This window comes from Mus musculus, chromosome 7, assembly GCF_000001635.26.
Source record: "Mus musculus strain C57BL/6J chromosome 7, GRCm38.p6 C57BL/6J".
Classification (NCBI taxonomy): Eukaryota; Metazoa; Chordata; class Mammalia; order Rodentia; family Muridae; genus Mus; species Mus musculus.
In genome coordinates, this window is record NC_000073.6 from 24,022,993 (window position 1) to 24,167,171 (window position 144,179).

The following is a 144,179-nucleotide window of genomic DNA, read 5'->3' on the forward strand; positions in this document are numbered from 1 at the left end:
AAATTTGACAACACCAGAAGTTTCTACTTACACTCTAGGGAGAGAAAAGGCATTCATCAATCTTACCCAACTGAGATCACTATAAACTACAATAATGTCTAGCATGGCAAGATATGGCCACACACGCAACAATAGTATGAAAGTTATTTGAGTAATCAACCCCTTTTTGTTTGTCGTTAAAAGCCACAACACAAATTAGGATGTTGGGGAAAGAGGAACATCTATTCAGTGTTAGTAGAAATGTAAACTGGTCCACCCACAATGAAAATTAGTTCATTGGTTTTCAAAAGCTTATAATGACAGTACTAATGGCCTAGAATGTTCCCAAAGGACTCTATATCTGAGACACTATTTTGTGTGATAATATCTAGAAAATCAGTGCAGATGTCTATTACAGAGGGTGGATAAATGGGCAGAAGGATGGTGAAAAATGTGATGTATATGCATACATATATCACATTTGAATTTCATACATACTAACAAAAATATTTGTAAAAATGGATAGACTGGAAAACATAATATAGGCCATATTGAGCCACACCCATAAATACACACTCTATATGCCTTATCAAATACAGATCCTACCTTCAATTTTTTCTATTTCTGTGTTTAACTTGTAGCAAATATATAAGTAAAGGAAGAAAGTGGCCATGACAGATGGAGTGAAAGGAAGTAATAGAGATAGGGTAGTCAGTAAAATATATATTAAAAGTAATGGGTGAGTCCTTCCAGTCTGCACCAGCCCTGGGCCACCTTAGGCACAAACTCAGCATACAGTTCCATGGTCCGGCGCCCTGGCATGCCCAGGATCTTAGGATCACTGGTGAATGGAACACAACATCTGTCCCAAAACAATCGTAAGGGGCCTGTGACAGCAGGAGCAAGGACATAGGAGCCCCGCCTGAACACAGTGGACAGCCCCAGTGTCTGAAGAGGAGGCACCACTTCCAGATGCTGCAACACTCCCAGGATCTTAGGATTCCAGGATCCCAGCATCCCAGGAGCTTGTTCACATGAAGATCTCAAGGTCGCAGAGGAAGGTTGACTACCAGAAACTCTGACACACCCAGAATCTCAGGTTCACAGGATCACAGAGGAAGCTGGACTCTGAGGAGTTATGAGTCAACCGGGAATACAGGAAGGACAGGCTCCAATCATACATACTGAAGGCAGTGAGCACTTGAGATAATCAGTTCACAGGAGGCAAGTGTAAGAACAGAAGCAACAGAAAGCATCGTCAGAACCCAATTCTGCCACCATAGCAAGTCCTTGATACACCATCACAAAAGAAAAGCAAGGTATGGATCTAAAGTCACTTCTCATGGTGATGATACAGGACTATAGGAAGGAAATAAGTAACTCCCATAAAGAAATACAGGAGAACACATCTAATTAGGTGAAAGAATTGAACAAAACCATCCAGGATCTAAATATGGAAGAAGAAACAATAAAGAAATCACAAAGGGAGACAACTCTGGAAATAGAAAACCTAGGAAAGAAGTCAGGAACCATAGATGCGAGCATAACCAATAGAATACAAGAGCTAGAAGAGAGAATCACAAGTGCAGAAGATACTATAGAAAACATTGACACAACAAGCAAAGAAAATTCAAAATGCAAAAAGATCCTAACCCAAAACATCCAGAAATCCAGGACACAATGAGAAAACCAAACCTATGGATAATAGGTATAGATGAGAAGGGAGATTTCAAACTTAAAGGGTCAGTAAATATCTTCAACAAATTATAAAAGAAAATTTCCCCAACCTAAAAAATGAGATGCTACCGAACATACAAGAAACCTACAGAACTCAAAATAGGTTGGACCAAAAAATTTCCTCCTGTCACATAATAATCAAAACACCAAATGCACAAAACAAAGAATATTAAAAGCAGTAAGGGAAAAGGGTCGAGTAACATATACAGGCAGATCTATCAGAATTACACCTGACTTCTCCCCACAGACTATGAAAACCAGAAGATCCTGGGCAGATATCATGCAGACCCTAAGAGAACACAAATGCCAGCCCAGGCTACTATACTCAGCAAAACTCTAAATTACCATAGATGGAGAAACCAAGATATTCCATAACAAGACCAAATTTACACAATACCTTTCCACAAATGCAGCCCTTCAAAGGATAATAAAGGGAAAACTTCAACACAAAGAGGGAAACTAAGCTACAGAAAAAGCAAGAAAGTAATCTTTCAACAAACCTAAAGAAAATAGCCACATGAACAGAATTCCAACACTAGCAACAAAAAAATAACAGGAAATAATAATTTTTCCTTAATATCAATGGACTCAATTCCCCAATAAAAAGTCATAGACTAACAGACTGGTTATGTAAACAGGACCCAACTTTTTGCGGCATTCAAGAAACCCATGTCAGGGACAAAGACAGATACTACCTAAAAGATAATACCTTAAATTTTACCTTAACAGTAAAATTCTGGAAAATAATTTTCCAAGCAAATGGTCCCAAGAAACAAGTTGGAGTAGGCCATTCTAATATCGAATAAAATCAACTTTCAACCTAAAGATCTCAAAAAAGATTAGGAGAGACACTTCTTACTCATCAAAGGTAGAATTTAACAAGATGAACTCTCAATTCTGAATATCTATGCTCCAAAAGCAAGGGCATACACATCCATTAAAGAAACTTTGCTAAAACTCAAAGCACATTTTTCACCTCCCACTAATAATGGGAGATTTCAATACACCACTTTCATCAATGCACAGATCCTGGAAACAGAAACTAAACAGACACAAAGCGAAACTAAGAGAAGTTATGAAACAAATATATCTAACATATATCAATAGAATATTTAATCGTAAAACAAAAGGATATACCTTCTTCTCAGAACCTCATGGTACCTTCTCCGAAATTGACAATATAATTGGTCGAAAAGCAGGCCTCAACAGATACAAAAATATTGTAATAATCTCATGCACACTACCATATCAACACGAACTAAGAATGATCTTCAATAACGTAAATAATAGAAAACCCACATACACTTGGGAGCTGAACAACAATCTACTCAATGATAACTCAGTCAAGGAAGGAAGGAAGGAAGGAAGGAAGAAGGGAGGGAGGGAGGGAGGGAGGGAGGGAGGGAGGGAGGGAGGGGGGAGGGAGAGAGGGGGGAGGGAGGGAGGGAGGAAGGAAGGAAGAAAATAAGACTTTTTAGTTTAATGAAAATGAAGCCGGGGCACAAGTCCCTTCCGCTCGACTCGAGACTCGACCGCCGGGCTACCTTGCCAGCAGAGTCTTGCCCAACACCCGCAAGGGCTCACACGGGACTCCCCACGGGACCCTAAGACCTCTGGTGAGTGGAACACAGCGCCTGCCCCAATCCAATCGCGCGGAACCTGAGACTGCGGAACATAGGGAAGCAGGCTACCCGGGCTTGATCTGGGGCACAAACCCCTTCCACTCCACTCGAGCCCCGGGCTACCTTGCCAGCTGAGTCGCCTGACACCCGCAAGGGCCCACACAGGACTCCACACGTGATCCTAAGACCTCTAGTGAGTGGAACACAACTTCTGCCAGGAGTCTGGTTCGAACACCAGATATCTGGGTACCTGCCTTGCAAGAAGAGAGCTTGCCTGCAGAGAATACTCTGCCCACTGAAACTAAGGAGAGTGCTACCCTCCAGGTCTGCTCATAGAGGCCAACAGAGTCACCTGAAGAACAAGCTCTTAACAGTGACAACTAAAACAGCTAGCTTCAGAGATTACCAGATGGCGAAAGGCAAACGTAAGAATCCTACTAACAGAAATCAAGACCACTCACCATCATTAGAACGCAGCACTCCCACCCCACCTAGTCCTGGGCACCCCAACACAACCGAAAATCTAGACCCAGATTTAAAAACATTTCTCATGATGATGATAGAGGACATCAAGAAGGACTTTCATAAGTCACTTAAAGAATTACAGGAGAGCACTGCTAAAGAGTTACAGGCCCTTAAAGAAAAGCAGGAAAACACAGCCAAACAGGTAGAAATCATTAAAGAAAAACAGGAAAACACATCCAAACAGGTGATGGAAATGAACAAAACCATACTAGAACTAAAAGGGGAAGTAGACACAATAAAGAAAACCCACAGCGAGGCAACGCTGGAGATAGAAACCCTAGGAAAGAGATCTGGAACCATAGATGCGAGCATCAGCAACAGAATACAAGAAATGGAAGAGAGAATCTCAGGTGCAGAAGATTCCATAGAGAACATCGACACAACAGTCAAAGAAAATACAAAATGCAAAAGGATCCTAACTCAAAACATCCAGGTAATCCAGGACACAATGAGAAGACCAAACCTACGGATAATAGGAATTGATGAGAATGAAGATTTTCAACTTAAAGGGCCAGCTAATATCTTCAACAAAATAATAGAAGAAAACTTCCCAAACATAAAAAAAGAGATGCCCATGATCATACAAGAAGCCTACAGAACTCCAAATAGACTGGACCAGAAAAGAAATTCCTCCCGACACATAATAATCAGAACAACAAATGCACTAAATAAAGAGAATATTAAAAGCAGTAAGGGAGAAAGGTCAAGTAACATATAAAGGAAGGCCTATCAGAATTACACCAGACTTTTCACCAGAGACTATGAAAGCCAGAAGAGCCTGGACAGATGTTATACAGACACTAAGAGAACACAAATGCCAGCCCAGGCTACTATACCCAGACAAACTCTCAATTACCATAGATGGAGAAACCAAAGTATTCCACGACAAAACCAAATTCACACAATATCTTTCCACGATTCCAGCCCTTCAAAGGATAATAACAGAAAAGAAGCAATACAAGGACGGAAATCACGCCCTAGAACAACCAAGAAAGTAATCATTCAAAAAACCAAAAAGAAGACAGCCACAAGAACAGAATGCCAACTCTAACAACAAAAATAAAAGGGAGCAACAATTACTTTTCCTTAATATCTCTTAATATCAATGGACTCAATTCCCCAATAAAAAGACATAGACTAACAGACTGGCTACACAAACAGGACCCAACATTCTGCTGCTTACAGGAAACCCATCTCAGGGAAAAAGACAGACACTACCTCAGAGTGAAAGGCTGGAAAACAATTTTCCAAGCAAATGGACTGAAGAAACAAGCTGGAGTAGCCATTTTAATATCGGATAAAATCGACTTCCAACCCAAAGTTATCAAAAAAGACAAGGAGGGACACTTCATACTCATCAAAGGTAAAATCCTCCAAGAGGAACTCTCAATTCTGAATATCTACGCACCAAATGCAAGGGCAGCCACATTCATTAGAGACACTTTAGTAAAGCTCAAAGCACACATTGCACCTCACACAATAATAGTGGGAGACTTCAACACACCACTTTCTTCAAAGGACAGATCGTGGAAACAGAAACTAAACAGGGACACAGTGAAACTAACAGAAGTTATGAAACAAATGGACCTGACAGATATCTACAGAACATTTTATCCTAAAACAAAAGGATATATCTTCTTCTCAGCACCTCACGGGACCTTCTCCAAAATTGACCATATAATTGGTCACAAAACAGGCCTCAATAGATACAAAAATATTGAAATTGTCCCATGTATCCTAACAGACCACCATGGCCTAAGACTGATCTTCAATAACAACATAAATAATGGAAAGCCAACATTCACGTGGAAACTGAATAACACTCTTCTCAATGATACCTTGGTCAAGGAAGGAATAAAGAAAGAAATTAAAGACTTTTTAGAGTTTAATGAAAATGAAGCCACAACGTACCCAAACCTATGGGACACAATGAAAGCATTTCTAAGAGGGAAACTCATAGCGCTGAGTGCCTCCAAGAAGAAACAGGAGACAGCACATACTAGCAGCTTGACAACACATCTAAAAGCCCTAGAAAAAAAGGAAGCAAATTCACCCAAGAGGAGTAGACGGCAGGAAATAATCAAACTCAGGGGTGAAATCAACCAAGTGGAAACAAGAAGAACTATTCAAAGAATTAACCAAACGAGGAGTTGGTTCTTTGAGAAAATCAACAAGATAGATAAACCCTTAGCTAGACTCACTAAAGGGCACAGGGACAAAATCCTAATTAACAAAATCAGAAATGCAAAGGGAGACATAACAACAGATCCTGAAGAAATCCAAAACACCATCAGATCCTTCTACAAAAGGCTATACTCAACAAAACTGGAAAACCTGGACAAAATGGACAAATTTCTGGACAGATACCAGGTACCAAAGTTGAATCAGGATCAAGTTGACCATCTAAACAGTCCCATATCACCTAAAGAAATAGAAGCAGTTATTAATAGTCTCCCAACCAAAAAAAGCCCAGGACCAGATGGGTTTAGTGCAGAGTTCTATCAGACCTTCAAAGAAGATCTAATTCCAATTCTGCACAAACTATTTCACAAAATAGAAGTAGAAGGTACTCTACCCAACTCATTTTATGAAGCCACTATTACTCTGATACCTAAACCACAGAAAGATCCAACAAAGATAGAGAACTTCAGACCAATTTCTCTTATGAATATCAATGCAAAAATCCTCAATAAAATTCTCGCTAACCGAATCCAAGAACACATTAAAGCAATCATCCATCCTGACCAAGTAGGTTTTATTCCAGGGATGCAGGGATGGTTTAATATACGAAAATCCATCAATGTAATCCATTATATAAACAAACTCAAAGACAAAAACCACATGATCATCTCGATAGATGCAGAAAAAGCATTTGACAAGATCCAACACCCATTCATGATAAAAGTTTTGGAAAGATCAGGAATTCAAGGCCCATACCTAAACATGATAAAAGCAATCTACAGCAAACCAGTAGCCAACATCAAAGTAAATGGAGAGAAGCTGGTAGCAATCCCACTAAAATCAGGGACTAGACAAGGCTGCCCACTTTCTCCCTACCTTTTCAACATAGTACTTGAAGTATTAGCCAGAGCAATTCGACAACAAAAGGAGATCAAGGGGATACAAATTGGAAAAGAGGAAGTCAAAATATCACTTTTTGCAGATGATATGATAGTATATATAAGTGACCCTAAAAATTCTACCAGAGAACTCCTAAACCTGATAAACAGCTTCGGTGAAGTAGCTGGATATAAAATAAACTCAAACAAGTCAATGGCCTTTCTCTATACAAAGAATAAACAGGCTGAGAAAGAAATTAGGGAAACAACACCCTTCTCAATAGTCACAAATAATATAAAATATCTTGGCGTGACTCTAACTAAGGAAGTGAAAGATCTGTATGATCAAAACTTCAAATCTCTGAAGAAAGAAATTAAGGAAGATCTCAGAAGATGGAAAGATCTCCCATGCTCATGGATTGGCAGGATCAACATTGTAAAAATGGCTATCTTGCCAAAAGCAATCTACAGATTCAATGCAATCCCCATCAAAATTCCAACTCAATTCTTCAACGAATTGGAAGGAGCAATTTGCAAATTTGTTTGGAATAACAAAAAACCTAGGATAGCAAAAAATCTTCTCAAGGATAAAAGAACTTCTGGCGGAATCACCATGCCAGACCTAAAGCTTTACTACAGAGCAATTGTGATAAAAACTGCATGGTACTGGTATAAAGACAGACAAGTAGACCAATGGAATAGAATTGAAGACCCAGAAATGAACCCACACACCTATGGTCACTTGATCTTCGACAAGGGAGCTAAAACCATCCAGTGGAAGAAAGACAGCATTTTCAACAATTGGTGCTGGCACAACTGGTTGTTATCGTGTAGAAGAATGCGAATCGATCCATACTTATCTCCTTGTACTAAGGTCAAATCTAAGTGGATCAAGGAACTTCACATAAAACCAGAGACACTGAAACTTATAGAGGAGAAAGTGGGGAAAAGCCTTGAAGATATGGGCACAGGGGAAAAATTCCTGAACAGAACAGCAATGGCTTGTGCTGTAAGATCGAGAATTGACAAATGGGACCTCATGAAACTCCAAAGTTTCTGCAAGGCAAAAGACACCGTCAATAAGACAAAGAGACCACCAACAGATTGGGAAAGGATCTTTACCTATCCTAAATCAGATAGGGGACTAATATCCAACATATATAAAGAACTCAAGAAGGTGGACTTCAGAAAATCAAATAACCCCATTAAAAAATGGGGCTCAGAACTGAACAAAGAATTCTCACCTGAGGAATACCGAATGGCAGAGAAGCACTTGAAAAAATGTTCAACATCCTTAATCATCAGGGAAATGCAAATCAAAACAACCCTGAGATTCCACCTCACACCAGTCAGAATGGCTAAGATCAAAAATTCAGGTGACAGCAGATGCTGGCGTGGATGTGGAGAAAGAGGAACACTCCTCCATTGTTGGTGGGAGTGCAGGCTTGTACAACCACTCTGGAAATCAGTCTGGCGGTTCCTCAGAAAATTGGACATAGTACTACCGGAGGATCCAGCAATACCTCTCCTGGGCATATATCCAGAAGATGCTCCAACTGGTAAGAAGGACACATGCTCCACTATGTTCATAGCAGCCTTATTTATAATAGCCAGAAGCTGGAAAGAACCTAGATGCCCCTCAACAGAGGAATGGATACAGAAAATGTGGTACATCTACACAATGGAGTACTACTCAGCTATTAAAAAGAATGAATTTATGAAATTCCTAGGCAAATGGATGGACCTGGAGGGCATCATCCTGAGTGAGGTAACACATTCACAAAGAAACTCACACAATATGTATTCACTGATAAGTGGATATTAGCCCCTAACCTAGGATACCCAAGATATAAGATATAATTTGCTAAACACATGAAACTCAAGAAGAATGAAGACTGAAGTGTGGACACTATGCCCCTCCTTAGATTTGGGAACAAAACACCCATGGAAGGAGTTACAGAGACAAAGTTTGGAGCTGAGATGAAAGGATGGACCATGTAGAGACTGCCATATCCAGGGATCCACCCCATAATCAGCATCCAAACGCTGACACCATTGCATACACTAGCAAGATTTTATTGAAAGGACCCAGATGTAGCTGTCTCTTGTGAGACTATGCCGGGGCCTAGCAAACACAGAAGTGGATGCTCACAGTCAGCTAATGGATGGATCATAGGGCTCCCAATGGTGGAGCTAGAGAAAGTAGCCAAGGAGCTAAAGGGATCTGCAACCCTATAGGTGGAACAACATTATGAACTAACCAGTACCCCGGAGCTCTTGACTCTAGCTGCATATATATCAAAAGATGGCCTAGTCGGCCATCAGTGGGAAGAGAGGCCCATTGGACTTGCAAACTTTATATGCCCCAGTACAGGGGAACACCAGGGCCAAAAAGGGGGAGTGGGTGGGCAGGGGAGTGGGGGTGGGTGGATATGGGGGACTTTTGGTATAGCATTGGAAATGTAAATGAGTTAAATACCTAATAAAAATTGGAAAAAAAAATAGAAAATGAAGCCACAACATACCCAAACTTATAGAACACAATGAAAGCAGTCCTAAGAGAAAAACATATAACTCTGAGTGCCACCAAAAAGAAACTAGAGAGAGCATAAAATAGCAGCTTGACAGCACACATTAAAGCTCTAGAACAAAAGGAAACAAATTCACCCCAGAGAAGTAGACGGCAGGAAATAATCAAACTCAGAGCTAAAATCAGCCACGTGGAAACAAAAAGAACTATTCAAAGAATCATCCAAACCAGGAGCTGGTTATTTGAGAAAATCAACAAGATAGATAAGCCCTTACCCATATTAACTAGAGGGGACAGGGACAGTATCCTAATTAACAAAATCAGAAATGAAAAGGAAGACATAACAACAAAAGGTACTCTTCGCAATTCATTCTATGAAGCCACAATTACTCTGATACCTAAACCACATAAAGACCCAACAAACATAGAGAACTTCAGACCAATTTCCCTTATGAATATCGATGCAAATATACTTAACAAAATCCTCACAAACTGAATCCAAGAACACATCAAAACAATCATCCATCATAATCAAGTCAGCTTCATTCCAGGGATGCAGGGATGGTTTAAAGTACGGAAATCCATCAACTTATCCACTGTATAAACAAGCTCAAAGACAAAAATCACATTATCATCTCGTTAGATGCTGAGAAAGCATTTGACAAAATCCAACACCAATTCATGATAAAAGTCTTGGAATGATCAGGAATTCAAGGCCCATACCTAAACATGATAAAAAGCAATCTACAGCAAACCAGTAGCCAACATCAAAGCAAATGGAGAGAAGCTGGTAGCAATCCCACTAAAATCAAGGATGAGAAGGCGGCCCACTTTCTCCCTACCTATTCAATATAGTACTCAAAGTCCTAGGCAGAGCAATTAGACAACAAAAGGAGGTCAAGGGGATACAAATTGGAAAGGAAGAAGTCAAAATATCACTTTTTGCAGATGATGTGATAGTATATATATATATAAGTGACCCTAAAAATTCCACCAGAGAACTCCTAAGCCTGATCTACAGCTTCAGTGAAGTAGCTGGATATAAAATTAACTGAAACAAATCAATGGCCTTTCTCTACACAAAGGATAAACAAGCTGAGAAAGAAATTAGGGAAACAACACCCTTCACAATAGTCACAAAAAAATATAAAATTCCTTGGTGTGACTCTAACTAAGGAACTGAAAGATCTGTATGACAAGAACTTCAAGACTCTGAAGAAAGAAATCAAAGATCTCAGAAGATGGAAAGATCTCCCATGCTCATGGATTTGCAGGATCAATATAGTAAAAATGGCTATCTGCTGAAAGCAATCTACAGATTCAATGCAACCCCCATCCAAATTCCAACTCTATTCTTCACTGAGTTAGAAAGGGCAATTTGCAAATTCATCTGGAATAACAAAAAACCTAGGATAGCAAAAACTCTTCTCAATGATAAAAGAATCTCTTGTGGAATCACCATGCCTGGCCTAAAGCTGTACTACAGAGCAATTGTGATAAAAATTGCATGGTACTGGTATACCAAAAGACAGGTAGACCAATGGAATAGAATTGAAGACCCAGAAATGAACCCACACACCTATGGTCACTTGATCTTTGACAAGGGAGCTAAAACCATACGGTGGAGGGAAAAAAACAGCATTTTCAACAAATGGTGCTAGCACGACTACTGGTTATCATGTAGAAGAATTTGAATTGATCCATTCTTATCTCCATTCTTAACTCCTTGTACTAAGGTCAAGTCAAAGTGGATCAAGGAACTCCACATAAAATCAGAGACACTGAAATTTATAGAGGAGAAAGTGAGGAAAAGCCTGAAAGATATGGGCTCAGGGGAAAAAATTCCTGAATAGAACAATGGCTTGTGCTGTAAGATCAAGAATTGACAAATGGGACCTCATAAAATTGCAAAGCTTCTGTAAGGCAAAAGACATTGTCAATAAGACAAAAAGGCCACCAACAGATTAGGAAAGTATCTTTACCAATCCTAAATCAGATAGGGGACTAATATCCAATATATATATAAAAACTCAAGAAGATGGATTCCAAAAATCAAATAACCCCATTTAAAAATGGGGCATAGAGCTAAACAAAGAATTCTCAACTGAGGAATACTGAAGGGCTGAGAAGCACCCTTAATCATCAGGGAAATGCAAATCAAAACAACCCTGAGATTCTACCTCACACCAGTCAGAATGGCTAAGATAAAAATTTCAGGGTGCCACATTCCTCTACCCCTGCGTGGTGTATGACTGTGGGCCCGAGAGTGCTCTTGAAATAAAAGTCCTCTTGCAGTTTGCAGCAAGACCGTTCTCATGAGTGATTTGGAGTATCGCCGCTCCTGAGTCAGAACATGGGGGAGTTCTCTTGACCTCAAATTGTGGGTCTTTCATTTTGGTGCATTGGCCGGGAAACACGACCATCCCTCATACCCGAGAACCGACTTGGAGGTATGGGGATCCCCTCTGGGGCCAGTGTCTCTGTTCCGAGTGTCTGTTTTCTGAAATGAACACACACTTGTTGTGTTGGTTTGTTTGTCTGTGTATCGTTCTTTGTTTCTGAAGCACCGCGCAGTCTGAGTTTGGATCTGCCTGAGTTTGGTTTCTCTGGTTTTGGTCGTCCCAGTGGAAGCAGACAACAGTGTTTGTAGACGATGGGGTTTTCTGAAATGTGCGGGCTTTGTATTTGCAGCTGTCCTCTCAGGCCGTAAGGACTGGAGGACTGTGGTCGGGAGACGTGCTAGGAGGACCACAGGCTGCCGCCCTGGAGGACACCCTGGGAAGTGGGTTGAGACAGGGATGCCTGGTAGTCTCTGGAGATAGGTCAGAGGGACCGAGTTCTACTGTTGAGGCAGAAGCTTCCCCCTCAGAGATTGTCTAATTCTTTTGCCTGCTTGTGGAGGACGAGAAAGGGTCGCATGTGTCTGGATCTGTTGGTTTCTGTTTTGTGTGTTTTTGTGTATGTGTTTAGAGCTCCATGAAAATCTAGAGAAGCAAAGGTAATTCTCATAGGTCCTTTATACCCTGACTAGAGATAGTTTACACCTGAGACGTGAGAGAATGGGTTTTGAGAAAAGCAGTACTCTCCGACTATCTGGGAATAATTTGGTGGGGGAAAAAAAACAGTATCAATTGGTCTTTGGAGCCCTGCACCTGTAGTTAGAAGTCTAGTGTGGCTGGAGAAGCCCTGCTAGGAACTGATTGTAAATGCGGCTCTTAAAGGGACCAGCAGCTTCTCAAGTCTATAGTAAGGGAACTGATGGCTGTTTTTCCTACAAAAATCTCTGTGCTTGTGATTATTGGATTCATCAGGTGACAAGGTGCTCCTCTCTTGAAATTGAAGCTAGAAAAATTAAGAATTTTGTTTGGTTTAAATAAGCAAATGTATGCAGCCATTTCATTTTTGTTTCTGAATAGTTTTAAAGGTATAAATATGTTTTATATGTCTTGGTTATAGATTATTGGCTCATAAGTTATTGGTTATGATTAAAAATTTATAACATTTGTAACAGAAAGTTGGCTTAAAACTGGTAACTCTGGGTTGGAAAAATGAAATAATTTTTCCATGCGGCATGAGCCAACCCATGGAAACAGGTCTCTAAAGCTATGCCTGAATTGGGTAATATTCTATGTAATTCTTATCCTAGAAACCAGACTTATAAAAGATAGAATTTAGGACAGTGTCTTTTTGAGGAATTGGGGGCTGCATCTTCTTGCGTTTATGTGCAAAAACAGGCAGCCAAACTTTGTAGCAAGTAATGTTTTTGGTGTTGATTTTTAAAGAAAATGGATTGTTTACACTGTTAAAATTGGGTTTTGCTTCCCAAAAGTGTGGTTGTGCTCTGGTGTTACAAGAGAAATTGAAAGTGAAGGTTTCTCCCGAATCGGAGCCAACAGCTAGGCTCCTCCAAAATCTACCCTGAGATTGAGAAGCCTCCTGAGTAGCCTAGTCCACTACCTTCCCCTTATCCACAGCCTCAACCCCCAATCCACTGGGGAACCCCAAACCCCTCAGGGCAGCGGGAGGCGGCCCCACTGTGAGTACATGGAGCTGGAGAGCACAGAGTCCTGACGGACTCTGGTGGACCCACCCAACCTTCAACCCCTTCAGTACTGGCCATTTCCCTCTGCTGATCTTTATAACTGGAAAACTAACCAACACCTTTCTCAGAGGATCCCCAACACCTCACAGGGTTGGTGGAGTCCCTTATGTTCTCTCATCAGCCTACTTGGGATGAGTGTCAGCAACTACTACAGATGCTCTTCACAACTGAGGAGCAAGAGAGAATTCTGTTAGAGGCTAGAAAAAATATCCCGGGAGCTGACAGATGGCCTACACAGCTACAAAATGAGATCGACATGGGATTCCCTTTGACTCTCCCCGGTTGGGACTACAACATGGCTAAAGTTAGGGAGAGCTTGAAATCTATCGCCAAGCTCTGGTCTCCGAGGCACCCCAAAAAGAACCACTAATTTGGCTAAGGTAAGTGAAGGTGTATTACAAGAGAGAGAGGGAGAGGTGGGATGCAGAAGAAAGAGAGAGGTGGGAGGCAGAAGAAAGAGAACAGGAGGGATCATAGACAAGAGAGAAATTTGACTAGAATCTTGGCCTCAGTGGTAAGAGAGAGAGAAAAAGAAAGACAGGACATAGACAGATAGGGAACCTGGACAACAGAAGACCAATGTGCTTAACAGAATTAAGGGAGTTGGAGTTCCGAGCCTCAGCTAAAAAGGTTCAGCTGTGTCAGACTGAAGTTATTTATTTGGGATATGCCCTTCGAGACGGGAAGTGGTGGCTAATGAACGGAAGTCAAAAAAAAAAAAAAAAAAGACTGTAACTCAGATCCCCACCCCAACTACACTAAGGCAAGTAAGAGAATTCTTGGGCACCGCTGGCTTCTGCAGACTCTGGATACCTGGGTTGGCGACCTTAGCTGCCCCATTGTACCCCCTAACCAAGGAAGGGGAGGTGTTTGTGTGGACCCCAGATCACCAGAAAGCCTTTAAAGAAATTAAAAAGGCCCTACTGCCGGCCAGCCTTGGCCTTGCCTGACCTAACCAAGCCTCTCACTCTTTATGTGGATGAGAGAGCAGGGGTCACCAGAAGAGTCCTTACTCAGACTTTGGGACCTTGGAAAAGGCCAGTGGCTTACCTATCCAAGAAGTTAGACCCTGTTGCCAGAGGGTGGCCTTCTTGTTTGAAAGCTAATGCTGCCATAGCTCTACTTGTCAATGATGCTGATAAGCTCACTCTGGGACAGCAAATAACTGTATTGGCAACCCATGCTCTTGAAAGCATTATCTGACAGCCCCCTGACCGATGGATGACCAATGATCCTATGACACATTATCAGAGGTTTTTGTTGACTGATCGAGTGACCTTCACTCCCCCTGCTATCCTCAATCCCACTACCCTACTGCCCGAGATTGATGACTGTTCACCTACTCAATCACTACGCTGACATTCTGGCAGAAGAAACTGGTACTTGAAATGATCTGAAGGATCAGCCTTGGCCAGGGAGTCTGAGCTGGTACATGGATGGCAGTAACTTCCTGGTTGAAGGTAAGCAGAAGGCAGGGGCAGCAGTGGTAGACAGGAAGCAAGTGATCTGGGCCAGCAGCCTCCCTGAAGGGACGTCGGCCCAGAAAGCCAAACTTGTGGCTTTGATACAAGCTCTACAAATGGAAAAAAGGAAGTCTATCAACATTTACACTGATAGCAGGTATGCTTTTGCCACTGCAGGGAGCAATATACAGACAAAGAGGTCTGTTGACATCTGCAGAGAAAGACCTAACATGCTATGGCTAAAGGGAATCAGATGGCAGACCTAACCAAGCAGGCAGCCCAGAGTGTTAACCTTCTGCCTGTAGCAGAAAAGTCCAAAACCCCAGGACCCGAGCAGCCGTACACCCTGGAAGACTGGAAAGAAATAAAAGGATAGACCAGTTCTCTAGGATCACAGAGAGGACTTGCTAAACCTCAGAAGGGAAGGAGATCCTACCCTACAAAAAGGACTGGAATATGTCCAATAGATGCATTGTCCAACCCACCTAAGAGCTAAGCATCTGCAGAGACTGGTTAGAACATCCCCTTATCATGTTCTGAGATTACCAGGAGTGGTTGACTTGGTCCTCAGTATGCCTTGCCAGCTGGTTAATGTTAATCCTTCCAGAATGCCTCCAGAGAGCAGACTGAGGTAAAGCCAGCCAAGTATGGCAACAAGTACTTATTAGTGTTTGTAGACACCTTTTCAAGCTGGGTAGAAGTTTTTCCTACCAGGACTGAAACAGCCAATGTGATGGCCAAGAAGATCCTAGAAGAAATCTTCCCGAGATTTGGGATACCCAAGGTAATCAGGTCTGATAATGGACCTGCCTTTGTTGCCCAGGTAAGTCAGGGACTGGCCAAGATATTGGGGATTGATTAGAAGTTACATTATGCATACAGGCCCCAAAGTTCAGGACAGGTAGAGAGGGTGAATAAAACCTTTAAAGATACCCTTACCAAATTGAAAGCAGAGATTGGTGCTAATGATTGGATAGCTCTCCTACCCTTTGTGCTCTTCAGGATTAGAAACACCCCTGGACAGTTTGGACTGACCCCCCCCCTATAAATTACTCTATGGGGAGCCCCCTCCACTGGTAAAAATAGCCTCTGTACATAGTGCTGACATGCTGCTTTCCCAGCCTTTGTTCTCTAGGCTCAAGGCGCTCAAGTGGATGAGACAGCGAGTATGGAAGCAGCTCCAGAAGAGAAGGAGACCTACAAGCCCCACATCGCTTCCAAGTTAGAGATTCAGTCTACATTAGATGACACCACGCAGAAAACCTTGAGACTCTGTGGAAAGGCCCTTATCTTTTACTCTTGACCACCCCACTTTCTACCCTTATGGGACCCCTTTTGATTTTGCTTATGCTTTTAATTATAGGTCCATGTGTGTTAAATAGGCTAGTTGCCTTTATTAGAACAAAAATTAGTGCAGTGTAGCTTTTAGTTTTGAGACAATAGTACCATGCCCTAAAGGATCAAGTACATCAGGGAGAAGATAGTGTCTAGTTCTAAGATTAGAACTACTAACAAGTAGAAGTGGGGAATGAAAAAGTATAACGTAAAAACAAAATTCTAGGCCTTTAGGCCCAGGTTTGAGAATGTGACCTTTGTGACTCAATGCTCCAAGGCATGCTAATCATAAAACAAATAGCAACATTCTCCCACCCACCCGCTTCCTGGGTTCAAGGAGTGTGTGTTCAAAGAAAGTCACTCTGACCCACCTTGACCTTTGCTGGAACCCGATATGCAGAGGTGCTATTGTTAGAGGCTTCTATAAAACTGTCTTGACTTTCCACTTCCTCGTGACTCTTAACTGGTAATTTTTGGTATTTTCCAACAACTCCCTCCCCACCTCCTTGAGTTGTGGTTTCTTCCTTTAAATACCCCCTTACCCAGCTACTCAGGGCACCACAGTCCTCTACCCCTGTGTGGTGTATGACTGTGGGCCCAAGAGCACTCTTGAAATAAAAGTCCTCTTGCAGTTTTCAGAAAAAAAAAATCAGGTGACAGATGCTGGTGAGGATGTGGAGAAAAAGGAACACTCCTCCATTACTGGTGGGATTGCAAGCTCGTACAACCACTCTGGAAATCAGTCTGGCAGTTCCTCAGAAAATTGGACATAGTATTACCAGAGGATCCAGCAATTTCTTTCCTGGGCATATATCCAGAAGATGTTCCAACTGGTAATAAGAACACATCTCCACTATGTTTATAGAAGCCTTATTTATAATAGCCAGAAACTGGAAAGAACCCAGATGTCCCTCAACAGAGGGATAGATACAGTTACTAAAAATAATGAATTTATGAAATTCCTAGGCAAATGCATGCATCTGGAGGGTATCATCCTGAGTGAGGTAACCCAATCACAAAAGAACTCACATGATATGCTCTCTCTTGGGTGTTGAGAGAGTCCATTATAACCTGTGCTTGGCCTCTAACTTGCTCTGTACCCGTGCTTACTTTGAACTCCTGCTCCCACCTCTCAAGTGCTCTACCATGCCCAGTTTTATCTCCTTGAGCACCTCTGGGAAGAAGCTTGCTATCCTTCCAAACAGATTTTTCTATTTTTGGAAATAAGTTAGAATATTCTTCTGGAAACTGAAATCAAAGTTACTCTGGCCCCTGCTTATCTTCCGGCTCTGGAGAAGCTTCTCCATTCCTAATTGTTATCTGGAGCAGCTTCCAGAGAACTTACTTAGCTCTTGGCCCTTCTAGAACTGGATCCTCTCCTGGCTGCGGTTTACATGTGATAACTGCTGACTGAAGTAGCCTAGGCTGAGCTCAGAGCAGGTGAGCTGAATGGTGGAACAAGAAATATCATGGATGTGTTTATAGGGCACAGGCTAGATAATATGAGGAGACCCAGCATGGATGGATATGTTAGAGACAACTTGACTCCTAGTAGCCTGCAAAGATCTGACCTAGCCCTCTGAAGATGTATTATAATTATGCAGCCTGGTCTTCTTGTGGGACACCTAACAATGATAATAAAACTGTCTCTGACTCTTGGATAATTTGGGGACCATTTTCCTCCTATGGGTTGCATCACCCACCCTTAATATAGAGCAAGGTTCCTAAACTTATTGAAACTTCATATGCCATGTTTGGTTGGAGGCCTGCCTGTTTTTACATGGAAAATGAGGAGTGGACCTGGGGGAAGAGTGGAGATTGTAGGGTGCAACTGGTAGGAAAAAGACAAAGAGGAAACTATGATGAAAATGTAATAAAAGAGAAGAGAATTTTTTAAAGGTAAAAGGGCTGAATGTTGCTCTAGAATTAGAAAGCATGCAAGCCATACTCTTTCCATATTATAAAATGCTGAGTGAGTTATAAAAGTAATGTAAATGGTGAGATGAAATTATGATATCTGTGATCTTAAAATTTGAAAGATCAAAGTCAATATTCTAAAACCAATGAAGTTCTATCAATGTATTGATCTGCCCTTGGCAATATCAGGAAGTGGCATGAAAGAAAAAAAAATATTTAACTTATCACTGTTGATTTAAACCTATTTTTCCTCACAACAGTTAAAAATACCAGAGTTGGCAGTAGAGATTGCTCAGAAGTCAGAACCTCTGCAACAAGCTTGGAAAAATTGTTCCGTGTATAAAAGAACTGTCTGCTCTTCCAGAGGATCTAGGTTCAATTACTAGCACCCACATGGCAGCTCACCAGAATTCCAGTTTCAGGGGATCTGACACTCCATACAACATACATGCAGACAATATGTCAATGCATAGAAAATAAAAATAAATGAATCATTTCAAACAAAGAGTTGAAGGAAAATCTTAAATTTCTTTTTTCAAACAGGCACTTGAGGCTCAAAACAATAGGTGGCTTCAGTTCCAGGGGATCAAATGCCATCCTCTGACCTCTGAGGGTAGCAGACATGTTTTTAGTGCACATACTTACATTCATGGAAATATTCATATGAGAACTCATAGATTTGTTGTAAGAGAAGGCCTGCATATGATCAAACAGTATAAATAACAAGCTGAACAAGGTAGGGACTAAGGATGGCCTGACATTAGCTGAGGACAGAGAGAGGGAGGGAGGGTCACTTTTCTTTCTGTTATGATTGACTCTCTGCCCATGATCTGGTGCATGACCAGGCACCCATACCTCTATGGAAAGCACTCATGGAGTCACAGGGTAATTTTTCAAATGATGACATGAAGTTAGAAACAGAGCCTGAAGGAAGAGACACAGGACCTGCATGTCTACATCAGGCCTTATGTATCTATATAATAGCTGAGAGTTTAGTGTTTGGGGGATTTGTGAATATCAAAACAAGTGGATCTCTCACTCTAGGCCCTTATCTTGGACTCTTTTCTTTTGTCAGGCTTGTTCAATTTTGATGTGTTAGTTTTTGTTTTCTTGTAGTATATTGTTTTATTATTTTTATTGGTTTTTGTTAATATTTTTAGTTTTATTATTATCCCTTAGAAGCCTGTTTGTTTCCTAATGAGAGACAGAAAGGGAATGGCTATGGATGGGAAAGGAAAGGTTTAGAAACTGAGAGGAAAAGAGGGAGAAGAAACTGTAATCAGGATATACTATGTGAGAAAAAAATCTATATTTTATAAAAAATAAAATACAAGGAGGACAGAAAGCATGACTTGGGATATACTGGAGAGAGTAGAGAAATGGCAGAAAATGAGTGGTGTGTGAATGATTTAGGCTTATTGTTAATATATGTAAGCTTTTCTAAGAATAGAGAACAAAACATGTATATTCTCAACTTTATGAGGTAGACCCTTGCTGTGCAGCAGTGCCTAGAATCATAACACTTACTAAGAAGGGGCAGGCTTCAAACATGAGATGACATTTCACCATAACTTTCACAGGCTAGGATTTCAGGCACATGAAATTCTATAGTTCTTAATAATATTAACTTGGTGGATTTCATTCATTTTGGGGGGTTAAACTCAGCTCAATCATCAAGCTCTGTGCACATGTACTCTCTCAGCCCTACCCATCCAACTTTCTATTGTCTTCTATTTCCATCAAATCCATTCCTCTTCAGAAGATGGCCTTCTCCACGATGTGACTAACCTGACAGGGGTCAAATCATTTAAAAATCTCTGTATCATCAATTATCACTTAAAATAGTGCCTCAAAACAGTGGACTTTGTGCCTGCCTTCATCCCACTATGCTGGGATATTGTTAGTGTCTTAGTCCACTTCACTTGCTGCAAAAATCACCATGAATAAAACAACCAAGGAAGAAAGGGTTTACTTTTTTACAGGTTACATGAATCATCAGGGGACACCAAGGCAGGAACCCAGGACAGGAACTTAACAACTGAAACAGGAAGAGAGGATTGGCTTATTGACTTGTTCCCCATAATTTACTCAGTATGTTTCCTATGCAACCCAGACCACCTTCCCAATGTGAGTGCTTCCCCATTGACATAGGAACTATCGTATCAACTATTATCAAGAAAATGCCCTACAGAATTGACTACAGGTAATTTGATGAAAGCGTTTTCCCAATTGAGGTTAGTCTGCCCAGAAAACTCTATCTTCTATCCTTTTGACAAAGAACTAACAGTAATGGTTGGGCTTAATCTTGCAAATCCCTCGGGATTAATATCTCTGTTCCTCCCCTGCTGTATCCAAAAAACATTGTTTCATTGATGTTATCAACTACCTCTGGCTCTAAAATTCTGCTCACCCCAAGTTCTACAAAGACACATAAGCCTTGGTGGGATAAGTATGATATGTACATTCTAGTACTGAGTGAGCATACCAAACTCATATTGCTGTGCAATGACCAGTTGACTATTCCTGTGTTAATTAACATCCAAGTAGCTTCTCTGATGAGGGTTGAGAGATGCACTGATCTACAAGTGTAACAATACATCATCAAGAAATGTTTCAATTCTCTTCATTAAGAAGAACACTAGGCACAAGTCCCTTCCGGTCCACTCCAGCACCAGGATGCCTTGCCCACGGAGTCTCCAGACACCCGCAAGGAACCACACAGGATTCCCCAAGGGATCCTAAAACCTCTGGTGAGTGGAACACAGCATCTGCTCCAATCCAATTGCATGGGACCTGAGACTGCATTAACTAGGGAAGCAGATAACCCAGACTGAGCATGGGCACAAGTCCCTTCTGGCCCACTCCAGCACCAGGGTGGGACTGAGCATGGGCAGAAGTCCCTTCCGGCCCACTCCAGCACCAGGGTGCCTTGCCTGCGAAGTCTCCAGACACCCGCAAGGAACCACACAGGATTCCCCATGGGATCGTAAGACGTCTGGTGAGTGGAACACAGTGTCTGCTTCAATCCAATCACGCGGGACCTGAGAATGAATTAATTAAGGAAGCAGATGACCCAGCCTGATCAGGGGCACAAGTCCCTTCCAGTTCACTCCAGCAGCAGAGTTCCTTGTGTGTGGAGTTTCTGAACACCCCCAAGGTCCTCACAGGACCCTCCACGGGATCTTAAGACCTCTGGTGAGCAGAATACAACTTCTGCCAGGAGGTAGGTTCGAACACCAGATATCTGGGCACCTTCCCTGCAAGAGGAGAGCTTGCCTGCAGAAAGTACTCTGACCACTGAAACTAAGGATAGAGCTAGTCTCCCAGGTCTGCTGATAGAAGCTAACATAATCACCTGAGGAACAAGTTATAACCAGAGACAACTATAACAACTAGCTCCAGAGAATACCAGATGGCGAAAGGCAAACGTAAGAATCCTACTGACAGAAATCAAGACCACTCACCATCATCAGAACGCAGCACTCCCACCCCACCTAGTCCTGGGCACCCCAACACAACCGAAAAGCTAGACCAGAATTTAAAAGCATATCTCATTGTGATGGTAGAGGACATCAAGAAGGACTTTAATAACTCACTTAAAGAAATACAGGAGAACACTGCTAAAGAATTACAAGTCCTTAAAGAAAAACACGAAAACACAACCAAACAGGTAGAAGTCCTTAAAGAAAAAAAAGAAAACACATCCAAACAGGTGATGGAAATGAACAAAACCATACTAGACTTAAAAAGGGAAGTAGACACAATGATGAAAATCCAAAGTGAGGCAACGCTGGAGATAGAAACCCTAGGAAAGAAATCTGGAACCATAGATGCGAGCATCAGCAACAGAATACAAGAGATGGAAGAGAGAATCTCAGGTGCAGAAGATTCCATAGAGAACATTGGCACAACAATCAAAGAAAATGCAAAATGCAGAAGGATCCTAACTCAAAACATCCAGGAAATCCAGGACACAATGAGAAGACCAAACCTACGGATTATAGGAGTTGATGAGAATGAAGATTTTCAACTTAAAGGGCCAGCAAATATCTTCAACAAAATAATAGAAGAAAACTTCCCAAACCTAAAGAAAGACATGCCCATGATCATACAAGAAACCTACAGAACTCCAAATAGACTGGACCAGAAAAGAAATTCCTCCCGACACATAATAATCAGAACAACAAATGCACTAAATAAAGATAGAATATTAAAAGCAGTAAGGGAGAAAGGTCAAGTAACATATAAAGGAAGGCCTATCAGAATTACACCAGACTTTTCACCAGAGACTATGAAAGCCAGAAGAGCCTGGACAGATGTTATACAGACACTAAGAGAACACAAATGCCAGCCCAGGCTACTATACCCGGCCAAACTCTCAATTACCATAGATGGAGAAACCAAAGTATTCCACGACAAAACCAAATTTACACATTATCTTTCCATGAATCCAGCCCTTCAAAGGATAATAACAGAAAAAAACTAATACAAGGACAGAAATCACGCCCTATAAAAAGCAAGAAAGTAATCCCTCAACAAACCAAAAAGAAGACAGCCACAAGAACAGAATGCCAACTCTAACAACAAAAATAAAAGGAAGCAACAATTACTTTTCCTTAATATGTCTAATATCAATGGACTCAATTCCCCAATAAAAAGACATAGACTAACAGACTGGCTACACAAACAGCACCCAACATTCTGCTGCTTACAGGAAACCCATCTCAGGGAAAAAGACAGACACTACCTCAGAGTAAAAGGCTGGAAAACAATTTTCCAAGCAAATGGTCTGAAGAAACAAGCTGGAGTAGCCATTCTAATATCGAATAAAATTGACTTCCAACCCAAAGTTATCAAAAAAGACAATGAGGGACACTTCATACTCATTACAGGTTAAATCCTCCAAGAGGAACTCTCAATTCTGAATATCTACGCACCAAATGCAAGGGCAACCACATTCATTAAAGACACTTTAGTAAAGCTCAAAGCACACATTGCACCTCACACAATAATAGTGGGAGACTTCAACACACCACTTTCATCAATGGACAGACTGTGGAAACAGAAACTAAACAGGGACACAGTAAAACTGACAGAAGTTATTAAACAAATGGATCTAACAGATATCTACAGAATATTTTATCCTAAAAAAAAAGGATATGCCTTCTTCTCAGCACCTCACAGGACCTTCTCCAAAATTGACCATATAATTGGTCACAAAACAGGCCTCAACAAATACAAAAATATTGAAATTGTCCCATGCATCCTATCAGACCACCATGGACTGAGGCTGATCTTCAATAACAACATAAATAATTGAAAGCCAACATTCACGTGGAAACTGAACAACACTCTTCTCAATGATACCTTGGTCAAGGAAGGGATAAAGAAAAAAATTAAAGACTTTTTAGAGTTTCATGAAAATGAAGCCACAACATACCCAAACCTATGGGACACAATGAAAGCATTTCTAAGAGGGAAACTCATAGCTCTGAGTGCCTCCAAAAAGAACCTAGAGAAAGCACACACTAGTAGCTTGACAACACATCTAAAAGCTCTAGAAAAGAAGGAAGAAAATTCACCCAAGAGGAGTAGACAGCAGGAAATAATCAAACTCAAGGGCGAAATCAACCAAGTGGAAAAAAGAAGAACTATTCAAAGAATTAACCAAACGAGGATCTGGTTCTTTGAGAAAATCAACAAGACAGATAAACCCTTGGCTAGACTCACTGGAGGGCACAGAGAAAGCATCCTAATTAACAAAATCAGAAATGAAAAGGGAGACACAACAACAGATCCTGAAGAAATCCAAAACACCATCAGATCCTTCTACAAAAGGCTATACTCAACAAAACTGGAAAACTTGGTGAAATGGACAAATTTCTAGACAGATACCAGGTACCAAAGTTAAATCAGGATCAAGTTCATGATCTAAAAAGTCCCATATCCCCTAAAGAAATAGAAGCAGTCATTAATAGTCTCCCAGCCAACAAAAAAAAAAGCCCAGGACCAGACGGGTTTAGTGCAGAGTTCTATCAGACCTTCAAAGAAGATCTAATTCCAGTTCTGCACAAACTATTTCACAAAATAGAAGTAGAAGGTACTATACCCAACTCATTCTATGAAGCCACAATTACTCTGATACCTAAACCACAGAAAGACCCAACAAAGATAGAGTACTTCAAACCAATTTCCCTTATGAATATCGATGCAAAAATACTCAATAAAATTCTCACTAACCGAATCCAAGAACACATTAAAGCAATCATCCATCCTGACCAAGTAGGTTTTATTCCGGGGATGCAGGGATGGTTTAATATATGGAAATCCATCAACGTAATCCATTATATAAACAAACTCAAAGACAAAAACCACATGATCATCTCGTTAGATGCAGAAAAAACATTCGACAAGATCCACCACCCATTCATGATAAAAGTCTTGGAAAGATCAGGAATTCAAGGCCCATACCTAAACATGATAAAAGCAATCTACAGCCAACCAGTAGCCAACATCAAATTAAATGGTGAGAAGCTGGAAGCAATTTCACTAAAATCAGGGAATAGACAAGGCTGCCCACTTTCTCCCTACCTCTTCAACGTAGTACTTGAAGTCCTAGCCAGAGCAATTCGACAACAAAAGGAGATCAAGGGGAAATATATTGGAAAAGATGAAGTCAAAATATCACTCTTTGCAGATGATATGATAGTATATATAAGTGACCATAAAAATTTCACCAGAGAACTCCTAAACCTGATAAACAGCTTCAGTGAATTAGCTGGATATAAAATTAACTCAAACAAGTCAATGGCCTTTCTCTAAACAAAGAATAAACAGGCTAAGAAAGAAATTAGGGATACAACACCCTTCTCAATAGTCACAAATAATATAAAATATCTTGGCATGACTCTAACTGAGGAAGTGAAAGATCTGTATGATAAAAACTTCAAGTCTCTGAAGAAAGAAATTAAAGAAGATCTCAGAAGATGGAAAGATCTCCCATGCTCATGGATTGGCAGCATCAACATTGTAAAAATGGCTATCTTGCCAAAAGCAATCTACAGATTCAATGCAATCCCCATCAAAATTCCAACTCAATTCTTCAACGAATTTGAAAGAGAAATCTGCAAATTCATCTGGAATAACAAAAATCCTAAGATAACAAAAACTCTTCTCAAGGATAAAAGAACCTCTGGTGGAATCACCATGCCTGACCTAAAGCTTTACTACAGAGCAATTGTAATAAAAACTGCATGGTACTGGTATAATGACAGACAAGTAGACCAATGGAATAGAATTGAAGACCCAGAAATGAACCCACACACCTATGGTCACTCTATCTTCGACAAGGAAGCTAAAATCATCAAATGGAAGAAAGACAGCATTTTCAACAAATGGTGCTGGCACAACTGGTTGTTAACATGCAGAAGAATGCGAATCGATCCATTCCTATCTCCTTGTACTAAAGTCAAATCTAAGTGGATCAAGGAACTCCACATAAAACCAGAGACACTGAAACTTATAGAGGAGAAAGTGCGGAAAAGCCTCGAAGATATGGGCACAGGGGGAAAATTCCTGAGTAGAACAGCAATGGCTTGTGCTGTAATATTGAGAATTGACAAATGGGACCTCATGAAACTGCAAAGCTTCTGTAAGGCAAAAGACACCGTCAATAAGACAAAAAGGCCACCAACAGATTGGGAAAGGATCTTTACCTATCCTAAATCAGATAGGGGACTAATATCCAATATATATATATAAAGAACTCAATGAGGTGGACTCCAGAAAATCAAATAACCCCATTAAAAAATGGGCTCGAGCTAAACAAAGAATCCTTACCTGAGGAATACGGAATGGCTGAGAAGCACCTGAAAAAATGCTCAGCATCCTTAATCATCAGAGAAATGCTAATCAAAACAACACTGAGATTCCATCTCACACCAGTCAGAATGACGAAGATCAAAAATTCAGGTGACAGCAGATGCTGGTGAGGATGTGGAGAAAGAGGAACACTCCTCCATTGTTGGTGGGATTGCAAGCTTGTACAACCACTCTGGAAATCAGTCTGGCGGTTCCTCAGAAAATTGGACATAGTACTACCGGAGGATCCCGCAATACCTCTCCTGGGCATATATCCAGAAGATGTCCCAACCGGTAAGGAGGACACATGCTCCACTATGTTCATAGCAGCCTTGTTTATAATAGCCAGAAGCTGTAAAGAACCCAGATGCCCCTCAACAGAGGAATGGATACAAAAAATGTGGTACATTTACACAATGGAGTACTACTCAGCTACTAAAAAGAATGAATTTATGAAATTCCTAGGCAAATGGATGGACCTGAAGGGCATCATCCTGAGTGAGGTAACACAATCACAAAAGAACTCAAATGATATGTACTCACTGATAAGTGGATATTAGCCCAGAAACTTAGTATACCCGAGATATAAGATACAATTTGCAAAACACATGAAACTGAAGAAGAATGAAGACCAAAGTGTGGACACTTTGCCCCTTCTTAGAATTGGAAACAATCACCCATGGAAGGAGTTACAGAGACAAAGTTTGGAGCTGAGACAAAAGGATGGACCATCTAGAGACTGCCATATCCAGAAATCCATCCCATAATTAACCTCCAAACGATGACACCATTGCATACACTAGCAAGATTTTGCTGAAAGGACCTAGATAGAGCTCTCTCTTGTGAGACTAGGCTGGGGCCTAGCAAACACATAAGTAGATGCTCACAGTCAGATATTGGATGAAGCACAGGGCCCCCAATGGAGGAGCTAGAGAAAGTATCCAAGGAGCTAAAGAGATCTGCAACCCTGTAGGTGCAACAACATTATGATCTAACCAGTACCCCGGAGCTCTTGACTCTAGCTGCATATGTATCAAAAGATGGCCTAGTCGGCCATCACTGGAAAGAGAGGCCCATTGGACATGCAAACTTTATATGCCCCAATACAGGGGAATGCCAGGGCCAAAAAATGGGAATAGGTGGGTAGGGAAGTGGGGAGGGGAGGGTATGGGGGACTTTTGGGATAGCATTCTAAATGTAATTGAGGAAAATACGTAATAATAAAAAATATTTTTTAAAAAATGAAAAAAAAGAAGAACACTAGTATTGGGTTCTGTATATGCCCACAGACAATACAAATAGTTCCATTTATGAGTTCTAGCTCATAGACAGAGCATTAAGTTGAATAAGAAAATAGTAAGTTTCTCCCATAACATATATGTCACTCTTGAATCAGTGAGTATATCTCATCAAGGCCATAATTGCTGTACCTGGCAGGGTTCACAGAAGGGAGGGGTCTCTGACTACATTTCTCCACCAGTACTGTATGTAGCACCTTTTAAGAAAGTGAAAACTAGGGCTGGAGAGATGGATGGGGCTGGAGAGATAGCTCAGCAGTTAAGAGCACTAACTGCTCTTCCAGAGGTCCTGAGTTCAATTCCCAGCAACCACATGGTGGTTCACAACCATCTGTAATGAGATCTGATGCCCTCCTCTGCTGTGTTTCTAGACAGCAACAGTGTACTCATATATAATAAATAAATAAATTTTTTTAAAAAGAAAGTGAAAACTGGGTTTTCCACATGAGTTCTTCACCCTTTCTTTTTTTTCAAATAGAGTTAATTTAATAAAAATATCAGTCAGCATTCTCCACCACATAGACCATCACATATGCAAATTATTACCATCAGTAGTAAATGGTGTTAAATTATAGAAATCACGTTTCATTCATCACAGTATCTGTTCCACTGAGCCAATACATTTTAACAAAAGAGTAACAAGCTCTTCTCTAGGAAATAATTATAAGGCATTTCTCTTTGTGCAAGAACCCGTTGATAAGCACTATTTCAAAATTTAACAGTTTACTCTTGTAAAATATACAAGGCTTATATCTAGAGTGACCTTTTTATATAAAAAAAGAGTATTATTCTAGTATCTTTTGTTGAAATTTTTATCACTGCTTCATATTATGGTCTTTGTTTCCATGTCTAACATCAGTTAAACATATGGTGTACTTCTGGGATGTTTATTCTAATCTATGTATCTATCTGTCTGGTTGTTTGTTTTAGTTTTTAACTTTTTTATTTATACTTTTTTTAATTAGGTATTTTCTTATTTTACATTTCAAATGCTATCCCAAAAGTCCCCCATACCCTCCCCACCCACTCCCACTTCTTGGCCCTGGTGTTTCCCTGTACTGGGGCATATAAAGTTTGCAAGATCAAGGGGCCTCTCTTCCCAATGATGGCCGAGTAGGCCATCTTCTGCTACATATGCAGCTAGAGACACAATCTCTGGGGGTACTGGTTAGTTCTCAGGGCCCCCAATGGAGGAGCTAGAGAAAGTACCGGAGCTAAAGGGGTCTGCAACCCTATTGGTGGTTCACCCTCCTTTCTTATGCCCGCTGTGGACACATGAGTGGCATACAAACCTTCAAAGTAAGTTCCAGTTTGATTTCTTCATGTTCTGTGTGTCCAGTATATGGTGTCTTCAGCCTCTAAGTTTTGGAGAATTGCCAGTACTCTTGGTAATAGCCTGTGATGCTTATGGGTGGGGTGGACTGTAGTTTGAGAGTTGTCAAGCAACTAGAAAAAGAAGTCACCTAACCCTGGAATAGTTTTACATTAATCAATGTGAAATGTCTACTTGGGGGACTGCCTACCTAATATAGTGCAGTCTTATTAAAACTCATTTGAAATATGCATGTGAACATATTACAGGACACCCCAATAGCTCTATGTTTCTGTACAGTTTTTTAAAAGACACTTAGTGTTAGTTATTCCTCTCCATAGTTTCTTGTCTACATTCCCTCCTACATACACTGAAATTAACAGTTCATGTTTCATTATCACTCTTCATTTTTTCTAACACTGTACTCTATCTCCTATTTTTCAACTTGCCATGACTCTTACAAATACCTGACATTTAAGATTATTCCTCATTAAACATGTAATATTCAATTAGCCGACATAAATTTCACAGTTGAAATCATGGTTGTATGCTTGTCCTAGACAAACATAAGGTATCTGAGCAATTAATGACAAGTTATTCTTTTTTGTCTTATTTCCACATATATCCCATCTAAATGCTGGTATTTTCATTAGTAAAAAATACTGTGCAATAGTAACTCGTTTCTCATACATCCAAGTGTATGTTCTTTGTGCCTAAGACAATCTTGTTGAGGTATGAATATCTATAATGGATTAGAACATACAAGTCTTATATTTATTACCTGAGTTTTTACTTTTCATCATTGAATATCAAAATAAGCCCCTAGTATTCTATTATACCCAGAGAAGAAATGTGTGTGGATGGATCTATTTATTTCTTAATGATTGCTGAATCCATGTCTTTGTTTATTGTATATCCAGGTTCCTTCTTTACACAGCAGATTCTCGGATACTAACAAAGTATACTAGACTTCTGATAAGGATTCATAAGTATATCAGAAAATAAGTCACCATCTACCTTCAAAGAAGTGGATACTGGAATAACCCCAGATAGGGAAGAGTAGCTTCAATTAATAAATTTGTCAGAAGTATGTGACCTGGGATAAACATGGGGAAAGTTGGAATGATGCAACTTCCTGGGAAATTAGGAAAGCTGAATAACTTCTTGCCAGTTTTCTCCAAAGACCTATTGTCAGTATAATTTTGCAAGAGTGAAATAGTACTCTGTAGAAATGTACATAATGGATCCCTTGTTTTACTCTTCAGCGCCCCAATTCACATTTGACTACAAGATCAATTCAGAACTTAGATTCTCCCAAAGGGAACACGAAAACTCTCCCCAACTTCTGCCCAGGTACTCATTAAAATCTATCAAACTCCTAGACATCATCAGTAAGCATCAGAAAGTAATGGAGATTTGCTCTGGGGATAAATGATTTTTCCTTCATCGGAGGTATCAAAAAGACACCCTGTAGACAAATGCACTGATGCCACAGATGACACAATAGTAAACTCTCTGAAGGATGTCACATCCATGTACCCTATTTTTTATGAGACTGGAAAACTGGACTCTGTTGGGTTACCTTCACAGCACTGCATGGAGACTAAGAAACCAATCTGAATTTCCTTGCATTCTTTCTCGGGCAAAGAGTGACACAGAGAACTTCTTCAAGATAACAGGCACTATGAGATATGATTCTTTAAGAGCTGGGCTCTGTAGCTGGCCTTCAGATGAGCATCTTCATCCTAACTATGGCACAGAAGGTGGGATTCTTTCAACCAGAGACTTCTGCTTAGAATTCTTTTCTCCCTTCTTCTGTGAAAATTGTGTTCTATAGCCAACATGAACCATTATTACTTTTATAAGACTGCAGTTTAATACAAATAGGTTAATATTTTCCTTTCATCTCAAAGAAATGCCTGTGTCCTAGAATAGTACTCGGCAGAAAACAGCATTCAGTGTAATCTATGCATATGAGATGTTGAATTTTATCTAGTGGGTAGAGGCCCTCGTGTTACTATAGAAAACAAATAAATGAGTAAAGTGGAGACTAGGCATCAGCTTGCAAAGGGTATAATACTGATTGTGTTAATAATTTTGGCAGGAAGCTGGCGATGATGCAGGTAAGACTCTGGCACCTGACTTTTTAGAACAAAACTTAAGATCAGGAACGTTGTGAATAGATGTAATTTCTTAGCAGTTGGTGTTTTTCACATGGAGGACACATATGTGAACCTACGCTCATCTGTGTGATTTAGAACACAGGTGGATTTATCACAAATATTCCATATTTGGTTGTGTAGATGAATAGCATAAAAAATTTCTCAAAAGCCAACAACTTAATTTTCTACAACTGAATTCAGTTACCAAACCTTATTGGTTGTTATATGTAACCATACATGTTATTAACATCCACATTACTTTAAACATGTTACTTTAATATAAGGACATTTTAACAGCTATTTTATGGTGTATTTTTTTCTTTTCTTTCCTTTTTTATGGATTAATTTATTTTATTGATTAAGATTCATTTCTTTTTCAGCCTCTTCTCTCTCCTAATTATGTTGAATTCTGATGCCAAAATCTGATGAAGGACTCTTTAATTTATTATTGATTAAGTGATTTTGATTAATTTACATGCCATTTGCAGCATCCTCCCCTCCTAATTGTATTGAATTCTGATGATGGAATTACATACTCATACGAGTCTCTTTCCTGTCTTTATTCGTAATCAAAAGCCCATGGTATGTTAAAATGTGTGTTATTGTGTAAGTTATTGACCTATGTGATCATAAAGATGTAGTTGCTATACAAAATATATCTCGAGGCAGGAGTGTTTCAATAAGTATAAAATATTATTCTGAGTTACTGTCCCTACATTGTTCTCCAGGCAAAGTTCCTTTATTGTGATAGAATAGTGTCTCACTTATCAAGAGAAGAAATTATCCCAAACCAATTGATAAGCATGGACAATAGAACAGACTCCTGAGGGTAGCAGTGTCCTGCCTAATCATCACTCTAGGGTTGAATAAAGCCCTCTCCATGTCTGCTCATAGTAAATCCCTGAAAACCACTGAGGAAGTGGCTCTTCAGATCCTCTTGCTTTGCCAGTTTGGGGTTGGAACTGTGGCCAATGTCTGTCTGTTTGTCCATAATTTCTCTCCAGTCTTGACTGGTTCTAAACAGAGGCCCAGACAGGTGCTTTTAAGCCACATGGCTGTGACCAACGCCTTGACTCTCTTCCTCACTATATTTCCAAACAACATGATGGCTTTTGCTCCAAGAAATCCTCTAACTGACCTCAAATGTAAATTAGAATTCTTTACTCGCCTGGTGGCAAGAAGCACAAACTTGTGTTCCACCTGTGTCCTGAGTATCCATCAGTTTGTCACTCTTGTTCCTGTTAATAAAGGAAAACTTATACTCAGAGCAAGTGTCACAAACATGGCAAGTTATTCTTGTTACAGTTGTTGGTTCTTCAGTGTCTTAAATAACATCCACATTCCAATTAAAGTCACTGGTCCACAGATAACAGACAATAATAATGACTCTAAAAGCAAGTTGTTCTGTTCCACTTCTGGATTCAGTGTGGGCATTGTCTTCTTGAGGTTTGCCCATGATGCCACATTCATGAGCATCATGGTCTGGACCAGTGTCTCCATGGTACTTCTCCTCCGTAGACATCGCCAGCGAATGCAGCACATCCTCACTCCCAATCAGGACGCCAGAGGCCAAGCTGAGTCCAGAGCAACCAATACTATCCTGATGCTGGTGGTCACATTTGTTAGCTTTTATCTTCTAAATTTTATTTGTATCATCTTTCAAACATTTTTTATAGATTCTCGTCTCTTTGTGAGGCATGTTGGTGAAGTTTTTGTTGCAAGCTTCCCCACAATTTCTCCCTTACTGTTGATCTTCAGAGATCCTAAGGATCCTTGTTCTGTGCTCTTCAGCTGTTGAAAGCCAGAGTCACTAAAAATGCCAAACACAGAAGACAGTTTTATTAATACCATTAAGAATTTTATTCCATAAATATGTGTTAAACATCTTTTGCATGAACAAGTCATGGTTCACACTACTTACTGCTCAATACATCTAGAATAAAGAAGGAAAGAGGCAAAGACAGCTCATGATCAAGAGCCTTAAGAGGTATAATCTCAGGACTAGGGAGGATGCCAACATCCAAATGAACATCTTACCCTGAAAGATCTTGGTAAACTCTTCACTCTGGGCTGTGGTGAAGCTGTTTTTCCAGTCATCAGAAACACCTGCCTGTCAGACAGGAAACAAAAGGTAATAGTACAACAAGGAGGCAAAGTTATCACTCTTTCTGTCAGTTGCTTCCCCAGTTACAAAATTGTTTTCTCAGATTAAAATCAAGCCTCTAACCTTTTCAGCTGCCTGAAAATGACCACAGACAGCAGGGCCCACAAGATAAATATCTGGAGTGGTTATAGCTATCATGTGATGAAACTGAAAACCTGACTTTGGTACTTATTCCTGTGAACAAAGAAATATTTTGGCATTTTTTGTATTTGTATATGTATATTGGATGTGTATGTATTTATGTGGATTCCCTCTACTTAAGAATAATAGGTGTCAGCTGGGCATGGTAGCACACGCCTTTAATCCCAGCACTCGGGAGGCAGAGGCAGGCAGATTTCTGAGTTCGAGGCCAGCCTGGTCTACAAAGTGAGTTCCAGGACAGCCAGGGCTATACAGAGAAACCCTGTCTTGAAAAACCTAATAATAATAATAATAATAATAATAATAATAATAATAATAGTGTCAAACCCAGATACTATTGCAGATGCCAACAAAGATTTTGCTGACAGGAGCCTGATATAGCTGTCTCCTGAGAGGCTCTGCCAGTGCCTGGAAAACACAGAAGTGGATGCTCACAGTCATCCATTGGACAAAGCACAGGGTCCCCAGTGAAGGACCTAGAGAAAGTACCCAAGGAGCTGAAGGGGTCTGCAACCCTATAGGTGGAACAACAATATGAACTAACCAGTACCCCGAGAGCTTGTGTCTCTAGCTGCATATGTAGCAGAAGATGGTCTAATCGACCATCACTGGGAAGAGAGGCCCCTTGGTCTAGCAAACTTTATATACCTCAGTACAGGGGAACACCAGGGCCAAGAAGTGGAAGAGGGTGGGTAGGGGAGCAGGGTATGGGGAGGGTATAGGGGACTTTCAGGATAGCATTTGAAATGTAAATGAAGACAATATCTAATAAAAAATTGACTGATTTATTTGAGTTACTTTTATATACTGCCATTTTGCTGAAGTTGTTTATCAGCTTTTTATCAGTTGTATATTAATTCTCTGGTAAAAATTTTTTGGGTTGTTTATGTATACTATCATATCATTTGCAAACAGTGATACCTTGACTATTTCTTTGCCAGTTTGTATCCCCTTGATCTCCTTTTGTTGTCTTATTGCTCTAGCTAGAACTTTGAGTACTATATTGAATAGAGAGGGCATCCTTGTCTTATTCCTGACTTCAGTGGGATAGCTTTTAGTGTGTCTCCATTTAATTTGATATTGACTGTTGGTTTGCTGTATATTGCTCTTATAATGTTTAGCCATTGGCCTTGAATTTCTAATCTAGCCAATACTTTTAACATGAAGGTGTCTTGTGTTTTGTAAAATGCTTTTTCAGCATCTAATGAGATAATCATGTGATTTTATTCTTTGAGTTTGTTTATATATAGTGGATTATATTAATAGATTTTGTATATTGAGCAAACCTTGCATCCCTGGGATAAACCCTACTTGATCATAGTAGATGATGATTTTGATGTGTTCTTGGATTCAGTTTGCAAGAATTTTATTGAATATTTTTGCATTGATAATTCATAAGTGAAGTTGGCCTGAAGTTCTCTTTATTGGTTGGGTCCTTGTGTGGTTTAGGTATCAGAGTGATTATGGCTTCATAGAATTAATTAAATAGTGCTCCTTTTGTTTCTATTTTGTGGATAGTTGGAGGAGTGTTGGTATTAGCTCTTCCTTGGAGGTCTGATAGAATTCTACACTAAAGACATCTGGCCCTGGGGTTTGTTTTGTTTTTGTTTTTGTTTTTGTTTGTTTGTTTGTTTTAGGGTTGGCAGTTTTTTAATGACTTCTATTTCCTTATGGGGATATGGACCTGTTTAGATAGTTACTTGCTCTTGATTCAACTTTGGTACGTGGTATCTGTCTCAAAAAAAAAAAAAAAAAAAAAAAAACATCCATTTCATCTAGAGTTTCAGTTTTGTTGAGTATAGGCTTTTGTAGTAGAATCTAATGATTTTTTGCATTTCTTCAGCTTCTGTTGTTATGTCTCCCTTTTCATTTCTGGTTTTGTTAATTTCAACACTCTCTCTGGGCCAGTTAGTTAGTTAGTTAGTTAGTTAGTTAGTTTAGCTATCAGTTTATTTATTTTATTGATGTTCTCAAAAAAAAAGGAAAAATAAACAGCTTTTGGTTTTATGGATTCTTTGTACCATTCTCTTTGTTTCTATTTGGTTGACTATTTACAGCCATCTACTCCTATTGTGTGTGTTTGCTTCTTTTTGTTCTAGAGTTCTTAGGTGTGCTGTTAAGTTGCTAGTGTAGGATCTCTCCAATTTCTTTATGAGGAAAATTAGTGCAATGAATTTTCCTCTTAGCACTGCTTTCATTGTGTTCCATAATTTGGGGTATGCTGTGTCATCATTTTCCTTGAATTCCAGGAAGTCTTTAATTTCTTTATTTCTTCCCTGACCAAGTCATCATTGAGTAGGTATTTGCTCAGTTGCCATGGGTATGTTGATTTTATGCTGTTTTTGTTGTTATTGAAGAACAGCCTTATTCTGTGGTGATCTGATAGGATGCATGGGATTATGTCAATCTTCTTATAATAGTTTAGGCTTGTTTTGTGACTGATTATATGGTCAATTTTGGAGAAGGTACTATGAGGTGCTGAGAAGAAGGGATATTCTTTTGCTTTAGGGTGGAAGTTCTGTAGATATGTGTTAAATTCATTTGGTTCGTAATCTCTATTAGTTTCACTGTGTCTATGTTTAGTTTCTGTTTCAATGACCTGTCCATTAGTGAAAGTGAGATGTTGAAGTCTCCCACTATTATTGTGTGGGGTTCAATGTGTGTTTTGAGCTTTAGTAAAGTTTCTTCTATGAATGTATATGCCCTTGCATTTGAGGCATAGATGTTCAGAATTGAAACTTTCTCTTGGTGGATTTTTCCTTTGAATATGAAGTGTCCTTTCTCATCTCACTTGGTAACTTTTGTTGAAAGTTTATGATCATCTTCACAATAGTCACGAGGAATATAAAATATCTGGGTGTGATGCTAACCAAGCAAGTGAAAGATCTGTCAGTCAAGAACTTCAATTCTCTGATGGAGGAAATTGAGGAAGATTCAGAAGATGGAAAGATCTCCCAGGCTCATGAATTAGAAGGATTAACAGTATAAACTGAGCATCTAACCAAAAGCAATCTACAAATTCAATGCAATCCCCATTAAAATTCCAAATAAGTTCAATAAAAAGAACAATTCTCAAATTCATTTGGAATAACAAAAAAGCCAAAAAAGCAGAAACTATTCTCAACAATAATAGAACTTCTAGGGAAAATCACCATCCCTGACCTCAAGCTATATGACAGAGCAAAATTATATATATATATATATATATATAATAAAAAGCATGGTATTGATATAGAGACAGACAGGTAGATCAATGGAATAGAATTGAACATACCCAGAATTAAACCCACACACCTATGGTCACCTGATTTTTTACAAAGAAGCCTAGACCATCCAGTGGGAAAGTGACTGCATATTCAACAAACAGTGCTGGCTCAAGTGGCAGTCAGCACATAGAAGAATGCAAATTGACCCATTCTTATCTCCTTGTACAATGCTCAAGTCCAAGTGGATCAAGGAACTCCACATAAAACCAGATACACTGACTCTAATAGAATAGAAAGTGGGAAAGAGCATCCTGGAACACATCGGCACAGGCAAAAGTTTCCTGAACAGAACACCAATGGCTCAGGCTCTAAGATCATCTATAGATAAGTGGGATCTCATAAAATTGAATAGCTTCTGTAAGGTAAAGTGCACTGTCAACAGGAAAAATGGCAACAAACAGATTAGGATAAGATCTTTACCAATCCTACATTTGATAGAGGCCTTATGTCCAATATAATCAAGAAGTTAGACTCAAGAGAACCAAATAACCCAATTTAAAAATGGGGTTCAGAGCTAAACAAAGAATCCTCAACTGAGGAATCTTGAATGGCCAAGAAGCACCTAAACAAATGTTCAACATCTTTAATCATCAGGGAAATACAAACCAAAACAAACCTGAGATTCCACCTCACAGCAGTCAAAATGTCTAAGAGGAAAAACTCAGGTGGTAGCAGATTCTGGCAAGGATATGGAGAAAGAGGAACACTCTTCCATTACTGGTGAAATTGAAAGCTGGTACAACCACTCTGGAAATCAGTCTGGTGGTTCCTCAGAAAACTGGACATAGTACTACCTTAGGACTCAACTATACTACTACTCCTGGGTATATACCCAAAAGATGCTCCAACATATAACAAGGACACATGCCCCACTATGCTCATAGCAGTCAAATTCATAATAGCCAGAAGCTGGAAACAATCCAGATATCCCTCAAAAGAGGAATGGATACAGAAAATGTGGTCCATTTACACAATGGAGTACTACTCAGCTGTTAAAAACATTGGCTTCATGGAATTCTTACACAAATGAATGGAACTAGAAAATATCATCCTGAGTGAGGTAACCCAATCACAAAAGAACACACATGGTATGTACTCTCTGACAAGTGACTATTAGGGAAAACGCTCAGAATACCTACTATACAGCTCACAGACCATATGAAACTAAAGAAGAAAGAAGACCAAAGTGTGGATGCTTCAGTCCTACTTAGAAGGGGAAACAAAATAATCGCAGGAGGCAGAGGAAGGGAGGAACCTGGGATGGAGAGGAAGGGGAGGAATATTGGACACAGGATCAAGTGTGGGAGGAAACAGGGGAGAGGTACCGAGGGTCAGGAAATTTAAAGGAGAGGTGTAGAGCAGTGGGGGATGGGAAACTTTGGGGAGCCACTAGAAAGTCCCAGATGCCAGGAAAACAAGAGGCTCCAAGGATCTAAGAGGGATGACATTAGCTGAAATACTCAACCAAAGGGGGAGAGAGCCTGTAGAGACCATATCCAGAAGTTAGGCATGGCCTCCAGTTGAGTGATGGGGCCACACACCCATCTCAAATATATTAACACAGAATTGTTCCTATATAAAAGAAATGCAGGGACAAAGAGTGGAGCAGAGACTGAAGGAAAGGCCATCCAGACTGCCCCACCTAGGGATCCATCCCATCTGCAGACATGAAACCCAGACACTAACTATTGCTGGTGCCAAGAAGTGCTTACTGAGCAAAACCAGGTATAACTGTCCCCTGAGAGGCTCTGCCAGAGCTTGACCAATACAGATGAGGATGCTTGCAGCCAACCATCCAACTAAGCCTAGAGACCCCAGTGGAGGAGTTAGGGGAAGGACTGAAGTCACTGAAAGGGTTTGCAACCTCATTCGAAGAACAACCAAACAGACCGCCCCTCCCCCGACACCCTGAGCTCCCCGTGATTAAACCACCAACCAAAGAGTACACATGGAGGGGTCTATGGATCCAGCTGCTTATGTAGCAGAGGTTTGCCTTATGTGGCATCAATGGGAGGGGACACCCTTGGTGCTGTGGTGACTGGATGTCACAACATAGGAGAATGCTAGGGTGGTGAGGCTGGAGTGGGTGGGTGGATGATCTCCCTCATAGAAGGAGGGGGAGGGTAATAGGATGGGGGTCATAGAGGTGAAACTGGGAAGGGGGCTAATATTTGAAATGTAAATAAATAAAATAACCAATTTTTTAAAAAAGAAATGGTCAGAATGTCTGGGGGCAAAGAGAAAAAAATAAATGTAATGACATATTGACATACCCATAGATCAGTGTGTCACTCAACAGCATGAGAAAAACTTCTTACAATAGATGAGAATTAACAACGAAATCCACTGCTAGACAAGATTCAGAAAGTGAGAGGCTTTGAAGAACCAGTCCTCATTATTTGTTTTTTTTTTTTCTTTTAGTAGAGAGGACATAGTTAGGTGACATTGGAATGACCTTTGGATCTAAGAGGACATGAGGGTGCAGGATGAACAAGATCAAAATACAATACAAAATCTCTGAAATAAATAATACAAATGATAAATAAATAATTATTGTAAAATACATAAATGTATATTACAAGTCACAGAACTGACATGTATAAATTAGTATGTTGTGTATAACAGGAAAAAATATAATGTAAAATAAAGTAGTGAAAATCTTTAAATTCCTTTTAATATTTTTGGAGGATTTCATACATGAGTATTGTGTTTATATCATTTCCACACATTCCTCTCCCCTCCAATTACCCCTCTGCCCTTCCCATTCTCTTCCAAATGTATGACCTCTTCTATAGTTACTATTGTCACACACACACATAACCTACATCCTTGAAAATGTCATAATGACAGTCATCATTTTACATTTAACATATATGTTCACTTGTGAAGGGATCTGTCTAAACACAGACTATGAAGATCAGGTATTGTGGGAAGCCGTAGCAGAGTGGCAGTTGCAAAGTGGCAGTTGGCTACTGCTGGCCACCACACATACATAGGCAGTGAAGGTTCTTTTGCCAGATGAGAGACAAGTTAACCAATCAGATGTGAGACACGCCTCTCCTAGGCCTATAAAAGCAGCACCAGTTCTGGGCTCAGGGTCTTTTCGCCTCTACAATCAAGCTCTCCCAATAAACGTGTGCAGAAGGATCCTGTTGCAGTGTCGTTCTTCCTGGCCAGTCGAGCGCGCACAAGAAGGTATCCTGTCCTCCTTGCAATTGGCAGTGAGAAATGATGTTGGGTGGTGCTAATGACCTCTGGTGTGAATGGTGGAAGCCAAAGCTTCTGTGGTTTGTCTGGACTTGGAATTACATCATGAAAAGAGTTCCGTGAGCAGATCCATCTTCTTTGCATAGGGATATAAATTTGACTTTTTAAACACACCCGTGTAGATCCATGTAGTGATTCTGGTTAGACAGAGATTTGAGGTCATAAATCCGTAGTTGAAACAACTTTTTGTCTAGGGGGAAGTCTAAGGTCTCAGCGCCCATAGCAGTGTCAATGGAATTTGACATTGACTTTAAGTCAAAGGCATGCATGGTTCCAAATGTCTACAACTGCAGCAAACTATAGGGGTGTGTGTGTGTGTGTGTGTGTGTGTGTGTGTGTTAGCATGAACCGAACTAGAATGGACCCCATAAAGTCATACTTTTGATATTTTTACCTAGTTAGGGAAGGTGTTTGGTAAGAAATAGGAATTGGGGTCTTATGGTAGGAAGTGTGCCACTGTGGGTGGATTTTGAGGTCCCGAAAGCCTATGCCAGGCCCATCCCTACCCCTTTTTGTGCTTACAGATCAGGATCTAACTTTCAGCTCCTGTTCCAGTGACATACCTGCCTAACACCAAGCTCTTCGCCATGATCATTATGGGCTCACCCTCTGAAATTCTAAGCAAGCCACCAATTAATGCTTCCTTTAATGAAGTGTCTTGGTTCTGGTTCTTAATTACAAAAATAGAAGAGTAACTAAAACAGAAAGGATAGAGACAGGAAACTCAGAAACTTATTGGATAGCCAACCTAGTCAAAATAGCAACTTGTTTTTTCTTTCTCTGTTTTGCTGGTTTTTCTTTATTCTTCTCTCATACAATCTATCTCAACAGCAGCCTCCCCTTTTTCCTCTCCTAGAAATACCCCCACAACTTCCACTCTCCCTCGGATCCACTGCTGATTCTTTTTTTTTTTTTTTCTTTAGAAAAGAGCAGACTGGACTGGCTCCTCCGAAAAGCAATCATTGCATAGTTCCTGGTCGTGCTCCGCGCTCACTGCAGTCACCTTTGCTGCCCACTGCCTCCTCCAAAGCGGACTCTGGCAGTTTCCTCATCAGAGTCCTCGAACTAATTCCTCACTTGGATCACAGGCGTGTCCCACCATGTCAGATGCGGCAGTGGACACCAACTCCGAGATCACCACCAAAGACTTGAAGGAGAAGAAGGAAGCTGTTGTAGAGAAGGCAGAGAATGGAAGAGATGCACCTGGCAATAGGAACGGTCAAAATGAGGGAAATGGGGAGCAGGAGGCAGACAATGAAGTAGATGAAGAAGAGGAAGAAGGTGGGAATGAAGAGGAGGAAGAAGGTGACGGTGAGGAAGAGGGTGTAGATGAAGATGAGGAAGCTGAAGCTCCTACAGTCAAGTGGATAGCTAAGGATGATGAGGATGACAATGTCGACACCAAGAAGCAGAATTTAAACGTGGTCACCCTTGAGTAGAGAAACAGGCCCTGCCCACCCACAGAGGGCAGTGCCACCCGCATATGACATGCGCTCTCTATCACCCCACCAAAACCACAACATGAATTGGCAACTTGGGAGGGAAAAAAAGCACCAGAACTTCCCAGGCCCTGCTTTTTTTTTTTCCTTAAAAATACTTTAAAAGGAAATTTTGTTTGTATTTTTATTTACATTTTATATTTTTGTACATATTGTTAGAGGTCAGCCTTTTTTTGGTTTGGTTTGGTTTGGTTTGGTTTTTGGGTTTTTTTTTTTTTTTTTTTTTCGAGACAGGGTTTCTCTGTATAGCCCTGGCTGTCCTGGAACTCACTCTGTAGACCAGGCTGGCCTCGAACTCAGAAATCCACCTGCCTCTGCCTCCCAAGTGCTGGGATTAAAGGTGTGTGCCACCACACCCAGCTGAAATCAGCCATTTTTAATGATAACCAGTAACCAAACCAGCCTTCAGAGCATTTCTGTCCTACTTCAGACTTTACTTGTGGTGTGACCGTGTTCATTATAATCTCAAAGGAGAAAAAAAAATTGTAAAAAACACAAAAACAACAAAAAAGCAATCTTATTCCGAGCATTCCAGTAACTTTTTTGTGTATGTACCTAGCTGTACTATAAGTAGTTGTTTTGTATGAGATGGTTAGAAAGGCCAAAGATAAAAAGATTTTTTCCCTTTTTTGTCTATGAAGTTGCTGGGGTTTTTTTGGTTTGGTTTGGTTTGGTTTTTGTTGGTTTGGTTTTTTTTTTTTTTTTTGGACTGTTTGATGTATTTGTGAAACAATGTCCAATAATAAACCAGAATTTTATTTTGCTGAGTTGTTCTAAAAAAAAAAAAAAAAGAAAAAAAAAAAAGAAAAGAACAGTAAAGAGCAGACTGCCCAACAATATCAACCAAACATGGCATAACATGACGCAGTAAGACTAGGCAGAAGACAACCCTTTATAGCTGGTGAGATTGCAAACATTTACAACCACTCTGCAAATCAATCTGGTGGTTCCTCATACAATTTGAAGTAGTTATACATGAAGACCAAACTATACCACTCCTGGGCATATACCCAAAAATGCTGCACCATGCCATAAGGACACATGTTCCACTATGTTTAAAGCAGCCTTATTCATATTAGTCAGCAACAGGAAACAACCCAGATGTCCCTCAACTGAAGAATGGATACAGAAAATGTGGTTGATTTACAAAATGGAATATTTAGTTATTAAAAACATAGACAACATGAATTTTCTAGGCAAACGGATGGAACTAGAAAATATCATCTTGAGTGAGGTAACCCAGACTCAAAGGACATGCATGTTATGTTCTCATTGATAAGTGGATATTAGCCAAAAAAAACAGAATACTCTTGATGCACCCCCATAGACACTCAGAAGTTAAACAAGTGGGGGGAGCTCAAGTGAGGATGCTTCAATTACTCTTCAAAAGAGAATGAATGATCTTGGGAGGCAATGAGGGTAGGGATCTCGGTGAAAGAAGGGAGAATGAGGCAAAGGAGTAAAGGGCGCCAGGGTCAGGTATTGGAGGCTACAAGAGAGAAGCCCAGAGGGCCAGGACAATGAATGGAAGTAGGCAGCTGCCAAGAGTGAGTGGTGCATGATGGGAGTAAACTCTAGAAAGTCCCAGAGACCTGGCATGGGGGAGGCTCCCAGGACTCAGGGTGAGTGATCTTAGTCGAAATACCCAACAGTGAGGAGATGGAACCTGAAGAGACCACCCCAGATAGATATACAGGGCCCACAGTGGTGGGTTGGGGATACTAACCAACCTTCAAACTTTTCAACCCAATATTGTTCCTGTCTAAAAGAAATGCAGGGGCAAAAATGGAGCAGGGACTGAACCAATGGCTGAGCAGTGACCAGCCCAACTTCATAGGATCCATCCTATGAACAAGCACTAGACCCTGACACTATTACAGATACTATGTTGTGCTTGCAGATAGGGGTCTAGCATGGCTTTCTCTGAGAGGCTCTACCAGCAGATGACTGAGATGGGTGCAGATACAAACAACCAAACACTGGACTGAGGTCTGGGATCCCTATGGAAGAGTTAGGGAAAGGATTGAAAAAAACTGAAGAAGCTGGTGAGCCCCTAGGAAAACCAAAAGTGTCAACTAGCATGAACCCCTGGGAGCTACCAGAGACTAAGCCACCAACCAAAGAGCATCCATGAGCTGGTCCATGTCCCCTGCCACATATGAAGAGAAGGACTTCCTTATTTGGCCTCAGTGGAAGAAGATTCACTTAATCTTGTAGAGATTTGATGCCCCATGATGGAGGATACAGGGGGTGGGAAGTAACCCCTCACATGTGAAGGGGAGAAGTATGGGAGAAAGAACTCTTCGAGAGTGGACTGGAAGGGACAGCATGTGGGATGTAAATAAATAAAATAATTAATTAATAATATAAACAAAGTGTGATAAGAATGCTGCAGTTAGCTCACCACAGTGGATGGCTTCTGGCTCAGTTCTATTTAAGGACAGACCACCACTGAGAGTTTGACCATGCTCCAGTGAATATACAGATGACATAAACTGGACTTTGGGAAGGAGTATTCTTATTTTATTTTATTTTATTTTATTTTATTTTATTTTTATTTTGTAGGGAAGGTTACCAAAGTGGGGGCAGACATGGAAGGACTGGAAAACAAGTATGATTAGGGTTTCTGATGTGAAAATCTGAAAGAATCAATAAAACAAAATCAAACAATTGGGACTCAAGAGAGCTCACAGAAATCAGGGAGCCTGCATGGGTCTGACATGGGTCCTCTGCATATATGCTATGGTTGTGTAGGTTGGTGCTCTTGTGGAATTTCTAACATTGGGGGCAAGGGCTATGTCTGAATTTTTTCCCTGCCTTTGGAATCCTTTTGCTCTTACTCAGACTGGGTTGCTTCATCTATCCTTGATGTGAAAATATGTACCTGGTCTTACTATAGCTTGTTATGCCATATTTGGATACTATCCCTGGGAGAGCTGTTCTTTCCTGGGGAGGGGAGTGGCAGAGAAGGCATGGAAATGGGGGAAGGTGCTGGTATGCAGTAAAGATTTCAGATAAAGGATGAGAAACTGCAGTCAAAATGTGATAAGGGAGAAAAGACTAGACATAAACTGTCCAATCAAGGCTTGACAAAACAACTCAATAGGAAAAAGGGTCCCACAAGCCAGCAAAAGTTTCAGAAACACTTCCCACTCACACTGTTAGGAGACCAAAAAAAAAAAACAAAAAAACCTCAAGCTAAACACTCACAGCCTGGACACAGAGGGCCTAACTTTAAAAACCCATGCAGGTTCTGTGGTTTCAGGTTCAGTTTCTGATCCCCTATGAGGTCTGCTTAGTTGACTCCATGGGCTACATTTTTCTAGTGTCCTTCGCCTTGTCTTGTCCCAATAACCTTTCCTCCTCATCCTCCTGATTCTCATCCCTCTCCACCTCCCTTCCCTCCTCCTCTTCTTCAGTAATCCCCAATCAGCTTATGATTGCCTCTGCAGCTCTGTATCTGCTCTTACCTGTTGCTGGAGGAAGCCTCCCTGATGATGATTGGGCGAGGCACTAGTCTGAGGATAATAGAATACCATTAGGGTATCAATCATTTCATTGACATTTTTGTCAGACATGTTTGATTCTACCTTAGGTCTCAGTGGCATCTGGCTTCAAGATTCATGGTTATCCAGGCAGTCTTGGGCATCTGCTCCTTTCCATAGTGTGGGCCTGAAGTTAAGCCACTCATTGGTTGGCCATTCTCACAAGCTATGAGCCAACATTGCCCCAGCATATCTTACAGACATGACAGGTTGTGGATCACAGATTTTGTAGCTGTGTTCATGTCCCAATCTATCCACTGAGGGTCTCACCTTGTTATTGAAATTGGCTGGTTCAAGATCTCTATCCTCCATTACTAGGAGTCTTTGCTAGAGCCACCCTCGTAGGTTTCAGGAAGTTTCCCCTGGACTAGGTTTCCACATTGCCCCTCAACTGCACTCTATTCCTGTCTGTCTGTCTGTCTGTCTGTCTGTCTCTCTCTCTCTCTCTCTGTGTGTCTCTCTGTCTCTCTCTGTCTCTCTGTCTGTCTCTCTCTGTCTCTGTCTCTCTCTCTCTCCACTCTCTCCCCACCTTAGTCCTTAGTTCTCCTGTTCCCATGCCCAGAAACCCCCCAGTCCACCCAAAAACATCTATTCTATTTCCCTTCCTAGCAAGATTCAGTTGCCTCTCCTTGATCTCTCCTCTTTATCGAACTTCTCTAGACATGCAGACTATAATGTAATTATCCTTTACATAAAGCTAATATCCCCATCAAATGAGTACACATCATGTTTGTATTTCTGAGTCTAGGTTGCCTCACTCAGAAAGTCTTTCTCTAGTTCTATCTATTTGCCTGAAATTTTCATTATGCCATTTTACTAATAGCTGATTAATGCTCCATTGAGTAAACATACCACATTTTCTTTTTCCATCCTTCAGTTGAGAGATATCTAGCTTGCTTTCAGTTTCTGGCTATTTTGAATAAATATGAACTATGAACATATGTTGAGAAGTGTCCTTGTGGGGCATTATTTAGATATATGCCCAAGAGTGCTATTGCTTTATCTTGGAGCAAATTGATTCCCAATTTTATGAGCAACCTTGATATTGACTCAAAATATTACAAGAAAGCAAAATATATTTTAAAAATATGGGGACCCAACTCTGGTTAATTGTGAAAGATGATTCCTTATGTTATAAAGTAAGAAAAGTGGATATGTTGGACAAAAGAAGTCCACAGCAAGAAGAATGAAAGTAACTTTAATTTGGTGGGAAAAGAGCTCTCCACCCACACAACCAGACCTTTCCCTTTTCAGTCACTTCACACTGACTCCTGGTATCTTCTCTCTCTCTCACAGCAGTTCTCCAACATGAGCTCTGTATTTTCTTGAAAAGACACCCTGAAACCTTGTATTTACCTTCTTGTCCCTGGAACTAAAATGATGCATTTTTGTCTCAGTTGTTTACCTTATATCTTCATGTTGAATCTTTCTCCAGCTGTAATAAGCTACAAGCAGCAGAATTCAAAGGACTTCAAGGACCAAGCCAGCCATACCACTGTGTGATGATCCTGTGTATCCAAGGCTGAGGTTGTGGACAAAGAAGGCAGGGAAGAATCGTCAAATGTTATAACCTTGGACCAGCTCTATGACTGAGAATTCTTCTTACTGACAATTGTCCATACTACAATAGATTAGGATCACAAATGCACATGGATCACAAATACTCCTGACTCCCCCAAAAATCAACAATGCTGAGCCTGTGCCAAGTTGGTTCCCTACTGAATGCATCTGACCAGGATGTCCAGAGGAACACTGGGGTCTAACCCACTCAGAGGAAAATGTGGATGCACCATGGCAACTATACTATCCAGAAACAGAGAAATCCACAGAGCCTAAGGTGAAGGTGGCACGATACTTTCCAGTCTGTGACTGACTGACAGCGAGCTGTGGGAGGTCACTTCTACCATTTTGGATAGAGCAAATCTGTCATAACTGATCTCAGAGGAACATAGGAGTGTCAGGTTCCCTCCGGGGGCCAGGACAGGGCCTTACTTGTTCAGCAGGAAGGGCTTCCTTGATAACCCTGGAACAATGGTAGATAGCAAGTCATTCTGCTATGACTAGGACATGGCCTTAATGTTTTGGCCCTTAGTAGTCAAGACCTTTCTTCAGCCACTCATTTCCCAGACACCTCCTTAGGGCAGTGGCAAGGCTAACAACAAAGTGTTTGGGGGTATCAAAATACAGTTAAATAAAAGACAATATCTCCTCACCTGAAACATGTATCTCCAGAGGGTTATGGACCTCTGACCACACATGAGGAGTACTTGCATTGTATCCATGACCTCTAAAGGGCCCCTTCTTGCTAGATGCCACAGAGATTTCAGGGAACAGAGTCTTGGACTTGTGTGTATAAACTGTGCCTTCTGGGACCTGAAGAACTTCAAATCTTTCCCAGTCAGAATAAACCAATCATATTTTTTTGAAGAGACACAATGGAGGGTCACATTCCCACCTGAGGTCACCACAGGACTGGGAAAGGCTGAAAGAGTAGGCTTGCCATGGTGGACATCTAGGAGAGGAAGAGGTGGGCTGTTAAATGAGAAAAAGCCCTCATTGCCTCCAGCAGATGGGTGAACAACTTTGGATCAGTATTTCTGGGGGAAAAGGGCAAGAATCATGACCTTTAGTGAATTGTCACCTGTCACCACCAGCTCCAGGTTGTGACTTGGCTCTGTCTACTCAAAAGTTGTATGAGTTACATTTTCCTGCGTTATGTCTTGTCAAAGAAGGGATGGTGGATTTGCTTTGCTGTGTTCTATTTGGGTCCCTCTGTCCTAGGTTCTGGGCTTCCCTGTTTAGGTATCTCATACTTATAGGTTCCTAGGGTCCCCACACAATAAATGGTTTCAGGGCTCCCTAAGGGGATCACAGAGCCTGAAAGAGCCAAGATGGTGGGTTTTTTAAGTGACCCTGCAAAGTAGAAAAAGAGGTACATATCTTAGGGCTGCTGCACAGAGGTCACAATTGCAAATCACATTGAAACTGATATACAATAGCAGGACACACAAAGATCCCACATTTCCCTGGACTCTTGATATCCACTGATACTATCCACCTAGGTTTTTGCACACATTCTCTGACATTAGGCTCAGGAACCTTGGCTCACTCATCCACCACACATCAGCTCCTTTCCTGGGATCCTGTGTCTGTGGTGATATCATTCAAGTGGAAGGTTAGTGCTTTCTTACCTGAGATGAGAGCTCTAGCTGGTTACTTGGCACTGACCACAGCTGAGAGCTATTCCAGTAATAGCCATAGCGTGTGAACCTCCATCTCTGGTTGTGAGTCACAGGACTCAGTGTGAACTGGGCCTGGGATGGCCTTGGTTATGTATTCTGTATATATGCAGCCCTGGAGAGCTTTTCTTCTTTCATTAGCATGAACCTGTTATATGCCTAAAATGAGTCACACTGAAAGGTCACATGGCTTCCTGAGGTCACCACAGGGCTGGGAATGGCTGACAGGGTGACTTTGCTGAGATAAACTCTCAGAAGGGAGTAGGAAGCCTGTTAGATGAAATGTACAGTAAACATTGTCTGGCTTTCCTGGGATTTGAGGAATAGGCACCACAGTGAACTACAGCTTTCCTAAAGGAAGTTCCCAGGGATTTGAAAGTGTCCTCTCACCTGTCATCACCAGCTCCAGTGTGTCACTGTGCTGTGACCACCCATCGGAATTGTAACAGTATCAGTAATGTCGTCCAGCATTATGCTTTCCCATGGATGCATTGAAGAACATGGCCTTGTTACCAGGGTGCTTTGGAATTTGTCTGTCCCAGGATGCTGGGCTTCCTTCTTTATACAGGAAATATATTTGGGTTCTCATGGTCCCCTCACACCAAATGGTCACAGAGTTCCCTGATTCGATGACAGAACCTGGCTCAGCCCACACGCTGAGTCTCTGGAGGTTCCCTGCAAGGAAGTAGCTGAGTAAGAGACTTTGCACAGTTTTACGGTAAAGATCAACCATACTCTGCTGACTGTTGACTTTACCCTTGAATAGCCAAAGGACTGGTAATGTCGTGGATGACCCATTACTTGCCTGGCCATTCCAGGTTCCATTCTCATTATCCCATCCTCCTCCCCCCTCCCCCATTTACTGAATGAAGACAGCCACAGTCTGTATACTGTGTCCAATGGCTCAGGAGCCTTGGGTCCTCAGACATATCACATACCAGGGTCTCCATTGGAAACCAGCATCAGGTGCAATGTTATTCCACAGAGACTCTCTGGCTCCCTCATCTGAGACCAGGAACTCCAATGGGTCCCTGGCTTTTGACCACACCTAAGGATTATCTGTATAATAGCCATAGCATCTGAATCTCTACCTTTGTTCAGAGGTTATTGGACCCACTTGGAACCTGGCCAGAGACACCCCAGAGTATGGGTCTTGTAAGCCAAACGATCTGTAGATTTTCTGACCATCGTTCCTTAAAATGAATCAGTTAAATTTCTGATGTGAGGCACAGGAGATGGTCACAAATACTCAGAAGCTTACAGCAGGGTTTTGCAGGGCTGAAAGATGGGTTTAACATAGATTCCTAGGGAAGGTACATATGAAATATTAAATCAGCATAAGCAATCAACATTGTCCTCCATAGCTGGCCTGTGGTAGAAGGTACTGTTAGGTCAGCATTTTCTTGAGAGTAACATCTGGATCCTAGACTCCTGAGAACACCCTCACCTGTAAACACCAGCTCCAGGGTGTCACTGGCCTCCTCTGGGTGTTGCAGGGGTAGGTGGGGAACCATAGCCCTGGGTTTGCTCTGGGCACAGGTGCAAACTGGAAGGAATCCATGTCTCTGTCTAGGCAGAGATTTGTGTTTCCCTGGTTCCTTGGGGGTCCCAGTTATGCTGAGTGTTGGGGAAAATGTTGTAGCCTCAGCTGTGGTCTTGAGTGTGTCAGAGCTCCAGTGCTCCCATGTGTGTCCAATCTTCTAGGAATCAAGCTTCCTCTGTGATCCTGTGAGCCTGTGATCCTGTGAGCCTGTGATCCTGTGAGCCTGTGATCCTGTGAGCCTGTGATCCTGTGAGCCTGTGAGCCTGTGAGCCTGTGATCCTGTGAGCCTGTGATCCTGTGAGCCTGTGATCCTGTGAGCCTGTGATCCTGTGAGCCTGTGTCAGAGCACCTGTGATCCTGTGAGCCTGTGAGCCTGTGAGCCTGTGATCCTGTGAGCCTGTGATCCTGTGATCCTGTGAGCCTGTGATCCTGTGAGCCTGTGATCCTGTGAGCCTGTGAGCCTGTGAGCCTGTGATCCTGTGAGCCTGTGATCCTGTGAGCCTGTGATCCTGTGAGCCTGTGAGCCTGTGAGCCTGTGTCAGAGCACCTGTGATCCTGTGAGCCTGTGAGCCTGTGAGCCTGTGAGTGTCAGAGCACCTATGATCCTGTGATCCTGTGATCCTGTGATCCTGTGAGCCTGTGAGCCTGTGAGTGTCAGAGCACCTGTGAGCCTGTGAGCCTGTGAGCCTGTGAGCCTGTGAGCCTGTGAGTGTCAGAGCACCTGTGATCCTGTGAGCCTTGGCATTTCAGAGCACCTGGGAGTCGGGATCCCTCTGGGTGTTATGGGCCTGGGTGCGGAGCTAGCACCCCAGGTCTACTCAGGACACAAGCTCAGACAGGAAAGATTCCATGCCACTGGCTGGGCCAGGGTTCATGTGTCCCCTGGATCCTGGGAGTCCCAGTTACTCCTGGTTTGAGGGCAAATGTTGTGGCTGAATAATTGTCTATGAAAGTATTTACACATATTGTTATAGTTATTGAAGATTAATGAGCATTTGTAAAACTTATTGGCTTGTGCTTGGCACAGTGTATTTGCTAAACTAAATTTTGTATAATAAGGTTGTGACACATGCCTGAACCATGTGCTCTACTACTGAGCTATATCTTAGATTCTTACTGGGGGATTCTAGGCAGGAGCTCTACCATTGAGCCACACACCCCAGACCTTCGCTGGGGGATTCTAGGCAGGGACTCTACCATGGTGTTGAACTCTATCTGTACACCCTGGGAATTCAGGGTATTTTGGGTCATTGCCCAAGAGCAGACAAGTAAGGGGATGGGGGTAAGGAACACAACAGCGTCTATGGAAATTGGCCAGAACCCGCCCCATGAGATTATGAAGGATGTGTGTTTCAGGACGCGCAGGAGATCAGCCAGTGATACAACGAGCTCTAATACCATACCACCCACCTCTGTGATGCAGAGCACCCCGGAGTCCAGACACAGTAAGTGACTCCACAGTCTGTGCTCTTGCAGTGGTGAGGGGTGGGTGGGAGCTGCTATGGGAAGCCTAGGACTCTCCTTCTGGCTTAGCCCCAGGTCACACCACTGTTCCCATTAACCCCTTTCTCTCTCTTTCTCTCTCTCTCTCTCTCTCTCTCTCTCTCTCTCTCTCTCCTTTTATCTCCCTCCTTTCTCTTTCCCTCCCCCTTCTTTTCTCTCTCTTCTCTCTCACCTCCCTCCCCTGCTTCCCTTCTCTCTACCTTTTTGCCCTCTTTCCACCCAGTCCCATACCCAGCCTGGTGAATTCCAGACATTCTTTGAGCCCATTCTTTTTTCAACTCTGTGTGTGTGTGTGTGTGTGTGTGTGTGTGTGTGTGTGTGTGTGTGTTGCTTCTCTTCCCAAACCCCCCTCCTCTCTCTTTGAGACAAGATCTCACTGCATACCCTGGCTGTCCTGGAAGTCACCACGATAGATGAAGATGACCTCAAACTCACAGAGACCCACTTGCCTCTGTCTCCTGGGTGCTGGGATTACAGGCATTTGACACCCTGGCCAGCTCCATTCTTTGTCCACTTCAACTAGGTGCCTTGGTGCCCTCTTGTAGCCTCCCTCAGCCTTGAAGCAGGCTGATCCAGACTTTGACCTTGCTGCCACTAAGAAGGAGATTACCTAGGGTGGAGCCTTCCCACCTAGATGGTTCTATTGTTCTGTCACCTGCTGCTGCTCTCCTCCAAGACACTGCTACCTGCTGAGAGGCCCCTGAGATATTCTGGAGGCACATCCTATCCTACATGTCACCTGCAGGCTGGCTCCAGACACCAAGAATGGACTGGGGAGGGGGATGGGCCTTCCCCCTTTAAAAGCACAGTTTCTGAGTAAAACTGTGGGCCTTGATCAGAACCTTTGTCTTGGCTTCATTATCTTCTCTTACAATCTAGTCTCTTTCATCCCCAGCCTGCCTCCCAGGTGTACCCAGTTCATGTAGGCCACAGGCCAGCTTACAACACCCTCTATTGATGGATGTAGTCAATGAAAAACAACTTGGGACATCTGCTGTCTCTGAATCTAGGATTCTGAAAGGAGGAGCCCCAGAACTCAGAAGGCTCTTTAGAAGTTGGCGTCTAGACGAGACCCAACTCTTTTCTTTCTTTCCTTCCTTCATTTTTTTTTTCTTTTATAGTGCTAGGATTGAAGGAACCTGGTGTTGCAACAAATCTCCAACCTCAACAAGCCCATGCAAGTAAAACACAACTCAATTAATATGAATACAAGCTGCACACCTAGATTGGGCCAATATATCACTACACTACTATATTCCCCATCTATGAAAACCCTGCTATTTGCAGTTTCTCTAGGCCACGTGCTTCTGCTCCATCTTCCTCCCCCCCCCCCTCTAACTTTTCAGTTCCACCTTTCCCTTCCACTGACTCTAGCCTTTATTTTAAAGTTAAATGGGGAAAAGGTTCACTTGAAGTCACCTGAGTACATGAGACAGCCCCTCTTGGGGAAGCAGAATTAGCATCAGAATACAAACAACACCAGGGCAATCCACAGCATTCTGGATCCCCAAACATGCTAGGCAAGCTATCTACAACTGAGGTATATCCCAGCCCTTCTAGTAACAAAAAAAAAAAAAGTTTGTATTGCTTTTATGTTATGTATATGTGTGTGTGTGTGTATGTGAGTATGTGCACACAAGAGTGAAGAAGGTTCTAGAAGAATCTAGAAGAGTGCATCAACTCCCCTGAAGCTAGAACCAACTGACCTGAGTGTTGGGTACCAAATTCTGGTCCTCTAAAAGAGCAGTAGAAAGTGCTTTTAATCTCTGATTGTTTTTTTTTTTGTTTGTTTGTTTGTTGTTTTTTTACTTTTTTTTCAAGACAATTTTTTTCTGTGTAGCCCTGGCTGTCCTGGAACTCACTCTGTAGACCAGGCTGGCCTCGAACACAGAGATCCACCTGCCTCTGCTCCCCCAGTGCTGGGATTAAAGACATGTGCCACTATGCCTGGCTACTTTTTCATTTTAAAAAGTTTTACTTTTTGCAGGATGGTGGTGGCACACACTTTTAATCCCAGTACTCAGGAGACAGAGGCAGGTGGATCTTTGTGAGCTTGAGGCCAGCCTGGGCTACAGAGCAAGTTCCAGGAGAGCCAGGGATACACAGAGAATCCCTGTCTCAAAATTAATTAATTAATTTACTTTTCATCTTAAAACAGGGTCTTTCAAGATGTCCATGTAGCCTTGTGTGATAGCCCAGAAAAGATTTAAACTGTAACCTTCTCGCCTCAGTCTCCAGAGTAGCTAGGACTACAGGCCAGTAGCTACATGCCTGGGTCCCCGCTCCATTTTACAGAAGAGAAAAAGTTTCATGAAGGATAAGGAGTAAGGCCACCCACAGCTCATGACCACAACTTAGCTCCTCCTCTATATCACAATGGTCTGTCTCACCTGAGACATGATGGGAAGAAAGTCCTGAGGACGAGGAAATGTTCTGAAACACAGCACCCTGTCCTTATATCTCACCCTAACTTTTGCTCTGGGATGTGGTTTGCTTTCTCTAGACAAACCAAAGACTGTGTATGACAATGCCCCAAAGCCCGAAGGAGAGGCCAGAGGCAAAAAGGTGGGTGAGCTCCCCGGATACTCTCACTGCTCCCATACTTTCTGTCTGATCCTTCCACAGTCCAGCAGGATGTTTCTACCTCTTAGGATGAGAGGGTACCATAGCCACACCCCCCCTTCTGTCTTTTTCTTACTCTCTTTCTAAACATCTATATGTATATGTGTGCGTGTGTTCCTATTGATTGAACCAGCCTTAAGCAGGCTAGATTAGCTTTTACCACTGAGCCACGCCCTCAGCTCCTCACTGGGGTGATTCTAGGCAGGGCTCTACCACTGAGCCACGCCCCAGCCCCTCACTGGGGGATTCTAGGCAGGGCTCTACCACTGAGCCACGCCCCAGCCCCTCACTGGGTGATTCTAGGCAGGGGCTCTCCCACTGAGCCACACCCCCAGCCCCTCACTGGGTGATTCTAGGCAGAGGCTCTACCACTGTGCCATGCCCACAGCCTCTATGATTTTTCCCCACTCATTTTTCCCAGATGCCACCACTACCACGTGTCTCCCCAGAGCAGTTCTATGAGGTAGGTTGGACCTGCTGCAGCTTGTTAAAGAAACTGTGTAGGAAATATGACCAGAGGATTTTATGATTATCAAGGCTGAGAGTTGTTTCAGTCTAACTAAACCTTTCTCACTGCAAGCAGTTCCAGGGATGGGGAGATCATGGCCCAAGGCCACACGGGGTTCCATATCTCATGGCTGCTTTGTTGTTCCTTCCAGCAGGCCTTGCTTGGGGCTGGATTGCAGTGAAGTGGCACTGGCCAGAAACATGATGGCAGGAGGAAGTTAGGAGGGGAAGGTGCTGACTTAAGAGGAAATAATGACTGGGGGGGGGGGGAGAGGGAAGGAGGGAGGAAGAGGGGGAGAGAAAAAGAGAAATTTTGAGGGAAGGAGGGAGACGGAGGGAAGGATGGAGGGAGGGAGAGAGCGAGAATGTTACAGAAGAGCAGTGAGTTGGGAGTTGTAGTTGTTCCTCCACTTGGGTTCTTTGTAGAACCCTGAACTGGGTGTACTCTCCCCCTTTTCTTTTCACACAGATTCTGTCTCTCATATAGCACTGGCTGTCCTGGAACTCACTATGTAGACCATGATGGACTCATACTTACAGAGATCCACCTGCCCTGGCCTCCTGAGTGCCACCACTGCCTGGCTTCTCTGTGTCCTTGAGGAGTATATGTTGACATCTTCTGGTCCATCTTGACTATGGGTCTCATTTGACTTCTTTACTTACTTGCAGAAGAAACCACCTTCCGCAGCTCCTGAGGGTCCCAGGAAGCCATTGCCCCAAATCTCGAAGCAGCCATTGGTGCCCCCAGGACCAGGCAGAAATGAAGAGTCAAATTATGAGGTATTCTGATACTTGTATTCTGATGTCACGCAATCTCTGGCAGATAGAGACCTGTACCTTTTGTCCTCTGCTAATGAGTCTGTAGTACAAATGTTCAACAGAGTTTTTCTTTAAGAACCTTCTCAACTGTAGGGCCTGAGAAGATAGCTCAGTCCTAACGCCCACATAGAGCTGAGCATGATGGCATGTGCTGTACTCCCATTGCTGGGGTGGCAAAGACTGGTGGAACCCTGAGGCTTGCTGGCCAGAAAGCCTTGCAGAATCACAGGTTCTAGGCCAGGGAGACTGTCTCAAAAATAAAACAAAGTAACAGCAATAACACCAAAGCAAATCAACACACTCAAGGTGGACAGTTTCTGAGGAACAACATCTGAGGTGAATGCTAGCTTCCACACATATGCACCCACACATGCACAAACATGTACATACACCTACACAGGTACAAATGTGTGCAAGTACACAATGCATTCACATGTACTCACATGCATTCACATGTACACACATGCACCACTCTCACAAGACTCTTTTCAATTCTGTTTAATTTCCTGTTATCTAGTTCATTTCCAAAACCTGTCTGTTCACCCCATTTGCTCCATCCTGTTTCTTTAGAATCTCTCTCTCTCTCTCTCTCTCTCTCTCTCTCTCTCTCTCTCTCTCTCTGTGTGTGTGTGTGTGTGTGTGTGTGTGTGTGTGTGTGTGTGTGCTGTTGTTGTTGTAGACAGGGTCTCTCAGTGTAGCCTTGGCTGGCCTGGAACTCCCTCTGTACGTGAGGTGGGCCTCAAACTCAGAGATAGACCTGCCTCTGCCTCCTAAATGCTGGGATTAAAGGTGGGTGTGCACTACCACCAGCCAGCTTTCTTGTTTCATTCAAAGCCAAATAGAAGCAAAAATCATATGGGATAGATTGCAGTATCTTTGCAATCACCTGCATCTGGGGTCTTTGCCATGTTCATTAAATGCAAAATCCAGGTCTTTTCATGAGGCCTGGGAACTATATAATGGTGCTAACGTCAGGAGGTGAGGTGTTGTGGGGCCACCTTGGAATCTGTCTGTCACAGTGGGCAGGATCATAGGCCATTCCTAGAGATACTAGTATGATTGTAATGCAATGAAAAAGGAGGGATATCTGAGAGTAGTGATAAAAACCTCAGACCTATCCTGAAATAAGTTATGTCCCATTCATGTGACTACCTTTAAGCTGTTCCTTTAGTGGGGAATTTTATTGTCTCATTCCTGGACTTCAGGGTTTGCTACTGGAGCAAATGGTTAATGGCCTAGTTTCTGAGTGGAGACAAATGGAATTTAAAAGGTTCCTTCAAAGAATTTTTGTATCTTGAATTATTTTTTATCACTACCCAATATTTTATGTCCTCCAACCTTTATAAGTAATTACCAACCTCAAAATGTCTTTCTAGGCCCTCAAATATCCCAAATATATTCCGAGATACTCATAACTTAAGTTTTTATATCCTCAGACCCTGAATAAACTTTCCATCTTTTTCTATCTAATTTCTTATCATGAGATTGATCATTAGGGAACAGGAAGAACAAAAAGAAGGTACCTGGCTGTTTAGGTAACTCTTGGATGGAGCCTCGAGGAAATGGGAAATGCTAACGTCCGGGGAGCTGGGAAAACCGTTTTCCTGTGGAGCAGAGATGTAACACATTCACTGGGGAAACCTTCCCCTCCCAGAGCAGAACTGTAACACTTTCCCTGGAGAAACCCTTCCTCTGCAGCAGCTGGAGCAGAGTAGTAACACTTCTGTAAAGGAAGCCTTTCCCTTCAGAGCTGCAACATTTAACACCTATAAGCTCCAAAAAAGGAGCTGAGAAACATAGAGAGAAGTCCAGGAGGGCACAGAGAAGCTGCAGAACTTTTAGGAGGGAGCTGGGAGGTAACAGGGTCACAAAGTATAGGAGGTCCACTGAGGGGGAGTGGGTTAGGAGGGCTTAAGTAAGAGATAGAGCAGGCAGCTCCAAAGGGGAGGCAAGGAAGAGGGTAGCAGACCCAAGAGGGCTTAAGGAAACTGCATGATAACAGCTCCCAGGGATTGGTGAGGCGAGGAAGCCCTAGGAAGGAGATATGAACAAAGGCCTCAGGGGCATAAATGTCAGTGATGATAAGAATCCAGGGCATCCTAAAAGGGAATGAGAGAAATATTCTGAATCAAAGAGGAGAGGCATCCCTTTATGCATGTCACAGACCCAGTAGGGCAAGAGGAGCTTTCTGGCACACTGGTGTGGTTTTTGTAGTACTAGTAGACAAAGAAGGCAACTCTGAGGTGGCACTTGTCCTGTAGAGATGGAAAGGAGAGAGCAGCTGAAGATGGACTTGGAAAGGGGGTGACTTCAACGTGGGGGGGGGGGGCAAATGTCTTTATGCCTTATGGCAAATGCCACGAGGTCACTGGAGGGCTTACCAGGCTGCAGGAGCCAGAGAGACACTTGTGGAGTAGACAAGGAGGGACACATGGCTAGAAAGCAATTGAAGAGGCAGACTCTAGAATTTGGAGTCAAGTTTGGTGAATGGTAGGAGCCAGCAGAAATAAATGATACATACATACCTTAGAGAGCCAGATCCACAGCTTGGTTCAGAGCTGCCGAGTCCCTCAGAGGGAACTCACTTATGTCAATCCCGGGTTATGGGCATCAGATAAATGAAAAAAGAAAAAGAGGTATGCTTAAACTGTGAGGCCGAGAACAGTCAGAGGCATGGAAGGGTCTAGACTGAACGGAGCCATGAGTGGAGAGTGAGTGTGGGGGGAGAGAGTGAAAGAGGAGAGGGAGTTTCGTGACCAAGAAGGTAAACACATATAGTTAGTATATCAAAAGATATGTTTTATTATGCTGAGGGTCATCACACAAAATTCAAACTCTATGTTTCCAACTATCTCCCCAGTGCTGTTCACCTGGGTGATGTATCTTAGCTGAATGTAAAAGTGTTGGAGGTCCAGAACAGAAGTCTCTGATTCGATCTTCAGGATCCTGGGCGGAGAATCTCTATCCATAGGGCAGATCAAGATGGTGCCTCTCCAAATGTGCAGAGCAAAGCATTGCTCTAGGTCTCTGCGTGTATTACTGTCCAGTGGGGTTCTAAGACTGTATCTGGTTATTATGAGGGAGTGATGTCTCTGAGTTCTGGTTATCAGGTGTAGCCTTGGGTGGAGCAGGAGTCCTAAGCTAATTATTTTTTACATGTCTAAAAGGCATTTTAATATGCTAATTATAGGGAGCAAAAAGAGGAGCCAAAGATGGAGAGATCAAAAGTGTGGGAACCAGGAGACCTCGTAGCCAATATGTATGAGTTTATGTTGAAAGGAAAAGCTGGGGAAAGGAGAGGTTCCGGTTAGGGAGTGGGATGCTGGGAGAGCTAGCCAACATTTACCCGGATATGTTAACAGGCACCTTAGCCATTTGTCCTGGGTTTCTTTGAGACCTAACACTGACAGCTATTAAATAAAAAATCAGTTTTTAAAAGATGGGTGTGATAGTTCATACCTTTAATCCCAGCATTTGAGAAGCAGAGGCAGGTGGTCATCTGTAAATTCCAGGCCAGACAGAGTTATATAGTGTGTGGGGGATTGGAGGTGGGGCGATTAGATTTATTTATTTACGGGGTTCTGGGAATCCAACTCGTATCATCATGATTGGCGGCAAAGCGCCTTTATCTGCTGAGCCATTCTGCCCGCATGATTAGAACTTTTTGAACTGTACAACATGGACATCGCTAGTCTTCCAGACTTGGCAGTGTCAAAGCCAGCTTCAATCTTGGCTTACAAGAGGACTTTCCCATTGGCCACCACCCTGAAAGGACTGGGATGGACTGCGCAGCCTCACTCGAGTTCGAGGCCTCGCCCCTTGGCGCTGAGTTCTGACAGCGGCTGCGTAAGCCGCTGAGAGTTCTGGGAATTGTAGTTCCATTGAGCTGATAACCCCCTACTTCCGGGTTTAGCCGGCAGTGCAGCCATTTGTGTGAGTGTGTGTGTGTGTTTGTATGTGTTTGTGTGTGTGCGTGCGTGCGTGTGAGTGTGTGTGTGTGTATGTGTGTGAAGGCGTCTTCTATGGCTCAGCTTTGTGGCTGGGCTCAGTCTACACGGAGCGACCTGGCGGATGCTGACTCGAAGTGGAAGCCAGACCCCCGCCACTCGAGTCATGCCGGGTGTGCTTCAGGATCGGGGCAGGAAGCGGTGAGCACAGTTTCGTTCTGACGCTGAGTCGTGAGTGGCTCAGACCCGCCCCGGTCCTCACCACGGGCTCACGGACGTCCAGGTTGGTGTTAGATGTGGGACGCTTACAGTGGTCGATGTGCGCATGCGCAGGGTCTAGGCGGGAATCTGGACGCGTTGGTGTCAGTGACTTGGGGTTCCTGTGCCTCAGAATAGGACTCAGGGTCTCGGGAGGCTGTAAAGAGTGCACAGTTGTGCGCATGCGCGGATGGTTGGTTTTGTGTGGTGGGACTGTGGGACCGAGGATGTCCAAAAGGATGGAAAACAGGGCCTAGGCAAAGGGCAGATAATTGAAAGGCCCGAGGGGACACTAAGGTGCCTTGCGTTTTAGACAAAAAAGTTTTAAAAGAGGTATTATCGCCACAGAGAGACATTGTGGCGGGGCCTCTAAGGTGACAGGGTGTGTCACCAACAGCTCCTAATAACTGACTCTGGTGGCCCTAGGTGCATATGCAGAATCAGCTCTGAGGGTAGGGAGAGACCCTGAGGGTAGGTGCAGAGGTGGGTGTGACCTGAGCAGTTTCCTCTGTGTACGTACAAAAGTACCAGGAACTCCCCTCCTCCCCTGCGTATTTAGTGGAGAGCCTTCCAATGCACAGACTCTTTTTCCCAAAGAGAGGAACCATGCCACTGTTTCTGTACTAGATCTAAGCCCACACTGTATTCGTGAGCAAGTGTTGGTGTCGGAATCACCAGCCTACGTTCTGAAGACGTGGTTCTCCTACCTGGGCAGACACTGTTCTTGCAAGCCTGGGGGTGTCCTGTTTGTTGGAGATGTATGTGGCTTCTGTTCCTAGACCAGGCATGACAGCCAAGCAGAGCAGTGGCCGCTGTTTAGCCCAGTGAGCCAGTGGGTTTATTGTTGTTCCCTACGGAAGTATGAGTGAAGGGTTTCTTACAGGAGCAGGATGAGTCAGCTATGGCACTGAAAAGCCCACGGGAGTGATGACTCAGGGAAGCTGCGTCTCTGGAGGTGCCTACAAGACTCCAAAGCAGCTCATCTGGGCAGGGTACCTCCTCCTCAGCCTTCGCTGTTGCATGTATAATCTTAAGGAAGGGTGTGTGTGTGTATCTTTAAAGTTTCAGCTTCTGAGATCTTTTAAGTTTTGTTTGCTTCCTGAGTCTTAGGAGCCTCCCTTCTCCTTCTAGGAGGGAGCATTTCGATTCGGAGGAAATGGGTTCACACTAGAGCAGCCTGGAGGTCCTGGTTCTTGAACCAGGAGACCCAGTATTGTTTTCAGTTAATCAGTCCTTTCGACAGTCAAGTACCAGATGGAGGGTGTTAGGCAAGGGCCTAACAGAGGATTCTAGGCAGAAGGCCCTGTGCATGTCAGTGTATTCAATTAGAGAATCTGGAACTGGCACCTGAAACCTGAACACCTTAGAGTTCTTAGATGTTCAAGTTGGGTAGAAACTCCAGCTTGGAGGTAAGGAACCTATGCTTTAAAAGGCTGCCTTCTGGTTGGCAACTGGCTGGGAGAAGGCAGATGCTGTAAGCATCTTTACAGAGTATGTGTTGCTAGGATCTTTGCTGTGGCCTGTTCTGCCTTGAAGCAAGAGAATGCCTGCATTTATAGGAGAGCGGGGTGGAAGACAGGTCCCTTGGCTCTAGCCTAAGTTTGAGGACACCTTGGGAGCCAAGTGTTGAGGACCTAGGACTGGTTCTGGAGCTCCGTGCTCAGACTTAGGTAATGGTGTATTTTAACTACAGCTCTGCAGACATGCAGAACTGGTGGCCTCAGGACCATTGTGGCAGCTGTGACTTGGAGCCACAAGGGGACACAGAGTCCTATAAAAATCCGCCTAGAGCTGGGGTGTAACTCAGCTGGTTAAGTGCTTGCCTAGCACAAAGCCCCAGGTTCCATTTCTGGCACTTCATAAATCCGGTCTGGTGGCACATGACTAAAAAAAGCAGTACTTGGGAGGTAGAGGCAGGAGGATGATGCGTGTGAGGCTAGCCTAGACTACATGAAACCCTGACTCAAAGGATAAGGAATCAAAACCAAAACAAGGAAGAACCCCAGATGGGCGGAGCACCCAGGTCCTGAATGCAAATCCTTCATGGGAACCTGCTTGGATGAAAGGTGTGTGCCACCGTGCCCTGCTAGAAATGCACTTTTGACACATAGTGCTGGGATCTTGGTGGATTTTGCTGTAATCAGCACCAGTTGATTCCCAAGTGTAGGGGAAGACAGGGTCTCCCTGGCATTCAGGTGCCCAGGAAGGTGTACAGCAGGAATTACGCAGGTTGAGACTCAAGCTGGAGCCTGGTGGGTGGAGGGAAGTAGGTGGGACTGTACATTAGTGCTGGGGTGAGAATCAGGGGGTGGGGTAGTGAGAGAAAGATGGGGGCAGAGGATGTGGCATAGTTGGTAGAGTGCTTGCCAGTGTGCACAGAACACTGGGTTCCAGCCTTAGCACCACATGAGCAGCAAGGGAGTATGGAGGGGTTGGTGCCTCAAGTGGGATTGGTCAGCTGCCACCCTGCTTTCCAAGTTCGTGACATCAGATGACACAAAGACAGCTGAGCTGCAAAGGTACAGGGTCTGGTCCTGGCAGAGGCTGATATGTGCTGTGGCTGCCAGAGGTCCCCAGTTCCACGTGGGCCATTGTGTCTTTAGTTCCAAAGAGCCCTCCAGACTGATAGAGGAGGAAATCAGGTTCAAGCTACAAATTCAGAGCCTGAGGGTTTGGGTAAGAATCTGAGGAAGAGTCTGGTTGGGTGGGGGAAGGAGGGGCCTGGCCTGGCCCTGGCGGTTTGGGTAGGAAGATGGAGGCTCTGCATGTTTGCTGATGAAAGAACAGTGTTCTCAATGAAATAACTATCTGGAAAGGCTGGGGCTGTGTCCTGAATTTCCTTTATTTGATCAGTGGCTATATGGTTCCTAGGCCTGGAAAGAGATTGTCTTGAAGTTGCACACTCAAGCCAGTAAAGTACGTAATACTAGGGGGTTCTTTAAGTGCTGGGTGTTTGTGGGGCTCCCAAGACCCAATGAATGCCCTGATTGGAGCTGCACATTTAGGTACTGGGCAGATGGTCATGTTTTGAGCATGAGGTGGGCTTACAGGGTAGTGGGGATGGGGGAACAAAGTGGAACTGCAAAGATTTGACCTAGAGCAGCAACTCAGGGATTCTTGGTTAATGTCCAGTTGGGGCATTAACTGCCAGGGGGCAGGCTGGGCTGGAGAGCGACAGTGCAGGCTATGCAGAGCTGCTTTTATTTATGCAGCTTGGCACCACGCCACACCTGGAGGAGACCATGGAGCAACAAGATGATGAGTCCCTGGAGTCCCTGCAGGCCTGTGTGGAGGTGAGTGAAGCCACCCTTCCCCCAGTGGCCTCAGCAATTTCCTGCCTGACCCCACAGCCCGAGCCTTAAAAATCTCTTTGCAGTATTTTAAGGGGTGTGGTCCCTCATGGGTGGCAGGCTTTTTTTTGTTTTGTTTTTGTTTGTTGTTATTGTTGTTTTGAGACAGGGTTTCTCTGTGTAGCCCTGGCTGTCCTGGAACTCACTCTGTAGACCAGGCTGGCCTCGAACTCAGAAATTTGCCTGCCTCTGCCTCCCAAGTGCTGGGATTAAAGGTGTGCGCCACCACTGCCTAGCAGTGTGGCAGGCTTTTTAAAAGATTAATCAACGTGTATATGTGCATGTATACACATATGTCGACGGGTATTTGCCTGTATAGAAGGCACCAGATGGTAGTCTCTTTACATACATGTTATCTTGAGAGATGGCCTTTCTTTGATGTTGTAGAGCAATTTCTTCTGATTGAAGTGTTCCCTCTGGATTGGGGGGGTGGGGGGGGGGTGAAATAAAATGTCACAGAGCTGATAAAGTGGAAAGCCAGGAGGGCTCCTTCCCTGAGGATAATGGAAGCCAACGGTTACAGAGGAAACTCTAAGGCACACTGCAGAGGAGCCCCCCTCAGGCCTGTTGAACTACCTGCAAACTGTACAGGAGTTCCAGGGATGTAGCCGATCCTGCTAGTAACCCTCACCCACACTCCTGCTAGTAATCCCATTTTAGGATTTCTATTGCTAACAAAACACCAACAAGCAAGTCGTGGAGGAAGGAGTTTATTTGGCTGTTTATCACCAGAGTAAATTAGGACTGGAATGCCAGCAAGGCAGGAAACTGAAGGCAGGAGCTGATGCAGAGACCATGGAGGAGAGCTGCTTACTGGCTTGTTTCCCATAGTTTGCTCAGCCTGCTTTCTTACAGAAACTGAGATTGGTATACATGGTTTTCCTTTCTGGCATGAATAAACACATATATGTTTCATCTCCCCAGGAAGAGTCTATCACACACCAAAGGCTAGCATTTCCCCTGATAAGCTGGAAGCCAGTAGGTCCTAGTGATTCTCTGCTCTCTGCCCCTCTGAGCTGGGGCTACAGGTATGCATGGGACATCTGGCTTGTTACCTGACTTCTGGATGTGAACTCTTAACCCTTGATCTCTTCTCGCCCCCCCCCACCCCCCCCCCGCCCCTCTAGCCCTCTGCCCTCTACCCTTTTAAAGTTTAAAGATTATTTTATTTACCAATTTTTAAGTTTGATTTGTGTGGGTATTTCATGCTTGCCTGGTGCCCAAGGAGGCCAGAAGAGGGCACTGGATCGGCTGGGCCTGGAGTTTTAGATGGTTGTGAGCCACTCTTAACATTGCTGGGAATTGAACCCAGGTCATCTGGAAGATCAGCCAGTGCTCTTAACTGCTGCTCTTATTTCTCCTGCTGGTGTTTATTTATTTTTAAAGGTTTATTTTTATGTGTCTGTGTGTGACTATATTCCACATGTATGTAGGTGCCCACAGAACCAGAATAGGGCATCAAATCCCCCAGAACTAGAGTTACAAGAAGCTATGAGCGACCCCTTGTGGTATGGAGGACTAAACTAAGGTCCTCTCTAAGAGCTTCGAGTGCTCTTAACTACTGGGCCACCCACCATCTTTTTTTAAAAAAACATTTTAAGGCAGGACAGGCTCTCGTGTGTTGAGGGCTGTCCTGGGACTCACTCTATAGCTAAAGATGACCTTCCTTCAACTAGGTATGCTCCTGTCTCCGCTTCCTAAGTACTGGGATTAGATGTGAACCACGACTTGTAGCCCAGAAAAGGATGGGGTTTTGTGCTTCTCCAATTCTGAGGAGAGTACAAAAGCCCAGTATCTCATTTAGAGTTAAATATGCCACCCAATTTTGTTGCAGGAAATATTAAAAAAGAACCACCTTTCCGCACTTGTGCCGGCAACTCTCTGCCCCAGAAGCCTGGCCAGCCATATACTGGCTGGCAATGGCCCGATCTGTTTTTATCTCCAAAAACAGAACTCCAAAATCTCTCCACCCAGCTCGCTAGGTTCCCACTGACGGGTCACTACCATGCCAGGCCCATGCTTCAATACCCCCACAGCCTTTGTGGGCACATCAGGCAAACCCGTGCTTTGCTGCTATACCTTTCTCTCTGGAACCCAGTTGCGTCCTCGCGAGAAGAGAAACACCGCACAAACTTAGTTCAGAAACAATGGTAACTAAATCTCTGGGTGCAACAACTAGAATCCTAATCTTGTAAGCGATATTAAATCTAAATTTTCCAGTGGTGAATCCGCCAGGAGACACTAGTAGCTACATCTTGTCCTCAGGCAAAAAGGACCCTCTCTCATGCCTCCTTTTCTCTTCCCCTCTCCAACCCGGAAGTCCCTCCTACTCGCCCAGTGATTGGCTCCTTTATTCACTAGGGAATTTGTTCACAAGAAGTCACCTGAGTACACAACTCATTCCTTGTCCTCAGCCCCTCCCAGGAGAGCAGAATTAGCATCAAAATACAGCACCAGGCCCATCCACAACACAATTTAAAGACCTCAGTTGAAATTCTATAAAATACATATTAAATGCTTTAGGTAATTCTTTCTGCAATGCTTTGAAACAGTGTCTAAGACTTTATAATGTGAGTTATCCTCAGTATGGCAATCTTTTGCCCGGTAACAATGTTACCACAATAAGCAGAACTTTTGAATCCAGCTATATTCTAGCTGGTCACTAAGATCTCCATAGGCTTTGACCAATCAGCTTACAAGAAACTAGGCTCTAATTCATAAGCCACTTATTTTTAAAACAATCCAGTAACACTTTCAAATGCCTTCTGGACATTATGGCAGGAACATTTTTTTTCTACAGATATAAGTTTAAAACTCTTACATACAAAAGGTTCTCAGTGGTGACCCATCACTAGATTTGCAGCCGAGCTATCTCTAATCTGTTGACTAAGCTCAGCTTTTCCTCCTTTCTCCCCACCTTGCCCTCTCCTGTTGAGTCTGTTTCCTATGTGTATGTTGAAATCCTGTATGCTTCTGTTCTTAATACAATGTTTTTATTCTTTTTTTCCTTACTTTATTTTTTTATTAGATATTTTATTTATTTGCATTTCAAAAGTTATCCCCTTTCCTGGTTTCCCCTCTGAAAACTCCCTATCCCATCTCCCCTCCCACTGCTTGCTAACCCACCCACTCCCACTTCCCTGTCCTGGCATTCCCCTACACTAGGGCATAGAGCCTTCTCAGGACCTAGGGCCTCTCCTCCCATTGATGTCCAATGAGGCCGTCCTCTGCTACATAAGCAGCTGGAGCCATAGGTCCCTCCATGTGTACTCTTTGGCTGGTGGTTTAGTCCCTGGGAGCTCTGGGGGATACAGGTTGGTTCATATTGTTGTTCCTCCTATGGGGTTACAAGCTCCATCAGTTCCTTTGGTCCTTTCTCTAGCTCCTCCATTGGGGACCTAGTACTCAGTCCAAAGGGTGGCTGAGAACATCCACCTCTGTATTTGTCAGACATTAACAGAACCTCTCAGGGGACAGCTATATCAGGCTCCTGTCAGCATAATCTTTGTTGGCATCCACAATAGTGTCTGGGTTTGGTGACTATATATGGGATGGATCCTGAGGTGGGGCAGTCTCTGTATGACATTTCCATCAGTCTCTGCTCCCTACTTTGTATCTACTACCATGGGTTCCCCGTTCTAAGAAGGACCAAAGTATCCATACTTTGGTCTTCCTTCCTCTTAAGCTTCATTTGGTCTAAGAATTGTATCTTGGGTATTCCAAGCTTATGGGCTAATATCCACTCATCACTGACTGTATACCATGTGTGACCTTTTATGATTGGGTTACCTCACCCGGGATGATATTTTCTAGTCCCATCCATTTCCCTAAGAATTTCATGAATTCATTGTTTTTAATAGCTGAGTAATATTCCACTGTGTAAATGTACCACATTTTCTGTATCTATTCCTCTGTTGAGGGACATCTGGTTTCTTTCCAGTTCATGGCTATTATAAATGAGGCTGCAATCAGCATAGTGAAGCATGTGTCCTTATTACATATTGGAACATCTTCTGGGTATATGCACAGGAATGGTATAGCTGGGTCCTCTGATAGTACTATGTCCAATTTTCTGAGGAACCACTATACTGATTTCCAGAGTGGTTGTACCAGCTTGCAATCCCACCATTGCTGAAAGAAAGAAAGAAAGAAAGAAAGAAAGAAAGAAAGAAAGAAAGAAAGAAAGAAAGAAAGAAAGAAAGAAAGGAAGGAAGTGAAATGAAATAGAAGTGGTCATTAAAAGTCTCCCAACCATAAAAAGCCTGGGACTCATCCTGTTTATCCTTTGTGTAGAAAAAGGCCACTGATTTGTTTGAGTTAATTTTATATCCAGCTACTGCACTGAAGCAGCTTATCAGGGTTGGGAGTTCTCTTGTGGAATTTTTAGGGTCACTTATTTATACTGTCATATCATCTGCAAATTGTGATATTTTGAATTTTTCCTCTCCAATTTGTATCCCCTTGATCTCCTTTTGTTGTCTAAATGCTCTGGCTAGAACTTCGAGTGCTGTATTGAATAGGTAGGGAGAAAGTGGGCAGCCTTGTCTAGTGCCTGATTTTAGTGGGATTGCTTGAAGTTTCTCTCCATTTAGTTTGATGTTGGCTACTGGTTTGCTGTATATTGCTTTTATTATGTTTAGGAATGAGCCTTGAATTCCTGATCTTTCTAAGACTTTAAAGAAGAAGGGATATTGAATTTTGTCAAATGCTTTCTCAGTACCTAACAAGATGATCATGTGGTTTTGGTCTTTGAGTTTGTTTAAATAGTGGATTACATTGATGGATTTCCATATATTAAAATATCCCTGCATCCCTGGGATAAAGCCTACTTGATCATGATGGATGACCGTTTTGATGTGTTCTTGGATTTGGTTAGCAAGGATTTTATTGAGTATTTTTACGTTGATATTCATAAGGGAAATTGGTCTGAAGTTCTCTTTCTTTGTTGGGTCTTTATGTGGTTTAGGTATCAGAGTAATTGTGGCTTCGTAGAATGAATTGGATAGAGTACCTTCTGATTCTATTTTTTTGGAATATTTTGAGAAGAATTGGAATTAGGTCTTCTTTGAAGGTCTGATGGAACTCTGTACTAAACCCATCAGTTCTGGGCTTTTTTTTGGTTAGGAGACTATTAATGACTGCATCTATTTCTTTAGGGGATATGGGACTGTTTAGAGAGTTAATCTGATCCTGATTTAACTTTGGTACCTGGTATCTGTGTAGGAAATTGTCCATTTCATCTAGGTTTTCCAGTTTTATTGAGTATAGCCTTTTGTAGTAGGATCTGAAGATGTTTTGGATTTCCTCAGGTTCTGTTGTTATGTCTCCTTTTTCATTTCTGATTTTGTTAATTAGGATACTGTCGCTGGGCCCTCTAGTGAAGAACCAGCTCCTGGTTTGGTTGATTCTTTGTGTAGTTCTTTTCGTTTCTACTTGGTTGATTTCAGCTCTAAGTTTGATTATTTCCTGCTGTCTACTCCTCTTGGGTGAATTTGCTTTCTTTTGTTCTAGACCTTCTAGGTGTTTTGTCAGACTGCTAGTGTATGCTCTCTCTAGTTTCTTTTTGGAGGCACTCAGAGCTATGAGTTTTACTCTTAGGACTGCTTTCATTGTATCTCATAAGTTTGGGTATGTTGTGGCTTCATTTTCAATAAACTATAAAAAGTCTTTAAATTCTTTCTTTTTTTCTTCCTTAACCAAGTTATCACTGAGTAGAGTGTTGTTCAGCTTCCACGTGAATGTTGGCTTTCTATTATTTATATTGTTATTGAAGATCAGCCTTAGTCCGTGGTGATCTGATAGAATACATGGGGTAATTTCAGTTTGTTTGTATCTGTTGAGGCCTGTTCTGTGACCAATTATATGGTCAGTTTTGGAGAAGGTGCCATGAGGTGCTGAGAAGAAGGTATATCCTTTTGTTTTAGGATAAAATGTTCTGTAGATATCTTTTAGATCCATTTATTTCATAACTTCTGTTAGTTTCGATGTGTCTCTGTTTAGTTTCTGTTTCCAGGATCTGTCCATTGATGAGAGTGGGGTGTTGAAGTCTTCCACTATTACTGTGTGAGGTGCAATGTGTGCTTTGAGCTTTACTAAAGTTTCTTTAATGAATGTGGCTGCCCTTGCATTTGGAGCGTGGATATTCAGAATTGAGACTTCATCTTGGTAGGTTTTACCTTTAATGAGTATGAAGTGCCCCTCCTTGTCTTTTTTGATAACTTTGGGTTGGAAGTCGATTTTATTCGATATTAGAATGGCTACTCCAGCTTGTTTCTTCAGACCGTTTGCTTGGAAATTTGTTTTCCAGCCTTTCACTCTGGGGTAGTGTCTGACTTTGTCCCTGAGGTGGGTTTCAGGTATGCAGCACAAAGTTGGGTCCTGTTTATATAACCAGTGTGTTAGTCTATGACTTTTTATTGGGAAATTGAGTCCATTGATATTAAGAGATATTAAGGAAAAGTAATTATTGCTTCCTGTTATTTTTGTTGTTAGAGTTGGGGTTCTGTTCTTGCAGCTGTCTTCTTTTAGGTTTGTTGAAGGATTACTTTCTTGCTTTTTCTAGGGCATAATTTTCATCCTTGTGTTGGAGTTTTCCCTTTATTATCCTTTGAAAGGCTGTTCGCAGCAGTAAAACCCTAACTAATACAGATTTCTATCTCCAAGGTTGTCTCCCTTTGGGTTTTCTTTATTGTTTCTACTTCCATTTTTAGATCTTGGATGGTTTTGTTCAATTCCATCACCTGTTTGGTTGTGTTTTCCTTTAATTCTTTAAGGGATTTTTGTGTTTCCTCTTTAAGGACTTCTACCTGTTTAGCATTTTTTTTCCTGTAATTCCTTAAGAACTTCTACCTGTTTAGCAGTGTACTCCTGTATTTCTTTAAGTGATTTATTAATGCCCTTCTTAAAATCCTCTGCCAGCATCATGAGATATGATTTTAAATCCAAGTCTTGCTTTTTGGGTGTGTTGGAGATCCAAGACTCACTGTGGTAGGAGTACTGGGCTCTGATAATGCCCACTGGTCTTGGTTTCTGTTAGTAAGATTCTTATCTTTGCCTTTCACCATCTGGTAATCTCTTGTGTTAAATGTTCTAGCTGTCTCTGGCTAGAGCTTGTTCCTCCTGTGGTTCTGTTAGCCTCTGTCAGCACTCCTGGGAGTCCAACTCTATCCTGAGTCCCAGTGGTCTGAGCACTTTCTAGGCAAGCTCTCCTCTTGCAGGGAAGGTACCCAGAAGTCTGGAGCTCAGATCCACCTCCTGAGTCCTGGGGTCAGAGCCCTCCCTGTAGGCCAACTCTCCTCTGGCAAGGAAGGTGCCCAGGGGTCTGGGTCTCAGCTCCGCCTCCTGGCTGAGGATGAAGGCTGGAAGGGACCCTGTCCAAGAAGCTCTGTTGCTTCTGCCGCCCACGTGCTCTCCTTCGTAGACTGGTCTCAGTGATCTCAAGATCCTGCCTAGTTCACGCCCAATATGGCACGGGGCTGGAGCCACCAGAAGGAATCCAAGCCTCTAGTTGGGTGGGATTCCTTTGTCCCTGTTCCTGCTGGCACAAGATCCTGGGTGTGCTAGGGCACTTTTGGCATGGAGAGTCCTCTGGGGACCTTGGGACCCTCTGCTGGGTTTGCACTGAAGATCTGCTTCTAGTTCTTTAGGGGTTATGGGACTGGATACATGGTTTGTCTGATCCTGATTTAACTTTGGTATTTGGTATCTGTCTAGAAAATTATTCATTTCATCCAGATTTTCCAGTTGTATTGAGTATAGGCTATTGTAGTAGGATCTGATTATTTTTTTTAATTTCCTCAGTGTATGTTGTTATACTATCTCTCTTTTCATTTCTGAATTTGTTAACTAGGATACTGTCCCTGTGCCCTCTAGTAAGTCTGGCTAAGGGTTTATCTATCTTGTTGATTTTCATAAAAATCAGCTCCTGGTTTGGTTGATTCTTTGAATAGTTCTTTTTGTTTCCACTTGGTTGATTTCAGCCCTGAGTTTGGTTATTTCCTGCCATCTACTCTTCTTGGGTGAATTTAAACTCTAAAAAGTCTTTAATTTATTTCTTTATTTCTTCCTTAACCAAGTTATCGAGTAGAGTATTGTTCAGCTTTTACGTGAATGTTGGCTTTTTATTATTTATATTGTTATTGAAGATCAGCCTTAGTCCGTGGTGCTCTGATAGTATGCATGGGATACTTTCAATATTTTTGTATCTGTTGAGGCCTGTTCTGTGACTGGTTATATGGACAATTTTGGAGAAGGTACCGTGAGGTGCTTTTCATTTAGGATGAAATGTTCTACAGATATCTGTTAAATCCATTTGGTCCATAACTTCCGTTAGTTTCACTGTGTCTCTGTTTAGTTTGTGTTTCCCTGATCTGTCCATTGATGAGAGTGGGGTGTTGATGTCTCCCACAATTATTGTGTGAGGTGCAATGTGTGCTTTTAGCTTTAGTAAAGATTCTTTTATGGATGTGAGTGCCCTTGCATTTGGAGCATAGATATTCAGAATTCAGAGTCTTGTAGATTTTTCCTTTGATGAGTATGAAGTGTCCTTCCTTATCTTTCTTTGATGGCTTTTGATGGAAGTCTGTTTTATCCAATATTAGAATGGCTACTCCCACATGTTTCTTGGGACCATTTGTTTGAAAAATTGTTTTCTAGCCCTTTACTCTGAGGTAGTATTTGTCTTTGACACTAAGGTGCATTTCCTGTATGCAGCAAAGGGCGGGTCCTGTTTACATATCCAGTCTGTTAGTCTATGTCTTTTTATTGGGGATTTGAATCCACTGACGTTAAGAGATATTAAGGAATAGTGATTGTTGCTTCCTATTATTTTTAATGTTATTTTTATGTTTCTGTGGTTATCTTCTTTTGAGTTTGTTAAAAGAAGATTACTTTCTTGCTTTTTCTGGGGTGTAGTTTCTCTCCTTGTGTTGGGTTGTCCATCCATTATCCTTTGTAAGGCTGGATTTGTAGAACGATAATATATAAATTTGATTTTGTCATGGAATATCTTGGTTTCTCTATCTTTGCTAATTGAGTGTTTTGCTGGGTATAGTAGTCTAGGCTGGCATTTGTGTCCTCTTAGGGTCTGCATAACATCTGCCCAGGATCTTCTGGCTTTCATAGTCTCTGGTGAGAAGCCTGGTGTAATTCTGATAGGTCTGCCTTTATATGTTACTTGACCTTTTTTTCCCTTACAACTTTTAATAATCTTTTTTTGTTTGTTTGTTTAGTTCATTTGGTGTTTTGATTATCATGTGACAGGAGGAATTTTTTTTTCTGGTCCAGTCTATTTGGAGTTCTGTAGGCTTTTTGTATGTTCATGGGCATCTCTTTCTTTAGGTTAGGGAAGGTTTCTTCTATAATTTTGTTGAAGATATTTACTGGCCCTTTAATTTGGGAATCTTCACTCTCTTCTATACCTATTATCCGTAGGTTTGGTCTTCTCATTGTGTCCTGGATTTCCTGAATGGTTTGGGTTAGGATCTTTTTACATTTTGCATTTTCTTTGACTGTTGTGTCAATGTTTTCTATGGTATCTCCTGCACCTGAGATTCTCTCTTCCATCTCTTGTATTCTGTTGGTGATGCTTGCATCTATGACTCCCGATCCCTTTCCTAGGTTTTCTTTCTCTAGGGTTGTCTCCTTTTGTGATTTCTTTAATGTTTCTATTTCCATTTTTTAGATCCTGGATGGATTTGTTCAGTTACTTCACCTGTTTGGTTGTGTTTTCCTGTAATTCTTTAAGGAATTTTTGTGTTTCCTCTTTTAGGTCTTCAACCTGTTTACCTGTGTTCTCTTGTATTTCTTTAAGGGAGTTATTTATGTCCTTTTTAAATTCCTTTATCATCATCATGATATGTGATTTTAATTCAGAGTCTTGCTTTTCTGGTGTATTGGGGTAACCAGGGTTTGCTGTGGTGGGAGAACTGGGTCCTGATGATGCCAAGTAGCCTTGGTTTCTGTTGCTTATGTTCTTGTGCTTGCCTTTCACCATCTAGTTATCTCTGGAATTAGCTGGTCTTGTAGTCTCTGACTGTGGCTTGTCTGTCCTGCAAGCCTGGGTGCCAGTACGCCCGGGAGACCAGTTCTCTCTGGGAGGAGTTTGGGTATGGAGAGCTGTGGTACAGGGTCAGCTCTGGGGTTCAGACAGAGACCCTAAGGATCCTGTCCTTGGCTGTTCATTGGTTCCTGTGTCCTGATGGCTTTGGGAAGGTCCCTCTTGACCAGGAGTTTGAAGAGAAGTAGTGGTCTTACCTGTGCTCACAGGTATGTAGGCACTTCTGGGAGACCAGCTCTCTCCTAGTGGTATTTGTTTATGTAACTCTGGCACAGGATCTGCTCTAGGCCCCCAATGTTTTTATTCTTTGAGTGCTTTACACACACACACAACACAACACATTTTGGCCATACTCACCTCCCATTGTTCCCTTAACTCCTTCTGGGTCCACTATCACAGCATCCGCTGTACTATTGGGAACCTACTGTAAACTATGTCTTCAATGAAAACTAAGTTTCCCTCCCCTAGAAGATGCCTATTGTCAGTAGTTCCTCAGGTAGAAGTGGCTCATGAGCTGTGCCCTGCCGGACAGACAGACAGACAGACAGGCTAGATTGTTGGGTGGTTTGATGTTATACGGGTCTCATCCTGAGTACAGAGTTTGTCTTCACCAGAAGACAGTGTTTGTTTCTGTTCTCATTGACCTGTGGCTCTTACAGTCTTTTCAGTCCCTGAAACTCAGGCAGGAGCTGGCTGTTTTGTTTGTTTGTTTGTTTGTTTGTTTGTTTTGAAGATTTATTTATTTTATTTGTATGAGTACACTGTAGTTGTCCTCAGACACACCAGAAGAAGGCATTGGATCCCATTACAGATGTTTGTGAGCCACCATGTGGTTGCTGAGAATTGAACTCAGGACCTCTGGAAGAGTAGTCAGTGCTCTTAACCTCTGAGCCATCTCTCTAGCCCATGAGGGGCTGTTACAGATAAGCCTTATTTGTGGTTGAGCATTCCACAGACCTATTCTGTATACATTGATCAGTTGTGGGTTTCTGTGTCACCACACAGGCACACAAGAAACAAAAGACAACTAAAAACCTTTGTTGATGTCTGAGAGCTGTGCTAATCTAAGACATAGAGATAAAGACTGGGAGGGTAGTTTGTTACACTACCCATTCAACAAAAATAATAGTGATAGGTTCACCTCTAGGGCATGTGGGCCCCACAGCCACATGCTTTTTAGCCACTTTAAAGTACCAGGCATGCATTTTCCCTTGAGAGTGGGCCTTAGCTCCAATACAAAGCAATTGGGCCTTAGCGCCAATACAAAGCAATTGGTTAACTCCATACTATCCATGCCTAGAATCTCAGCTGCCAGTCCTCTGACTGCTGAGCCCCCTATCCAGCCCCAGCTGTTTATACATCACTAGTTTCTTTACTGTTTGTGCTGTTTAAAAAGATTGTGTGTGTGTGTGTGTGTGTGTGTGTGTGTGTGTGTGTGTGTGTGTGCCTGAGTTTATGTGTGCAGGTGTGTGCACTTCTGACAGGTGTCCTTTGAAACAGGTGCTGTCCCTGAACCTGGGGCTAGATTGGGAGGCAGAAGGCCCAACGATTCTCCTGCCTCTATGCAACTCAGAGCAGGTTGTAGACATTGGCAGGACAGCTGGGTGGCAACGTGGGTGCTGGATCCAAGCTCTAGTCCTCGTGGCTGTCCATTAAGCACAGGGCCGTCTTCCAGCCTCTTCTGTAGGAGCTCTCCCATAGAGGCTGGCTGAGTATACCCTTGAACTTCATGAGCCTCCTGCCTCTCAAGTGCTACGGTGACAGTCATATGCCACCATATCTGACTTATTGTGAAGTTAATTTGTTAGTCACTCTGAATTGCTTCTGGCTTAGGTCATGCTAGAGACTGAGTTGCTTGTTTACTGCTGAATGGTGCAGGAGTTTAGGCAGGGCTCAGTGGACAAGCCAGGCCAGACCAGGTGAGTTCTTTTGTTCCACATGTATCCTGGCTTCACCCAGCCACCTTCAGCTGACAAGCAGGGCCACACTGAAGCACTCACAGTAGTCTTGTGCTGTGTGTGAGGCCTCATTCCTTGGAAGGCCCCTTCTCTCTACACAGGTTACTTTGAGGTTATATGGAAGGGAGCTGAGATTGGCAGTTGGATGTGTTAGTGCAGGTCAGATCCTACCTACCCACCATAGGGGTTCCAGGCTTGGCTTTGTTCTCTTATGGGTTCCTTTTGTCTCATGTGTTTCTCAGAACTTTGTTCTACCCCAAGAGATGATCATTGAAGTGGAGGGAGAAGATGCTGGGTCACTGGACATCATGCCTCAGGTGAGTTGGACGAGGCCCATCCTTCACCTGGAGGCCATGTGCATGGTGGTGAGTGGTGAAAGCACACTGATGGGAACTAGAGTGGATGGAAGCGAAAGTGGCGGGTGGGGCAGAAGTTGGTGAAGTGTTTGTGGTATGTTCCTGAGGGTCAAGTGCAAACCCACAGGTGGTGGTTTGAATATGCTTGGCCCAGGGAGTAGCACTATTAGGGGTGTGGCCTTGTTGGAGTAGCTGTGGCTTTGTTGGAGGAAGTGCATCACTGTGGCTTTGACACCCTCCTCCTAGCCACTTGGAAGACAGTCTGCTCCTGGTTTCCTTTGCATAAAGATGTAGAGCTCTCAGTGCCTGAGGGCAACTTGTAAGAGTCAGCTTTCACTTTTCACCATGTGGAGTTCAGGGAACAACTTTAGGGTGTAAAGCTTTGTAGTAAGTATGTTTTTTATAAATAAATGGTTTCTGTTTATTTTCTGTCACATGGGTGTTTCTCCTACATGTGTATCTGTGTGAGGGGGTGGATCTCCTGAAGCTGGAGTTACAGACAGTTGTGAGCTGCCACATAGGTGCTGGGAATTGAACCTGGGTCCTTTAGATGAACCACTGAGCCATTATTCCATCCCCCATCCTTTTTAAAAAAAGACATGGTCTCTTTTTGATCCCTGACTATCCAGGACCTCAAACTCACTATTTACTGAGTGCTGAAATGAAGGCATTTGTCATCTCAGCAAGCTGGCAGCGTCTTTACCTGCTAAACCAACTTGCAGGGCCTTACTTGATATCTAAGCATCTATTAGACAGCAAGAGTAAATAGTTATTATAACAAAGCATGGATTTAGAGAATTAAAGACCCTTCAAGACCAATGTTCAGCCCAGCTGGCAGTTAGTAGCTTGCATTTCTGAATCCTGTTCTCGGCCAATTACTAAAAGACCTTTGAGATTCTGGTGAAGTTGGGCCTAAGAGGAATGCCTAGATGGCAACATGTTCACGCAGTTTCCTGTGATTCAACTCCTGTGTCCTACTTATGGGCCACAGCTTACAAAAGCCTGGTCCCCAAATGTCTGGTCAGTTTAGAGCTTTTGGTAGCAAAGACATTCAATTGCTTGGCATTTACTGTTTTGGGTGACAGGAGGGGCCACCATCAGCACTTCCTTATGGATCAAAATCCCCATCCAGTAGGCTTGTTAGAGCTTCTGTCCTATTTAAAGCAGTTAGTCCATGAGTAATGTTGACATCTTCATTTATTATAACTATTGTTGCCAGGGAGTAGACATAGGAAGCTTGTGTGCAAGATGAGTGTTCTACCACTGAACCACACCCCAGCCCCTCACTGGGGGATTCTAGGCAGGGGTTCTACCCCTGAGCCACGCCCCCAGATCCTCACTGGGAGATTCTAGGCAGAATCTCCAAAACCAAACAGAACAATAATGTTTCTATAATAGAATTTTTTTGTTTTTATGTCCGTGGTCAAAGAGTAAGCATTTTGGGTTTGTGGTTTTTACAGTCTCCTTCCTAGTTATACTCTGCTGCTATATAGAAATATACCAGTCACCTAAAATACAGTAGCCACTGGGAGTGCTAAATTATACTTAACATGTACCTAGAAAACCAGGCATTGGACCAGATTCACCGGACAGCTAGACTTTGCTAATGTCTGAGGCAGAAGATGAAATGCAGACCTCAGTGGGCAGCAGTAGATATAGCTTAGTGGAGCACTCAGGGTTACAAGGCAAAGAGACTTGTGTGTGTGTCTGCATGCATGCATGTACATGCACATGCACATTCATTCGGGGGCCAGAGGTTTACATGAGGTATCTTTCACCACCATTTCCACCTTATATATTGAGGAAAGGTTGCTTGCTAAACTGGATCTTGCTGATTTTAACTAGTTTAGGTAGCCATCCTGCCCTGGAGATGCTCTAAGCCATCATGTCTATCTGGCTTTTATGTGGCTGCTGGGGTTTGAACTCTGATCCTCACATTTGTGTGGCAACTACTTAACCTACTGACCAGTCTCCCCAGCCTCTGAGAATTGGGCTTTCTTACCCACAGGGAGTATATATGGGGCCCAGGTTTGGCCAGTCGGAAAACTACTTCCCTAGCATGTGTGGAAGAGCTCAGGCTAGTCCCCAGCACTGCATGTAACCAGGTGTGAGAGCATGTGGCAGCCTCAGCTACATCGTGAGTTTGAAGCCAACCTGGGGGCTTGGGTGTGGTTTGTGTGGAGAGCTTGCCTCATAACTCATGAGGCCTGTGTGAACTCTGCACCGAATTACCAAGGAAAACAGGTGTATGTTGGAATTAGAGTCCTGAGAGGCCTCATTACACATATGCTGACTCCTGAACAAAAAATTGTTTGTTACATACAGTTGATAATCTGTTATTACTTTGTTTCTGCATGTGAGTCAGTTCGTGTGTGTGTGTGTGTGTGTGTGTGTGTGTGTGTGTGTACGTACAAACTCTGGCCACAGCATATTGGTGGAGGTTAGACTCCTTGATGGAGAGGAAAACTCCCTGGAGTCATTTCTTTCCTCCTCCTCTGCGAGCCCCAAAGTTGTCAAACTTAATGGCAAGTGCCCTTCTCCTCTCACCCATCTCACAAGCCCCAGTAACCAAGTGGCCAGGGGATGTTCCAGGAAGCTGCCCAATTACCGTAGCCTGGAGTAGGCACCATGGCAGGAGCAAGCAAACTCTGCCTCCACAGGAGGGCAGGCAAGAGTCATTGCCTGGGCCTGTTCCTCTGGCCTCACCTTACCTCTGTGGCACGTGCAGGCTCCTGCTCCTCTCTCACACAGACACATGATGGTAACAAATGATAAAAATCTAGGAGCTGCAGAGATGGCCCAGTGATTCAGAACACTAGCTGCTCTTCTGGAGAGCCTGGCTTCAACTCCTAACATGGCAGCTCACTAGAGTCCTTAACACCATTCCCAGGGGATCTGATGTCCTCTTCCAGCCTCTGCTGCACACACATGGTACAGATAAATGAACGCAGGCAAAACATCCACTCACATAGAATAATAACTAAAAATGTTTATATTATTTCATGTATAGGAGTGTTTTGTCTTCATGTGTGTACAGCACACGTGTGCCTCTTACCTGTAGACGTCAGAAGAGGATGTTGGATCCTCTGAAGCTGGAGTTACAGGTTTTGTGAGGTACCATATGTGTGCTGGGAATTGAACTATGATCCTCTGCAACAGCAACAAGTGATCGTGACAGTTAAGCCATCTCTCCAGCAGCTCCTCGGTAACTTTTTTTAAAGGCTGGTAACATGGCTCAGTGGTAGAGTACTTGCCTAATGTGTGAGGGTTTGGGTTCAGTCTATAATAAGTAAGTAAATAAGATGAAGAGACTCTATATACTTCTTGTTTGATGTGCCTCTTTAAGGGTTAAAAGCAGGCCTGGCATCTGAAGCTCAGCAGTGCTGTTGACCCTGGTTAGGATGCTTTGGAGGCAGATGGTCTACTACTGTAACTGCCCGGTGGTTAGAGTCCAGGGGCACTGAGGAAAAACTACCAATGCCCAGCTAAGCAGGAATGTGTGTGCTGTTGTAGGAAAGCACAGACTTCAAGATTGTAACTGTGGACCTTACAGAGGAGGGACAGAGCATGTGGAACAATGCCCAGAGAACCCCAGAGAAAACCGTGATCCTGGAAGGCCACAGGGACCTGTGGGGTGAGTACTGAGCCACTCTAAACAAAGGACTATCTACCGATGCTTTCCTTTCCTGTTAAGTTGCGGGGCTCAGCAGCCAGATTTGCTTTTTTACCTTTGTTTTGTGTGCTCAGGAACACACCATAGCGTGCAGGGGAAGGAAGGTCAAAGGTCGACCTGCAGCACCCGCTCCCTGGCCATGCACCCCTGGAGTCTTTCTCCATGTTCTTGGAGATGCAGCCCAGGGGATTTATTCTGGTATTCTCAGAACAGACCTGGCCCCAGCACTGCTGCATGCCAGTCCTTTCTGTAGCTCTTAGAAATGTTGGGGGGTGTTCTGTAGCTCACGGCGCCCTCCCAGCTACCCTCACCACATTCCTGCAAGTGTTTCCTAGAAGTGTTGAGGCATTGCTAGCGACACTGGAAAGGCTGGGAGACCCCCAGAGCCTGAGTGAGGAACATGGGGAAACTTAGCAGCCTGGCTGCATTGGAAGGCCTGGGGACGTGGTGTTGGAGGCAGGCACAATGTGGTACTTGAAGATCTCGGCACACTGAGAGACCAGGCATTCCTATGCTCTTGCAGTCTGCTCTGCAGCCTTGCAGAATTTTTAACACAGGTGACTCTGCCCCACCCTGGGAATGAAAATTTATATAAAATGTAATTTATTGGGTTTGAGGTTGTTCAGTCTTCACAGATCCTAACAGCCAAAGCCTGAGACCAAACTGAGTGGTTTTTCTTCTGTCTCCAGCATAAATATCCAAAGTCCAGTCTCTCCTTCCAACAGCTTTCCAAACCACACAGTTCCCTTACTAACGCAAGGCAAAGGTTATAAACACTTTATCAGTGCACTTGTCCAGTTTTCATGTGACTTTTCCCAGGGAGGTGTACAGAAAAGTCTAGTCCCCTCAACAGTACGCCAACAGACACTTACATCCAAGGCCAGCTCGGTAAACGAGTAAGTTTACTAGATTACTGTAGGAACAGAGGTGACCTGAACGCAACTATATCTTCACCACACCCAGCATGGAGAAAACTTACAGAAGCCCAGGCCCCACTAAGGCCTCTCACTTTAATTTAGCACCTCTTCAAGACACGTATAGCTGGGGCAGTGACAGAACTCTAAGTGAGAGTCTGGTACTCTCCCCACCTCTCTGTTTTGCCAGAATGTAACAGCTGACTACCAGCACCATTGACCCCACTGTGGCTTTATCTTCATTAACTCACACCAGCACCGACCAACCCCACTGTAGCTGTATTTTCTCTGTTTCGTTACCCCTCATTAAGATGTAGGTGTTTTGGAAGCCATGAGAACTCAGTGTTGCACTGTACCCAGAGTGAGTCGCTCAGTTAGACCAGTCGAGAACCACATACATGGGGTCGTTACCTGTGCATAAGATCTGTTTGTAAGCCCCACTGGTAGTTGCTGTTTCCCCTGTCTACAGACTGTGTGGGTAATCACTTTTTCTACATGGGCTCGTTAAGCATTACCTGACAGTTACTTAGAAGCAGGTTGTGTACATACTTCTAATCTCTGTAGAGGAATCCTGAGTCCAGGGCACACCATTTGTTTGGAGAACTGGGACAACATTGAGTTTCTGTGCTCACAAATATTGCTGTGTTGATGACTTGTTGATGCACACTGTGCTAGTCAGTTTCATGCCTCCAGAACTTTCTAAGAAATGTAGCTACTAGCATTTCAGTGCACATAGCATTTCAGTGCACACGCGTCTAGCACTAACACGGACTAAAAGGTTCTTCATTTCCTCTTTTGGGGCTCTTTTCGTTTTTAGCACTTTTTGTTTTGTTCCTATTGATTTTAAATTTTTAAATTTGCTTGAGGTTCTAATGGTTCTGCATAAAGGTTATTTTTCCTGTGTGGATATATGTGTGGGCCTGAGTATGTGCACTATGAACAAGCAGATGCTACCAGGCAAAAGAGGATGTCATGTCACTTGAAATTAGAATTACAGACAGGTATAGTTCCCTAGTGTGTGGCCTCTGAAAGAGCAACCAGTGCTCTTAAACACGGAGTCATCTCTCCCAGCCCTGCATAGGTGATTTTTATCTTGAGACATGGAAGTCCATGACATTTAAAGTCTTGCTTATTTGAATAAAATTAAGATGCAGATAGTTTGAGTGGAAGATTCTGTTGTACCTTTGGGCTGTGGCACTTTGTTTCTTTGTTTTCTTTTTCTTGAGACAGGGTTTCTCTGTGTAGCCCTGGCTGTCCTAGAACTCACTCTGTAGACCAGGCTGGCCTCGAACTCTGAGATCTGCCTCTGCCTCTGCCTCTGCCTCTGCCTCTGCCTCTGCCACCTGGCCAGGGATGTGGCACTTCTGAACTCTGCCCTCTCTCCTTTCATTTCTCAACCCAGGTTAGAGGTACACAAGTCAAAACATTTTCTCTAGTTTCTTGTAAGCTTTATCCCACTATCTAGCTCTAATGGGGGGCGGGGGCTGGAATGTTCAGGATGTTGTTGTGGTTTGGATATGGAGTATATCCCACAGGCTCATGTGTTAAATGCATGTTCTCTAGCAGGTGGCACTATTTTGGAAGGTTCTAGAAACAAGAATGTAAGTTTGGTTTGAAGAAAGGGGCCATTCCATCGGTGTGCCTTAGGTTAGTTATATCTGTGCTCTGATCATGCTCTGATTCTCGCTATCACAGATTGAACTTTCCACTCTCTCCGCTTGACATACTGTTCTGCACAAGCCCCTGGGGCTAAGGAATTCTAGTCTGAGCCTTCTAAGCCATATGCCAAAGGCAGTCTTTCTTCTGTAGACTTGTTACTGTTGGGCATTTGGTCATGGTATGATACGTGACTAATACGGGTGCCTTGCTGTACTGTCTCCCAGACTTGCCAGCTGTACATGGAACAGAAGGAGCCACCGCAAAGCAGACAATCTTCAATGAAGAACCATCCCATGGATTGAAGCTAGAGGGGTCGGCAAGAGATGACCCTTGGCTGTCAACATGTGAAGAAGTCCGAGACTGTAAGGAGCAGTCGGGGAAACAACCGAACAAGCAAGAGGAGGTGGCCTTTACCCAGGGTAGCGCTGGCTCTCCTGATACTGTCTACAGGGGTCATGACCCTGACAGGAGTTGCCTGAGTACCAGCCGGCCTTCATTCCCCATGATACCCCTCAGAAACCATTTCCATAAACAGGCGTCACATGTTAAAAAGTTGCATGGTGATGTCGTTGCAAGCAGTCACCAAAAGATCAGTGATAGCTCAGATCTCCTTGAAGATGACACAGCTGGGGCAGTTCCTCAGAGCATCCGCCCCTCTCAGTTCGTAAGCAGCCCACAAGGAGAGGAAGCCTATGAACTTAATGGCCATGTTCAAGCTTCTGGCCGAGGTGCGCCCCGAAATCTAAATGAGAAAGTTCCTTTGGAAGGTAAAACCTTTGGCTTTAAAGGGCGCGGGCAAGTTTTAAACCATAGCGTGGTCCTCGGTGGGCAACAGGAGCTTCTTGTTAAAGAGGGCCAGGATAAATGTAAAACCGCCCCAAGTCCGTCTCTTCCTCAGAGCCTGAGAAACTACTCTGAGGAGAAGCGTTTTGAATGTAAGTACTGCGGCAAGTCCTTCAGCTGGAGCTCCCATCTCATTGCACACCAAAGAACCCACACAGGGGAAAAGCCCTACAAGTGCAACCTGTGTGGGAAGTTCTTCACCCGGAGCTCACATGTTGTTTCTCATCAGCGGATCCATACTGGAGAGAAACCGTACAGGTGCAATCTGTGTGGGAAGTCCTTTACCCAGAGATATGTTCTTGTGGTGCATCAGAGAACTCACACTGGCGAGAGGCCTTATGAGTGCACCCAGTGTGGGAAGTCGTTCCGCCAGAGCTACAAACTCATCGCACATCAAAGAACCCACACAGGGGAAAAGCCATACGAATGCACCCAGTGTGGGAAGTCGTTCATCCAGAGTTACAAGCTCATCGCGCACCAGAAAATTCATTCTGGAGAAAAACCCTATGAGTGCAGTCACTGTGGCAAGTCCTTCAGCCAAAGCTATAAACTTGTTGCACATCAGAGGACTCACACCGGCGAGAAGCCCTTCGAGTGTAATCACTGTGGGAAGTCGTTCAGCTGGAGCTCGCAGCTGGTGTCGCATCAGAGAACCCACACAGGAGAGAAACCTTACGAGTGTAATGAGTGTGGGAAGTCATTCAACCGGAGCTCACACCTTGTCATGCACCAGAGAACTCACACTGGGGAGAAGCCGTATCAGTGCAAGCAGTGCGGGAAATCCTTCAGTCAGAGCTACGTCCTCGTCGTTCATCAGAGGACGCACACTGGGGAAAAGCCCTACGAGTGCGGCCAGTGTGGGAAGACGTTCAGGCAGAGCTCCTGCTTTACTCAGCATCAGAGGACTCACACTGGAGAGAAGCCCTACGAGTGTAATCAGTGTGGGAAGACGTTCAGCCTAAGTGCCCGGCTTATCGTCCACCAGCGAACTCACACTGGGGAAAAGCCCTACAAGTGCGGCCAGTGTGGGAAAGCCTTTATTAGCAGTTCGAAGCGCAGTAGGCACCAGGCTACTCACAGTGAGGACGCCTGTAAGTCCTGACCAGTTGAGAGTCAGAGCTGATGTTGACTCCTGGACTGATCCAATCCTCTCAAGTTATGTGGGAAGGAATGCATTTGGCAGGAAGTGACAGTGTGAGAAGAATGCACATAGACCCTTTCCTTACCCCCATGTCGACGAAAGAAAGGAGTAAAGCCTTCAGTTTGGCAGATGTGGATAAGAGGTCTCCGGAGAAGAAAAACTGTTACACACGGGCTGGGGTGTGTTCTTGAATGACTGTGCAGGCGTCATCCCTAAGCCAAGCTCAGAAGGCCACTTCCTGACTGGCAGAAGTTGTTTCCCAAAGCACTTCGTACAGAGAAGGCAGAAGCTAGACTTAGAAAAACTGAATGTTAGATCAAATACTGCAAGTTTAGTGCAGAAGCCCTCTAGTTTGAGTTCTGGCCTGGTCTTTGAGAGCACAGCTTCTCTGTTGCAAAGCTGACACTCTGTAAATTTAGTTCAGGAGGTATGTGTTCTAAAATGCTCTTACTTAGGAAAGTAACTGCTGGCCATCAGCTTTGCTGTCCTGCCTCTGGCTCTTTTCCTTCATGCTACTAGGTGGCTGAGCCACGACCTCCCACCTCATCTCCCCATCAGAGTCTTCAGACCTACTCACTGCAGGCAGACGGGTCACTTAATCCCTCATTTATGCAGGCTTAACCAATCAGCTTCCAGTCATAGCCAAACGTAAGCTCACTTGGGAGTATCTTACTGCTCTTGAAAGAGCTGCTTTTCTATCTCAAAGCTTTGCTTGCTCTTCTGCTGTCCTCACTAGTCATTCCGTGCCATCAGGAGACAACATAGGAGCCACTGCCGCAGAGTGACGGGTGGCCATTGAGTTGTCAGGGCCCGAGTCCTCTAAACTAAGCTCATTCTCAGCCAAGGAATGGACTCCCTTGCCCTCAAAGCCCCCTACAGTGTTCCTGTGGATGCTGGCCATGAGCTGCCTGTTTCAGGAAATCCACAAGCAGGGTCAAGCTTGGACCAGCATGGAGGTAAGCCCATGCTAAAACCCCATCACTAGTGAGTGAAGCTAGAGGACCATTCAAGACCAGCCTGTGCTACATAGCAAGACTGTCTTGAAAGAAAGAGAAAGAAAAGAAAAGAAAGGAAACAAGCTTGTCTTATGTGTGCTCACACACACATATTAAATGCTGGTTCTTTTCCCTGAATAAAGAAAGCACTGATTTCTGAATCTCAGAGAACCTAAATCTAAAACCAATGGCCTTTCCTAAAAAAGACTTAAGTGAACAGTTGACTGGTGGGTGTGTTGTGGTGACTCATCTTAGACCTTCCACTGGATCACGGTATTTGACCGTGTCAGTCTGCATAGTTGCCCTGATTGGTAGTTTGTTATCTGTTTTGTACACTTCTGTTACAAGTGAAGATTTTCTACAACTAAGGCAAACGACCAGTTGAAATGAACTACAGGAACCTGAGAAAATGTTTATGTATAGCCTGAAGTTGAAAAGGGATAATAATCTATTTATTGATACTGTTGTTTATGTTGTTATCTCTCAGAGATGCATGTTGTGCTATAACATGGTACAAGGAATAAAAGTTTATCAGAAGCAAAAAAAGAAACAGATGTCCCACTTGTTTGATCTTTTAAAGAATGGCCCACTAGATGCCCTGTGGGGCTCGGTGATTTCCACTAAGCTGAGCCTGGGCTAGTCCCTCCCCTGGGGATAGAGTGTAGAGGATCCCGAAAGGGAAAGTGTTTCATTAGCAAGGAGAACTAACAGCAGAAAACATCTGAGGCCTGGGGTTCTGTGGACAAGAGAGGAAGTTGCTCCTTCACTCCCAAAGCAGTGTGAAGGAGTGCCTGCTTCCTGCTCCCCTCCCATGGCCTCCTCTGGTGTCCTCAAATAGAGTTTTCAGAGTGAGCATGGTGTTTTGGCGAGGTGCTGTCATAAGTATAAGAATGAGGGCTAGGAAGGTGGCCCAGTGGGTAAGAGCACTTGCTGCTCTTGCTGGATTCAGTTCCCAGCAAGGAACTGGTGGCTCACAACCATAACTGCAGTTCTAGGGGATACAGCACTCTTCTGACGACCTTGGGCATCAAGTACACATGTACATAGACTTACATGCAAGCAAAGCACTCATACATACACACAAAAAATTAAAAATCCAGGAATAAATTCTTCAGGCAAGCTTTGCAGCTATCTTTTGAGGTGGTCCATTCCCTTTTTATTTATGGTGGAGGAGTACACATGCTGTTGTACATCTATGGAGTTAATAGGGCAACTTAATGGGAATTGGTTCTCTGATTGATTCATTTGTATACACTCTGAGAAATTCCCAGATTCCAAATTTCATGCAACTGCCAAGACTATCTGTAGTTGGCAAAATCACACCCCTGCTAGAGCATGAGGCAAATCATAGTCAGCTGCTATGGACAATATGAAGTAGCGCCATATCCCACACCTGGGATTAAAGTGAAAACATATTCCCATATTTCTGTGTTCAAAGAAGCCATAATGCTCACTACAGCATTTTGTAGCCCTGTATAGCCCTGACTGTCCTATAACTCACTCTGTTGATCAGACTGGCCTTGATAGCCTTGAAGATCCACCTGCCTCTATCTCTGTCTTCCAATTGCTAGGATTAAAGGCCGGAACTACCACACATGGCCTAATTTTTTTAAAGGCATACTCATCCTACATGTATAAGTGTTTTGCTCACAGGTATGTTTGCATCATGCATATGCCTGGTACCCATGTAAGTCAGAAGAGAGTATCATATACCCTCAGACAATCACAGATCATTGTGATCCACCCCTTGTGAGGGCTAGGAATTGAGTCCAGGTCCTCTGCAAAAGCAAGTGTGCCTAAGTAGACCAGGATGCAAGATCTGCCTTCTGCCTTCTGAGTGTTGGGATTAAAGGCTTGTTACCACCCTGCTAGAACGATCATTCTTTAAAGGAGACTGAAAATTGAGATGAAGGGCCAGGGAAGATTCCTTTGAAACAATTTCAAAACCTTGAAATCAGAGTTCTGATCTGTAATTTGTCTGGCTTTACATTCATTTGTATGAACATGGTTTCTGCAAGACATAGTCTACCTAGTGAAAACCATGCCCTGTAACTTAGACGTGAATTCCCCGAAGTAGGGGAAAGAAGCTGAGAGTACTACCTGCTAAAGGTACGAGATGACTCTAGAGAAGTGGTTCTCAACCTGTGAGTCGTGACCTCCATCAGGGGAGGGGAGTTACCTCTGACTATTGGAAAACACATTTATGACTCATAATAGTGAAGTTATAAAGTAGCAATGAAAATGGTTTACCCCAATCTATTTTTCTAACTGCTGGCCTGGCTATGTCCCCAGTAGTATACCACAAATACTTGCTGTTTCTCCTGACCATGTGCTCATGATCCATCTCCTTTCCTTCTCACCCCTCCTCCCCATCCCACCCGTGTCCACTCTTTATCTCTCCTTTGCAACCTCCAACCAGGTAACTGAGAATCCACCTACCTCTCATCCCTCCAGTAGTTGGCTGTGCCATTTCTATTTAACCAATAGTTTTAAATTAGGGAACAAGGCTTGCACAACAAAAGCTGGTAAACGTGAGGACTCACTCATAAGCAACCAGACCTTCAGGTACAGAATTTAGTATTACAATTCATAGCAACAGACCAAACCTCAACAGTTGGGAGGTCACCAGAAAAAGAACATGAGGGGTTGTATTAGAAAAGTTGAGAACCACTGCCTTAAAGAGCCCTCTGACAGAATTTAGTATACCTGGCAGTGAGGGACATTCTGAACTGGGCTGTGTCCAGAAGCAGGATCATTCTGAATTCAGATAAGAAAACAGCAAAGGTTCTCCACACTTTGACTTTGTTGAAGGCTTGAAAGTCTGGGATAAAATAGACTTTGCTGCCCACCCCACTAATTTATAGATACAAAACCAGCGTTAGAAAGAAGAACTTATGTTGGGTTGGTTTGTCTGGGTTTTGGTCATTCTTTGATTCAGAATCTCCCTGTAGCCATGGGTGGTTTGGAACTCACCATGTAGATCAGGTTGGATTTGAACTCACAGAGGTCTGCCTGACTCAGCCTTCCAAGTGCTGGGCTTAAAAGTGTGTACCCCGCCGGGTGGTGGTGGCACACACCTTTAATCCCAGCACTTGGGAAGCAGAAGCAGGCAGATTTCTGAGTTCGAGGCCAGCCTGATCTACAGAGTGAGTTCCAGGACAGCCAAGGCTATACAGAGAAACCCTGTCTCGAGAAAAAAAAAAAAAAAAAGTGTGTGTGCCCCCCAACATCTGCTTAAGTGTATGAATTTCAGTGGTCACTTGAAATCTTGAAGGAACCATGCTGGTATAAATTAATATGAAGTGGAAATGGCTACAAGTTAGACCTCTGAATACGTCAAGGTTTGGTTGAGCAAAGGAAATTGTTTAGTAAATGCTGAAAATGGTTGTTTGGCAGTGGAATTGATGAAAGTTTAAAGACTTTGGAGGATCTAAGTGACTGTGGGTATATGCCCATGTGCATCTGGTTTTGGCTATTTAGCCTTGTTAAATGTATAAATAACCCATATGTCTTGCCACAGTTACTAGGTAATAGTTGATGGGTCCCAAGAGTTATACTATAAAATAGATTACTGATTAAGCAAATGGTTGAGTAATTTCTATCATTTGCTAAATAGCTTTATTTTGAACTGGTGAGATGGCTCAGCAGCTAAGGATGTTTGCTTTCAGTCCTGACCATCTGATTTTGATCCCCATGACCCACATGGTGGGAGAGAAAGAACTGACTTTTGCAAGCTGCCCTCTGTCTTCCACATACATGCAAATTCATACACATAAATCCTTTTTGAAAATCCAAACTTAGGTTGTTGATGGGCTCACTCTGCTGTTAAAAGCACGCACCACTTTTGTAGAGGACCCGGCACCCACGTCAGTTGGCTAACGGGTTTGTAAAGTCAAGTTATGGGGGAGGGAGGTGGGAAACAGACGTCCTCTTCTAGTTTTCTTGGGCACTACACGCAATGGTGCATATACATGTGCCCAAGCACACATGTGCACACACGCACACATACATTAAATATTTAAAATTATTAATTCAGTTCCTTTGTACTTGATTTACCTTTTTCTGCATTCCTGCTTCCATGCTTTTTATAGAATTGCTTCTTGAACTGGGTGGGGATTAGTTACGTTGAGTTTGTCCTAGTGTCACGTTTGAAAAGCTTTTCTTTTCCAAGATTTTTATAAAGACAGTGGAGGTTGGAGAGCTGAAGGTGAATAGTGATAATCAGCAGAATTAAATAAGGGGAATCCCATCCCATAATCAGCCTCCAAACCCTGACACCATTGCATAAACTAGCAAGATTTTGCTGAAAGGACCCTAATATAGCTGTCTCTTGTGAGACTATGCCGGGGCCTAGCAAACACAGAAGTGGATGCTCACAATCAGCTATTGGATGGATCACAGGGCTCCCAATGGAGGAGCTAGAGAAAGTAGCCAAGGAGCTAAAGGGATCTGCAACCCTATAGGTGGAACAACATTATGAACTACCCAGTACCCCGGAGCTCTTGACTCTAGCTGCATATGTATCAAAAGATGGCCTAGTCGGCCATCACTGGAAAGAGAGGCCCATTGGACATGCAAACTTTATATGCCCCAGTACAGGGGAACTCCAGGGCCAAAAAGGGGGAGTGGGTGAGTAGGGGAGTGGGGGGAGGGGGACTTTTGGGATAGCATTGGAAATGTAAATGAGGAAAATGCCTAATAAAAAATATAAAAAATAATAATAATAATAATAAGGGGAATCCCTAAACTCAGGACTATGCAAATGATCTGGAAGGGAGGTCCGCTGGGGTTAAGGCAGGCCCTGCAGATCCCGTGAACTGTAGACCCAAGCAGTCCCTGACGTGCTCTGGGGAAAGCGCTGTTTATCCCAATCTTCCACAGAAAGCAGGGAAAGCATCGTGGTTCGAAGATTTTTGGCTTAGGGTATGCCAAGGACTTTCAAAAGTCTGAAGTCCGGTTTCCTTACTCCATGGCACTTCCGCTCGGGGAAGGCAAGGACTCTGAAAATTCTGGGAAATGTAGTTCATGACCCTCCCATCCCCGGGATGATAAGATAACTTCCGCTGCAGGTGGGGGGGGGGGGCTGAGAGGCCATCCTTCCGGTTGGGAAATGTAGTTTGGGAATCCTCAGTGTGCAAGATCCTCTGCAGGAGACTGCAGGAGACTGTTCTCCCCGCAACCTTCGGGAATTCTGGGAAGTGTAGTCCTGGCTGCCTATGCGGGAAGAGTCACTTCCGCCCCAGGTGTGTGAGGCCTTGTTCCGTTCCTTTCAGAAAGGTGAGCCCTCCCCTTTACTGACCCCTCCCGAGTGTGAGCGATCCTTTTCAGGTTGCCCTGGGTGATAGCCACCAGGCTTGTATCCTGGGTAAGGAAGTCTGCCTCGGAAAGGTAGAACGTGAACTTACTTTGGAAGAGCATGCCCGAGTGTGCTGCGATTGCACACACTGACTCAGGCCTGGCCCGGGGCTGTCAGTCACCTGGATGGAGGGTCTCCTGGGCGATGGGCACCCCCAGCCGCCTCCCTAGCTCTGGTCACGATGCCATCTCCCAGCAGTGGAGTTCAGACTCTCCATCTCTGCCTCCATGCTTTCCACCACGCCTTGGTACCTATCCAAGAGTGATCTAGAGTTTCCTGCAAGGCTCAAAACTGCTGACGCGCGGTAGGAAATGGGACATTTACTATCGGTGCTTTCCAATTTCAGAGAAGCTGGACGCTTTAGTGACCCACGGATGGTCTCAGAGCTCCTGCTGTAGGGTCTCTGGACCCAGCCTGTCCCCATTATCAAAGTCCTTAATGACTTGTTTTGTTTTTGTTGAGACAATCGTTCCCAGCTTTGTGTGCAGTGTCCACTGTGCCTTACGGGGGCCGGGAGAGGTGTTAGCTGAAGTCCGGTTTCTCCGAGCAAGTTGTCTTCTTAATCCTTTATATAAAAAGTGCTGCAGGGGAAAGAGGCATCAGAGAACGTGGTAGTGGTGCAGTCGTTTGAATGAGAAATGACCCCGTAGGGTCCAACCTTTGGATGCCAGGTCCACAGTTTAGAGGGCGGGGTGCTGTTTCTGGAGGTTTGGCTGGTGTGGCCTTGCTGGAGAAATACGTCATGGGGCGGGGTCAGCCTCCAAGGTGTTTGCTCGCTATGCTTGAGTTTCAGAAGGGAGCTCTCAGCTTCTTGCTCCTGTTGACAAGTCTGCCACCTGCCATGCTGTCCCTACTATTATGGAACTGAAAGCCAAAATAAACGCTTTCTTCCACACCTTATTCATGGTGTTTGATCACAGCAACAAAAAGTAACTAATACACAGGGGTAGACCTTAGCATCCTTCTGTCAATCTGTCTGTTCTGAGGAGTGAGGCTCTCTTTACTCATTAGCAGATCCACTTATGAAGTTACCCTAATATTTTTTAATTAATTCTGGACGGGATAGAGAAATGCTTGGACATAAAGAATAAGTATGAAATATAAACATTTAAAACTAAATGCTGTACGGGTTCTATCCAAATTAATAAATATAACTCTTAAAAGAGCTTTATTGGATGTGGAGTCATCATTATTTTTATCACTTCTATTTAAGGAAAAAAATAAAATTTGTTTTTTAGAACATAGGTTAAAAATTTACTGATTGTACCAAAAAATATAAAATTATTATCATTATATCCTGTGTTCCTAGGTAATTATATTTCTTTATAGTCTACTTATTTTCTTAATCGTATACGCTACAGTTACTTCTACAATCATATTTGCAGATAACACTACAGAATCATTTTTTACAATCGTATTTGCACTAGCCATACTGAAATGGCTCAGCCTGCAAAGGCACTTGCCACCAAGCCTGACGTCCTGAATTTGATCCTTAGGACTCATATGGTGGAAGAAGAGAATTGTTGTAGATACACACACCCACAAATAAATAGATTTAAAAAAAAAAAAAAAACAGTGGAATTGGGAATGGAGAGGTGATTAACAATCAGCATTGTTTCTGCTTGCAGAGGCCCCAGGTTCGAGTCCCAGAACCCACAGGTGACTCGTAGCTACCTGTAACTCCAGTTCCCAGGGAGCTAGACAAGCAGGCAGATACTTAAAAGTAAATAAAAATTAATATATATAGTGCACTGTTGAAGTCCTCAACCTGTATATTAAAACAAAACAAACAAACAAACAAAACAAACAACAACAACAAAACCCAAACATGTGCCTGGCCCTAGGTTCAATCCCCAGTCCTGTGTGAAAGAAAAAGCATAAAATGTATATCTTTCTTAGGTAGAGATTTTATTATCTATAGCAGAGCACATACACCACCACCACCACCCCCAAAAAAAAAGACTTCTGGATTTCACAAGCAGTATTAAAATGGTGATAGTAAACATGCCGGGGGCCCTAGAAACGGCTCCAGGTAAAGGAGCCTGCTGCCAAGCCTGCTGCCCCGAGTTCAATCCCCAAGACCCACGTGGTGAAAGGAGGGAACCACCTCCCATACACATGCTGTATGTATGTGTGTAAGTGTGTATGTGGCCAGGTAGTAAGTAAATACAATTTAACTTTAGCTGAGTGGTAGTAGCACACACCTTTAATCCCAGCACTCAGGAGGCAGAGGCAGGTGGATCTCTGACTTCAAGGCCAGCCTGGTCTACAGGGAAAGTTTCAGGACAGCCAGGGCTACACAGAGAAACCCTGTCTTGAAAAAAAACAGAACAAAAAACTTCTTTCAGTTTTAACAAACTAAAACACTGTGAAAAGTAAGACATGTTTGTTGCAATGCAAGATCAACAGCTAAGCAGAAACAGAAATTCTGGAGCTAGAGTAAGAAGTTAAGAGATAAAATGAGGGCTGGACAGACGGCTCAGAGGTTAAGGAGCACTGACTGCTCTTCCGAAGGTCCTGAGTTCAATTCCCGGCAACCACATGGTGGCTCACAGCCATCCATAATGAAATCTGACACCCTCTTCTGGAGTGTCTGAAGACAGCTACAGTGTACTTACATATAATAAATAAATCTTTAAAAAAAGAGAGAGAGAGATAAAATGAAGGAAATAGTAAAAATAAATAAATAATAGATTCCCTTAGTGAAGCAGTCAAGAAATGAGAGAAATAAAGTCAGGGAGGACAAATGGAACAGGAATACAGTGGTGGCCTGGACCCCATCCACATCAGCAGTTACTGGATGCAACTGTTAGGATAATACTCTGATAAACAGCAGCCTAAAAGAGAAAAAGATGTATTTCAACTTAGAGTTCCAGGTTATAGTCCATCATTGTGGGGAAGTCAGGAACTTGAAGCAGCTGATCCATCACACACAGAATCAAGAGCAGAGAGAAATGTATGCCTGCATGCATGCATGCTTGCTTGCTTGCTTGCTTGTGTTCAGCTTAGTTTCTCTACATTTGTCCAGTTCAGAACCCCTTGCCTAGGGAGCGGTGCCTCTTACAGTGGCCTGGGTCTTCCCATATCAAGTAGTTAAGACAATTCCACATAGATAATGCCCATGTACTAAGACAGATGATTCATTGTTGAGATTATGTTTCCAGGTGATTCTAGTTGATAATTAAAGCCATCTATCACACTAATAAATCAAATACATAGGTTAAAAAGATTACAGGTTGGCACTAGTCGTGGTGGCATACACCTTTTATTTCCAGTACTTGGAATAGGCAGGCAGATCTCTGAATTACAAACCAGCTTGGTCTACATGGTGAGTTCTAGGCCAGCCATAGTGAGACTTTGTCTCAAAACTAAACAAAATAAAAACCAACCAACCAATATATCAGTATATATTGTATATTGTATTATATATGTGCATGTGTGTGTGTCTGTATTGCACACTCTGAAACCCGTTCACTCTTAACATGAGGCATCTATCTGCACACATGTGCTCCACTATGTCTTCCTGACAGTTCTCCATGACAGAGCTCAAATACAGCTTCTCTGCTCATAAGTCATTTGTATCCCCGTATTTCGTTATAGACAAAGAGAAGAACCAACACAAAGGCGGAACACAGAGTGGTTTTGTTAGTATAAGGCACAGGAGACTCCAAGACTGTTGTCACCTGTGGCTGCCATTGCACAGTTTGCCCTGTTAGACATGACAATCCCAAAAGCATAATCACAGAACATCACATGAAGGACAACGGACAGGCCAGAGGGATCTCAGCACTGTTCTCAGTGAACAGCGCACGAGTGCACTGAAAACAGTGCGGATACCATGGCCGTAACAATGCTGTTAACCACTAGATCCCATTCACACTTCTAGAACCTACCAAGAAACTACCAACTTTACATCTTCTTCAGGTTCATTGTTTGTGCTGGGCCAAATTTGCTGGTGTCTCTGATGCTGATCTCAGACCTGTCTCCCATTCAAGCTGCACATCTTAGGGCACAGGAACTGTACAGAGTTCCCATCATGCCTCTTGCCTGGTGCAGGGATGGGCAGAGAAAAATTAGCATCACCTGTTTGTCATGGGTGTGCCCTTCAACTCAAATATATTCAACCTCTTTGAAAATGGGTGTGACTGAAGCCCCCCTCTTGTCCCTGTCCCTGGGCAGTCTTGGTGGGATGCTAGAGAATGTAGCCTTTTTAGAAAGTAGAAAAGGTGATGTGTATGGATTTGTAATGACTAACCTAAATACATACACTGTTAAGAGACAAAGGCTGGTGTGTGCACTGTTAACTTGAGTGGTGACAAGCGTGGTTTTTATCAGTTGCTAACACGTTTGATGTTTATTATACACTATCTCTAACACTTTGTGCACATGCCCTGGTTCCTTCTTCCAAATCAGACTCGGTATTTTTGTGTGCATATTTGTGTAATGCATGCATATGTATTTTGGGGACAAAAACCCATGTAAGTGCAGCGACAGGAGCAAGAGGAGAACATCAGATGTCCTGCTCTATCACTGCTTAATTCTCTTGAGACAGTCTCTCACTGAACTTGGAGCAAGGCTAGTAGTGTCCAGCAAGCCCCAGCAGTCCTGCCTGCACCTCCCAGAGGCATACAGTCAGGGATGTCTTTTCACAGGGATGCTAAGGATTAGGTTTGGTTACTTATTCTTGGGCAGCAAGACCTCCTAACCACTGAGCTGCCCCCCCCCCCACCCACTCCCCTGCCACTTAGTTATGTGCCATGCTCCTCACACACAAGAAATGTGTCCTATGGTCAGAGTTCTCCATGCTAATGTGGTACCTAGAGGCCTGGAGGGCTTAGCCAATAGGCGTCATTTCCCAGACATTCCTCCCTGCAAAAGGTATTTAATCTCAGTTCCACCCTGAGAAGTGGGTATGGTACATTACACATCCATTTTCTGCCATGAACAGCCAATAAACTGTTTAGAACCATGGGGAGCCATGGAGAAGGCATTCTACTACAGAGCCGCAACAGCTTAATTCTCCAGTAGCCGGCCTCTCCGCGCTCCCAGCCACAGCTGCTACCAAGCCTGCCTCTGCCAAGCTAAGGACAATCACCACTGGGACTAGCCAGAACTCCCCTTTCCCTCTGCCCTGGGCTATCTGCTAGAGTCTGAGAACTCACGGCCCTGGTCTCATAGTAAGCCTGGAGATCCCCGAACCAGCTCCTGCTTTCCCACATCTCAGACTCTGCTTTCCTACCCCTTCCGCGCAGCCCAACACCCGCCCTGGCGGTGGCATGGGATGAGCACAAACTCCCTGTGCGGCTCTAGGCCGTGTCCAGCGGTGTGTGTGTACATAAGCACAATCAGAGGACAACCTGCAGGAGCCAGTCCTCTCCTTCCATGTGGGCCCTGGAGGTTAAGCTCAGGTCGTCAAACTTGGCAGCAAACAACCCTACCTGCTGAGCCATCACAGCCCAGCACCAGGTTCTGAACACAGGCATTTTGTCCATTGCTGCTACTTGGAAGCAATATATTTCTCCACCCTCCTTCACCACATTTCCTAGGACAAGAGTGAACACACTGGGAGATGGCCAGCATGTACTAAGGGCAGCTGGGAAAGCTGGTCCTGCTTACAGCCTATGGCGGGACATCCTGGGACTCCTAGGATGTGGTGCGCATGCCCGGGCTTCCAGGAGTGTGTAGAATGCGTGCGCATGCCCCACTGTGCAGCATGTGCATGTGGCTGCATGCAGAGGGGAGAGGCATCTTGATCTCACCTGGACAAAGGTGTGTTTTCCCTCTCTCAAGGCGTCTGTCACTCTGCCCTGCCTTCCCAGGTCTCCATCATTTCCTAGAAAAAGGGAGGAGAAAATGACCAAATTGCAGGTGAGTTGATTTTCATTTCTGCCGTTATGTTCCCTCATGCCTCAGAGTGGTCACACTGTTACCCCGTGAGGAATGGCAGCAGGTACCGGGCTGTGTATGTATTAGGTGCGAAGAAAATTCTTCTTTTGTTTATTGTAAAACATATTTGTTTATTCATGAGCACTCATGCCACGGTGTGCTTGTTGAAGTTAGAGGACAACTTCCGGGAGCCTAGTCCCTGGCTTCTGCCATGTTGGTTCTGGGATAGAATGCAGGTAGCCAGGCTTAGGGCAGGTGCCTTTACCTGCCCAGCCACCTTCTCTGCTCTTTTCTGTTCAGTTTGAGTCGCTCCCTCTATGGGGATTAAGTTAATCTTCCTTCCTTTCTATCTTCCTTCCTTCCTTCCTTCCTTCCTTCCTTCCTTCCTTCCTTTCTTTCTTTTCCTTTTTTCTTTTTGAACTAGGGTCTTACCATGTAGTCTGGGCTAGCCCCATCATCTGCCTCATATGCCTGAGTGCTGTGAAGACAGACACATCATTTTAATTTTGTAAATAAACAATGTAAAAGAGAAAAGTTTAAAAACCACACGCATCACTATGTTACTTACAGCCCCCGCTCCCCCCACCCCCGGCCAGGGACATTTAAAGCCACATTCCTGGCGACATTTGCTGTGGTACGGCATGAAATTGGGCATCATTTCCAGTTAAAACAGTGTGTGTTTAAAATCTTCTGATGCTGTCAGTGAACTGCGATGACCCCACCCACTGTATTAAACTATTCCCCACCCACACAGTTTCAAATTTTGGGGGCATCCCACAGTTTAGTGTTGCCACCTATGGAGAACCCTAACTTAAAAAACAGCTTTGGGCTGGAGAGATGGCTCAGTGGTTAAGAGCACTGACTGCTCTTCCAGAGGTCCTGAGTTCAATTCCCAGTAACCACATGGTGGCTCACAACCATCTGTAATGAGATCCAATGCCCTCTTCTGGTGTGTCTGAAGACAGCTACAGTTTACTCACAATAAATAAATAAATAAATAAATAAATAAATAAATAAATCTTAAAAAATAAATAAATAAAAAACAGCTTTGGGGTTGGCCATGTAGCCCAGGGTACAGCACTTGCCTGGCATTTGGCAAAACCCCAACATTCATTCCTAGCACTACACAGTAATGAGAATGAAATGATTAAAGGCAGTCTGAGAGACTATCACTTGTGCATAACCTTCTAAAGACTCAAAGCTGTGTGTCTGAATATACATACATACATACATACATACATACATACATACGCATGCATACACACATGCTTATGTACCCGTGCATCTATATCCCTTAAGTGAGAGCTAACATACTTTATTGTCCTTTATTTTACTTTATTTTAAAGATTATGTATTTTTATTTTATGTATATGAGTGTCTTGCCTGCATGTGCAACATGTGTGTGCCTGGTATCCATAGAGGCCAGAAGAGGGCATCCGATCCCCTGGAGCTGGAGTTTCAGATGGTTCTGAGCCACCATGTTGTTGGTAGGAAGCAAATCTTGGTTCTCTGCAAGAATAGGCAGTGCTCTTAACCACTGAGCCCCTAGGTTCTTTGATTATAGTCTCTGGCACTCCGGAGTGTCCATAAGTGCATGTATGTACATGTGTGCATGTATGCACATGTGCGTGTACATGTTCACCATTTATGCCTAATTGAATGTAAAAGTTCTTAGCACTTCAGGGCATGGTCACTCTCCATCCATTATCTCATTCACAAGTCTGAACAACAGAGTGAGGCCAGGATCCTTCACACTTCTCCATGAGACGAGTGATTCCTGTTCACACAGGAAGAGGAGTGTTCACACTGTCCTGTGTTTACATGGAGGAGGAGTGTTCACACTGTTCCATGTTCACATGGAGGAGGAGTGTTCACACTGTTCCATGTTCACATGGAGGAGAAGTGTTCACACTGTTCCATGTTCACATGGAGGCAGAGTGTTCACACTGTTCCATATTCACATGGAGGAGGAGTGTTCACACTGTTCCGTGTTCACATGGAGGATGAGTGTTCAGGCAGCTCTGAGGGCCTTGCTTTCTGGGTCAAGAGAGACAGGCTTGTTTGTGTGGAAAGGCTGAGTGAAAGACAGAGCACAAAGCAGAGGAGAGGAGATCAGAGCAGAGAAGAGGAGAACAGCAGAAGAGAGAGCAGGGCAGAGGAGAGGAGAGCAGGGCAGAGGAGAGGAGAACAGAGCAGATGAGAGGAGAGCAGGGCAGAGGAGAGGAGAGCAGAGGAGAGGAGAGCAGGGCAGAGGAGAGGAGAGCAGGGCAGAGGAGAGGAGAGCAGGGCAGAGCAGGGCAGAGCAGGGCAGGGGCAGAGCTCTCCCTCCATAGCCAAGAGCAAGATGCTCAGAAACTCCTGCAGAGCTGGTGCAGGCTTGAATAGACCTGCAGTATAAATATTTAGATTTCCTTAGAGCAAACCAGTATGCAAATGTTTACAATGTAAAAGGAAGTGAGAACAGTCATGTCTGACCAGTAGAAGAAGAAATCGTCATGGTGAGCAAGGGCCAGTGAGATGGCTCAGCGGGTAAAGGAGCTTGCCGCCAAGGCTGATGGCTGAGCTTAATCTACGGGACACACACCGTAGGCGAGAAACTGACTCCCCAGGTTGTCGTCTGTCCTCCACAAGTGCTCCGTGGGATGCATAAGCTCCGGGCCACACACAAATCAGTAAATAATGACACTGAGAAAGGAGAAAGAGTAAACATGGAGAGAGAATATGTACTACTTATGTGATTTAATCAGAGAGCTCCAGGTTCAGTGGGAATATGCTGTCTTATGGGAGGAGAAGGAGGGGAGATGGTTTGTTCAGCAGATAAAAACATTTGCCACACGGCCTTGAGTTCAACCCTTGGGAGCTGTGTACAAAGCCAGATGTGGTGGTGTCCATCTGTAACCCCAGCATTGCTGTGGTGAGATGGTAGGAGGGTACAGGAGAACCAGCAGGAATCCAGCAGGCAAGCTGGCCCTGAGTACACGGTACAGCAGAAACAGCAAGAGAGACTGCACGCTGCTCCGTTCTTCTGCAAGGCTGATGGCTGGAGCCAGCTCCCAAAAGACCTCCACGTACAGGCCGTGCCATGCACTTCCAGGAGACATACCTATGTATGCACACAAAATGATAGTCATAATTCTTTTGTAAGATGCGGAGAATAGAGAAAGACTGTGGTGTCAGCTTCTGGCCTCCAGACGCTCATGCACAGGTGTGGACATGTGCACATGCACCCTCACAGACATGTGTATATCCACATGCACGCGTGTCTTAGGGTTTTACTGCTGTGAACAGACACCATGACCAAGGCAACTCTTATAAGGATAACATTTAATTGGGGCTGGCTTACAGGTTCAGAGGTTCAGTCCATTGTCATCAAGGTGGGAGCATGGCAACATCCAGGCAGGCATGGCACAGGAAGAGCTGAGAGTTCTACATCTTCATCTGAAGGCTGCTAGTGGAAGACTGACTTCCAGGAAGCTAGGATGAGGGTCTAAAAGCCCACACCCACAGTGACACACCTACTCTAACAGGGCCACACCTTCTAATAGTGCCACTCCCTGGGCCAAGCATATACAAACCATCACAATATGCCACACACACATGAATGTGCATCCACACACATGCAGTGCACACACACACACATGCTCGCATGCACATGGATTTCCTTTGCTGTTTGGCCCTTATAGTGGATGGATCTAGCTAAGTAGAGGGCAGGCAAAAGCAAGAAATTCAACCTGAGAGGCTCAGAGTTCCCCCCGCCCCCCGGCTTCTCCTTTCATGTCTCCCCAGCACCACATCTTCTGTAGTCACAGCCTACGTGTGCTTGCTGTCACAGGAGATGGTGACCTTCAGGGATGTGGCTGTGGTCTTCAGCGAGGAGGAGCTGGGGCTGCTGGACGCTGCCCAGTGGAAGCTGTACCGAGAGGTGATGCTGGAGAACTTCAGGATGCTGCTCTCAGTGGGTGAGGACTGGGAGCTTGGGAGCACCTTAAGTTACTCTCTGTGCTTGGCTGTCTGGTTGGAAGCACGGAAGGTTCTCATGGCTCCTTCCAGGCAAACTCTGTCTTTGTGTCTCTGTGTATGGAAGTCCTGTTTGGTTTGTTGTTGTTGTTATTGTTGTTGTTGCCAGCTTGACACAAGCTAGAGTAGTGTGGGAGGAGAAACCTCACTTGAAAAAATGCACCTATCAAAATGGCTGGCCTATAGGCAAGCCTAGGTGGCATTTCCTTCATTAGTTACTGCTACTAAAGGGCCCAGCCCACTGTGGGCAGTGCCACCCCTGAGCCACCTCTGTGAGTGGCATAAGGAGGCAAGCTGAGCAAGTTATAAGGAACAAGCCATTGAGCAGCATCCCTCCATGGCTCTGCATTAGTCTCTACCTCCAGGTTCCTGCCGTGAGTTCCTGCCCTGGCTTCCCTTCATGATGGTCTATACACTGGAAGATGAAATAAACCCTTTCCTCCCCAAGTAGTCATCGTGTTTATTATGGCAACAGGAAGCAAACTAGGGCAGTGGGCACACTGGGCCCTTCAGCATTGGTTTATGGAAACCCATTCAGCATGTTGCCCAGCTTGCTTTGTTTTATAGGACGTCTAGCAGTGACTATTTGCCTAGAGGGCAAGCCTCTAGGAGTTGTTTTAAAAATATATTTAGTGTGTGTTGTAGTTAGGGTTTTACTGCTGTGAACAGACACCATGACCAAGGCAACTCTTATAAGGGAAAACATTTAATTGGGGCTGGCTTACAGGTTCAGAGGTTCAGTCTAGTATCATCCAGGCAGGCATGGTGCAGGAGGAGCTGAGAGTTCTATATCTTGATCCGAAGACATCAAGAAGGTTGGCATCCTCAGGCAGCTAGGAAGAAGATCTCCAAGCCCACCCCCACAGTGACACACTTCCTCCAACAAGGCCACACCTCCTAACAGTGCCATTCCCTGGGCCAAGCATATTCAAACCACCACAGTGTGTGTGTGTGTCCCTGGGCCAAGCATATTCAAACCACCACAGTGTGTGTGTGTGTGTGTGTGTGTGTGTGTGTGTGTGTGTGTAGCCTTGCATGTATGCCATGTGAATGCAGGTGCCCACAGAGGCCAGAGAGGGCATCAGATTTCCTAGAACTGGAGTTACAGGTAGTTGTGAACCACCATGTAGTTCTGGGAATCAAACCCTGAATCCTCTGGAAGAGTAGCCAGTGCTTTTTATTGCTGAACCATCTCTCCGGCTCTGTAGTCTTTTTTTTTTCTTCCTTCCTTCCTTCCTTCCTTCCTTCCTTCCTTTATATTTTTCTTTTTATTTGTTTTTGTTTCTTTGAGTCAGGGTCTCATATTGCCCAGGCTAGACTGTCTCAGACTTACTGTATAGCTGAGGATGACCTTGAACCTCTGCTGGTACGACAGACACACACCTCCATACCTAGGTGTGTGTGTGTGTGTGTGTGTGTGTGTGTGTGTGTGTGTGTTTAAGTCTAATTTTGACAAGGAAGACATCATCAAACTCTCGCTTTTTTTTTTTTTTTACATAGCACATCAGCCCTTCAAACCGGGTCTGATAGCCCAGCTGGAGAATGGAGAGCAGCTTTGGATGGTGGAGGCTGAAGCCCATGCAGGTGGGCTCTCGGGTGAGAATGGTGCATTGGGGAGAGTAGGTGGGGTGCTTTCCAGAACATACCAGCTCCCCTGCTCTCCATTTCATAAATGGTATAATTAATTTTAAAGTGTTTAGATTAAGCAGGCTGCTCAGATGGCTCTGGAGTAAAGGTGCTTGGCACCAAGCCTGAGGACCCGTGTTCCTTTCCTAGAGCCCGTGTGCTGGAAGGAAGGAATGAACTGACTCCCCCAAGTTGTCCTCTGACCTCCACTGACATGCCATGGCTTGAGTACACACACAGGCACATGCACGCATGCATGCACAGGCACACACACGCATGCACTACACACATGCACACACATTCACACATACACATGTATACGTGCACACACACAGACACACACATACACATGCACACACATTCACGCACACACTCATGCACACACATATATACAGACACACATGCACATGCACACATACTCACACACGAACAAATATGCACACACACATGCGCACACACAGAAGACAAAAAAACTTTGGGAATATCCTTTTCTTTTGTCCACTGGATCACCTGACAACCCATGGTAAAGCTACAGTGACATGCGTAAAGTTCACTAGATCTTTTGAATGGGGCCATATTTAATATCCAGATTCTATTAGAAACCCCAGAACTTAAGGTACCCAGAGAGCCTCAGTTTTGTTGCTCCTATGTGTGTGTCAGAGGCTTTGAAAGACACCATAGAAACAGCATGACATGCCAGTGTCCCACTGTGAACAGTGTGAGATGCGGCAGGCTAATTGCAGTTAGGTGCTCACTTGTGCATTTGTCTGGATTCTCTTCCTCCTCGTAGGAAGAAGAAATGGACATGCTGTGGAGAACGCTGAAGACGTGGAAGTAAACTCCCTTTGTCCCGAGGACCTCTCCTTCTGTCAGACCTGGCCGTGGGGTGCATGCACATTACCCAGTGGTCAAGAGTTCATAAAAAGATGCCAAGGGAGTAATGGTGAATCTCAGAGCCAAGAAGCTTCCCCTCGCCTGGTGTGGGCAGGAATGCCCATGCAGATTTCTGAAGACGGGAATTACGGATTGCCTCCTGCACACGAAGACTCTGCTTCTATGAAAAATCAAGAGTTTCCTCCTCCAAGATCCCAGCAGTCTCAGGGGGAACCATATCTCGGCAGGCCATGTGTGACATGCCAGTGGAAAGGTCAGCAAACATCCATAAGAAATCACTTCTGTAGGTATGGCAGTGTCTGCTGGTCCCCCTACCACAGTGACAATGAGGAGCTATACAGCAAAGGAAAAAGCTATGGTTTCCATGACGACAGAGGAAAGACGGTGAAGGTATTATTACTTAATCAGGACTTTATTGAATTAGGGCCAGAGCCCTGCCCACGTACCAAGAACAGAGAAGCCTGGGGCCATGACAATGACCACAGCTCTCACACACATCAGCAGTGCCACTCAAGAGGGAAGCCGTGTACACGGAGTCTGTCTGGAGAGGGCTGTGGTGATAGGTCAGCCCTCCACGGTCATCCAGGTCTTGAGGCAGGAGATGAAGGTGCTGATGGGAGCCCACCTCTGCAGTCTTCTCCAAGAGTGTGTATGGAGCAAGTGCCACGCGAGTGCAGTGGGAATGTCCACTATGGTTCCCCTCTTAACACTTGTGGGTGTGCCCACCCAGGCAACACCTCCCAGACATGCAGCATCCCCAAGCAAGCTGTTGGTAGTCCTGTCCACTGCAATAGTACCTTTAGGGCCCATCCTAGGGAAGAGCCCAATAATTATGAGGAGAATAGGAATGTTTTTAATCAGAGTTCATGTCTTCAAGTTAGTCGGAAAATCGGTGCTGAAGAGAAGCTATGTCAAGGTGTGGAGTGTAGAAAAAATTTCACACACTGCTCAAGTCTGAACATTCCACACAGAGTCCCTGTGGAGGAGACTCTCTGTAACCCTGATTGTGGTAACCACTTCAGTTTGCCTCCACATTTTCAGGACTTTCCAGGAGTGCGTGCCAGGGAACAACCACACAATCGTTTGTGCCGTACAGGCTTCAGTCAAACTTTGTGCCTTCAAGGCCATCAGAAACTCCACATTCGAGAAAAGCCTTCTCATAGAGAGGGTGGAAGTGGCTGTAACTGGAGTTCCACCCCCAAGGATCCTCAGAAACAGAAACTGCACAAATGCAATGCCTGTGGGAAGGGCTTCAGTCACAGATCAGTTCTGGACATTCATCACAGAATCCACACAGGAGAGAAGCCATACAAGTGTGAGGAGTGTGGGAAGGGCTTCAGCCGGAGTGCATACCTGCAAGGCCACCAGAGAGTTCACACAGGAGAGAAACCATACAAGTGTGAGGAGTGTGGGAAGGGCTTCAGCCGGAGTTCACACCTGCAAGGCCACCAGAGAGTTCACACAGGAGAGAAACCATACAAGTGTGAGGAGTGTGGGAAGGGCTTCAGCTGGAGCTTTAACCTTCAAATCCATCAGCGGGTTCACACTGGAGAGAAACCCTATAAATGTGGAGAGTGTGGCAAAGGCTTCAGTAAGGCCTCAACTCTCCTGGCCCACGAGAGAGTCCACACAGGAGAGAAACCTTACCAGTGTCATGAGTGCGGCAAGAACTTTAGTCAGAAATCCTACCTTCAAAGCCATCAGAGTGTCCACTCTGGAGAGAGACCACATATATGTGAGGTGTGTGGGAAGGGCTTCAGTCAGAGAGCATATCTACAAGGTCACCTGAGAGTCCACACTCGAGTAAAACCCTACAAATGTGAGGTGTGTGGGAAGGGCTTCAGTCAGGGTTCACGCCTTGAAGCACACCAGAGGGTCCACACAGGGCGAAAACCATTCAAATGTGAGACCTGCACAAAGGGATTCAGTGAGAGTTCCCGCCTCCAGGCACATCAGAGGATCCATGAGGAAGGAAGACCCTACAAATGTGACCAGTGTGGTAAGGGCTTCAGTGGCTATTCCAGTCTCCAAGCCCATCACCGAGTCCACACTGGGGAGAAGCCATACAAATGTGAGGTGTGTGGGAAGGGCTTCAGTCAGAGATCGAATCTCCAAGCTCATCAGCGCGTGCACACAGGAGAGAAACCGTACACGTGTGATGCGTGTGGTAAGGGTTTCCGTTGGAGCTCAGGCCTTCTGATCCATCAAAGGGCCCATAGCAGTGATACATTCTACAGGAGTGGAGAGTGTGGGAGCAGTTATCCACCTGAGAACCTATGCAGAAATGAAGGCCTGTAAGATGCCTTTCTGGTTTTTTTGTTTTTGTTTTAATGGAGACATACTGTTTGTACCCACCATGAACACTGACAGTGGTTGGGAACCACACAGCAGAGAGCTCTAATGAAAGGGCTCTACTGAGATTTCGAAACCTCAACAAGCTATGGCGGAGAACCAAGAACTTCCCAACGCCGCACAGTTCAGCGGGGATTAACAAAAGAATGATATCTATGTCTGCTAGAACATAAGCTTGGTGATAGAGGAACATGCCTGCTGCCAAGGCTGCCGGAGCGTGGCTGGAGAGATGGCTCAGCAGTGACGAACGCTGGCTGCTTTTGAAGAGGACCACTACATGGCAGCTGTCTGACCCCTTCCTGGTGCCCAGACGTATGTGCAGGCAAAAGACTCACAGAAAAATAAATACATAAAATGGACCCATGCTGCTCCTTTATAACTTAACATATCACTCAGTGCTCTTTGCTCGATGAGTAAAAAATTATGCAAAGAAACAACACTTGAAACTATTAAATTTATTTCAGAATGGATTAGGAGAGATCTTATCAAGATAGGAAAGATAGCTTATATCAGTGCAAATAAATGAGTTCCATTTGAAATATAGGACCTTCAGGAATATTTTCATCTGCAATAACCACAGTTTGGCTAGTTAGCATCCCCTTGTCTTGTCCTAGGCAGACAGGTGCACAATTCCTTCTTCTATAGGGTGCACTGTCAAGGCTGGCTGTGTGTGTCTGTGTGCATGTGTGCCTGCACATGAATGCAATGTCTATGGAGGACAGAAGAGCATTTTGGATCCCCTAGAAGTGAGTTGTGCTAGGAACCGAGCTCTGGTCCTCTGCAAGGTCAACGGATGCTTCTAGTTGCTGACATCTCTCCTCTTGCTCCTGCATTTCTTGTCAGCCACCACTCGCAGGAGAGTATTGTGCAAGCTTGTGGTGGTTTCATCAGCCAGGGTGCTCTGAGTTCTGAGTAACAGAAAGTTCAGAACTATTTGGACTAGTCACAGTATTTGTACAAATGCAACAATAAGAGAAGGCAAGGCTTGGGCTGGGTCAGGCTCTGGCCTTCCTGTTGTTTTCTTAATTCTCTCACATGGATCTCTTCATGCAAGCTCTTGTCTTCCAGTTGCTTATGAAATGGCAGAATTGTGTGCCCCACCCCTGCCCTCCCAACCAAAGTACAAATGCTGTCTCAATGGTGTGTGGCTGAGTAGGCCTCTCTGACCTTCAGTCAAAATAGACCAAAGAGGCAAAAAGGGAGACCATTGCTGGACCTTCAGACAACTAGACTGACCCTGGTACAAACAATGGGGAGTTATCCTGAGAAAAGGGAAACCTACAGTCAGAGAATCCTTCTGTGGTATATATATATATACACATACACAGCAATGGCCCCAAATTAAAGGAACATCAGGGACACTTGAAAAAAAGTCCCTAAGCACTCCCATTCTGACCATAACAGTGATATTCTTAAGATAATGACTACAAGAGAGTAACGAAAACCAGGAGGTGGTGGTGCATGCCTTTAATCCCAGCATTCAGGAGGCAGTGGCAGGTGCATATCTTAAGTTTGAGGCAAGCCTGGTTTACAGATAGAGTTCCAGGTCATCCAGAACTACACAGAGAAACCCTGTCTTGCAATTATATTCTATCCCTATCTATCTATCTATCTATCTATCTATCTATCTATCTATCTATCTATCTATCTATCTATCTATCTATCTAGACCCAATTCCAGCCTAATTCCTGGCCAGATCCATTACAATACTCTGGCAAAGCAGGTGCACCCATTTCCAGGCAAAAGCACCAATTCTGACTCGTAGCTGTCTCCAAGCTATGTAGCCTTTGCTTGAGAAGTGAGGACGATCTATTGCTAGGAGACAGCAGGCAAATAACTACAATGACAATTAGGAAAGACTGTGTTCTGGCATTATCAGGGAATTGTGTAGTCCAAGCTTGCCTCAAACTTGCTGTATGAGATTAGCCATGACTAATCATTGTATTCAAGGTTCTAGGAAAAGACTGGGCAGTTGTGGTATAAGTCTTTAGTCCCAGCACTCAGGAGGCAGAGGGAGGTGGATCTCTATGAATTCCAGGCCAGCCTGGTCTACAGAGTGAGTTCTAGGACAGCCAGGGCCATACAGAGAAACCCCACCTCAGTTAAAAAAAAAATCTAAGTCTGACATGGTGGTATACATACAATTTGGAGGTTTAGGCAAGAAGATCATGAATTCCAGGCCAGCTTGGGCTTCAAAGTGAGACTCTGTCTCAACAACTACAAAAATTATGCTTAACATAGCTGAAAAATATTATCAGAGAACTTCACTATAGGTCAATAGGAATAACCCAACTAGTCCAGGAATGTAGGTGCATGCCTTCGATCCCAGCACTTGGAAGGTGGAACAAGAAGGTTTAGGAGTTCGGAGCTTTTCTCAACCACAGAGCAAGTTTGAGGCTAGCCTGGTCTACCTGAGTTTTAATTTAAAATTTTAATTTCAGATGCACAGCTGTCACTGACCATGCCACAACTTTTGTGGTGGGCTAGCTCACTGCAAGCCATGTGTGAATTTTGTATCTTTGTAATTTCATTATACTTTCAGAGGTTATTTTGCTGACTTTGTGTGATGCCAGCAAGCTGTATTATATATATGTATATATACACTCATACATGTTTCTATGGAGAGTTACATGTCACCTGTCCTTAGAAACCCCCACACAAACAACTCACAGGCTCCTTGCTACTGAGGAAAACTTGAGATCAGGGATGACTGGACTCATTAAATTTGATGTTTATTGGACACATTTCCAAATGGAGGAGAGAACTTCCAGTTCTGGTTTGGTTTCTGTTACTGTGATAATCACTGAACAAAACCATCTTGGGCTGGACCTGCCAATCATAGTCAATCTCTGAAGGAAGCCTGAGTAGGAACCATGGGGGAACACTGCCAACAGGCTTGCTGCTGTCCATGGATTGCTAGGTGTTTGTTTGTTTGTTTGTTTGTTTGTTTGTTTGTTGAGATAGAGCTCTGGCTGTCCTGGAATTCACTGTGTAAACCAGTCTGGGCTCAAATTCACAGATTCCTCCATCCTCTGCCTCCCGAGTGCTGGGATCAAAAGCCAGTCCTGACTGCTCAGCTTGCCTTTTTATATACCTGCGGACCATTTGCCCAGGGCTGGCACCGTTTACAGTGAGTTGGGCCCCTCCCACATCAACCACTAATAATGAAAATGCTTCATAAACTTGCATACAGCCCAGTCTCATGGAGGCATCTCCTCAGCTGAGGCTCCCTCTTCCCTGCAAGTTGACAAATCACAGGTAACTTTAGCCCAAGGGGATCTGGCATCCACTTGTAGCCCACAAGGGCACCTGTACCCACAGACACAGACAGATAGACAGACAGACAGACACACACACACACACTGAACCTGTTTAAGAAGGATTGAATGGGTGTATAACAGTGGAGTAAACACAGTCCATACTCTTGTCTCTGACACAGTATTCTAGACTTAGGTCAATAACCTGAGCTACAAGCTAGAGCAGATCCTGAGACTCCATGGTAAATGGACATGGTTTTGTTATGTTTTAGGGAGGGAGATGGAACAAGAGAGTAGCACTGAGTTGAACTGTCCTCCAAGCAAGAAGCTGACATGTGGCTGCAGCATGGTTGGCTCAGAAGTGGATTGTCAACTCGCTGAGACAAAGTAAGCCGTCTTCCTGTAATATGTCATTTACTTTATTTATGTATTTATTTATTAATTTGTGTTTGCATGCCTCTGTGTGTGTGTGTGTGTGTGTGTGTGTGTGTGAGTGTGTGTGTGTGTACACCAGTGTGCTGCAGCACCTGTGGTAGAGGCAGATGTAAATTACAGAAAGTCAGCTCTCTCCTTCCACTGTGTGTGTTTCAAGGATTGAACTCAGGTCCCCGGGCCTGTACCTGCCAAGGCATTTGCAGGCCACGGGCAGGGTCTCTTGTTTCTGCCACACTAAGAGGTCAGGCTAGCTGGTATGGAGTCTTCTTGCCGGCTTCAATATGGCACTTTGCTTTTATTGTGAGAATCAATAAATGGTTTTCTTTTTTTGTTGTATCTGTAGGTTGTATGGGTGGTGAATATCCAAGGACACAGCATTGGCTATGAGTTAAATCCAGTGTTTCTCAAACCTAGCTTCTGGTGCACTCAAGAAAACAGCTTTTCCAGTTTTACTTACCCTTTGCTTCCAATTAGTGTGTGTGTGTGTGTGTGTGTGTGTGTGTGTGTGTGTGTGTGTGTGCATGTTTGGAAGAAGAAGAGTAATTATGGCACAAATACAGGAGTCACATACGTCAGGTGTCAGTACTACCACTGAGCCAGGCTCCCAGCCCTTCACTGGGGGATTCTAGGCAGGTTGTGGTTTGACTGAGAATGCCCCCATAGCTCATATATTTGAATGCTTAGTCTTCAGGGAGTGGAACTCCTTGAAAGGATTTAAAAGGTGAGCAGGCGTGGCCTTCTTGGAAAAAGTCTATCACTGGGTATGAGCATCAAGATTTTAAAAGCACATGTGAGTCCATTTCTCTTTCTCTGCCTCTCTGCATATGGATCAGGATCTAAGTCTCAGCTACTTCTTCAGCATCATGCCTGCCTGCTGCCATGTTCCTGCTCTGATAAAGGACTAAACCTCTGAAAGTGTAAGCCAGCCCCCAGTTAAATGCTTCCTTTGGTAAGAGTTGCTTGGACTTGTGGTATCTCTTCAAAGCAATAGAACAGTGACCAAGACAGGAGTTGGTACCAGGGACTGGAGTATTGCTGTGACAAGCCTGACCATGCTGTTTGTTGAAGGAATATGGAAGACTTTAGGACTTTCCACTACAAAATTATTAAGTGCTTTTTGATTAGTAGAGCTTAGTGGGTCATCCTAGGAGGAGAATGCAAGACAAGGGCAATTTGAGCTGGGGGTGGGGGGCAGCTCAAGAAGTTTCAGAGGCAAACAGTACATGGCCTAAACCATTCTAGTCATATACTGAGGAAAAAAAGTGGGTGATTTTTGTCCTCATCCTAAAAATCTGCCTGAAGCTAAGTTGATGAGTTTTGTATTACTGGCATAAGCAGGGGAGATTTCCAGACAGCCTTGTGTTGACTGTGTCTTGTGGTTATTAGCAGTCGCTCTCATGGAGATCCAGCATGAGGAGGAGCAAGCCAGACAGAAAGAACTATGCAGTGTGGAGTGTGAGGAGAAAAGAAGCACCGTGAAGGCTTAAGGAAAAGCCTGATTCTGAATGCTATAAAGGGAGTGCTGACCTCAGGGCAACACCCCACCCAGCGAAGCCTCCAGCCTGTGAGAAGGAAGAGGAAAAGCTTCAGCATGAGGGAGGCCATCAGTTCCAGCTTCAGCATGAGGGAGGCCATCAGTTCCAGCTTCAGCATGAGGGAGGCCATCAGTACAGCTTCAGCATGAGGGAGGCCATCAGTTCCAGCTTCAGCACGAGGAAGGCCATCAGTTCCAGAAAGATAGTGGACATAGAATCGGATGGGGCCAAGGTCCAGACCATCGAGCAGCAGAACATGCCAGCTTTGGCCACTTGGTTCTGGCTTTAGAGTCAAGGATACAAGAAACACTTGGTTCTGGCTTTAGAGTCAAGGATACAAGAAAAGGGTTCTTGAGCCTCCCTTAGTAATGAAGGAAATGCCCTGAAGGCAGTTGTAGTATAGGAGAGTTCCTGCATAGTGGCCAAGAGAGGGCATTGAGTGAAGCTGTGAACCTGGATTATGTCGGAGACCACAAGATGTTGAAGATGCCAGAACTATGGGATCCCAGCTGCAGAGAGCTGCAGACTGAGGTGAAACCAGCCTGAGAGAGACAAGTGTGTTACAGCCAACATAGCCGAAAGAGTAAAGCATCTGAAGAGTGCTTTGACATCAGCATGGAGATGCAGAGTTTGGCCTCCACCTTTGGTTTTTAGTCTTGCTATGGTCCAGTGTTTCCTCACTATACTGCCTTCCCATTAAGAAATGGTAAAGTATATTTTATGCCATAACACATTGGATTATGTGGTCTGCTTTTTGATTTTGATTTTACAGGGAATTACAATGAAGAGATTGTCATGAGTATCATAAAAGTTTGACATTTAGATTTTTAAAAAATATTGGGATTGCAATAGATGGTGGGGACTTTTGAAGTTGGGCTGAACGCATTTGGCATTATGATATGGGCAAAGGCTTATCGAGACAGGTAGCAGAGTGTGATGGTTTGACTAACAGTGGCCCCCATACATCTATGTATTTGAATGATTGGAAATAGCAGGGAGCCATGCTTTCTGCCATGTTAATGGACTAAGCCTCTGAAACAAGCTTTGATCATGGTGTCTCTTCATAGCAGTAGAATAGTGACCCAGACACCCTGTGCTCTACCATCACTCCCACAGCCTGTGACTGGAGGATTCTATTCAGGGACTCTGCCTCTGCTGCTGAATCAGGCTCCTATAGCTGAGCAGTTGAAGTTTTAGCTTTTATAATATAATATAAAATGAGACTTCAGTGTTCTTAAAAAGGACCCACAGCTGGGCATGGTGGTGCTTACCTCTTATCCCAGCACCCGGGAGCGAGAGACAAAGGGATCTCTCAGTTTGAGGCCAGCCTGATCTACAAACAGAATTCCAGGAGATCCAGGGCTACGCAGAGAAACTGCCTCGGGGAAAAAACAAAACAAAACAAAACAGAACAGAAATAAAAAAGTATCCATAGATGTCTTACATGGCATTTCAAAAATAAAGAAACCGAAAAGCACCCCCGGTGAGCGAGCTCCCAAAAAGCGATTTCTAAGGCTCACATGCCAGTTAAAAGAGCTTGGAACATATGGAGGCTTTAGTAGTCTGGGGAATGTAGTCCCGGAAAAAGCACAGAGCTAGGCGCTTCCGCTGACGCATTCTGGGAATTGTAGTTCCAGCGCCAGTGACGGCTGAGGTGACTTCCGCTGCCGCAAGGCCAGGCTCCCTGGCAGTACTTCTGATGAGGTGACATCCTGCAGCGTTCCGCGACCCTTCTGTGTGCTGGTGTTTCGGTGTGTCTTCTCGGGGACCGAGTCTGCATCTCCGGGGAGAAGAGGGGCACCGCTGGCGTCGGCCGGTCCTCTCTAGCTGGGCTCTGCTTGAGACGGCGCTGCCCAGGATTCCTGGACCCGTCTCAGCTGCTTGTGGAGCCCTGGAGAGAGTCTAGCTTCCCACGGGAGTCTGTCAGAGGAACGGTGATGGCAGATAGCAGTGTCCTAAAGCCTTAAGTGGTATGCAACTCTGGTTTTGATGTGCTCTTTTTGCATATATTTCATTGTTTATTTACTTAAAGAGTGGGACGTTCCATAGCTGATAAAAGGAATAGGTCAGAAAACTACCTGTGGGAGTAGGGTCACTCCTTCCACCACGTGGGCTTCAGAGTCTTGAACTCAGGTGGTCAGCCTCAGCAGCAGTCGCTCATACCCTTTGAGCCATATCGCAAGGCCAAACTCCCCTTTCCTTAGAGAGGGTTTAGCTTTTTATTGGTGATTATCTTCATGTATGTGGGAAAAGAAACTTGGTGGGGGCTCTTGCAGATGAGCAACGTTTACTAGAATTTAAAATTTTTAGAAGGAGAGAATATGGGGGTGGGGATTTCACTACTGTGTAAGGAAATAGTTATATGTAAGATAGCTGTCACATTAACAGACCCTTAGATAGTGGTGGTCAGTTATGACACAGCGTTCATCAGAGAGCTCGAGACTTCTTAAACATTTGTTTTTATGGAAAGCCCATCACTACAGGCAGCATTGTGAAGGTGCGAGTACACGGCATCCCTGAAGCTGCCAGAAATAGAGAATTGTGGGCTTGTCTAACCCTTTGCTGTGAGTGAAGTGAGGCACGCATGACCTGGTAACCTGGAGCCTTACACTACTGATTAGCAGGAAGCAGGTAGAAAAGCCTGGTCAACCTGCACAGCCCTTGGGGCTGATGGAGAAGCTGAGGAAGCCATGTGGACCAACTGTCCTAGCAGTGTTCTCACGAAGCCCCTCTTCCCCAGCTTGCTTCCCAGAGCCCTGCCTTGTCTCAAAGAGAAGAGAACAATGACCAAGTTACAGGTAAGTTGGGTTGCTTCCCCCATCCCCACAGTGCTAGGGATTGGAAACATGATCCCTGCATGCTGGGCAAGTGCTCTACACAGAGCCTCTCTGAACTGCATGAAGGAAGAGGGGAAGTTGCTGAGAAGAAAGGTCTGGAAGGAGGAGGGATAAGAGAGGACAGTGGGACATGTGCTCAAAGTGCACTGCACTTGGGAAAGTGTACAAGGATGAGTAAAAAGAATTTGAAAAAGTGGGCTGGAGTGATGGCTCAGTAGTTAAGAGCACTAGCTCAGTTTGGTTCCCAGCACTCACACCTGATAGCTTACAACTGCCTGTAACTCCAATTATATGTAATTAGAGGATGTTCAACGCTCTCTTCTAGCCTCCCAGGGCACCTGCACACACACACATCTACACACAAACAGATGGTGTACACATACATTTTAAAATCCCTTTAGTTCATTTACATTTAAAAAAATGACATTTTCCACTATTTGCCTAATTTTATTGTACAATTCAGTATGAGGTCTCCATACTCATGTGGGTTATGAATTATATTTTTACTTTAAAATTTTGTATTACCATTATTGTGTGAGGGGGTTGGTTGTAAGCATGCCAAGGAGTGCATGTAGATCTCACAGGATACATTTTGGGAGTCCAGCTTTTTTTTTCCATCTTGCCAAAGCAGGTCTCCTGTTTCTGGGACTCTGGAGGCAAGAAGATTCCTGGTACTCACTGGCAGCCATCCTAGCCTATTTGGCAAGTTCCAGGCCAGTGAAAGGCCCTATTTCCGCCCCCCCCCCCAAAAAAAAAATGATGGCCTGCACCAAAGGCTGTCTTCTAGTTTCTAAATGCATGTGCACCCTCATGTACATAGGTACACTGACATGTATGCATACGTGTGCACACAGATCACTGGTCACCCTCATTTCCTGCATTTGAAATTCATATCCTGAATAACCAAGGAGCATCTGGCTACCACCATCTGCAAACCTTCTGGGGTTGACCTACCTTGGGCAATGAGGGCATCAAGAAAGAACAGATTTTACTAATGAAGTATTCTGAATCTAAAATTCATAATGTTGCACAACATAAAACATTTTAAATGATGTCATCATTCATGGACTGTCATTCAGAGCAGTTTGGATTTGTGACTGAAGATACACCTGAACTGTACTGCCCAGAAGGAGCAGGGCATTGTCAGCTCTTTCCAGTACAAAGTCAGTACATGACTCCCGACATGGGTTGGAATCCGTGACTTCCCATTTAACGGTGGCGGACCTACTGACCCAGCTGTGGAAATGGCACCAAGTTCCTTGTACCGTGTTTTCTCTTTGCCTCTATCCCCTCTGTAGCTATAGAAAGGGGTGAATAGGTATACTGGCTGGTGTTACGTGTCAAGTTGACACCAGCGAGAGTCATCAAAGAGCCTCAGTTGAGGTCCTGGGTTCTATAAGAAAACATGCTGAGCAAGCCAGTATATAGCACCACTCCATAGCTTCTGCATCAGCTCCTTTCTCCAGGTTCCTGCCCCTGCTCGAGTTCCTGTCCTGACTTCCTTCAATAATGAACAGGAATATGAAAGTGTAAGCCTAATAAACCCTTTTCTTCCCAACTTGCCTTTTTGTTCATGGTGATTTGTCCCAGCAATAGAAGCCCTAACTTAGACAACAGACACTGTATAAACAGTTGTCCAGACCCAGTGACATCAGAAATGAATCTGAGGTGGCATGTGCTTGCTGTCACAGGAGGCAGTGACGTTCAGGGATGTGGCCGTAGTCTTCAGTGAAGAGGAGATGGGGCTGCTGGACGCTGCCCAGAGGAAGCTGTACCATGATGTGATGCTGGAGAACTTCCTGAACCTCCTGGCAGTGGGTGAGGACGGGGCCCTGTGTCCTTGGTGATGTCAGAGTTCACACCCGTGTGTCTGTTGCACGCCACTGCTTCCCTTTTAGGGTTACTTATTTTGTATTTTATGTACACGTGAGTGTTTTGTCTGCGTGTGTGTCTGTGCCACATTCACTCATGATGCCCACAGAGGCCAGAAGAGGGCATTAGATCCCCTGGACCTGGACTTACAGATGGTTGTGAGCCAGCATGTGGGTGCTGCACACACACCCTGGGTCCTGTGGAAGGGCAGCCAGAGCTCTGTATCACTGAACCATCTCTCTGGCTTCCACTTTATTTTTTACAACTGAATTTTACACATAGATGCTGTGCTTTAAATAAAAATTGTAAGCATTTCGTTGTGAATGTGAGAGTGTGTGTGCATTTTAGTCAATGCCATGACCATGGCAAGTCTTAAAAGGAAAGCATTTAATTGGGGCTTGTTTATTGTTTCTGAGGTTTAGTCCACTGTCTCCATGGTAGGGAGAATAGCAGCATTCAGTCAGTCATGGTAGCAGAGTGTTCTATATTCAGATCTAAAGGGAACAAGAAGACAGAGACACTGGGCCTGACTTGAGTATTTGAAACTCCAAAGTCCACCGGCTCTGACACATTTTTTTCTAACAAGGCCACACCCTCTGATATCTGTCAGTCCTCCACATTCCTTATGGACCAAGCATTCTAACACACGAGTTTATGGAGGCCATACCTATCCACACCACCACATTCTACTCCCTGACCCCCAAAGGCTTGTAGCCATAGCAGAATGCAAAATGCGTTCAGTCCAACCACAAAAGTCCCCAGAGTCGATCACAGTCTCAACCCTGTTTAAAAGTCCAGAGTTCAAACTCTCTTCTGAGACTCATGAAATCTCTCGAGTATATCCTTCTATAAAATCAAAATCAAAAGGCAGACCACATAATCCAACATACGATGGCACGGAATATTCTTTTCTAGAAGGGAGGAAAGGCAGCCCGGCGAGCAAAGACTGAACCAAAGCAAGAACGGAAACCAGGAGAGCAAACCCCAAACTCTGCATCTCTGTCTGATGTCAAAGCACTCTTCGGGTCTTCAGCTCCACTGACTGCAACACACTTCTTTCCCTTAGGCTGGTTCCACTCCCTGTTAGCAGCTTTCCTCAGCAGGTATCCCACAGCTCTGGCACCTCTGACCTCTTGTGGTCTCCAAGGCAATCCAGGCTTCACCTCCCAAGCTTCACACAGTACAGGGATAGTCCGCCCACACGCCTGGCCTCTGAGGCTTTCATTAGCTGCAGGGAATTTCCACAGCCTCTTTCATGTGTCCTTGACTCAAACAGGTAAGTATAGCCAGCGGATGCCCAGCCCTTCTTCTGCCCTTCTGAGGGTGCTTCCCCTCCAACCCCCAAATGAAGATTTCCTGTGTACTCTTCCCTACCTCAGACTGTTGGCTTCCATTTTCCCTCAGTAAAATCAAGTTGCTTTTCAATGTTTTGTGGCAAGGTGTAGCTATGTAGCCTAGGCTTGCCTGGAATTTTGTGATTCTCCTGCCTCAGTGTCCCAACCACTAGGGTAATGGGCTTGGTCCACTGTGCCTGACTGGTACCCCATCTCCCTAGGGCCTCACACTCCAGCTCTGCTGGTCTCCATTTTTTCCCCCTACTTCTGTCTTTGTGTCTAAGCTGCTATTGCTATTGCTTGCTTTTCTCTGCTTAGAATTCTCTTTCCAGGTAGAATGCCAGCCTCCTCTTTCTCTGTATTTGTCTGCTGAGAAGTCCTCACAGATCCAGCTCTGAGGAGCTGCTTTCCATGTGTCTGCTGCTCAATCTCCATAGTCTGCACTTGCCTCTGAGTGTCTGAGAACCACCAGACTTGTTACCACAGATTTTGGTTGTGGTGACACACCAAAATCCTGAGTGTTTGCACGTGTTAGCAGGGGTTCCATGAAGCCTGTGCCCCTTGTGCAGCTGCAGCAACAGCAACAGCCATCCCTAGAAAGCCTTTCATGTTCCTCACAAGAGCATCCCCACCACCACCAACTCCCCCCCCACACACATACACACACACACACACACACACACGCCACTTCATTCCTATACTTTTCTCCCACTTATACTAACTATTCTGATGTGTCATGGAAGCTACCGAGCTGCATCCTGGGAACACTGGTCTTCTACTTCACTTGTTTCTGTTTTCAGCTTCAGAAGTTGTCCCTTTCACTGTTGTTGTTTCCTGTCCTGATAGTTTGCTCTCAGGTCATTTTCTCATTTCCTTAGGGGACCTATATGATAGTGTAGCAACCCTTGTTATTCTATCATGACATCTGCTTTGTTAGGTTGGCAGCTGAGATCTCCCTTCTTTTTTGAGCCCTTCTTCCTGCTCCTTTGTGAGCCTCGTGATCTTAGGTTGCAGAGCAGGCATTTAAAGAAACCTACTCGCTCCTGCCCTTGCAGCCTGCCTTTTTCACCCCAGAAAAGCCCTGTCCTAATCAGCGGTGTGTTTTGAGTATTTTAAATCTTTCAATCTTAAAGCTTTATCTCTCTTCTCGTATTTTCCAAGTGAGCTTGTATGCTGAGGTTATTTCAGTCTCTTCCTATACACGTGTTCTCTCCAACACAGTGGCCTCCTCAAGCTGGACACCGGTCCTTTGCTGTGCCTGTGATCCTTGTACACCTCTTTTCTTCCCTCCACCTCTGAAGCTTCCGTGCCTTCCCATTACACTCTCTCACCTTGGCTCCCAGTCAGGTGCCCCTGATCAGACAGCGTAGGACCAGGTCACTCTAGTTTTCTCTGTTCCCTCCAGTCTCAGAAGGAGTTAAGACTCATGTGTATTCTAGCCCATACCATTGCTCAAATAAAAATGCCAAAAATGCTGAAAAGTTCTTTCTTCTCATTATCCATCTGCACAGCTACACACGGGCCTTGTGAGGCAGTACTCAGTAGATGCTGAAGGTGCCCTGAGCCTTCCCTCCTGGGTTCACCACAAATTTCCTACCATGGTCAACTGAGGCTTGCTCTTGTGAATCTGCACTCTGTGTGATGCTGGTATTTAGCTAATGTTCCCAGAGAGAAGTGAGGACTCAGATCTTCAAAGCCTCCATCCTCACTGAGATCACCTTCTATTCTCTCTTCTTTAGGAAGTCAGAGTCCAAACAAGGTGGACACTCTTGACTCAACAGGATTAAGGCACCTTTCACTGGGGTGGCTTCCATGCTGGCATATGACAGGCCATGATGTCAAGAAACTGGCCAGCACTCCAGATGTTGTAGTAAACATTCAAGGAAAGAGTTCTCACTTCCTGGAGCAATGTCACTCCTCCTGCCATGGCGGAACAGAAGAGCCTCTCCAGGTCTCCGAGGATAATGGCTGTCTGGAGAGTCTCACAAGCGATCATTCCAGCATTACCGAAAATCAGGAATTTCTGTCTGGGAGGGCTCAGAGTTCTTGGAGTAAAACAGACTTTAGTGAGAGATGGAACCATGAGAAACGCTGTACTCAGACTCTGGTGAAAACTAAGTCTCAGCTGTTGGCTCTGGGTGTTGACATTCTGAATTGCATTTCCCATCAAGATAACAATATACTGCATAAAAGAGACAAAGTCCCCAGCAGTGGTGACTGTGATCAAGTCATCTTCCCTATGGCATGTCTCACCCAGTCTCCTGTTTACACAGAACAGAAGGCCTACCAGTGCAACACAGGCCAAGACGCCTTCATTGACAGCCCCAGTCAGGAGACTCAGCAGGTCCTCTTAGGAAATAAGTCCCCTGTACATGGTACATATGAGGACACTAGTTATACCTCCAGTGTCATTCAACAAAGTGTCCATCCAGGAAGAAAGCGCTACTGGTGTCAAGAGTGTGGCAAGGCTTTCAGTCAGAGCTCAAATCTGCAGACTCACCAGAGAGTGCACACGGGGGAGAAACCCTATACCTGCCCTGAGTGTGGGAAGAGCTTTAACCAGAGCTCACACCTGTATGCTCACCTGCCCATCCACACAGGCGAGAAGCCCTACTGCTGCGACAACTGTGGGAAGGGCTTCAGCCGAAGCACAGATCTCAACATTCACTGCCGAGTGCACACTGGAGAGAAACCTTACAAGTGTGAGGTGTGTGGGAAGGGCTTCACACAGAGGTCACACCTCCAGGCCCATGAGAGAATTCACACAGGAGAGAAGCCATATAAGTGTGGAGACTGTGGCAAATGCTTCAGCTGTAGCTCAAACCTTCACACCCACCAGAGAGTCCACACTGAAGAGAAACCGTACAAGTGTGACGAGTGTGGGAAGCGCTTCAGCTTGAGCTTCAACCTCCACAGCCATCAGCGGGTCCACACAGGAGAGAAGCCATATAAATGTGAAGAGTGTGGGAAGGGTTTCAGTTCAGCCTCAAGCTTCCAAAGCCACCAGAGGGTCCATACAGGAGAGAAGCCATTTTGCTGCAGTGTCTGTGGGAAGGGCTTCAGTCAGAGCTCCTATTTTCAAGCCCATCAGAGAGTTCACACTGGGGAAAAACCATACAGATGTGATGTGTGTGGGAAGCGCTTCAACTGGAGTTTGAACCTCCACAATCACCAGAGAGTCCACACTGGAGAGAGACCATATAAATGTGAGGAGTGTGGAAAAGGCTTCAGTCAGGCCTCCAATCTGCAGGCCCATCAGAGTGTCCACACTGGTGAGAAGCCATTCAGATGCAATGCGTGCCAGAAGCGATTCAGTCAGGCCTCGCACCTCCAGGCCCATCAGAGAGTGCACACAGGGGAGAGGCCCTACAAATGTGACACATGTGGGAAAGCCTTCAGCCAGAGATCCAATCTCCAAGTTCATCAGATAATTCACACCGGGGAGAAGCCGTTCAAGTGTGAGGAGTGTGGGAAGGAATTCAGCTGGAGTGCAGGACTTACTGCTCACCAGAGGGTCCACACAGGAGAGAAACCCTACACGTGTCAGCAGTGTGGGAAGGGCTTCAGTCAGGCCTCACACTTCCACACTCACCAGAGGGTCCACACTGGGGAAAGGCCCTACATCTGCAGCATTTGCTCTAAGGGCTTCAGTCAGAGATCACATCTGGTCTACCACCAGAGAGTCCACAGTGCAGGGAATCCCTAGGTTTGTTCTATTAGGTGGGCTCCACGCTGCTTTCCTCAAACCCAGAGGCTTCAGGAGACTTCACCGGGATTATCTCTTTTCTTTGGGAGATCTTTTTTTTTTTTCTTTTTGTTTTTTATTTTATTTATTTTAATTTTTTTAAGACCAGATTTCTTTGGCTGTCATGGAACTTGCTCTGTAGACCTGGCTAGCCTTGAACTCACAGAGATCCACCTGCTTTCGACTCCTGAGTGCTGGGATTAAAGGTGTGTGCCCAGCTGGGAGATCAGTTCTTTATAAATGTCAGAAATTACGTATAAGAAGATCATTGCTCTATAAATGTACTGTTACCATGTACAAGAGTTCTAAGGTTGCCACCCTCAGGATATGACGGAGCAGGAAATCTCAGCATCCATCCAAGTCTCCAGAAAGGCTGCAGGAAGTGCTTTAACCACAGCTGGTGATTGGCAGAACCGCCGTTGACTGAAGCATCACTTCCTCATAGGAAGCTCCTCTCTGTATCTGCTGTGCAGAGCTGCATGTGGCTCAGGACCCAGCCATTCCTGGAGCAAGTTAGAAAAGCCCCTGCAAGTAAGGCTCAAATTCGAAAACACTTGTCAACCCTCAACCCTGCATTCATATTGAGTCGTATTCCCCAGTAATCGTGTAAGGGACCATTAGTCAGCTCCCTTGAGGCATAGTGCTACCCAGTCAAGGCTGCAGTGTGTGACCTGCCTCTCTAGCATGGTGCTTTGCATGGCAATAGCAACTCTGTACTGGATGAGTTTTAGTATTTGTACTTAATAGACTAAAACCATGCTCTGTTTGAAAATTCCATATTTATCAACCCAATAAGGTGAACTGAAACTTATGCGATTGGAATTTTGGGCCCTGAATTCATTGAGGAAAGAGCTTTTTATTGTAATCACTACTGCAAATGTTTTTGCAAAGTATTTGCTGATGACATAAAGGTTCTTAATAAACTTGAATTATTAATGAGTTGTTTCTCATCCTTTCCCTCCAATCTCGGGTCAGATTGTCCTCCCTGACCAGAGTTGTTCTGATCTTCTGCCCTGAATTTTTAGACTTATCTGTGCTATTCCCACGGGTTCTCCAAGGTTGTATTTCAGATAAAGAACAGAGTCATTGTTTACACATCCAGAGCTCTGAAGAGCAAGGGTCCAGGAGGATGCTACTGTGACATCTGATAGCAAGGTGTGTGCAGGAATGATGCAGGAAGGGCTAGACATCCCGGTGTCCACACAGTGATTTCCAGAACAACCAGGGCTACACAGAGAAACCCTGCAACAGATGAAAAAAAAAAAAAAAAAGGCAGGAGGGTCATGAATTTGAGGCCAGCCTGGGCTTCAAAGTAAGACTCTGGCTCAACAACTGTAAAAGATTATGCTCAACATAGTTGAAAACTGTATCAGAGACTTTCAATTGTAGGTCAATAGAAAGAACTCAAACTAAGCCAGGCAAGGAGCTATATGCCTGTAATTTCAGCACTTGAACGGCAGAACCAGAAGGGTTAGTAGTTCAAGACTTTTCTCAACTTCAGAGCAAGTTTGAGGCTAGCCTGGGCTACATGATTTTCTGTCTTTTTTTTTTTTTAAGTAAAACCCCAAAACTGAAGAAAATAAGCATCCTAGAGTAGGATGCCATGGAGTATAATGTTTAGATAGTTAGAAAATCATGGTGGAGAGGAGAGAAGTGGGAGACAGGAAAAACAAGGTATCTGAAGGCTGAGAACTTTCTAAAGATATTAAAACACCTTGTTGCCAACACTTGAGCAGAACACAAACAACATCAGGGTGTGGTGGCATAGGCTTTGGAGAGATGAGGACCAGGACTACCAGGTAGTCTCCAGGTACACAGTGATTTCTAGTCCAGCCTGAATTTAAAGGAGATCCTACCAAAAAAAAAAAAAAAAAAAAAAAAAACCACACACACAAAACAAAACACACACACACACACACACCAAAAAACCAACCTCATCCCCATAGTCAGGTGTAGTACAATAACCCTTTAATCCTGGTACTCGAGAGGCAGAGGCTGGTGCATCTGTGGGTTCAAGGCCAGCCTTGTGCCTACAGTGAACTCCAGGACACACAGAGCTACATAGAAAAACCCTGTCTCTAAAAGCCAAACAAAAATAAACAAGCCGGGCGTGGTAGCGCATGCCTTTAATCCCAGCACTCCGGGAGGCAGAGGCAGGCAGATTTCTGAGTTCGGAGGCCAGCCTGGTCTACAAAGTGAGTTCCAGGACAGCCAGGGCTACACAGAGAAACCCTGTCTCGAAAAAACAAACAAACAAATAAATTAATTAAATTAAATTAAATTAAATTAAACAAAACAAACAAAAGGTGGTGGTGGTTGTGCAGCATCTTATGAGCTATCCAGAGGGGACTGGGTCCGCGTCAGCAGGAAACGAATGCAGCAGCGCTGCACAGGGGGAACATGGTGTGTAAAGAGCATTGCACCTTTGGGCTGACAACTCCAGGCTCTTCCAGGAGAAGAGCCAAGTTCCCAGGAAGGGAAACCTTAATTCCTTTGCATCTCAGGCCTCAGAACCCCAAACCTTCCCTGCTAGTTCTGCTCTTGAGCAAGGACACAGACCTAGGTTTCTGTCATAGTTTCATCAAGGACTCCAAGGAAGCCCTGGATTGATCTAAACCTGAACAATATAACGGGATGAGGTGCCGGTGGAAACCAGAAGAAGGCATAGAATCTTCTGGGACTGGAGATTTTGATAGTTTTGAGCCACCATGTAGATGCTAGGACCTGAAACTTGGTCTCCTAGAAAAGCAGTCAGTGCCCTTAACTGTTGAGCCATCTTTTTATTCTTGAGAGAGCATTTTATGCAATGTACCAATTCTTTGTATACTAGTTTTAATATCTTTTGTTAATATTTATTAACTCCCCCTCCGTGTGTGTGTGTGTGTGTGTAAGTGTGCGCGCACATGTATATATATGCAGTTGCTTCAGAAGGGAGGCCAGAGGGAATTGGAGTCCCCAGAACTAAAATTATATGTGGATGTGAGCTATCCAGTGTGGAATTTAGAAGTAAAACCTGGGTCCTCTGTAAGAACAGCATGACTCCTTAACTGGTGAACCATCTATTCCATCTATACTAATTTAAATTTTTTTAAGTTTATATACATTTTAATTTTTTCTGTTTGTTTTTTTTTCGAGACAGGGTTTCTCTGTGTAGCCTGGAACTCACTCTGTAGACCAGGCTGATCTCGAACTCAGAAATCCACCTGCTTCTGCCTCCCAAGTGCTGGGATTAAAGGTGTGCGCCACCACCGCCTGGCACATTTTAATTGTATTAATTCCTAAAGGAACAGAAAATAATCTATTGTTATAGTGGGTTCCCATGAGTCATGGTTCTCACAGACAGAGATCGTTAATGATTCAAAGGCAAAAGTCACAAGAAGGTGTAAGCTGACTCAGCAACGCCATGAATAGACTCCTGATGTCTTCATCCCACCCTGGAATGTATTTTGGGCAGGAATATGTCACCATATCCACAAATCACATCATAGCACTTCCATTTAGGAAGCCACCAATGACAAAGCCCTTTGTAGTTCTATACTGGGCATCATTTGCTTCAGATGAGCAGCCACCACTGGCCACACCACAATGCATGTAGCAGTCCAGCTTGCTACATGCCAAGTGTGGATATTGTATCTTTGTACTTTTGTTAATGCTCACAGGATTGAAGAGGTACTTGCTGACTTGATGTGATTCTAGGAAGCCATATTTGTGTGTGTGTGTGTGTGTGTGTGTGTGTGTGTGTGTGTGTGTGTGTGTGTGTGTGTGTGAAGTTTATTGTCAATAAATATGGTGGGCTGGTGGATGTCAGCCTTCCTTAGTAATTCCCACAGAAATGAGTCACAGGCTCCTGTCTACTGAGGAAAATTTGAGAAGTGGATGTTTGGGGTTGAAGATACTTTAAATTTGATGTTTAATGAATACATTTTCAAAAGTAGGAAAGAGCATCCTGTTCTAGTTTGGTTTCTGTTGCTGTGATAAAACACTGAACAAAACCAAATTGGGGAAAAAAGGGTTTATTTGGATTGAACATGCCAATCACAGTCAATCACTGAGGGAAGTCAGAGCAGGAATTGAAGCAGGAACCACAGGGAAACACTGCCTACAGTCTTGCTGTTCTTGGCTTGGTAAATGTTTGTTTCTTTGGTTTGTTTTGTTTGTTTGTTTGTTTGTTTTTGAGATAGGGTCTCACTATGTACCTCTGGCTGTCTTGAAACTCACTATGTAAACCAGGCTGGACTAAAATTCACAGAAATCAACCAACTTCGACCCTCCTGTATGCTGGGATCAAAAGCCTCCAGGCCTGGCTGCCTAGCTTGTTGTTTTATAGAACCCAGGACTGATTGCACCATTCACACAGAGAGTTGGGCCTTCCCATGTCAACCATTAATAAAGAAAATACCTGATAAACTTGCTTTCAGATAGACTTTGATCTCATGGAGGCACCTTCTCAGTTAAGGCTCATCTTCTCTGCTAGTGTCAAGTTGACAAACCACGTGTAACTCCAGCCCCAAAGGATCTGACGCCCCTTGTGATCTCCCAGGGCACCTGTGCCTGCACAGGAGCCCACATGCACACACACACACTCACACACAAATAAACAAGTAAAATGAACCTAGTTTGAAATGAATTGAATGGGTGTATAGAAATGGAATAAATATGGTTTATACTCTTATCTCTATGACACAATAGTCTAGAGTTTGCTCAATAACCTGAGGTATAAGTTAGAGCAGATGCTGAGATCAGGTTTTCTGCAACCATCTGTGGTGAGTGGGACATTGCTGTGGTAATTTTTCTTCACATTGTGTGTTGTTGTATTCTCTTTGTTATTTCTGTAGCAGCACAGTTAGTTAGGAAATGGCCCAAAGCCTTTGGCCAAGGCATTTGTAAATATATTTAAGTGTCATCGTCATGATGCTGGAAGCTTGAGGAAAACCGCGAGCTTACCAAAACCAGTTCAGAACAAATGGCATCCTGAAGCAGAAACTTCTGGTTTCTTTGGAAACTAAATTGTGTCCTGTGACGTTTTTCTGGAGGCTGTCTTGTGAGAGGGTACATGGTGTTTTTCTGGAGGCTGTCTTGTGAGAAGATGTTTTGTTCAAACGGACACCAGAAAGGATGTTTTGCTGAAGCAGGCACTTGAGGAGGTACTTGATGTTTGAAAAGAATAGAAGCAGAATCCCAAGACCGTGGAAAGATGCTCTTGCATTGCTAAACCTTGCAGTACTTCATTGGACCTCACTGGTCATGCAATGCTTTGCTGATCTCCACTGGTCTTCACTTTGTAGAGAGAAACACGCCAACGAACTTCACATGGTATTCTGGCTGATTCTCGCCACTTCTGCTGACTTATGACTTTCTGTTGAATCAAGTCATTGCTACTGATTCATGTTTGGTGTTTACTATTGTATTGGACTGACAATGAAGAGTGAAATTACCCCCAAAGAACTACTTCTAAATAGCTCTACACCCCCCCTTTCCTATAAACCTTCTTTTCCCCTTACCTCTGGTCGGTGGGCCAAAAGGGAGGTTGAAGTGTTCAAAATATAGTAGACTTAGAGGTGTATAGAATCCACTCTCACCAACTGACAGGTCATCCAGACTAAAACAAAACAGAGACATAACTAAACTAACAGACGTTTTGAATCAAATGGACTTAACAGATATATATATAAAACATTTCACTCAAACACAAAAGAATATATCTTCTTTTCAGCATCTCATGGATCCTTCTCTAAAATTGACCATATAGTCATCACAAAGCAAGCTTCAACAGATATAAGAAAATTGAAATAGAACCTTGTATCTTATCAGACCACCATGGATTAATGCTGAACTTTAATAACAGCAAAACACCAAAAAGCCTACATACTTACGGAAATTAAACAACTCTCTATTCAATGATCTCAAGAAATAAAGGAAGGCTTTCTAGAATTCAATGAAAAGGAAGGCACAGCATACCCAAATTTATGGAACACAATGAAAACAGTGCTAAGAGGAAAGTTTGTAACACTAAGTGCCTCCCAAAGAAATTAGAAAGTTCTCATACCAGCAATTTAAAAGTACACCTGAAAGCGCTAGAAAAAAAGAAGGAGGAGGAGGAGGAGGAGGAGGAAGAGGAGGAGGAGGAGGAGGAGGAGGAGGAGGAAGAAGAAGAAGAAGAAGAAGAAGAAGAAGAAGAAGAAGAAGAAGAAGAAGAAGAAGAAGAAGAAGAAGAAGAAGAAGAAGAAGAAGAAGAAGAAAGCACAAAGAAAAGTTGAAGGCAGGAATTAATCAAAATCAGGGCTGAAATCACTTAGAAACAAAGAAAACAATACAAAGAATCAAAGAAATCAAGAACTGGTTGTTTGAGAAAATCAACAAGATAGACAAACCCTTAACCAAACCAACCAAAAGAGATAGAGACAGAATCCAAATTTTAAAAAATAATCAGAAATGAAAAGAGAGACATAACAACAGACATTGAAGAAAGAATCATTAGGTCTTACTTCAAAAGCCTAACCCCACAAAATTGGAAAATCTTAACGGAAACGGAGATTTTCTAGACAGATACAACTTACCAAAGTTAAATCAACATCAGGTAAGCTATTTAAACAGCCCTAAAACTCCTAAAGAAATAGAAGCAGTCATTAAAAGTCTCAACCCCCACCCCAAACAAAAACAAAAACCAAACAAACAAACAATTAAACAAAAATCAGGGCCAGATGGTTTTAGTGCATAATTCTACCAGACTTAAAAAGAAGAGCTAATACCAATACTTCCTAAACTATTCCAAAAAATAAAAACAGAAGGAAAACTGCCAAACTCATTCTATGAGGCTATAGTCACCCTGATACCTAAACCACACAAAAACTTAACAAAGAAAAAGAACTTTAGACCCATTTCTCTTATGAACATTGATGCAAAAATGCTCAATAAAATACTCACAAACCAAATCCAGGAACACATCAAAAACCTCATCCATCGTGATGAAGTAGGGAAGCAAACAAAGTGGCCCCAGGGACTGCTTCTGGTGTCTCTTAATGAATACCCAGTCTCTGGGCCAGTAGTTATGTGGTGTAAGTGGAGGAGATTGTGGTTTTTTGGGGTATGGGCAAGAGTCTCAAGAGAAATCAAAAATATCTTTGTTAGAAATCTCAGTAAATTTATCAGCTTTTAGGTTAGGAGGGGGTCTCCTTCCTGTACACGATCTCAAAAGGGGTCAATCACAAAGTGTAGGGTGTGTTATGAAACCTATATAGGGCAAGGGGAGGAGAGACACCCAGTCTCTACAATTAATAGGTCTCTTTTAGAGTCCTATTTATCCTTCTTACCTGCCCTGAACTTTGGGGCTGGTAAGCACAATATAATTTCCAATCTGCCCCTATGGCTTTGACCATTCCCTGTGTTACCCGAGCAGTGACAGCTGGTCCATTGTCAGAGCTTAGGAGAGCTGAAATGCCATACCTTGGAAGCATTTCCTCCATCAGTTTCTTGATCACCATCTGTGCCTTCTCATGCTTGGTGGGGAAGGCCTCAGCCCAACATGAAAAGGGGTCTACAAGCACAAAGAGATCTCTTCCCCTGCTTTTACCTCCATGAAGTCCCTCTCCCAATGGGCACCCAGATTGAACCCCTTTTCTTTTGAAAGATTATCTGCATGTGTGAGCTTGCAGTTCAAACGTTTGGAGGCACATTGAATCAAATCTCCTGTCTGCCTTGTGGTCTGGTAGATATGCTGGAGCAATTTCCTAGTGATGTCCTCAGGTAGAATCAGCTTACAGTCTTCAGTTAACCACCAGTCTCTAGACTTGTGGGCCATAAGCAATTTCTTTCTCTCTCTCTCTCTTTCTTTCTTTCTTTCTTTCTTTCTTTCTTTCTTTTAAAGATTTATTTATTAATTTTATGTAAGTACACTGTAGCTGTCTTAAGACACTCCAGAAGAGGGCGCCAGATCTCGTTACAGATGGTTGTGAGCCACCATGTGGTTGCTGGGATTTGAACTGAGGACCTTGGGAAGAGCAGTCAGTGCTCTTACCCGCTGAGCCATCTCGCCAGCTCCAGCAATTTATTTCTGATGTAAGCATTGTCCTTAGGTTTATCTGACAGAATTGGGGCCCCAGAGTCAGGTAATTAAAAAGTCAATAATGTGCTGAAGTGGAGGACTGCTCCTTTGGCTGTCATGTTTGCTCTCTGTTGCCCCTGGCCTCAAGTGTAGTAGCCTTCTGGTGGCCCAGGCAATGTATATATAATAGCTAATCTTTGGGAGCCAGAGAGCCTCCAACAAGTTTAAGATCTCTTGTTTGTTTTTAATGGCTTTCTACGGCTGTTAGGAGGCCCTTTTCTGGGTAAATGGACCTATGGACCTATGGACATGGGCCATTGCAATACCATGCCTGTTGTTTGTATAAATGCTTCTTGTCCTTTTCTAATTTTAAAGACTCCATCAAGGCTACGTGTTCGGCTCGCTAGGCCAAAGTCCCAGCGGATAGAGTCGATGCCCAAGTAGTCTCTGAACTGAACACCACAACCACCCCTGTATACCTTGTCTGTTGTACACAAAACTGCTGCCGTCCATATACCAGGTGTCCTCCGCATCAGAGACTGGTTGATCTATCAGGTCCTTTCTGAGCCTGTGTACTTGAGCCACACAGCCATGCCATAGGACCTCTAGGTCTGGATCCAGGAGCAGGGAGGCAGGGTTTAAAGTGGCATTGGGTAGAAAATGTATGCTTCGGAGGGTTAGCAGCCAGTTCTGATAATGACTCGTACAGGCAGTGATCGTCCATCAGTCAGGGGACTGTCTGAGGATCCTCTCAGTGGCATAGTGGGTGGTAACAGTGAGTTCCTGCCCCACAGTCGATTTGTTCTGCATCTTTAATAAGCTTGGCCATGGCAGCAATGACTTGTAGTCAGAGTGGCCACCCACCGGCTACTGAATCTAACATCGTGGATAGGTATGTCACTGGCCGATTCCAGGGGCCTAATAATTGTGTGGAGACCCCTTTAGCTACTCCTTTGTTTTCATCTATGTATAGATGAGAGGGTTTGGTAATGTCAGGTAACCTCAGGGCTGGAGCCTGCAGTAGGGCCTGCTTGAACCTGTTGAAGGAGTCCTCTTGGGCTTTTACCCATTGAAAGGTTTCTTTCTCCTTTGTGGTCTTGTGAAGAGGCTTGGCCAATTCAGCAAAGTTTGGAATGCAGAGGTGGCAATATCCTGCTGACCCTAGGGACTCCCTGGCCTCTCTCCTAGAGGGTGGGGTGGGGATTTTTAAGACAGTCTCTCTCCTAGCCTCTGAGAGCCTTTGTTGGTCTCCTTTGAAGATATATTCCAGGTACCTTACCTCTTGTTGACAGATCTGGGCTTTCTTAGCCACCTGATAGCCTACATTCCCCAGTGCTGTCAGTAAATCTTCAGCGCTCATATGACATTTTCCCTTGGTTTCTGCCGACACCAAGAGGTCATCTGGATGTTGCAGGAGAGTGGTAGTTCCACCGATACTCACCCAAGTCCTCATGTAGGGCCTCATTGAGAATGTTTTGTAAGGGGCTGGAGAGATGGCTCAGCCGTTAAGAGCAGTCAGTGCTAGAGGTCCTGAGTTCAATTTCCAGCAACCACATGTGTCTCACAACCATCTGTAATGGGATCCAATGCCCTCTTCTGGTGTGTGTGAAGACAGCAACAGTGCACCCACATACATGAAATAAATAAATAAATCTTAAAAAAAGAAAAAGAAAAGGAAGGAAGGAAGGGAAGGGGAAAGAAAGAAAGAAAGAAAGAAAGAAAGAAAGAAAGAAAGAAAGAAAGAAAGAAAGAAAGAAAGAAAGAAAGAAAGAAAGAGGGAGGGAGGGAGGGAGGGAGGGAGGGAGGGAGGGAGGGAGGGAGGGAGGAAGGAAAAGGAAAGGAAAGGAGAGGAGAGGAGAGGAGAGGAGAGGAGAGGAGAGGAGAGGAGAGGAGAGGAGAGGAGAGGAGAGGAGAGGAGAGGAGAGGAGAGGAGAGGAGAGGAAAGGAAAGGAAAGGAAAGGAAAGGAAAGGAAAGGAAAGGAAAGGAAAGGAAAGGAAAGGAAAGGAAAGGAAAGGAAAGGAAAGGAAAGGAAAGGAAAGGAAGATTGGTGAGTTTTTGAATCTCTGTGGCAGTCTAGTCCATTGAACCCCTTGTCAAGGTCATGCCATTCAAAGGTGAAAAGGGGTTGGCTTTGGGGGGCTAGGGGCAGGCTGAAGAAGGCATCTTTCAGACCTAGGTCTTAGAAGGAAGGGCTTAGAATGGATATCCATAATCCATTTGTTCAGCTCTCTGAGGTCCTGGACTGGTCTATAGTCATTGGAATTGGGCTTTCTAACTGGGAGGAGAGGCGTGTTCCATGGGGATTGGCAAGGTTCTACTATGCTCAAGTCTCTGAACCTTCTGATGTGGGGAGTAATACCCATTTTGGCTTCTTGGGGTATTGGGTACTATGCTACCTGGCAGGCATTGCACCTGGTTTTAGTTTCATTCAAATGGGAACCCTATGGGTCTACAAACCCATTCCTCCAGTTTCTGCCCAAAGCAAGGGAAATTTGGTTAACCAAGTTGAAACCTCATTTGGGAGAGAAATAGGCTTTTGATGTAGTCTATATTCATCTTCCAAAGATATAATGAGGGCGTGTATAGAACACCCCTCATGATTCATGATAGAGGTCCATTTTTAGTTGAAGAAAATCTGAACTCCTATTTTAGTTAGTAAGTCTCTCCCCAGAAGTGGGTAAGGGCGGTCTGAAATGATCATAAAAGAGTGGCATACTCCTCCCATCCTAAGATCCACAGTTCTTCAGGTAGTCCATGCATACTGGTTCATTCCAGTGGCCCCTTGTACCCATAATTTGTTTGAGGGCAATTCACCATGAGATTGGATCAGGACTGAATGTTGCACTCCTGTATCTGCTAGGAAATCAACAGGTTTCCTCTTCACTTAAAGGGTTACCCTGGGATCGGGAAATGGGTCCGAACCCCTTCCCCTCAAGTCACTAAGTTATTCTAGCTCAAGGACCTGCAAGTGTTCCTGGACTTGGTCCTTCTCTGGGGGTTTCTTGAAACAGTCCTTGACCCAATGTCCCATTTCCATATAGTAAGCACATTGGTTCTTCTGAAGTCTCAGCGTCTCCTCTTGTTGGGGAAGCTTACCTTTTCCAGCCTCCAGGTGGCACAATTGTCATTTCTTGCCTTGTGAGTTAGCTGCCCTGGCCAAGAGGATCTTTGCAAACTGTGTCTCTTGTTGGTCATGTGGGAGTGACCTGCTTAATCTCTTCAGATCTAAGAGGGGAATCCAAGCCAATGAGGTGGTAGGTTGGGAGCCTCTCCCTAAACCTGCAGCCTAGGGTCATCAAGTGCATCTGCCTAGACCTCCAATGGGCAACTCGTACAGAAAAAGAATGAGTGCCAAAATGTTGGGACAAGGATGAGACAAATAGATATCAGCTGGCAGTTGACTCAATTCAGGGGTCCTGGGGGCAGAACTTGAGGATCCCAGATGAGCCTCCAAATGTTATGCCCAGATCCAAGAGTCCCCAGGACCACCAGGAGTCAAACTCACATGCAAAAGCAAAGAGTATTCAAACTTGTGCTTGGACCCTCAGGTTCATTTGGTGCAGCAAGATAGTGCTGAAGGCCCTGAGCACCTATGATCCAGGCTTTTTTATTGCAGTTGCAGCAGGGTAAGGGGCTTTCCAACTTGGTGGTTACATAATTGGTTGGCATTTAAAACTATAAACATGTCATGTATCAGTGGCTAGCAGTGAGCTTAGTAAGCCTGGGCAATCTATCTATGACCATCTGAAACTTTAGGTACTTTCCTCCTAAGAGCCGATTGTCTCCATTTAGGGGTAAAGAGATTCTTGGGACCCCTCCCCCTTTATAAGCTTTGGGGGGGGGATCAGGTTGTGGCTTTTCCAGTAACTGAATTCAGGCTTAGGTCAGGCCTAAATCTAACATGGAGTCTGCTCTACAATGGAGTCTGTCCTGCCAACAGGCATGGCTTCTCACTCCCAGCTGTCTTCCTCACTCAATATAGGAAGAAGACAAAGAAGAAGCAGGACAGAAAATTCCCTCTGGAATCAAAATGGGAGAGAACCCAGTGACAGTAGCCACAATAAACCTTTTGCTGACAGTCTGAAATACTATATTCATTTTTTGTACCCTGCTGTCTCTTCTATAACTTTAGAAACAAAGTTTCCCATTTTGCCTTGCCTTTGCCTTTTATTTGGGTTCTTATATCTAACACCCTTCTCCATCCTGATTCCTTCTGACACCCCAACACCAGACCTCTTTTGACTACTTTCTCCTGAATAAGGGTATCGAGTTCCTAGGGGCAAACCCAATATTTGTCTTATCATGATATCTCCAATTTCTTCTTATTGTCACTTTTTCACAACTTGACAAATGAGCAATAGCAGCAACAGGAGCAGGAACCAGAAGGAGGAGCAGCCTCACCTCCTCTTGTTGTAGTGTTTTCTCTAATCTCAAAATTTTCCACCTGGCTCCAAGCTACCAGAATAATGACCCTGAGACTAAAATGTATTTACAAATGCCTTGGCCAAATGCTTGGAATCCTTCCCTGGCTAACACATGACTTAATCATCCCATTATTCTATCTAAATTTTGCTACCTGTTTGGTTATCTGATCGACACTTACATATGACTATCTTCCACTGTGGCTGAAGCCAAATCTTCTTTCTGCACTTGTCTCTATTCCAGAAATACTCTCCTTTGTACTGTAATTTCCACTTCCCTATTTCCTGCCTAAGCAACTATACCAAGAGCATTTTTATTGAGAGGTAATGCTTCCATACAGTACAAGAGACTTGCTCTACATTTCAAAAAGCTCTTATAATAATAAGACAATATACAATTATATATACAATATATAAACACTAATAACAATTATGAAACAATCAAGTAAGATTTATATTCACAACATCCAGTCCATATGTATTTGGCAACTTTAGAGGAAGTATTTTATTAGCTATCTTATCTTGGTGAGTTTACAGTTCTGTACTTAAATCATGGCTTGGATTACTAACCTAAAACCATCTTCTTAGGTCTAAAAATTTTTTCTTAATCCTAAATAACTTAAGCTTACTGTGAGACTGTAACTACCTAATCTTCAACTCTATCAGAGACTTAAGAAGGAATACATATTACCTGAGTATGCAGGAAATACAGATAAACATCTTTCAAAACTATAAAAATGATACAGATAGTTGGCTGACTGGACAATGACCCAAAATTCTTCTATAATGTTGGAGCATCCATCTTCAGCCTCCTGGCCAGTATATCTGACAGTCAATTACATGAAGCAGAAGTTATGAAGGACTTGCCTGTGTTCTTGCAGAGCTTGGCAGTTGACTTCCCTACTTCCCATTAGATCATTTTTATAGCATTCTGTCTGTGGTTGAAACAATGGCAGTTTCTTTCCCAGTGACAGCTTGCCACATTTGAAGCAAATTCCATAAGGAGGCTCTTCAATGCCCATCATCTTCTTTTATGTAGAAGAGGGTGCTGCTAGGAGCTGACATGTCTCACAGAAAAAAAAAGCCTTAAAATAATAAAACATACTAAAATTTCATATTCTGTAGGTCTCTGAGATTTTTGAAAACCATCTGTCTATCTAGTACATCTGAATTTACAAAGGTTGCTTGTTACTAGCTATTATCTGTTCAATCTAGGAAGGATATTCCTGTAATTAACTAGTATCTGCAATGACCATAAATTTGATTGACTATTAACCTGCATTACTTAATCATTTGTCTTAAAATGTTTGTAATAGCAGCTTTAAAAAGATCTGGAACTTCATATTGCACTTTTAAAGAATCATCTATGTACAATACCTCAAGCACAAACTGAAGACATATTTATATACATGGTATGTTGTATCAAAATATAGCCTCAATTTTGCATCAATATATAAAAGTCTATACCAAAGTAAGATTTTTGGCTTGTTAATGCTTCCTAGTATAGAAGTAGATAAAACAATCTACTCTTTATTCCCATTGTTCTTATATACCCTGTTTTATCATTTCACACCTTCTCTTCCCTTTCCCACCAACACTATATAGGAGAGAAAGGGCAGAGGAAAGAAAAAGAGAAAACCCTGTTTCTAACCCCCCCCTTCATTTCATTTCCTCCTTGATCAAGACCATATTGACTAGTAACCACCCTACCACCCTTAAAGGATGACCAACATCCATCATTTATTGAACAGCCAAAACCTACACACTCCACCTCTTAAGAATGGAGTGGAGTTCTCTAAAATTGCTTCCTGCTAATTGGGGCATTATTTTCATTTGTGGACGCCCCTTAAAAATGAGATAAGTCTTAAGAAAGCTAGCTGTAGCATTTGCTGTCAAAAATCTCTGCATGCTGAAAAAGTTCAAGGCTTAACTGAAGTCCTGACTGGAATGGTCTGTGATGCTGGATGGATTGGGGTCAGCAGCTTTCTTTGAAGCTGTCCTGGAAGCAGGTTTTGATGAAACAGCTAGTGAAATAGTTTGCGGTTGAATCAGGCAGGAAGCTGGGATAAATATGTCTCAATATCTTAGCATCTTTTTCAGCATCCTCAAGGTGAATCTTGTCATGTCTACTTTTCTGATTGTTTTTCCCTGTGAATATATAAACTCTCACAGATAATATACAGTTCTGCAATAACATACTATGAAATGTACTACATGTATAATCATGTTACAGATGAATTTTTGCTCTTTGTTTGAACTGTTGAAAGATGTTTGTCTTTCTTGATAAGTTGGTTTGGATTGTACAACCAACTGTATAATAAATTTTCATTCATGCCATATGTGGTAGTTTGAATATGCTTGGCCCAGAGAGTAGGAGTATTAGGAGATGTGGCCTTGTTGGAGCAGGTGTGGCCTTCTTGGAGAAAGTGTGTCATTGTGGTGGGCTTTGAGACTCTCCTTCTAGCCACATGGGAGCCAGTTTCCTCTTGGCTGCAGTTGAATCAACATGCAGAACCCTCCTGTGCCATGCCTGTCTGGATGCTGCCATGCTTCCCATGATGACAATGGACTGAACCTCAGAACCTGTCAGCCAGCCCCAATTAAATATTGTCCTAATATAAGAGTTACCTTGGTCATGGTGTCTCTTCACAGCAATACAACCCTAACTAAGACACCATATGAAAGGATGGCATGACAAGTCCTAAGGATTTTGTAGCTGCCAAAGACAAGCCTCAGCTTGGAGTTGGGATCCCGAGGTAGGGGTGTTTGGGAACAGTAGAAGAAACAACTAAAAGTCAATAATGGGTACAAGCTGATAGCTCTGTGTTATGCTCTAGCTGGCTCTGCAGAAAGTTGTGTAGTTAGTTCACCTCTTTGCAGACCAAAGCCCAGCCTTTTATTTATATATCAATTCAATCATTAGCCCAGGTTCCCTTTAGGTTAGCCCACAAATCAGCATTTTATGACCTTAGCCCCTTAATTGTCAGAAAGAAATACCAAGTACATTTTTAACATAGCAAATGAACTCAGAGATCTGCTTGCTTTTATGAGCACAAACAATAAGTTTAATTGGGTGAGACCCCATCCTGAGATTACCATTGCCACCATGCCTGGACCTAAAGTTGCTCTGTCCCAGGCTGACCTTGAACTCAGGAATCTGCTTGCCTTTGCGAAAACAGACAATAAACCTAGCTGGGTGGGATCTTGCCCTGAAACTACCATTCCCTAAAATCTCTTTCTCTCTTTCCTTACTATCTTTCTGACAAGCTACCTTTGTTCTTTTTAGGTCTGTCTGTCAAGCCCCTCATACAATTTATATTGCATCCTAATATTTTGCATAGTTGAGAAATTATGCATTATTGGACTCATATTTTCAGAGTTCTTTCCCCCAGCCTTAAGGGCTATTCTGAAGATCATCACATCATTCACTACCTTGCTGAGGAAAACTGGAAACACCCTAGCCTCCAGGACTTGCACTGTCCCTAATCATAATGAAGTCTTTAACCTTAGCAGGGAGAGTATCCCTTGATAACCTTTGCAGGGAGAGTATTTCTCAAAAGAGGAATCTGAAGTAAAATATATGCATTATTATACAGACAAGCCTTACACCTAGCTGCTGTGGATGGGCCTGGTGCTGTTTGTATGCTAATTCTGCTCTCCTGGGAGAGGTTGTGGACAAGGAGTGAGTCATTCTCTGGTGACTTCTTGTGAACCAATCCCCTAATGAATAAAGGAGCCAATCACTGGGCGAGTAGGTGGAACTTCTGGGTCAGATGGAGGAAGAGAGGAAGCAGGAGAGAGTTACAGCCCTTTTGGAATGGGACAGCAGAGGGATAAGATGTAGCTGCTAGAGTTTCTTGGTATCACGATGAATCTGCAAGAATTCACCACTGAAGAAATCATATTTTAATAAGACTTACAAGATTAGGTTTTAGTTGTTGCACCCAGAGATTGAGTTACCATTGTTTCTGAACTAAGTTTGTGTTGCGTTTTTCTTCACACGGTGGCTCATCTGGGTTCAAGAGAGAAAGGTTTGGTGGCAAAGCATGGGTTTGCCAGAGGGTCACCACAAAGGCCATGGGTGATTTGAAGCACAGGGTAGGCATGGTAGTGACCCGCCAGTGGGAACCTAGCGAGCTGGGTGGAGATGTTTCAGGAGCTCCAGGCCAGAGAGTCTCCATGAGATAAAACAGTTCAGTCATAGCCCACCTGTGCTTGGCTGTCCGGGCCGCTGGGGCAGAGGCACAAGCGCAGGAATGTGACAGTTTGTTTTTTAATATTTCCCACAAGAATTTAACTTTGGGCTAGGACAAGGAAGTAGGCTCAAGATCTTGATCATCATGATAAGTCTCTGAATACCATGGGACCTTTGTTTATGCCTTGTTTGTTCCTTGACTTCTTTGTTTGTGCCTTAAAACTGTCCATATTCTTTGCATGTACCTAGGATGATATAAAAGCACACTGGAAAAAAATTAAACCCACCTCAGCACTTGCTGGAAACATGTTATAATATTGTCTGATTGTCTCTTTTTCTTTAATCCTCCCTCCCTCCCTTGAGACCCTGTTGACTGACTGAGCAGGCTTGGTCAACTTAGACTATTGTTATTTTATTTGCCTTTGACAACTACTGGGGAGTGGTAACCCTAATCTACTCTTCTCACAGCTGGCCTGACTACCAGCCCAGTGGTGTTCCTCAGATACTTGCTGTTTCTCTTGTCCATGTACTCATGGTCCAGCTCTCCTCATTGCCACTTCCCCTCTCTTCTTTGTCCTTCTCCAACTAAGTCACTCCAAACCCACCTACCTCTAAACACTCCAGTAATTGGCTGTAGCCAATTTTATTTAACCAGGAATTTTAATCAAAGAGCAAGGTTTGTACAACAAAAGATTGTAAATGTGAGAAGTCACTTGTAGGCCTAGACCTTCAGGTATAGAATTTAGCATTGCAATACATAACAGCAGCCCAAACCTCAAAAATTTTCCCTTGATGTCTAAATAAGAAGGCTCTTTCTCTTATAATAATAAACGACATACCCTAGGAACAATTATGAAATTATTGTGAAAATTATTAAGTAAAATTTAGATTTAAAAATCCAGACTGTTTGTATTTGGCAACTCAGGAGAACGTATTCTATTATCTATCCTATCCTGGTGAGTTCAGAGTTCTTTATCTAAATCAGTTTTTATCCTGACTTGTATTACCATCTGAAAATTATCTCCTTAGACATAGAACATCCTTATAAATCCTAAACAACTTAAACTTATAGTAAGACCATGACTATCTAGTCTTCAACCCCTTCAGAGAACTGAGAAGGAAATAAATATTACCTGATTATTCAGGAAGCACAAGGACACAGCTTCCAAAAGTACAGAAATGACAGAGACCACTGGTGGCCTGGACAGTCCTCGATATTCTCTACAACATTAAAGCATCTGTCTTCAGCCTTCAGGCCTTTTGTGAAGCAGGAATTATGAATAACTTGCTTTCCCTGTCTTGGCAGAGCTTGGCAGTCAGTTCAACTTCTCTGCATCTGTTTGTCCTTTCTGGTTGGCAGTCTGTCCACAGGTAAAGTTAGAGCATTTTCTTTGCCCAGTGACTAGCTTGCTACAATTGAAGCAACTCCATATGGAGGCCTTTTGATGCTCATCATCTTCCAAGTTGAATGGGATGCTGCCAGGACCTGACATGTCTCAACTGTAGCCACTAGCAGCCATGGGTTCCTGGGTTCCTGAAAGGAAAGCTGGGGTTGGATGGGAAAGGTGGCAAGAAAAAATGATGTGCCAAGACAAAGTCCTCTGATCAATCTTTAATGTACGGCACTGAATATATATGGAGAAACCCAAGGACCCCTTTCTTTGTTTCAGCTGGGTTCTGTTGCTAGTTTCAGCTGGATGGAGTTGCAAAGTAGGCTCTTCAGCAGCTCCAAGGGTAGGCAGTTCTCAGTTCTCTGGCAGGAAGATGTAAATGTAGCAAGGCCAGACTCCTGGCTCCAATGTCTAAGGAGGTTTGTTTAGCCAACTCAAGGCTTGGGGAAGGGCACACTCAATGTCAAAAAAAAAAAAAAAAAAGCCTTAAACTAATAAAATTTTTAATGCAATATTCTGTGAGTTTTCTAAGGTTTCGAATTCTATCTATTCAGAGCATATCTGAACAAGCAAATGTTGCCTGTTTCCAGCTATCTATTATTTGTACGACCCAGAAGGTATGTATCTGTGATAACACCGACTAGTATCTGGCTAGAGCATAAGTTTGATTGACTGAATGTTAACCTGCATTACAAATTATCCTAAACAGTTTGTAATAGCACCTATTAAAAGGACTGGGATTACACCTCGTACTTTTGAATGATTTGCATAGGCACAATGCATATCTAAGAGTTGAAACATACATATGTTAGGTTATAACAAAATTAATCTTAAATTTTGTCTCAATATACAAAGATTTATACCAATGAAAACCTTAAACCTGAATCAATATACAAAATTCTGAACTAATGAAACAAAATATAACCTTATTTTTGTACCAATATACAAAATTCTGTAGCAATATAAGATTATGGCTATAAAATGCTGTTGTTTTAAGAGTAGATTCAATAATCTACACCTATTTGTCTAATTTCTTATGCTATTTCTATATCCATTTTTTCTTTTCAACCCCCTTTCCCTTACCTTTTTTTACTAAAAAGAAAGAAATCCAAACTAACTTTTTTGTTTTTTGTTTTTTTTGTTTTTCGAGACAGGGTTTCTCTGTGTAGCCCTAACTATCCTGGAACTCACTTTGTAGACCAGGCTGGCCTCGAACTCAGAAATCTGCCTGCCTCTGCCTCCCAAGTGCTGCAAACTAACTTTTAAATAAAGAGAATTGTCTTTTTTTTCTGTTCAAAGAGCAGGGAAACATCCTTAATTGTTCTGTGCGTGCTGCATATTCCATAACAGTTAGTTTGGATTATATCAGATTGTATCAATTTTTAATCTATACCATTTAAAAGAATGGTATGAAAAGTCTTAAGGATTTTGTGGTCAATAAGGTCTATCGGCTATGTAAAGACATGTTTTTTAAATGTCTCAGTCAGTCTCAGAGCTGTTCTCAAGTTGCAGGATCAGTGCATACATTACCTGTCTTGTTGATGTTGACAATCTCCCTCTTTTTGTTTGTAGCCAAGATCTTGAGGGGGTCTTCCCCAGTCAAGTCTTATTTTCAATCATTTGGATGGAAGATATAGCTTTTCTTTAACTGTTGAAACAAATGTAAAAATCTCTTGCCTAATGTAACATACTTCCTTTCTTCCATTTTGAAATTAGGACTTGTATAGGCTAAGCTAACTCAGCATTCTTTCTAAAATCCTGTGTCTCTTAGCAGTTGTGCTGTTTGTCTCATTGACTTTAAAAACAAATGAAAGTCAACAAAGCCCACTTTTAAACCATCTTTGGGAGATATTATTCTGGTCAATGAACATTTCCTTCAAAGTTCTGTTAGTCTTTTTATAATGGCTTGACCTGTTGGACTGTATGTTATATCCTGAATAGGCTTCATGACATGATGTCTATAAGTGTTGTATTTTTTTAATTAGGTATTTTCCTCATTTACATTTCCAATGCTATCCCAAAAGTCCCCCATATCCTCCCGCCCCCGCCCCCCTACCCACCCACTCCCACTTTTTGGCCCTCGCGTTCCCCTGTACTGGAGCATATAAAGTTTACATGACCAATAGGCCTCTCTTTCCAGTGATGGCCGACTAGGCCATCTTTTGATACATATGCAGCTAGAGTCAAGAGCTCCGGGGTACTTGTTAGTTCATAATGCTGTCCCACCTATAGGGTTGTAGATCCCTTTAGCTCCTGGAGGCTGATTATGATGGGATGGATCCCTGGATATGGCAGTCTCTAGATGGTCCATCCTTTTGTCTCAGCTCAAACTTTGTCTCTAACTCCTTCCATGGGTGTTTTGTTTCCAATTCTAAGAAGGGGCAAAGTGTCCACACTTTGGTCTTCGTTCTTCTTGAGTTTCATGTGTTTTGCAAATTGTAACTTATATCTTGGGTATTCTAAGTTTCTGGGCTAATATCCACTTATCAGTGAGTACATATCATTTGAGTTCTTTTGTGATTGAGTTACCTCACTCAGGATAATGCCCTCCAGGTCCAACCATTTGCCTAGGAATTTCATAAATTCATTCTTTTTAATAGTTGAGTTGTACTCCATTGTGTAAATGTACCACATTTTTTTATCCATTTGGACATATATGTCTGAAAATCATCAGTTTTACTCTGTAAAGACATTTCCAAAACTGTCATGATCTCTAATAAATGTGCAATCTCAGAATCATCCCCCTCAGAACTCAAGTCAGAAATCCGTTGGAACTCTGTATAACGTATCAGCATATGTACATATCTCAATTCTCCAAGCTCTATAAAATGGAGCACACAACCCATTAAATTAGCATCAATAAGTAAAATCTGGATTCTTAATTCAATATATTGTATCTCTACGGGCTGCCCCTCTAGTTTCTCAAAATCCTGTGTAACCTTTTTGTCTGGTACTACATTTTTTTTAATGTTATTGTAAGTTCCAGATTGGATTTCTTTGAGGGTTTCCTATTTTGATTCAAAGATTCTTACTTTTTCATTTACACCCCACTCACTGTTTCCCTTGAGGTCACTCTCTCCCACAACAGGACAAAATGGCAAGACTGGGAAAGGATCTTCACTAACCCTACATCTGACAGAGGGCTAATATACAAAGTATACAAAGAACTCAAGAAGTTAGACATCAATGATCAAAATAACACGATTTTTTGTTTTTGTTTTTGTTTTTTGAGACAGGGTTTCTCTGTGTAGCCCTGGCTGTCCTGGAACTCACTCTGTAGACCAATTTAAAAATGGTCTACACAAGATACAATTTGCAAAACACAAGAAAATCAAGAAGAGGGAAGACCAATGGGTGAATACTTCATTCCTCCTTACAATAGGGAACAAAATACTCATGAAAGGGGTTACAGAGACAACGTTTGGAGCTAAGACGAAAGGATGGACTATCCAGAAACTACCCCACCTGAGGATCCATCCCATAATCAGCCACCAAACCCAGACACTATTGCATATGCCAGAAAGATTTTGCTGAAGGGACCCTGTTATAGCTGTCTCGTATGAGGCTCTGCCAGTGCCTGGCAAACACAGAAGTGGATGCTCACAGTCATCCATTGGACAGAGCAGATGGTCCCCAATGAAGGACCTAGAGAAAGTACCCAAGGAGCTGAAGGGGTCTGCAACCGTAAAGGTGGAACAACAATATGGACTAACCAGTACCCCCAGAGCTCATATCTCTAGCTGCATATGTAGCAGAAGATGGCCTAGTCGGCCATCACTGGGAAGAGAGGCCCCTTGGTATTGCAAATTTTATATACCCCAGTACAGGGGAATGCCAGGGCCAAGAAGCAGGAGTGGGGAGCAGGGCGGAGGGAGGGTATAGGGAACTTTCAGGATAGCATTTGAAATGTTTATAAAGAAAATATCTAATAAATAATAAATAAATATAAAATGTGATATGGTTGGACAAATGAAAGAAATAAGATTAGCTATAAATTTATTACTTCCATTAAAAAATGGGGTACAGAGCTAAACAGAGAATACTCAACAGATGAATCTCTAATGGCCGAGAAGCACTTAAAGAAATGTTCAGGCTTGAACCGGGACATGAGAGCCACAGGCCAGCCCCAACAGGTCGCCATCTTGGTTCCGGAACTCCGCGGAACTTAGGAAATTAGTCTGAACAGGTGAGAGGGTGCGCCAGAGAACCGGACAGCTTCTGGGACAGGCGGAAGCACAGAGCCGCTGAGGCAGCACCCTTTGCGGGCCGCAGACAGCCGGCCACCGTCCTGACCAGAGAACAGGTGTCCGCCTGGCTTGGGAGGCGGCCTCAGCCTCAGCAGCAGCGGTCGCCATCTTGGTTCCGGGACTCCGCGGAACTTAGGAATTTAGTCTGCACAGGTGAGAGTCTACACCACAGAAGCTGACAGCTTCTGGGAACTGCCAAAGCAACACAGCTTCTGAGAAAGGTCCTGTTTTGGGCCTTCTTCTTCGGCCAGGAGGAGGTCCAAACACAAGATATCTGCGCACCTTCCCTGTAAGAGAGCTTGCCAGCAGAGAGTGCTCTGAGCACTGAAACTCAGAGGAGAGAATCTGTCTCCCAGGTCTGCTGAGAGACGGTAACAGAATCACCAGAAGAACAATCTCTAAACAGAGTCAACTATAACTACTAACTCCAGAGATTACCAGATGGCGAAAGGTAAACGTAGGAATCTTACTAACAGGAACCAAGACCACTCACCATCATCAGAACCCAGCACTCCTCCCACTTCGCCCAGTCCACGGCACCCCAACACACCCGAAAACCTAGACCTAGATTTAAAAGCATATCTCATGATGATGGTAGAGGACATCAAGAAGGACTTTAATAAATCACTTAAAGAAATACAGGAGAACACTGCTAAAGAGTTACAAGTCCTTAAAGAAAAACAGGAAAACACAATCAAACAGGTAGAAGTCCTTACAGAAAAAGAGGAAAAAACATACAAACAGGTGATGGAAATGAACAAAACCATACTAGACCTAAAAAGGGAAGTAGACACAATAAAGAAAACTCAAAGTGAGGCAACACTGGAGATAGAAACCCTAGGAAAGAAATCTGGAACCATAGATTTGAGCATCAGCAACAGAATACAAGAGATGGAAGAGAGAATCTCAGATGCAGAAGATTCCAGAGAGAACATCGGCACAACAATCAAAGAAAATGGAAAATGCAAAAAGATCCTAACTCAAAATATCCAGGAAATCCAGGACACAATGAGAAGACCAAACCTACGGATAATAGGAGTGGATGAGAATGAAGATTTTTCAACTCAAAGGACCAGCAAACATCTTCAACAAAATTATTGAAGAAAACTTCCCAAATCTAAAGAAAGAGATGCCTATGAACATACAGGAAGCCTACAGAACTCCAAATAGACTGGACCAGAAAAGAAATTCGTCCCGACACATAATAATCAGAACAACAAATGCACTAAATAAAGATAGAATACTAAAAGCAGTAAGGGAAAAAGGTCAAGTAACATATAAAGGCAAGCCTATCAGAATTACACCAGATTTTTCACCAGAGACTATGAAAGCCAGAAGAGCCTGGACAGATGTTATACAGACACTAAGAGAACACAAATTCCAGCCCAGGCTACTATACCCAGCCAAACTCTCAATTATCATAGATGTAGAAACCAAAGTATTCCACGACAAAACCAAATTCACACATTATCTCTCCACGAATCCAGCCCTTCAAAGGATAATAACAGAAAAAAACCAATACAAGAACGGGAACAATGCCCTAAAAAAAACAAGAAGGTAATCCCTCAATAAACCTAAAAGAAGACAGCCACAAGAACAGAATGCCAACTTTAACAACAAAAATAACAGGAAGCAACAATTACTTTTCCTTAATATCTCTTAACATCAATGGTCTCAACTCCCCAATAAAAAGACATAGACTAACAAACTGGCTACACAAACAAGACCCAACATTTTGCTGCTTACAGGAAACACATCTCAGAGAAAAAGATAGACACTACCTCAGAATGAAAGGCTGGAAAACAATTTTCCAAGCAAATGGTATGAAGAAACAAGCTGGAGTAGCCATCCTAATATCTGATAAGATTGACTTCCAAACCAAAGTCATCAAAAAAGACAAGGAGGGGCACTTCATTCTCATCAAAGGTAAAATCCTCCAAGAGGAACTCTCAATTCTGAATATCTATGCTCCAAATACAAGGGCAGCCACATTCATTAAAGAAACTTTAGTAAAGCTCAAAGCACACATTACACCTCACACAATAATAGTGGGAGACTTCAACACACCACTTTCACCAATGGACAGATCATGGAAACAGAAACTAAACAGGGACACACTGAAACTAACAGAAGTGATGAAACAAATGGATCTGACAGATATCTACAGAACATTTTATCCTAAAACAAAAGGATATACCTTCTTCTCAGCACCTCATGGTACCTTCTCCAAAACTGACCACATAATAGGTCACAAAACAGGCCTCAACAGATTCAAAAATATTGAAATTGTCCCATGTATCCTATCAGATCACCATGCACTAAGGCTGATCTTCAATAACAAAATAAATAACAGAAAGCCAACATTCACGTGGAAACTGAACAACACTCTTCTCAATGATACCTTGGTCAAGGAAGGAATAAAGAAAGAAATTAAAGACTTTTTAGAGTTTAATGAAAATAAAGCCACAACGTACCCAAACCTTTGGGACACAATGAAAGCATTTCTAAGAGGGAAACTCATAGCTCTGAGTGCCTCCAAGAAGAAACGGGAGAGAGCACATACTAGCAGC

General features: G+C 43.6%; 4 protein-coding genes and 2 pseudogenes across 13 annotated transcripts; 5 read left to right on the forward strand and 1 right to left on the reverse strand.

Annotated features, from left to right (window-relative positions):
• Positions 1–31,781: 31,781 nt before the first annotated feature.
• Vmn1r183 (vomeronasal 1 receptor 183) lies at positions 31,782–32,699 on the forward strand. Its single transcript, NM_203489.1, has one exon. The coding sequence runs from the start codon at positions 31,782–31,784 to the stop codon at positions 32,697–32,699; it is 918 nt and encodes a 305-aa protein (NP_987074.1).
• Ptma-ps1 (prothymosin alpha, pseudogene 1) lies at positions 40,840–41,178 on the forward strand (annotated as a pseudogene).
• On the reverse strand, positions 46,616–54,909 carry Gm36694 (annotated as a pseudogene).
• A 3,975-nt stretch (positions 54,910–58,884) lies between these two features.
• On the forward strand, positions 58,885–84,717 carry Zfp180 (zinc finger protein 180). 7 transcript variants are annotated; one of them, NM_001289634.1, is made up of 6 exons: positions 58,905–59,246; positions 62,434–62,514; positions 63,496–63,599; positions 74,829–74,903; positions 78,456–78,576; positions 81,413–84,717. In NM_001289634.1, the coding sequence occupies exons 4-6, from the start codon at positions 74,850–74,852 to the stop codon at positions 83,131–83,133; spliced, it is 1,896 nt and encodes a 631-aa protein (NP_001276563.1). In that variant the 5' UTR covers positions 58,905–59,246; positions 62,434–62,514; positions 63,496–63,599; positions 74,829–74,849; the 3' UTR covers positions 83,134–84,717. The 7 variants fall into 7 exon arrangements, with proteins under 7 accessions (XP_030098180.1, NP_001276563.1, NP_001038951.1 ...); NM_001045486.2 differs by lacking the exon at positions 63,496–63,599; NM_001289640.1 differs by lacking the exon at positions 63,496–63,599 and having other exon boundaries at positions 78,461–78,576.
• A 4,610-nt stretch (positions 84,718–89,327) lies between these two features.
• Positions 89,328–104,960, forward strand: Zfp112 (zinc finger protein 112). Its single transcript, NM_021307.2, has 5 exons — positions 89,328–89,444; positions 95,343–95,391; positions 99,242–99,368; positions 100,927–101,022; positions 101,843–104,960. Exons 2-5 carry the CDS (start codon positions 95,377–95,379, stop codon positions 104,242–104,244), a joined length of 2,640 nt encoding a protein of 879 aa, NP_067282.2. The 5' UTR covers positions 89,328–89,444; positions 95,343–95,376; the 3' UTR covers positions 104,245–104,960.
• A 4,419-nt stretch (positions 104,961–109,379) lies between these two features.
• On the forward strand, positions 109,380–120,252 carry Zfp235 (zinc finger protein 235). 4 transcript variants are annotated; one of them, NM_001360465.1, is made up of 6 exons: positions 109,380–110,231; positions 111,157–111,495; positions 112,266–112,323; positions 114,054–114,180; positions 115,301–115,510; positions 117,308–120,252. In NM_001360465.1, the coding sequence occupies exons 3-6, from the start codon at positions 112,309–112,311 to the stop codon at positions 119,272–119,274; spliced, it is 2,319 nt and encodes a 772-aa protein (NP_001347394.1). In that variant the 5' UTR covers positions 109,380–110,231; positions 111,157–111,495; positions 112,266–112,308; the 3' UTR covers positions 119,275–120,252. The 4 variants fall into 4 exon arrangements, 2 of the variants coding, with proteins under 2 accessions (NP_001347394.1, NP_064325.2); NM_019941.3 differs by lacking the exon at positions 115,301–115,510; NR_153441.1 differs by lacking the exons at positions 114,054–114,180; positions 115,301–115,510; positions 117,308–120,252 and adding an exon at positions 112,994–113,922.
• The last annotated feature ends 23,927 nt before the right edge of the window (positions 120,253–144,179 follow it).

Bases quoted from the DNA above. Each gene is read 5' to 3' on its own strand.
- Vmn1r183 (NM_203489.1), top strand. From the start codon at position 31,782: ATGTCTGCTCATAGTAAATCCCTGAAAACCACTGAGGAAGTGGCTCTT.
- Zfp180 (NM_001045486.2), top strand. From the start codon at position 62,464: ATGGAGCAACAAGATGATGAGTCCCTGGAGTCCCTGCAGGCCTGTGTG. The intron at 62,515-74,828 runs GTGAGTGAAGCC...TGTGTTTCTCAG, and splicing joins CCCTGCAGGCCTGTGTGGAG to AACTTTGTTCTACCCCAAGA. The intron at 78,577-81,412 runs GTGAGTACTGAG...ACTGTCTCCCAG, and splicing joins AGGCCACAGGGACCTGTGGG to ACTTGCCAGCTGTACATGGA.
- Zfp112 (NM_021307.2), top strand. The intron at 99,369-100,926 runs GTGAGGACTGGG...TTTTTTACATAG, and splicing joins CAGGATGCTGCTCTCAGTGG to CACATCAGCCCTTCAAACCG. The intron at 101,023-101,842 runs GTGAGAATGGTG...TCCTCCTCGTAG, and splicing joins CCATGCAGGTGGGCTCTCGG to GAAGAAGAAATGGACATGCT.
- Zfp235 (NM_001360465.1), top strand. The intron at 114,181-115,300 runs GTGAGGACGGGG...TCTTTCCCTTAG, and splicing joins CCTGAACCTCCTGGCAGTGG to GCTGGTTCCACTCCCTGTTA. The intron at 115,511-117,307 runs GTAAGTATAGCC...TCTCTTCTTTAG, and splicing joins TGTGTCCTTGACTCAAACAG to GAAGTCAGAGTCCAAACAAG.